Here is a 143603-nt window from a genome sequence, read left to right as displayed (position 1 = left end):
GATTCAGTTCCGCAGCCACCACATAAAGCTGGATGGGCATGTGGTTACAGTGGCAAAAGACCTTAGCATTCCCACACATATGTACATACACACATGTGAAAATAAATAAATTTTAAACATGAAATGTGAGATACTATCAGAAGTATACTTGTACATCAGTGATAATATATGTCAAGATTTTGAACAGCAATTGAGGGAAATCTTACAAAAACAAATACCATTTACATTCTATCATCTGACAATACTGTTACATTGCATCATATTTAGCTTTTATGACTGACTATTATTTAAAGGAAAAAGTTATACTAGACAATGGGAAGAAGTAATTTGGAGACTGACCATTATGTGGTACTCTCTATATTTTGAGTTGGTTAAAATGACATAATTGACATAGGTTAACAAACTGGAATATTATTTAATTAGTTGACATGATTATATATTTGTGAGGAATAAAAGGTCACTATGTGGGGGAAAATGAAGGAAACAATCAAATTGATAAATGTCTAAAAACACCATGAATAAAACCAGGCATGGTGGTGAGCCTATGTATTGTAGTCAGGTTGACATTGCTGGCATAAATCACCTGATCAAGAGCAGCTTTTGGGGGGAAAAAGGCTTATTTTGGCCTACAGACTTGAGAGGAAGCTCCATGATGGCAGGGGAAAACAATGGCATGAACAGAGGGTGGATATCACTTCCTGGCCAACAACAAATGGACAATAGCAACAGGAGAGTATGCCAAACACTGGCAAGGGGAAACTGGCTAAATACCCATAAGCCTGCCCCCAACAATATTCTACCTTCAGAGGCATTTATTCCCAAATTTCTATCAGCTGGAGACTTAGCATTCAGAACACATAAGCTTATGGGGGGACACCTGAATCAAACCACATTCTGCCCCTGGCTCCCATAAACTGATAACCATCCATGATACAAAATGCAATGTATTCAGTCCATCTTTAAAAGTCCCCATAGTTTTTATCAATCTTAATAATGTTCAAACATTCCCGTAATCCAATGTCTTCTTAAAATTTTTTTGGTTTATTTATATTTATTTATTTGAGAGCAACAGAAAAAAAGGCAGAGAGAGAATGGACGCACCAGGGCTTCCAGCCACTGCAGATGAATTCCAGATGTGTGCACCCCCTTGTGCATCTGGCTAACGTGGGTCCTGGGAAATCGAGCCTCGAACCGGGGTCCTTAGGCTTCACAGGCAAGCACTTAACCACTAAGCCATTTCTCCAGCCCCCAATGTCTTTTAACTGAGCCATAATATATAAAAAAAAAATCCCCCCAAAGTCCATAATGACACAGAATAAACATTTATATTGCAAAAGATGACACTGGGCATAGCAAAGAAATATTCAAGCAATCCAAGGTTTATATTATATTTATTTATTTAAATAAACATAGAGAAAGAGGCAGATAGAAAGAGAGTGAGACAATGGGCACACCAGGGCCTCCAACCACTGCAAATGAACTCCAGACACAGCTGGCTAACATGGGTTCTGGAGAGTCAAACCCAGATCCTTTGGCTTTCAAGACAAACACCTTAACCACTAAGCCATCTCTCCAGCCCACAATATAAGATTTAAACAGGGCAAACACCAAACCCTGTATCTCCAAGTCCAGCAACTCTAGCTAATGACAAGTCTCCAAGTCCAATAATTCTAACCACTGACAAGTCTCTGGAGTTCCAATTGCACCCCTCAAGCTAGGCTACTCACAGTAGTTTCCTGGAAAACATCATCAGGGCTGTCAGCTCTCCTTATCAGCCACCTCATGGTCCTGGCATCTCCACTGGGTCTCCACTGCAACCCACGGTCCATCCTCATATTCCAACAGGTCTTCATGTAGGCATCCAACAAACATGCTTCACATTGCCCATGGCTGTTTCCAAAACACAAGACCGTGTTGCAAACTCAATGACTCTCTCTTTCCTACATTTCTTATACTCCACAACACCAGGTAGGGTGCCAGTTTGTTAATCCAAGGGGGGAATAAAGCAAACTTTGCAAAACAGGACACTCCTAGAGCACTCAGGCCCCTTCAAAAGAGTCGACATTCTTCCTGTTGACCCAGTGCAGGTCAGCTGGCCCAATCTCAAAGGTTGTAATCTCATATAATTGCAGCAGAATGGGCAGAAGTTTCAGCCCAGTCATTTTATTTCTGTGCCATATCCCTCTACTCATACCATTTCTACACAAGGAAACCCTGCACAAATTCTCAGGACAGGGGCATAACAGGAAGCCTCTCACACAAACTGCCTTTAGCCCAGTACAAGCTCTTTCTCACCCTCACAAACCAAACCTCACAGTCCATAGTTCTTACTGCATTCAGGTCTTGCAACTCTGGCTAGAATAGTCCATCAAGCTGTACTTACAGCATTATAAGGCCAGAAAGAATGTAAGAGCCAAAAGAAGGCTAGGACTCCTTACAATGCACTCTTCCAGATGCAAAATGGCCTGGATATCCATGGCTTCACAGTGTCTGGCAATACCTACACAAGACCCTCATAAAAGGAGAAAAAGATGATGACGTCAAAATAAAAGGAGACTGATTGAGAAGGGGAGGGGATATGATGGAAAGCACAGTTGCAAAGGGGAAAGTGGGGACTGGGAGGGAATTACTAAGGGCTATTGTCTATAATTATGGAAGTTGTCAATAAAAATGAATAATTAATTACAAAAAGAAAACTAGGTAATACACATCCAAATCAGAATAAAGAGATAAAATTATCTTTATGGATGTCATATAATATAAACCCAACAGACCACAAGAAAAGCCTGTTGGGAGTTACTCTATCATCTCAGCAGAATATCAGAGCAGCAGACCAAGGTATCTGTTTCACTTCTCCATAATTACTGCAAAATATGTGAAGAAGAATTTCAGAAAGCAATTATCATTAACAATAAATGTCATTCAAAAAATAAAATTCTTGTAAATAAACCAGGGAAGTGAATGGTATGTATTCTGTGAACTATAATGACAGAAATTGCAGCAGATACAAGTGGGAAAAAAAATCTCATGTTTATGGATTAAAAGAATTAATATTATTAAAACATACAAAGTCTTAAAGGGGATCTATGGATCAAACACAATCTTGTCCAAATTCCACTGGCAAATTTTCACATAAATGGAAAAAAATAAATCCTAAAATCCATACAGAATCATGAAAGATCCAGAGCAGCTAAAGTAATTTTGAGAAAGAACAAAGATGATGACGTAATACTTTCTGATTTCAAAATGTATTACAAAGCTACAGTGATGAAAACACTAATAATACCCGCATAGTAGTGTACATTTAGACCAATGGAATGCAATGAACTACCAAGAAACACTTGGTTGATGGAGTTTTGAAAGCAATGCCCAAAATGCTCCATGGGAAAAGGACATTCTATCTCACAGGTAATGTTGGGGAACTGTATATTCACATGCAAAAGAAAACCTAGAACTTTGTCATAGAAAAAAAGCAATTCAAAATGGATTATAGATTAACATATTGTTGGGCTCTGAAAGGCCCAGGCGTGAGGCCTAGTGGAACTTCCTGAGTCTAGCTAAGGTTTGGCGACCTGTCTCTGGCCAGCTAGGACTCAGCAAGATGCCTAATGGCTTCTGGCCTGTCACTTCCACAGGGCAATTGTAATTACCATTTCAATAGTTAAAGTTTACTATTGGCCCTTACCTCTTCCCCCATCCTAAAATCCCTGCCTTTGTCCCCAACATGATATAGGCAACTGCTCAGAGTAATAAAGTGAGTTGTTTCTGCGAGTTTCTGCATCGAAAAGACTCCCGACTCAGTGTGGTTTTTCTCCGGTGGCCACAAGAGGTTTCTGGGTCATCCGACATTCATCTTCCCCTCAACCCCTAGGGGGGAACCAGCAGGCCTGGTTCTTCCCTCGGCACTACCTGACCGGGTAGGAGCCCCGCAACATATAAGCCCAAATCTATAAAATCTTAAGAGAAAACATAGTAAAGAAGCTCTATAAACCTTGGTTAGACAATTATTTATTGGATAGTATATTAAGAATAGGTAAAAAGAAAATACCACATGAGTTTGGTGATCTCAAATGAAAAAGTTCCACATGATGTAAACAGTCAACAGAGAAGAGTAAATCTGTGCATAGGAGGATATACTTTTAAATCTCATATTGATCAAAAGGTTATTTTTCAGTTTTAAAAATTATTTTAAATTTTGTTGAGAAATAAAAGGGAATATGTGATTTTTTTTAACCTAATATGAGCTTAGGTAGGACATAAATGAGACCTTTTTGTGTCAAGGGAGAGGGAAATCTTACTGATTTCTATTACATAGATTAAGAAAACCAGATCCAGGGGCTGGGGAGATGGTTCAGTCGTTAAGGGTGCTGGCTCAAAAAACCTGCTGACCCCAGTGCATCCCCAGAACCTACTCAAAGCCAGAAGCAAAACGGCACACTTTTCTGTAATCCTAATGAACCTTTAGCAACGGGATGTAAAGCCAGGACAACCTGAAGCTCACTGGTCGGCTAGACTGGCCTTCCTAGTGGCAAAACCAAGAAATTCCACACCTAAGCCAGGCATGGTAGCGTACACCTTTAATCCCAGCACTCGGGTGGCAGAGGTAGGAGGATCACAGAGTTCAAGGCCATCCTGAGACTACATAGTGAATTCCAGGTCAGCACAGCTTAGCTCAACCCTGACTCTTTTCCTCTCCTGTTTAATCACCTCAGAAGCATACCTGTGCACCTGCCCAACCTTCACCTATAGGCTCCCTGGGAGCTTCTCCCAGAATGACACAGGAGGGGTCTTGCAGAGAGTCCTTTGGCTGAGGGAAGAACCTGGTTTCTTCATAGTATCCTCACAAACTGGCCCCCAAGTCCCAGCTGGATGACCTTGGGGCCATCCTCTCACTTCTGACTAGGCCCTGCATGCAGAGCTGGCACAGCTCCGGCCTCTGCTTTCACCAGCAGTGTGGCCTCAAGTGCGTGGTCAGCGTCTCCATCCTTTCCTTACATAGCTGGGGCACAGTTCCTTGGCAAGCAAGAATATTCTGGAGCTAGCCTCACCCTCTCAACTGCAGGCATGTGATATGAGGCTGCTCAAGTACGGCCACGTCTTGCTTCATAGATGGGAGGAGTAAGGCTTGCTTGAAGCCACGTTGTGCCTGGCTAATCAGGGCAGGAGATGAGATTCTACTGTCACATACTCTCCCACTGAGACACATGTGCCCCCAAGGAGTTGAGATTATAAAGAGCATTAGCAGACAGTGCTCAGGGGAGCTATGGGAGCACTGAGATCCTGGACTTGGTTGTTGGCAACTAGAGGAGAGAGTTGCTCTCCGCATGGGAGATCAGAGCAGCTTGGGACAGGACTCCAGGGAGAGGCAGACAGGCTCTTGTGGAACTCCTGCCCTGACCCCAGATATCTGAAAAGGGGATCAGTCAGTCAGACAGGTGGTCCTCTGGGGGTAGATTTTTCCAGAGCCCGTAAGCTAAGAACTGGAAGGACAATGAGGAAAACTGCTTCTCATTACATCTTTGTCTACAGTGAACACAGCCATACATATGTTTAACGTACCCACCGTGGGTCAGGCACAGAGTTCCCAGCCAGCTGTCCACTGGTGAGGAAAGCACACCGAGCTCATCCTTCCCTGACATACTTAGGGAGTAGCGTTTGAGCACAAATACCCCACTGCCCACTACTTCCTTGAATTCACACAACAGCGCTGGGAAGATTAGCACTGTCATCTCCAAGGCTGAGGGACCGTTCATTGGTTCATGGCTCCATCACACAGTCTGGTGGTTTCAGTTGATGTCACCCACAAACTCATGTGTTTCGAAGACTTGGTCACCAGCTAGTGACAACTCTGGAGGCAGGGCCTTGCTTGAGGAGGCGTGTAGCTGGGATGGGCCTTGACGTTGGTTAGCTCCTAGCTTGCCAGGATTAGTTCAGTTCACTCTTCTGCTGTTGTTTTCTACCTGCCATCATGACGCTTCCCTACAGATTGGAAGCCAAAATAAAAACAATTCCTCCCATTGTCTGCTTTTGGCTGGGTGCTTTGTTCCAGCGATGAGAAGGTAACTATAAAGCACAACCAGGTTCGTATCCATGCTCCCCTACGCCACATCTCTGGCTATTAGCATGCATTTCACACGAGTGGCCATGTCTTGGAAATTCCCTGAAAGCTTTGTATAAAATCTGTGATTTCAGTCCTTCTCCCTAAGGCCTTAGTTTCATTGGCAAGGTAGGGGGCAGGCATCAAAATGTTTATGACACCATATTTATTCCTTTAAGTACAATGAGGAAAACTTAGACCAATGGTGGTGGGGTTATTCTCCCAGCCACACAGTTAGAATACAGTGAAACTGGGATGTACGTTTATTTCTGCAAATAGTTGTATTTGGTCTTACAAAAAGGAGCTCCATTTCTGCCACACCACCCCCAGAGATTCTGAGGGACTGTGTATGCGTGAGGGGCAGCATGTTGGTGGCACATGAGCAATCCAATCGGCCATGCCACATCAGCGTAGGTGGTGCTTAGACTCCTGGAGACAAAGGAGTGCCTGGAGTGGGATGATGAGGCAGGACCGTGGGAACCCTCTCTTTCCCCAGCACAAGAAGCTGAGCGCCTCCTCCTCCAATGATGAGTCCTGCCTGATGACAGATGTGTGATCCATCAGCGAGGCAAATATAGCCGTTCAGGCTCCTAAGACGGTGGAGTTCAGCACAGGCTCAACTTCATCCCATTTTGCTCAATCTCCCTCTGCTTCAGCTTCTAAGCCCGACTCCTACTTATCTACGTTTTTAAAAAAAAATACTTTTACTTATTTGCAAGGAGAGAGAGAGAAAAAAAGAAAGATGGAGAGAGAGAGAGAGAAAGAAAGACAGAGGACAGAGAATGAATACGGGCATGTCAGGGCCTCTTGCTCCAGTAAACAAACTCTAAGCACATTAGCCATTTTGTGCATCTGGCCTTACGTGGGTTCTGGGGAATCAAACCTGGGCTGTCAGGCCTTCCAAGCAAGCCACCTAATCACTGACCCATCTCTCCACCCCCTTTATATATTTTCATTTTCCTTTTAAATTCCACTCATAGCTGGAATCCTGAAACTAGCAGTTCAAAATCATGGAATACAAAACCAATCCTTCCTGGAAACGAGGTGCTCCACGTGAGCATGGACCCAGGAAGAGGCTGCCCATCTCACTTAAATGAGAGGGCCCTTGGAGCCATGGGGAAATGATGGAGGAACCAGGAGTCTCTCACTGCTGAGAAGAGACATTGAAAACTACAAAACATGTTGAACTAATTAAGTCTGAGGATTAAAATAAGCAAGGTTGGGGTTGTCTATATGATTGCCCATGTATGTGTGTCAAGGGAACTTAGAGAAAAGTTTGAGCCCATTGCTCCCCAGATTACCATTATCCAGGACAGAGTAAAGTAACATCAGAAGGCGGGTAAAATGCTCCACCGGGGACGCCACGTTTCTACCCTCCCCAGCGGGCTCTTGTCACCTTCTACAGACACCAAAATTACTGGCTGGAGAGAAGAGAAAAAGACACCTACCTAAACCTGTATGGGTTTTCCCTGAGTCCCCCATGCCCTGTCCATCCGGGTAAGTGCTCGTCATGCTCACTGGTGCAGAACCAGGGCTGGTGGACTCCCGGGCAGGTGTTGAAGGAGGAAGATTGGGCCTGGTGGTGAGAATTTTTAATATCTGCTGAGGAGGCACTGAGCTCCAACCATCTCTTTCCACCCAGAGGACTGTATTCTCTACATGTGATGAGGAAATGGTTTTCTTAGGCTATTTATTTCCTTAACTCCTAAAAGTAGTCAAATTTTCATAGGCAACATCAATTAACTTTAGGCTTGCAGTTCTTTTTCTGAATTTAATGACTTAGTTATTCTACATACATGATCAGAGCATTACTGTTTTAATTTTATATTTTAATCAAATATCATCAGTCTTGCATTAATGATTTTCACTAACTAAATATAATTATTATTGGTGCTGGTGACTTCTATAGTTTGGTTAATTTTTTAAAAACTATTTAGAAGGAAATGAGTCTGTAGGTTCACAATCTCATCCCTTGCAGAAGACTGTCATGTTATAAAAAGTGCCAACTAGTATTTGTTCATGAGTCCTTTTTCTCCTAATCACATTTTAGAGATTATAAATTAGTGATGTTTCCCTTAGCCTGGGTTCCATAAGTTAGAAAATGTCAACTGAGGAGTTAGATAGAAGTTAGATAGTTCACGAGGACAAGAACTATTAAGTAAGCAGTGGACATGATGCCAGCTCTCCTTTTTCTGCTACTAAAGACCCAGCAAGTGTCACTTGGGAGAACCAATATTCATATCCACTCATCTTTTTAAAAATTTTTATTCCTTGACAATGATGTTCTTTCCAGTTTCTCAGATACTGTATATTCATGAGACTTCATGCTACTCTCTTATAAAGAATACCTTTTCCTTTTCTTTCTTTTAAAGAATACCTTTTCCTTTTCCTTATTTTCCTTCCTTCCTTCATTCCTTTCTTTCTTTCTTTCTTTTTTTTTTTTTTTGTTTTGAGGTAGTGTCTCACTCTGGTCCAGGCTGACCTGGAATTAACTATGTAGTCTCAGGGTGGCCTCAAACTCACGGCAGTCCTCCTACTTCTGCTTCCTGAGTGCTGGGATTAAAGGCTTGTGCCACCACACCTGGCTGTTTTTTTTTTTTTTTTTCTTGAGGTATGGTCTCACTTTAGTCCAGGCTGACCTGGAATTCACTATGTAGTCTCAGGTTGGCCTTGATCTCACAGTGATCCTTCTACCTCTGCCTCCCAAGCACTGGGATTAAAGGCATGTGCTACCACACCCAGCTCTTTTCTTTTTCTGTTGCTTCTGAAGATGTATTTATTTATTCATTGAGAGAGGAACGGAGGGAGAGAGAGAGAATTGGCAGGGCCTCAGCCACTGCAATTAAACGTCAGATTGTGCCACCTAGTGGGCATGTGTGACCTTGCACTTGCCTCATCTTTGTGTGTCTGGATAAGGTGGGATCTGGAGAGTCAAACATGAGTCATTAGGCTTCACTGGCAAGCACCTTAACTGCTAAGCAATCTCTCCAGCCCTGAAGATGTATTTGTACATGTTGGTGAACATTCTAATTGAACATGTGAATCCTGAGGAGGACCTATCATCCTTTCAATAAAGTTAAGTCTCACCCTAATTTTCAGAAATAACTGCCACACCTTAGCTAAATATTCATGTTGTTTTGCTCATCATATTCCAGGAGATCACTTAGTCCATGGCATCCCTGCACATAGCACTGGCATCTGCTTGGTGATGGTTTTCCTTCCCTGATGTACCCTCCATCTCCTACCATCTTCTTAGTTTTCTAGCTAGAATTATGAATTAAGCCACACATAGAGCAAGTCACTCAACATCACCCCATCCGAAACCCACCTGCATGAAGCAGATAGAGTCACCTTCCAAACCTCTCTGTCCGTGGTACATGAATGCTAGGAGGCGATAATAGTGACAACCATAATGGTAAAGTCACATTGCATGATAATGACAAACTAAAGTTCACTGTAGTAAATGTGAGGGAGGGGGCTGGAGAGAGGGCTCAGTACTTAAGGCACTTACCAGCAAACCCTAAAATCCTGGGTCCAGTTCCCCAGCACCCACATAAAGCCAGATGCACAAGGTGGCACGTTAGTCTGGAGTTCGTTTGCAGTGGCTAGAGGCCCTAGCGTGCCCATTCTCCCTCCCCCCCACTCTCTCTCTTTGTCCCTCTCAAATAAGTAAATAAATAAATAATAAATAAAGTGTGAGGGTGGACATGTACTGCTTGGTCCTGACTATGAGTCATGTACTTTACACGTCCTGACAGCGCTAGGAGACGGGCATGCTTACCTCGTGAGCAGAGGAGGAAACAGATGCTGCTCCGGCCTGGCTTCACTGTGGAACCGCTGCATGCACAGGGCCATAAGCACAGGGCTGTCAACAGGGTCTGCAGAGGAGTTTCTTCCCTCAACCCCAAACTCCACTTCTCTCTAGATCACAAGTTCGGGTCACTGTCCTGAGCTCTCATCCACAGGGTTGGGGCCCATTTGATGACACCTTGGACTTCAGGGCTGTCACTGACTGGGGTTGCGGGCTGGTAATATCTGCATTCATTGCTTCCCTGACCCGCGCAGAAGTCTGGGATCTGTTGTTCTTCTGCGGGGCCTGGACTTCTCTGCAGCTCTACCCGAGGAAAGCCCAGGTTTCTCTTCCACCTTTGTAGCTCCATGCGGGCTTTGCTTTCTTGACCTGCACACCAAGCCTTCCTTTTCTTTCTCACACTTCGGTCTCTTAAAATCCAAGCAGCCTCACAAACGCATGTCCTCCTCCCTGTGTCTTATGTCCTAATATTCAGAATATTAAATCTTTCTGAAGGCACCTTCCTGTTTTTTTAAACAACAAATATGTGAATTTTATTTATTTTTTTCTTTTCAAATTGTTTAAAATTCATTTATTTGAGAGTGACAGGGAGAGAAAGAGGCAGAGAGAATGGGCACGCCAGGGCCTCCAGCCAGTGCAAATGAACTCCAGACACGTGCGCCCCCTTGTGCATCTGGCTAATGTGGGTCGTGGGGAATTGAGCCTCGAACCCGAGTCCTTAGGCTTCAAGGGCTTAACCGCTAAGCCATCTCTCCAGCCCTCAAATATTTTTATATTAACAACTTCCATGATTATAAAAAATATCCCATGGTAATGCCCTCCCCCCCTCACTTTCCCCTTTGAAACTCCAATCTCCATCATATCTCCTCCCCTTCTCAATCAGTCTCTCTTTTTGTTGTCCCCCCCCCCCGCAATGTAAAATGCAATTTCAGTGCATGGTAAAATAGGGTTATCCCAGTACCATCATATCAAGCTCACTCCTAACTGGCCCTGTGTTCTAGATGAGATGACTGGAGCTCAGCCTCAGAGTGCTCCAGGTCACACTCATAGTAAGTAGTAGATTGTAAGTAGATTGTAACTGAAAAAGTGGATATAGCATTCACACTTTCAATATTTATCTGGGAATTTATTACAATATGTGGTCTGGCAATATAAATAGAACAAAGACAGAACTAAAATAAAATAATCCTGTGTATATCTAATCCATGCTTCTCTTTCCTTCAGACAATTTCATTTCTACTGTTCTGCAATTCTTTGTTCAAATTCACCAAAAGTAGTAAAACTATCAAGTACATGACAAAAGGATGCTGACAAAAACCAAGTGAGACTCTGATCTTGCCCAGAAAAAAAGTCAAACATGAGGCAATAGGAAAGGAAATATTCTTATGATATATGGTATTTTAAAAGCTTTTTAAAATTATTTATTTATTTATATATTCGACAGAGAAAGAGGGAGAGACAGAGAGAGAGAGAGGGGGGGGGGGAATGGGCACTCCAGGGCCTCTAGCCACTGCAAACGAATTCCAGATGTGTGTGCCACCATGTGCATCTGGCTAATGTGGGTCCTAGGGAACTGAACCTGGGTCCTTTGGGTTTGCAGACAAATGCCTTAACTGCTAAGCTATCCCTCCAGCCCAATATATGGTACTTTTAATGTATAAGAAAGTTTATATATTGAGAGAGCCTCACCGTGGGATACATAAACTACCCATGATTGGTGTTAGGACAAGGAATAGAGTGGGACAGGAGGTGGAATTGAGTTTTTTATTGGAATAAAGATGAATTGAATCTATTTTCATGAGGAACTAGGAACATAAGCTTATGGGGGACACTTGAATCAAACCACCACAGTGCCTATTAATATTTTTTCATTAAACTGTTTGGTCTCATTTCCATTTAAAAATTACACAGTAACATTATCTACCCTTAGCTTGTGCTCTGCCTGGAAAGCAATGTCTCTGTGAGTACTATGATGATGAGGTTGCCAGAACATTAACTATTAAATTCACAGTGAATATGATAGTAATTTTCCCTCCCTGGTTTCTAAAAGACCCAGAAATACAACTTCCAAGAGTATGAAAGGAACAATATTTACATCCATTAATCTTTTCTCTACATTGCATTCATGGTGGGGGAGCTTTTAAATTTAAATTTCTTTGATATTGGAGAACTGAATCTAATTTTGTTTGCAAGGAAACTTATGGCAATTGATCCCCATCATGTCTTGGTGTCTATGCCTGGTTTCAGATTTTTCCCTAACCTGCATCTTTTCATGATCATGGGACCTGTCTACTTTTCTTGTTCTTTACATAGTGAGGAACAGAATGAGATGAGAATGGAAAGGTAAGCTGATTCGCTAGAAGACTGAGGCTGACTGTTGCTCCATCACTGTGCTGGTGGGCAGGAGGGTCTCCTGCAGGGCTGTGTGCGGTTCCCAGTGTTAGAGAGGGTGCGTGTGAAGAAGTTCCTCTGGACCTTCTTTCTGTACCTTAACGGAATTCTCTCCCTATTGCTATTTCTAGCAGCATATCTTCAAATATTGGTAACTATTCCAGCTTCAAATTTGAATCCTGAGAGATGCCTGCAGTCCTTTTAACTACAACAAAAAATATAATTCACAAATAAATTCTCAAAAATGAATGTCTTATTTGGCCAAAAATTCTTCATGCTTTTGTCCATTGTATTCCCGGAAGCCATTTACTCCATGGCATCTCCGCACCCAGCACTGTCATCTGTTCGGTTATTATTTTACCAACTCTCCCGGCGCCTCTCAGTTTTCCAGCTAGAATTGTGCCAAACATAGGGCATGCTACTCAATTTCACACCATCCTAATCCTACCTACCAGAAGCAGGCACAGTCTCACTTCCCAAACCCTTCTTCCCATGGTACGCTAATTTTCAGAGGGGACAACAGTGATGAGAGCAGCTATAAAGTCGAGCTGAAGTGCACTCTTTAATAACTGTGAGGGTGAACACGTATTGCTTCGTCCTGAACATGCATCATGCTCTTTACACGTCCTGTCAGCCCGGGGAGATATACACGCTCACTCCGTGAGAATAGGAGAAGAGATGTTTCTCCCCATCATTTTGTACCCTGGAATCAGTGCACACCTGACAGCACCATAAGCTCCCCAGCTTATGGAGAGGGGTTTTCTCTTTCCATTCCACTCTCCACTTCCTTCCAGATCACAAGATAAAGTCATGGTTCTGAATGTTCTCTTGTCACTTGCTTGACATGGACCCCAGGGCTGTCCATGACTTGGGTAGTTGCAGGTTGACACAGGTCTACAGTCACTGACTCTTTGCTCTGTGCAGCATAGGGAGCCTAAGCTTTGTTGTTCCTCTGAGTGGCCTGGCCTTCTCTGCAGCTCTAACAAAGAAAACCCTGAGATTTCTCTTTGATATTTCTTGCTCTATGCTCTTATTATCTACACAATAAGCCTTCTCTCCTTCCCCACTATTAAGACAGGAATCTTAGGGTTCCTCTATCAGTATACCAATGCAATGATAGTTTGAGGGTGGTCCTAGGTCCTTGTCTTATAAATTAAAAGAATGAAATTCATAGACCAAAGGAAAGATTTTATTTTAGCTGAGAGATTTAAGGGGCTTTTAGAAACAGACAGGCAGACATAGCTCTTGTCCAAGGAGGCAAGACAGGATTTGGGAAGCCATATACTTAAGAGAAGGAAAGCTATTGCCCAGGGAGATGAGAGGTGGTTTGAGAAGCCTACCTCCAGACTCGGTTTTTTTTTAATTTATTTTATTATTATTATTATTATTATTATTTTTAATGAGCTCCATGGATGGGCGGCTGATTTAGCCAATCTAGTCCTGACCTGACACCAGGTGTCTGGGGTCAGGACTTCTGGAAAAGGGCAATCTTAATTCCCTAGGAAAGGCCTTCTTGGAAGGGAGTGGAAGAACTCCCTAAGGGGGAGAGATAAGGAAAGCCAAGATCATTTTGACATTTCTGACCTGTAGTAAAGTGTAATAACCCAGATTTTCACCTACTAATCTATAGACAATTCCCACATTTAGCCAAGAGAAAGCTATTCTCTTTTAGGTCCTGTTACCCTAAACTACCTAGCCAGTTTTTGTTTCCTATGCTGTGATCTCTTTGAATGGGACCAATTTCACAAATCCACGTGGTTTTTTCCCCTGTGCCTTGTGTCCTTATAGGCAGAATGACAACTATCTCTGAAGTAGATCTGTTATTTTTCAGTATATAAAAGATAATTTTACTTTATTTATGTTTTAAAATTTATTTATTAGAGACAGAGGGACAGAGAAGAGAGTGAGTGAATGAAAGAATAGGCTTACCAGGGCCTCTAGCCACTGCAAACGAAATTCAGATGCATGTGCCACCTTGTGCATCTGGCTTACATGGGACCTGGAGAATTGAACCTGGGTCCTTAGGCTTCACAGGCGAACACCTTTACCACTAAGCCATCTCTCCAGCCTTGAAAGGTAATTTTAAAGCATGATACAATTGTATCCCAGTATTATGAGCTATCCCATCAGCACACTCACCCCCAACTGCCAATATACTGGCATCAGAAGTACTACTCATGATACGATAAAAGTTATTTTTTTCTGTTAAACTTATTTATTTTAATGAAGGACATATAAAAGAAAAACCACATGGCATCTGAGATTTCATAAGCTGTGCATTTCTTCGTGGTTTTAAGGGCGACCTAGGAGGTGACTTTCACTTGTGCTAGCACATAATATTTATAAGTAGACAATAGCTCATCGCTCTTTTCAAAATTTGAATTTTCTGTTTTCTGTATCTTGTCAAACTTGATGTGTAAATACTTGTTACAATAAATTACACAATAACCAGAAAGTATACACAGACTTACACAAGTAATACATAGAGAAATGAATCATATGTGCAACAATGCTTGTAATAATAAGAGTGGAAAGCACAAACAGCAGTGTTTAGAACCATCAGAATATGCAAACAAAATTTAGCCTCTTCATACACTGGGCTATTTATTATTCTGTCTAAAACAGAGGGAAATAGTGGCACATGTAATAATATAGATTAACTCTGAGTCTACTATACTAACTGAAATGTAAGTCACACAGAAACAAATATTGTATGAATCTATTTATAGTAGGCAGATCTTAGAAGACTCACATTGGTAATGAAAAAATAGAGTTTCAGTCTATCTCAGGGGAGAGGATAATGGAGCTCTCTTGATAGAGATAGAATTTTAGTTCAGGAAGAAGAAAAAAGGGCCAAGAGGGATGTGTTTATAGTTGTACAGTTATGTGAATGTACTGACTACACTCATTTGCACACTAAAACAGCAAATGTGTATATTATGTGCACATTCTCACAATAAAATTGTGTTCAGTTACCTTGATCCAACCATGAATAGTAGTATTCTCTCTGACATTAAACTATGAAAATATTCTGAAAGTTCCTAAACTACAGGTTTCAAATTGTGAAATATTATAAGAGGTTTGTCCCAAAGAGCAATTTGAAAAATTTCTAATAGTCCAAATCTTATTTTCAGATTCTCCAACGAAAGTGGAAAAGTCCTTTGAATAGAGTGAGGTAATCACAGTTTTGTGCTGCTCAGCCTTTAAGAGGTTATCAGCTTAGCCAGCCTTGTTTGCAGAGTAACTATAAACCAGCGTAGACCTTGTCTAAAACACAAAATAAGTCCCAAGGGCCATCCATGCTCACAAATTGTGGCCATAGACCTAGGTCCCGCACCCTGTGTCAGGGCTGCAGATGCAGACTTCAGGCCTCTGCCTTGGCTAGGTGCTCCTGGGCTTAGGCTTCCTGGCACAGAGGTACCCCATGGCCACTCCAGCGGGCAGCACCTCTTTCTGCAGCTCTAGTTTCCCAGACCTTACAGCCAATTTAAGGGCTTGTCTATACAGTGCAATTGAGTGCAAACAACCCCTCCCTTCAGCTAAGACTTTCTGCAGCAGGAGATGTACTTCTGTATATCTTTAAAGCAGGAAATTACTACACAGCTATCACATTTTTATTAGATTTCCTTTGATTTATCCTGACATATATATGAAAATGATGTGCACTGCCAAGAAATGTGGAGTTAGGTTACAGCCTCCAGCTGTCATCTTAATTTATGAGAATGAAGCCATGCATAGGACAGAGTTGCCAGCAGATCATGCCAGTAAGGAACTTTTCCAAGTTTTCAGAGTGCACCGGAGCTGGTGAACAATTAAAGAATAATCCATGGCACAAGAGATACCTGGAACAGGTGTCCCTGAAGCAACTAGAGAAACTATTCAGATATGGTCATTTGCAGGGACACAGCTTGGCAAAAAAGATGGAACAAGGTCAACTGGTAATCACTGTTGATCCGGTGAAGGCCTGAACAAACAAGATGACCAGGAGCTAGCCGAAAGAAAGAGAGACATGGGTTAACTTTCTGAGAACAATCAGAAGAAGGAGGATCCAAATTTCGTTTGTGACACTGAGGTTGAGTTTCTGCAGGATGAACACCTGCTGGCCTGTGGCTGGGACAGTGTCAGTGAGTTCTGATTCCTGACACTGAGCTTACTGGCTAGCAGAATATCCATGTTTCTACAAAGAATGAAGATTTGTTGTAGAAAAATTGTTTACTACATGTATATATGCTGAGTCATAAGAGATTCAGTAAAGGAAAGGTAGAGGGAGGGCTAATCAAAAGCTAGGAGGATATAAATAAGTTATATGGAAACCTACTTTTTTGGACAATGGAACACTCAGGAGACATAGATTGTTACTAGAGAATTTTCAATGCCAGGCTTGGGATATCTTCCAGTGAGTTGTTGGCCAGGCAGGTCAGACAGAGGACAGAGGAGTGCTCAGCACTGAAATATCTCTATTACACCTTTCAAGGCTCAGGGTCCATTGTGGAAGAGATGGCAGAAAGAATGTAAGAGCCAAAGGAAGGGTAGGACTCCTTACAACATGCTCCTCCAGACACAAAATGGCCTGGATATCCATGACCTCACAGTGCCTGACATTAACACAAGACCATGATAGTAAGAGGAAAAGGTCATGACATCAAGAAAGAAAGAGACTGATTGAGAGGGAGAGGGGATATGATGGAGAATGGAGTTTCAAAGGGGAAAGTGGGGGGAAGGAGGGATTACCATGAGATATTGTTTACAATTATGGATGTTGTTAATAAAAAATTGAAATAAAAACCCCTCATAATAGGAAGGAAAGGAGATAATGTCAAAATAAAAGTCTGAGAGGGGGAGGAGATATGATGAGTGGATTTCTGAAGGAGAAAGTGGGGGAAGGGAGGGAGTTATCATGGTTTATTGTCTATAATTACGGAAACTGTCGATTAAAAAAGGTTTCTATTTTTTAAATATATATTTTTAATATTTGAGAGAGAGAGAGAGAGTGAATGGGTGCACCAGAGCCTCCAGCCACTGCAAAGAACTCCAGACACATGCACCACCTTGTGCATCTGGTTTACGTGGGTCCTGGAGAATCAAACCGGGATCCTTTGGCTTTACAGGCAAACTCTTAACTGCTAAGCCACCTCTCCAGCCCTCAAAAAGTTTTCTTAAGGGCTGGAGAGATGGCTTAGCAGTGAAGCGCTTGCCTGTGAAGCCTAAGGACCCCGGTTCAAGGCTCGGTCCCCCAGGTCCCACGTTAGCCAGATGCGCAAGGGGGCCCACACATCTGGAGTTCGTTTGCAGAGGCTGGAAGCCCTGGCGCGCCCATTCTCTCTCTCCCTCTATCTGTCTTTCTCTCTGTGTCTGTCGCTCTCAAATAAATAAATAAAAAAATTTTTAAAAAGTTTTCTTAAAAAAAAATCATAGAATAGGCACTGGCAAGCGCCAGCCTCATCCTCCCACCCACAAAATCTCAGATGAGGCTGCATGCCTCTATGGAGGCCTGCTTCATAAATGGGAAGAGCAAGACTTGTTCAAAATCATGTAGTCCCTTGCAAATTTCAGTGCAGGGATTAGGATTCTAAACAGCTCTTCCTAAATCCAGAGCGTGTGCTGGCGGCACTGACGTCCTGTACCTGGGTGTTCTATCAAGAACAGAAACTCACTCTCTGCATGTGCGTGCCTTCTGGGGAGATCAGAGCAGCATGGACAGACTTCTGGACCGGGATTGTCAAGCTCCCATGGAGCCTGTATCTTCACCCCAGATATCTGGAAAGGCAATTAGTTACCCAGACTTAATGTCCTCTAGAAATAGAATTTTCCAGAGCCTTGGGACTAAGAACACTGATGAGATCCATTGTTTTTTTCTTTCTTGTTTTGTTCCACTTGGGGGGGCATCACCGCCACAGCTCCTAAGCACTAAGAGATTTTCTTCTCCTGGAGAGGGAAATACAGAAGTGAGTCATCTGGGCTGCCATCAGTTCTCAACATGCCATGCTGTACAGGATGCCACTGCTTCCACTCCACCATCTGCTCTCAACAGCTGCCAGCAGAAGAGGAAGGAAGGGATCACTGCCTAGTGCATGGCACGTACCTCTGTTATCATCCAAATAACCAAGACTACTCAAGAATGTTGGGAAAATCATTTACTTTATTTATTTTATTTGCTTGCCCGTGTGTGTGTATGTGTCTGAAACACCAGTGTCTTTTGTTACTGCACACCAGCAGTAGATGGTTGCAGCCTTTTAATGTCTGACTTACATGAGTGGCTTGGGAATTGAACCCAGGATGACACAGGCTTTGCATGCAAGTGTTGCTACCACTGAGGTAGCTTCCCAAAGCCCTGGGAAATAAAGTGTTTATACTCAGCCCAAAAGACAAGACAGCATAGTAACTGATATGTGACATAAAATCATTGTCTTCAAAGTTAACATCCACATTTGTCATTTATAGGGATTCATTTGAAGCGCCCAGCATGGGTCAGGCATGGATTTCCAACCAGGAATCTGTCTGCTAAGAAAATACACAAATCCCATCCTTCACAGGTGTACTCAGAGAACACTATCTGAGCACAAATTACATGCTTTCCACTACATCCTTCAATTGTTGCAAAAAACCTGAGAAGTAAGCACTGCTGTCCCATTTTACAGAAGAGGAATAGCAGTCAGAGAGGCTGCTGTGTGAGGACAGCCATGACACAGCCAGATTCTCATCCGTGCTTACCTCTGCACATCTCAGCTACTATTGCTATTACTGCTCAACTGCTATTGCACACCTCTGGGTGCCTTCTGGAAAGCTTTTATAAAATCCATCATTTCAGTGATATACTCAAGGGTCTCTTGATTTCATTGGTCAAGGAATGGGACAGACATTGTGTGTTTGTGGCATCTTCTTTCAACCTCACAATTACTACAACTGCTGGAGATCTCTTTCTCTGTTCACAATCAGGAAAACTCAGGCCCATGTCAGTGCGTTCACTTTCCCAAAGTTACACAGTAAATCCACAGGAGAACTGAAATAGGTTTTCATTTCTCCAATTAGTTGTTTTTAAGTTTTATTTCGAAGGAGCTAAAAAGAGGTAGAGAGAGGCCACTGCAAAAGAACTCCAGACATGTGTGTCCCCTTATGTGCATGTGTGACATTGTATGGTTGTGTCACTGTGCATCTGGCTTACATGGGATCTGGAGATTTGAAACTGAGTTCCTAGGCTTTGCAGATAAGCATCTTAACTGCTAAGCCACCTCTCCAGCCCCAAATAATTGTTCTTGACTCTATAAAAAGCAGTGTCACTTCTTCCCACCATCTCCAAAGACTCCCAGGGACTGTGCATATGTGAAGGGCAGCACATAGATGGCACATGGGTTGTCAGCATGGCATGCCACATCAAAATGAAGGTGGTCCCTAGTCTCCTGGAGACAGCAGAACGCCTGGTGTGCGACGTGGATGGACTATGGGAATCCTCTACTTCCTCAGCACAAGAAGCTGTGAGCTTCTTCCTCCACTGATGAGCCCTGCCTTAATTCATATGTGTAATCCATCAGCAAGAATGATGCTGGACATTTCAGCTCATCAAGGAGCAGTGTCCATTTCAATCTTGACTTTGGCCTGTTATGTTCAATTTTCCTGTCATTGCCTCAGGCTCCCAAACCCAGCTCGGCCTCTACCTCTCAATTTTTCATTTTCTTTTAAATTCACTTTAAAATTTCATTCACAATTTCAATCCTGAAAGCAGTAGTTCAAAGGCATGGAATATGGAACCAACTCTAACTGGAAACAAGGTGTTCTACATGATCATGAACTGCCTCGCACTGTCAGAAGACCATCAGAGTCACAGAGAACTCAAGGGAGGATCAAAGAGTCTTCCACCTCAAAACACAGACATTAACAACTAAGAAATAGGTTGAACGAATTAAATGTGAAGATTAATATGAAAACTTGGAGTTGTCTGTATGATGCAACCTTCTCATCCTCAGGTAGGTGTGCCAAGCGAACTTTGAGAAATGTTTGGGAACAGTGTTCCCAGGATTGCTATTATCTGGGACAGAGTAAAGTAAAATCAACAAGTGAGTCAAATGCTCTACTGGGAATGCCAGGTTTCTATATTCCCCAGTGGATCTTGTCACTTTCTACAGACGCCAGAATTACCAGCAACAGAAAGATGAGTTAAAGACACCCTCTACCTAAACATGTTCAGGCTTCTGCAGGTGCCATGTTTGTCTGGGTAAGTTCTCCGTGCCCATAGAGGCAGAATCAGTGAGCAGGCCAGTACTTGGGTAGGCGTGGAAGGAGAGAAATCAAGCCTGTGTAAAGGGTTTCAGTAGTGCCCAAGAATTCACTGAGCTCCAACAGCCCCACTTGGCTCAGAGGACTGTGTTCTATACGGGTGATGAGAAATAGGCTTCTTAAGATATTTATTTCCTTAAATGCCTAAAATTGGTGCTTTCATAGGAAACACCAATTCATTTTAGGATTGTACTTATTTTTCTGAATTTAATAACTCACATAGACTGGTTATATCAGTACTCAAGTTACATATAGGATATTTTTTAGTGATTTTTAAACATTCTTTGTTCCTATGCCTAGTACCAGAAAAAGGAGACTTTCATTTTAAATTTTATTTAACAGTCTGTAGTTTTGCTTAGGCCATGTTAATAATTCAAGTGAACTGTTGATACACACATGTATGTGTATATATGATTTATATAGTTTATATAACTAAACATAAATTTAGCATCTGTAGAAGAAATTTCTTTGTAAAAAAAGATGTAGAGTTAGAGGTTAAAACTCACACTATGCAAAATATATGCTACTATTTTTATTTATTTGCTTTGGATTTTTATTTTTCTTTATTTATTTGAGAGAAAGAAATAGGCAGGGAAAGAGAGGGAGAGAATGGGCATGCCAGGACTTCCAGCCACTGAAAACAAACTACAGATGCATGCACGCATGCACACCCTTGTGCATCTGGCTTACATTAGTCCTAGGGAATAGGACCTGGGTCCTTCAGCTTTGCAGGCAAATGCCTTAAATACTAATCCATTGCTCCTGCCCATACTTTGGATTTTTTGAGGTAGGGTCTCATTGTAACACAGGCTGATCAGGAACTCATTCTGTAGTCCCAGGCTAGCCTTGAACACACAGAGATCTTCCTACCTCTGCTTCCTCAGCGCTGGGATTAAAGGTATGGACTATCACACCTGGCTTCTAGTAGTATTTTCTCTGTCTTTTTTAGGTCTTGTTTCAGTTTCAAAAATTGCACAGTAATGATATCAAATCTTAATCTGTTGTCTACATGGAGGGAAATGTCACTGTGAGGACTGTGATATTGAGGTTGCCAGTATATTACATATTAAATACACAATGAACATGATGGCGATTTCCTCTTCCAGGATCCCCAAGACCAAGAAATAGAACTTCCAAGTGCTTGAAAGGAAATATATTTGCATCCATTAATATATTCTACATATTCCATTCACTCAAAAAAGCCTTCTAATTTCTTTGATATTAGAGATACCTAAGTCTCATTTCATTTGAAGAAAAACTGAAGGCAATCTATTTCCATTCTGTCCTGATCTTCTTACTTGGATCTTAGCCTTTCCCCAAACTGTATCTCCTCATGAACTTGATAAGAACTGATAAACATGGACCTGCCTGTCTCACTGGTTCCTCACATGCAGGGAATGGGATGAGAAGGGAAAGGTAAGCTGATGAGCTAGAAAGCCCGCGCTGACTGTGGCTCCACCACTGTGTTGATGGGCAGGAGGCTTTCCTGCAGGGCTGTGGGTTTCCCTGGACTAGAGCTGGCTGTGTGTGAAGAAGCGCCTCTAGGACTTCCTATTTCTGTATTTTAACAGAATTAGTACCCTACTTCTGCTGTTTCTGGAGACATATTTTCAAACTGGGTAAACATTCTAGCTGCAAGTCTGAAGCCTTAGAGAGAACTACAATCTATTCAATAATTTTTTTGTTGTCTATTTTTATTTATTTATTTGATTGAGAACAACAGACAGAGAGAGAAAGAGGCAGAGAGAGAGAGAGAGAGAGAGAGAGAGAGAGAGAGAGAGGGAGAGAGAGAGAATGGGCGCACCAGGTCAATAATTTTTTTTAACAAAGATAATTCTCACAGGAATTTTCAGAAATGTCTTCTATTCTTTAACACAGTCTTCATGTTTTTGCCCATTATATTCCTAGAGGTCATTTATTCCATGGCATCTCTGCACACGGCACTGGCACCTGCTTGGTGATGGTTCTGCCTTCCCTGAGGCACTAGCCATCTCTTCTGGTGTTTTCCTGGGTTTCCAGCTAGAATTAAGCCACACATAGAGCAAGGTGCCTAATTTCACCCCATCCTAAACCCACCTGCATGAAACAGGTGCAGTCTCACCTTCCAAACCCTCTGTCCCTGGTACATGAATGTACAGAGGAGATGATAGCGATGACAATAACTGTAAAGTCCAGTTGGATTATGATGGCACACTACTGAAAACCCTCTAATAAGGTGAGGGTGGACATACACTGCTCAGTCCTGAGACTTTCACTTTCTTTTTAAATTTTTTTTAAAAAAATTTTTAAATTTTTATTAGCATTTTCTATGATTATAAAAAAAATCCCATGGTAATTCCCTCCCTCCCCACTCTTTAATTTTTTAAAAACAATTTATTTATTAAAGAGAGAAATAAGGAGAGAGAGAGAGAGAGAGAGAGAGAGAGAGAGAATGGGCATGCCAGTGCTTCCAGCCACTGTAAATGAATTCCAGATGTGTGTGCCCCCTTGTGCATCTGGCTTATGTGGGTTCTGGGGAATCGAACCTGGGTCCTGTGGCTTTGCAGGCAAGTGCCTTAAGCACTAAGCCATTTCTCCAGCCCCTTTACTTTCTTTATACATGCTGTTGACACTAGGAAATGGGCATGCTTACGGTACATGCAGAGAAGGAAACACATTCTTATCTTCTTCACCATGGAATCAGTGCACACACAGGGCCATAAGGACCACAGCTGGCACAGAAGAAGGTCTCCTCCTTAAATCCCACTTTATACTTGCCTCCAGGTCACAAATTCCCATTACGGTCCTGAGCTCCTATAGCTTGCTTGACATGGACCACAGGGCTGTCTATGCTTTGGGTGACTATAGGATGACACGCCTACAGTCATTGCTTCCTTGATGCCTGCAGTGTAGGGAGTCTTAGCTGTGTTTTCCTTCTGAGGGATCCCAGTCTCACTATCACCTGTAACAAAGAAAAACTGAGATTCCTCATTGACTTTTTTGTTCCATACATGCTTTGCTTTTCTGATTGATGCAATAAGCCTTACCCTCCTCTTTCCCACTGTGCTCTCTTTGAATGAGACCAATTTCACAAATCCATGTGGGTTTTCCTGTAACTTCGTCCTATATACAGAGTGTTGAGTATCTATGCAGAAAGTCTGTTTTATTTTCCACTATGTGAATGGTAGGTTGAGGCCATGGTACAATTGTATCTATAGGTTATCTCCTCAGCATATTCACCCCTAATGCCATGTTTAAGGAGTTGCTCTAAAATCATTCTGCTGGTGGAAAACAGCTTCTTCTCTGCCTCCCGATCTCCTAAACCATGCTGAGCTATTCAAGTGTGATTGAAATGAGGGAACGTGGTAAATGATCCTTTGTAGTTTTTTTTTTTTTTTTCTGAAGGGTTAATGTTCAATAGGATATGAATAGTCATTCAAATGGCAAACTAAAAATTTCTAATCTACACTAATTTCTTAATATTTCTCATATAAAATTTAAATAATTTTACATCTTATATGTTTGATACAGTTAAATGTGATACAAATTTAGGAGTAGCAATGTGACGCCAGTCACGCTGATACTTGTGATAACTGGAAATTATGTCTCTCCTTGGTCTGTACTCTGCAGAAATGACCCTAATTTTTCTTGTTGCTACTGAAGAATTTCATATGCACAAAAGTAATGTTTCTCTCTAATTTCAACCCAATTATCCATTGAAGTCATGGCTTTTTGAATATTACATAACATTCATAGCATTTCTACACTCCTGATTTTTATAAATCATTTACAATTTGCAGGACTAAAGATTTTGAAGTGACATTGAAAATAATGTAGTCCAGTACTCTGATGTATGGGTAATTAAAACATACTACTTGGGTATTTTACAATGTCATGTGTTGGTAAGAATCATGTTTTTGTTGCTTTTGTTTGTCTTTCTTTCTTTCTGTTTTTCTTTTTCTTCAAAATAGGGTCTTGCTCTAGTCTAGGCTGACCTGGTATTAGTCTCAGGCTGGCCTTGAACTCACAGCGATCCTCCTACCTCAGCCTCCTGAGTGTTGGGTAAAGCCATGCATCACCACACCTGGCTATTTTTTCTTTTTATTAACTAAATAGTTAAATACCTGCAATCCACAAAAATACTAAAGTAATTTTAGTTTTTGTTAAATGTTAGTATTTAAATGCTAATATGAGTCTGTTTCAAGTTATCTTTTAATATTGTATAAGTATAGTTCCTTATCTTACATGAGTGATATATAGAAAAATAATTATCTGCCATTATAGCACATATAGGACAAAAATGGCATTGGGTCTGTGTGCTTATGACTGCATGTGTCCTATAAAGCTTTGAAATGAAATTTGGTTAGAATTTTAATGTTTTTCTGAACAAAATCAAGCATGTTGAATGTAGAGGAGGATGTTATTTTCCCTGACAATCACTTGGAAAAACTGAATCTCTTTACTCTTTCTTCCTTTCCATCCTTTTCCTCTTGTTTCTATTCTTACTTCTTTCCCTTTATTGAAACTAAGATTGGGCTGGAGAGATGGCTTAGCAGTTAAGCGCTTGCCTGTGAAGCCTAAGGACCCCGGTTCAAGGCTCGGTTCCCCAGGTCCCACGTTAGCCAGATGCACAAGGGGGCGCACGCATCTGGAGTTCGTTTGCAGTGGCTGGAAGCCCTGGCGCGCCCATTCTATCTCTCTCCCTCTATCTGTCTTTCTCCCTGTGTCTGTCGCTCTCAAATAAATAAATAAATAAATAAATGAAACTAAGATTAAGGATTCAAGTCTGGAAGTTATATAAAGAACTTCACAATTCCATGGGAGTAATTCAGGAAATCTTACTTAGACTCTATTACTACCTAGGACATATTAGTAATTAATCTTATCAAAGATGAAATTTTGCTGGGCTGGGTAGCATATGCCTTTAATTTCAGCACTTGGGAGGCAGAGGTAAGAGGATCACTGTGAATTTAAGGCCAACATGAGACTACATATCAGCCTGGGCTAGAGTGAAACTCTACGTTGAAAAAAATTTGGTTTGTCAAATGACAATAGTATATCCTACATAAGTGAAAGATTTTGTAATATTTTAGCATTCATATAATGATGCTATAGTTAAATCTTGGGCATGCATCCTGTAAGAAATATTCTATCTATAGAATATGAAATTTTGTACACATTAGTCTTGGGTTTCTGGAGTCTGGAGAAATATCACTGCTAGCTTGAGGAAGGGATGACATCATAGACTCCAATGGGAGTCATATTTCAGGCTTTTATGGGCATTTCCCTTTAAAATTTTAAAATGGAATGGTCCTGACTTATTGTAACTAAAATTCTATTTCCTACTCTGATGCTGAGAGAGAAATACTTTGGAATATATTCCAGCTAGTATTTGATAACTGGGCTCTACTCATGGAAGCTAATTTTGTTGTTGCCTTTCAAGAGAGGGTCTCATTCTAATCCAGGCTCACCTGGAATTTTCTATGCAGTCTCATGGTGGCCTCAAACTGACAGTGATCCACCTACCTCTGCCTCCCAAGTATGGGGATTAAGGGCGTGTGCCACCATGCCCGGCTAGAAGCTACTTGTTTTGACATGATGTAAATATATGTAAGATGTACTGTTATTTGATAAGATTCAAAGAAAAACAAAACAAATTCCACCAGTGTTCTTTATAAAGGCATTGCTCAAATGTTCAACCATTTTCTAATTTTTATTTTCTGTATTTCAGGCAGGGACAAAGATGACCAAGTACTAAAACAACTGCATTAATTGCCAAGTCATTCGTGCAAGAAACTGCATGAAAATGAAATCAGTAGCTTACATATCTGTAAAGATCATTATGTGCCAGAAACAATTCCATGTTTGGTATGTACACTTCATCTTGTTTCATGCATAGTCTCTCTATGATACATGCTCAGGACTGTCCATAGAACACTAGATGAGATGACTGGAGCTTTACTTCATAGAAAGCTACAGATCATGTTAATAGTAAATGGTAGATTGTAGGAGTAAGTTGAAAAGGTCTGGATTAGGAGAGGTGTACTTATCAACATTTCCTCTGAAAACATATTAAGAATATCTGGTCTGGCAATTTAAAAAAAAAAAAAAACAGAATAGAAGCCAGGATGGTGGTACATGCCTTTAATCCCAATACTTGGGAGGCAGAGGTAGGAGGATCACCCTTAGTTCAAGACCAGCCTGAGACTACATAGTAAGTTCAGGTCAGCCTGGGCTAGACTGCAACCCTACCTCAAAAAACAAAACAAAAAAAAAAAAACAGAATAAAGACATAACTAAAATAAAATAAAATAACTGTGAGTGTATAATTCATGACTATCTTTCCTTGAGAAAGTCTTATTTGTACTTTCATTCAAACCTCTTAAGTTTAAAAAGTAGGGTTGTTTACAATCAAGATGAAGCAAATGAAAAGCATTTTATGTTGCTCTGACCTTAGACAAACAAACATGAATAGGAAATATTATTTTATGATATATGGGAATTGTTAATGTGGAATAAATCTTGTATATTGAGGGATCTCAAAGTAGGATTCACAGTCCAGCTATGATTGGGAAATGTTAGGAAAATGGAGTCTGTGGATGGAGCATGGTATGAGGTAGAACTGAGGCTTTCAGGGTAATAAGGATGAATTAGGAGTTGTCTACATGTTTTCAAAAGAGCAATAATGTTGGTTGAGAATGAAGTAGAAACTTATAACTGTGACACAGAATTTTTCTTGGGTTGGAGAGATGACTCAGTGCTTGAAGGCACTTGCTTGCAAAGCCTGCTATCCTGGCTTTGATTCCTGAGTACCCACATAAAACCAGATTACAAATTATCACATGTTCATTTGTAGTGGCAAGAGGCCCTGGGGAGCTCATATTCATTCTCTCAATCTCAAATAAATTTAAAAATTTTTAAGATTTTTCTTACATTTCTTATCAGTTGCTATATGTCTTTTTCCCCCTACAAAATGAATAAAATCAATAAATATTATAGTAATACTAACATAATAATTACCATTTATTTGGAAGCAGGAATTGGTGTTTTAGCAAACACCATCCTTCTTCTCTTCTACATCCTTCTGCGTATTCAAGGGCACAGGCCCAAGCTCACTGATTTTCCCATTGCTCTTCTGGCTATAGTCCACCTAATAAGGCTGGTGATCATGGGATTGATAGCTACAGACATTTTTTTGTCATGGAGGGGGTGGGATGACATCACGTGTAAGCTCATTATGTTCTTGTTCAGGTTTTTCAGGGGGCTCTCTCTCTGTGCCACCTGCCTGCTGAGTGTCCTCCAGGCCGTCACTCTCAGCCCCAGAAACTCCTGTTTAGCAAATTTCAAACATAAATCCCAACAATACATATTCTTTGCCTTTCTTCTTGTGACTGTCCTCTATACATGCATTGGCAGTCATCTCTTAGTGTATGTAATTGCTACCCCTAATTTGACCTCACATAATTTCACATACCTCACTGAGTCTTGCTCCCTTTTACCCATAAATTACCGTGACCAGCATACATTTGTCATATTGTTGACCTTCAGGGATGTTGTCCTTATAGGTCTCATGGCGCTCTCAAGTGTGTACATGGTAACTTTCTTACACAGGCATAAGAGACAGAGCCAGCATCTTCACAGCACCATCCTTTCTTCAAAAGCATCCCCAGAGCAAAGAGCCACCCAGACCATTCTAGTGCTCATGAGTTTCTTTGTCATGATGTCTGCTTTTGACAGCGTTATCTCCTACTTAAGAACTTTGACTGGTGACCCAATATTCCATTTTATCCTATATCTTGTGGCCCATAGCTATGCCACAGGCAGTCCTTTGGTGATCCTCAGCACTGAAAAACGGTTTACTAACATCTTGAGATCAATGCGTTTAAGGATAGTAAGCATACGATTATTCAGGGAAGGGTAGCTCCCTGTCGATGAGCCCATGGACTGGCATTAGAACATGACATGATAGTTGTTTAAACACAGAGTTATGTCTTTTTTTCTGCTAAGCTTTTTTACTTTCATGTGTGTGAATGGTCAGCATATAAAAGAAAACCCACATGCCACCTGAGATTTCATAAGATTTGCATTTTACTCAGTGGTTTCAAGAGAGACCAATAAGGTGGCTCTCACTTGTCATTGCATGTGTTAGCCCACTCTGCTCTTAAATATGGGTTATTTTATGTCATTTTTCACTAATTCAATTGTCTCAATTACCACTATTTTGTCAAACTAGAGATGTATTATATTATTTATATCTCAATATATAACATATTATAATGTAAACAAAGATTCATGCTAACAGGCTTCTCTGTTGGATGTTTAATATAGCTATCCACTTCTCTTGGTCATATGCTATGGCTCTGCTTTACTAAGCTCTTATATTGACTTATGCCTCCCTACACCAGGACCAGGTCCTCTTTTACTGTCTTGGTGAAATCATACTGTTCCTAACTATTGATCTTTTATAAATGTTACTCCAGGTTCAAAGAATGGACCAAAGTGAAAGGTCTACATCCCGATCATGATGAGATATCAGGCTGGCTCATAGGAACCAGTCTTTCAACTGCTGACTTCTAGATAAGCTTCCTGCTAAGGACTCCTAACTGTCATGCTCTACTTCCCTATCCAGCATGAAGAGGTTAGAATGGGCTTTGCCCAATATCTCTAAGAGCAGTTAGTTTCATGTCAGGAGAGGGAGCTGATACAAGTTAGGAGCAAGATAGTTTTTCTCCTGATAGGTAGTCAGGGACTAGGCCACAGAAGCATGGATATCACCTTGCCTTCCCTGGCAAGGCTGGAACCCGCATCTAATCCAGTCTCATCCAAGATGGCTGCAAGCATCACCTCCTGTGAAACTTCCTCCTTTTTCCTCAACTTTTTCCAGATTTAACTCACCTCTGGCTGGCCCTTCGTGAGGCAGCCTCCTGAGCCCACCAACCAATCAAGCCTCCCCTGTACACACCTGAGCCTGATGGTGAGGTTCATCTTGATTGGATGCTTGATGGAAATAAATGGACCTGGGCCATGTATGTGAGCTCTGTTGGCTCCTTTGCAGATGTGGCCAGGGAGGTCCTATAGATTCACCACAGCTGAATGAAACCGGCCTCTACTAATGAGTGGGAGTACATTTCTGATCATCAGCTCCATGCAGGCTAACCATCCAGAAGAAGCCCTAGTTGTAACCCCAGGAACCCCAGAGCACCGTAGTCCTATTTTAGTCACTCCAGTGACTGAGTAATCCACCGAAGCTTGAGGAATCCCTTGTGCAATGAGATAAACGAACTGTGTTCTATGTCTGCCGTCTTAGTGCAATGCCTGGTCGGCCCTTGTCTGTACACATCGCTGTGGTTTTTCACCCTAGCCTTTGCTATAAGTTTGACAAAGCATGCTCCAGCCAACTGAATCCATGACGCAAAGTTCCTAATAGTTCTCCTCTATCTCTTTTGAGCAGTATGCATGGCTACTATGTGCTGCTACTGATCTGGCCCCTTTTTGGTTGTCATAACCCTCCTCCTGTGACCCAGGTTTTTGCATATCTCAGTCAGGTCAGGGAGTTACTCGGACCCTACTTTCTCACAACCATTTCTTTTGCCAGGGAAAGATCTCAGGGACCTGCAGGTATGATAAGACCACCTACTCCATCTGCCAACAGGGTAATCAATATACTTGTTTCAACCTACAGGACTCAGGACTCCCCAAATGAAGAGTGTTTAGAGATCTGATACACCCAAGATGGGGCACTTAATTAACCAAACCCAGTTTACTAATCCTTGCATGCCAGTGTTGGCACTTTTTGATGTACACATGGCCATTAGTCACCAAATGTGGAGGCTTATTGTGGGAGCAGAAATAGAGACACAATAATAAGTATGCTTGTGAACAACAACAACAACAAATCCTTGAGATTAAAAACTGCCCACTAGGGCTGGAGAGATGGCTTAGCAGTTAAGTGATTGCCTGTGAAGCCTAAGGACCCTGCCTCGAGGCTCGATTCTCCAGGACCCACGTTAGCCAGATGCACAAGGGGGCGCACGCGTCTGGAGTTCATTTGCAGTGGCTGGAGGCCCTGGCATGCCTATTCTCTCTCCCTCTCTCTATCTGCCTCTTTCTATCTCTGCCTGTCACTCTCAAATAAATAAATAAAAATTAAAAAAAAACCTGCCCACTAGACTGACATTTATGTATAGCGCTGACCCAAGAACCATACTATACCTCAAGAGGTTCACAGTGCCCCCCTGAGCTTTCTAACATAGGTCTTTCTTTCCTTTTATGAAGAATAAAAATTAATCCTCCTCTCCTCCCCACCACACACACTAAAATTAAAAAAAAAAAAAACCTGTTTCTAGGCATACAGATCAGTGGAATAGAATTGAAGAGCCAGGTATGACTTTGAGTAACTACAGCTACCCAATCTTTGACAAAGGGATAAAAATGCTCACTGGATCAAAGACAGCAAATGGGGCTGGAGAAAATGGATAGCCACATGTAGAAGAATGAATTTGGAACCTCTCTTCTCACCCTGCACAAAATCAACTCCAAATGGATCAAAGACCTCGATATAAAACCTGAAACTCCAAAACAGCTAGAATAAAAATTAGGGAGAACACTGCAAGAGAGAGATGTAGGGAAAGCCTTTCTAAATAAGACTCCAATAGCTCAGGGAATTGGGCAACCACTCAACAACTGGACCTCATGAAATTGAAAAGCTATTGTACAGATAAGCAAACCATCAACATAGCCAATAGATAACCTACTGAATAGGAGAAATTCTTCACCAGTTATACATCCAACAAGGGTTTGATATCTAGAATCTACAAAGAACTCAAAAACCTAAACAATAAAAATTCAAGCACCCCATTCAAAAAACCGAATGAGACAGGGAATTAAACAGAGTACTCTACAAGGAAGAAATAAAAAATGTCTATTTAACACTTAAAGAGATGGTCAACATTTCCACTCATCAGGGAAATGAAAATTAAAATAACTGAGATTCCATCTTACTCTAGTCAGATTGACAACCATCAAAAAAAAAAAAAAAAATCAAATAATAACACATGCTGGCTGGGATGTGGGAAAAGAGAAACACTCATTTACTGCTGGAGGGAGTGAAAACATGTACAGTTACTATGGAAATCAGTATGGAGACTCCTAAAGATGCCGAACTACTATTGCATCTGGCTAAAACTTTTGGGTAAATATCCTAAAGACTCTACTATGTACTACAGAGACATGTGCCACACCATTTTTATTACTGTTCTATTCACATAGCCAGGCACTGGAAGCATCCAGAGGCCCATAAATAAACGAGTAGTTAATGCAGATGTGGTACATATACACAATGAAATTCTACTCAGTGATAAGGTCAAACAAAATAATAAAATTTATAGGAAAATGGATGGACTTGGAAAAAACTATGCGAAGTGAGGTCACACAGGCTCAGAAAGACAAACACTGTACGTTGTCCCATATGAGGCTCCTAACCTACATCAGCTTCAGTTAATTGTTCCTGTACTAGAATGCAGCTCTTGCTCTTTTATAAAGAAAAAGTAAAATATTTTAGGGGCTGGATAGATGGCTTAGCAGTTAAGGCACTTGCCCGCAAAGCCAAAGGACCCGGGTTTGAACCCCCAAGACCCACATAAGCCAGATGCACAAGATGACACATGTGTCTGGAGTTTGTTTGCAGGGGCTGGAGGCCCTGACGTGCCCATTCTCTTTCTATCTGCCTCTTCTTCTCTCTCACTCTCTTTCTCTCTCAAATAAATAAATAAAGCTGGTTAAGAAATAAAATATTTAAATTAAAATAAATTTTGCTGTGGAAAGAAACATAATAACTCATTTTTGTTTGTTTTCAAGGGGGTTCTTACTCTGCCTCTGAACTGACCTGACACTCAGTCTGTAGTTCCAGGCTGGCCTCAGCTCACAGTGCTCCTCTTACCTCTGCTTCCCAAGTGCTGGGATTAGAGGTGCCACCACATGGGGCTAAGAGTAACTTTTTTTTTATTAACAGCTTCCATGATTATTAAAAAAAAAAAAAAAATCCAGCCTGGCGTGGTGGCACACGCCTTTAATCCCAGCACTCGGGAGGCAGAGGTAGGAGGATCACCGTGAGTTCGAGGCCACCCTGAGACTCCATAGTGAATTCCAGGTCAGCCTGGGCTAGAGTGAGACCTTACCTCGAAAAACCAAAAAAAAAAAAAAGAAAAATCCCATGGTAATACCCTCCCGCCCCCCACTTTCCCCTTTGAAACTCTCTTCTCCCATCTCAATCAGTCTCTAAGAGTAACTTTGTTATTTTTTTTTATTGTTAGTAACAACATATTTCCTACGGACCCAGCATGTGTTGGTACCCTATTTTCCTTCGTTCTTGCCCCCATTCTTCTGAGGGACTCTCCTCTGTGGGGTTGCAGGTATTCCCTATGGGGTTGTGGTTTATGCACTGTGGGAGTAGCACTCAGTTATTTGGGGGGGGGGGGCAGGATGCCTCTGGGCACCATGCCTCAACCTGTGGCTCTTATGATCTTTCCACCCGCTGTTCCTCAAAATTCCCTGAGCCGGGGTGGGTGAGTTTTAAGTCTACTTCAGTGATGAGCTCTTAGGAGCCTCTCGATCTTTGCTTTGGTAGGTGTTGAGTAATCTAATACTTGCTTGGATAGGATATAACCTTGAACTGGTGGGGAGAGGCGTCCTTGTGCCTGAACTGTTACCTAGCTTCTGAAAATCAAGGCCTAACAAAGAAAAAGGAACGCTTTCAACCTTAGCAGAGTTACTCAAGGCGGGCTGGCAACAACAGCTGTAGGATGAGGCCAGCAGGGAATGCAGACTCTTGCTGGCTTCTAAATCAAATTGTGTGGCTTGGTCTCTGAGTAGCTGATGGCCTTGAAACAAGCAGGGAACTAAGTGTCCTAATGCTACCCTGCCTTTTCATTCCTGGAAAATAAGTTCCATACTTAATATTAACTGAGAGTTGTACTGGAATTACAGGTATAAAACTACTGCTAAGGGTCTTTCTAAAAGTTTCCCTACCCAAGCCACTTAACCAGTAGGCAGGGCTGCATTAAGGGGGAAATCCTTACATACAAGCGGTTCTGGCGCCATCTAGTGTCACATGAAGCGTCCAGCAGTTTTAAGAAGGAAATCAACCACCTAACAGAGGTTTACACTGGGAGGGGTGAAGAGCTGGATGTTCTGGAAGATTAAAGGAAAGGATGGAGAAGTAGGGGCTGGCTCCATTGAGGTTCCTGTCTGGCTCTGCCCACCGGCTCAGGGATTGGCCGTCTTGGAGCCTCCTCTTTCCTCCTCTGGTGGTGTTGCAAGCCTCCACTCTGCTCCTCCCCAGCGCAGCTGAGTGCAACCATGACTGCGGCCTCCCGTCGAGTCACCCGAGAAGCACACCTGTGCCCCATCAGCCTCCCTGGGAACTCCTTCCAGGAAGACACAGGCGGGGTCTTGCAGGGCGTCCCTCCGCTGGGGGAAGAACCTGGCTTCTCTAGAGTATCCTCACAAACTGACCCCCATCTTCAAACCGGGTGAGCTGAGGGTAATTTTCTCACCTCTGATTCAGGGTCTCCACCTACAAAACAATGTAGCTGCTGACAGTACAGGATTAGCATACCTGTGAGCCCGTAGGGACACGCACTGTGTGGCCAGGCAGTGTGGAAACAAGTAAGTCGAACAGCGAGCGCCATGCCCTGCATGTGGAGCATGCGCAGCTCTGTCCCGTGATTTGCACGAGCTGTGTGACCTTGAACTTGTTCAGCTTCCCACTGCATAGGCTGGGCAGAGCTCCTTGGGGAGCAAGTACATTCTGAAGCTAGCCTCACCCTCCTATCTCGGGCACCTCAGATCGAGGCTCCATAGGTGGGTGCCTGTGACCAGCTTCACAGATGGGAAGAGCAAGGCTTGCTTAAAGTCACTCCATCCCTGGAAAATCAGCACAGGAGTTGGAATTCTGAGAAATGTCTGTCAGATGTAGAGACGCTGCTCGGGAGAGCCATCGGAGTCTTGAGCTCTTGGACTCTGGTGTTAGCGTCTGGAGAAGAGGTTCGCTGTCTTACACATATGTGAGCCTCCCGGGCAGCTAGAACAGCCTCCACAGGGCTTCAGTGAAAGCTTGGACATGCACCTGTGGCACCTCCATTCTGACGCCCGGATGTGTGAAGAGGGAATCAGTGAACCAGACTCCCGGTCCTGTGCACCTAGATTTTTCCAGAGCCTGATGTCACTGAGGAAAATTAATACTTGTTTTCCTTCTACTGAAAGAACCCCCTCCAGCACTGATAGATCTTCCTCTGTTTGGAAAAGCAAGCACAGAGGTGGGCTGTCTGGGCTGCCATGTTCTCATCTCATGCCATGATGCACCAGGATCCTTCCATTTCAATTCCACTGTACTGCTTACGAAAGCTGCCACCAGAAGGGGAAGGAAGGGAACCAAAGTCTACTTATCTCATTGTCCAGAACAGTCATGCCTTACAGAGGGTGTGTTGGCAAATGTAGTTTTCATAGTCAAGCAAAAGACAAAAAAAAAAAAAAAAGCTTTGTCTTCATTGTAAGTAGTATTTCTTTATCACATCTCTGTCTATAATGTTAACAGCCTAAATGTCTAAATGTTAACATTTCTCATTTATAGGTATTTGTTTGAAGTGTCCACTTATACCTAGGCATAACCTGCACTGAACAAAACACACACCAAGTTAAGGCTAGGAAGATGGCTCAGCAGTTAAGGTGCTTGCCTGAAAAGCCTAACAACTGGGGTTCAATTCCCCAGTACCCATGTAAAGCCAGACGCACAAAGGGGCACTTGCATTGGGAGTTCATTTGCAGTGGCTAGATGCCCTTGCACATGTCATTCCTCTCTTTTTCTCTCTCTCCTTGCAAATAAGTAACTAATATTTTAAAAGAAAACCAATACACAAAGCTAACCCAGCTTAAGGAAGACTCCCTTTTTACAATGCATGTATTATCTACTAATTCCTTTAATCCTGGAACAGCTCTGGGAAGGACATGTGGCCATCTCCATTCTTACAAACGAGTAACAGAGGCTCTCAGAGGCCTCAGATCACTTCACAGCTCCTTCAATGCATAATAGAGCCAGATTCACATTTGTTGCAGTCAGGCTCACATTGCTGGCAGAAATCACCCAACCAAGAGCAGCTTGTGGGGAAAAAAAGAGGTTTATTTTGGCTTATAGGCTTGAGGGGACGCTTCACAATGCCAAGGAAAATGATGCCACGAACAGAGGGTGGACATCACTTCCTGGCCAACATCAGGTGGACAACAGGAACAGGAGAGTGTGCCAAACACTGGCAAGGAGGAACTGATTATAACACCCATAAGCCTGCCCCCAACAATACACTTCCTCCAGGAGTCTTTAATTTCCAATTGCCATCAGCTGGAAACCTAGCATTCATAAGACCTAAGTTTATGGGGGACACCTGAATTAAACCATCACATTCCACCCCTGGCCCCCATAAACTGATAACCATACATGATGTAAAATTAAATGCATTCAGTTCAACTTTAAAAGTCCCCATAGTTTTTCTCAATTCCAATGGTGTTCATACATCCCCATAGTTCAAGATCTTTTAACTGAGCCATAATACCAAAAAATCCCCCCCCCAAACCCATAATGGTACAGAATAAACATTCACACTGCAAAAGATGGCGTTGGGCTTAGCCAACACAAGATTTAGAACAACCAGGGCAAACATCAAACTCTGTAAATCCAAGACCAACAACTCTAGCCAATGACAAATCTCCAAGACCGATAATTCTAATTAGCAACAATTCTCTGAAGCTCCAATTCTTCCCCTCCAGCTAGGCTACTCACAGACCTGGAAAACTTTATTGGGGCCAGCAGCTTTCCTCAGTAGCCTTCTGGTGGTCCCAGCATCTCCACTGGGTCTCCACTGCAAGCCACGGTTCATTTTCATGGCCCCATGGGGTCCATGCAGGCAACCAGCAAACCTGCTTCCTACTGCCCATGGCCATTTCCAAAACACAAGACTGTGTTGCAAACTCAATGCCCCTCTCTTTCTTGCATTTCTTATACTCCATAATACCAGGTAGGGTGCCAATTTGTTAATCTAGGTGGAAATAATGCAGACTTTGAAGAACAGGACACTCCTTAAGCATTCAGCTCCTTTAAAAAGAGTTTATATTCTTCCTGTTGCCCCAGTGAAGGTCAGCTGGCCCAATCTCAAAAGTTATAATCTCTCAATTGCAGCTGAGCAGGCAGCAGTTTTGGCCCAAAGATTTCATTTTTTTCTGTGCCATATCCCTCTGCTCACACCAGTTCATTTCTATACAATGCAACCCTGCACAACTTCTCAGGACAAGGCCATAACAGCAAGCCTCACACACAAACTGCTTCTAGCCCAGTCCAAGCAAAGCTCTTTCTCACCCTCATAAGCCAAACTTCACAGTCCATAGTTCTTACTACATTCAGGCCTTTCAACTCAGGCTAGAATAGTCCATCAAGCTGTACTTACAGCATTATAAGGCATTTCTTAGTCCAAGGTTTCAAATCCTCCCACATTCCTCTTGAAAATCAGCTCCAAAAGGCCACAGCCACACAGTCAGGTGTCTAGCAGCAACCCCACTCCTCAGTATCAACATTATTGCTGCAGTCAAGTTTGTATTGCTGGCAGAAATCACCCAACAAAGAGCAGCTTTGGAGGGGGTGGCAAGGGGTTTGTTTTGCTTACAGGCTCAAGGGGAAATGATGGCATGAGCAGAGGGTGGACAACAGGAACAGGAGAGTGTGCCAAACACTGGCAAAGGGATACTGACTATAATTCCCATAAGCCTGCCCCCAGTAATACACTTCCACCATCAATTCCCAAACATCCATCATGTGGGAACCTAGCATTCAGAATACCCAAGTTTACGGCAGACAACTGAATAAAAACACCACAGCACCCATGCTGACCTCTTCAGAACTCTGCCCATTAACAAGTTCTCCACACTAGGAATTACATCCTGGAACCTCCCTGAAAGCTTTTGGCCACTACAGCATCTGAGACCCATTTCCCAGGGCATCTTATTTAATTCACTGGAGGTAGGGTACAGCCATCAGTGTGCATGGATTATATTCTTAATCCTCTCAACTACTAGAGGTAGGGTTATCCTCCTCTGTATTCAACATCAGCAAAACTAAGACACACAGAGGAGGACTATCTGCCAGTCACAGAACAAGCCTCTCCAAATAGCTGTTCATATCTCCAGAGAATGGAGTCATCATCAAGCTGGGGGGACACATCCCCCAATGCCTCCCAGGGCTCTTGTATGAATTAGGGACAAGGAGTCAGGCAGTAGATGAGTGGCAGATAACTCAAGTAATGCCAAGATGTGGGACTGGCCCCAGCCCTGGGAGACAGAGGAGTGGCTGGCCCAGGTGGGGCCAGATGTAGGGATCATCGTTTCTCAGCTAGTTAAGCTGTGGGCTCCCTCACCTCAGCTAAGCCCTTCTTGGTATGTTCTGTCCTGAATGAGTCACTAGCTAAGGACTGGAGAACTGGTGTGTGGGTAAGGACTCAGGGAAGGTCCCCAGGGGAAGTCGCATGGCCAGGGACCCAGGCTTCACCCAGAACTGCTGAAGGCGAAGAGGAAAGGTGCAGCCCAGGAGGTAAACTGCCTGGGGGCAGAGCTGAGGAAGAGCTTGACCCTGGGACTATGACTAGGGCCTTCCTCCCAAGGTGACAGGGACCAGGGAGGCAAAATCTCGAAAAGCTTCTGGCTCCAGTGCTCTGCACCTCTCAGTGCCCTGCCACAGCTGGATGACATTGGATGAGTCACATGCTCAAGGGCACATGGCTGGGGATGGAATTTTGACTGGGAATTGTCTTTCTCCTGCTGTCAGCTGCTCCACCCAGCAGAGTGTACAGCCTGCCCTGTTCCCTCCCCTTGCATGATCCTGGTGCCACAGTTACTTCACAGACGAAGTTCCAGGGCAGAGATTCCGAGGGCAAACCCATAGTCTAGGCAGATGCTCACTTCTGGTCTTCTGGGTGAGGTGCTAGACTGGTTTAAGCCCCACATCCTTCCAGTCTGGAGTGTGGGGACTGGAGAGGGCAAAGAGTTTGCCTGACATTTCAGAAGAAGTTGGTCAGAGGCTTGCAGATCTCATGCCTGGCCCTCAACCCACTGCAAACAGTTTCTCATTCTCTGAATGTGGCCATCAGCATCACATGGACACACAGGCTCGGGCCTCCCCAGATGGGCTGCGTCTAACTTGCAGGGTAGTCAACCCTGTGTATATGACCAAGGCTGCTTGTAACAAATTCTTATGCCAGTATGCCTTGAAGTCCACACACATATGCATATGTGTACACACACACACACACACACACACACACACACACACACACACACACAAACTGTAATTACTTACTGTAAAATGGCCTCTGTAAAGTGGCCTTAGCTTCAAGTTCAATAGAAAATCCAATTCATCAGGTGGCTCATTGATGGGCTCATAGGTGAACAAGGTCTTTGGAAATCAACAGGGTTTATTTCTCAGACCTGAGGACCAAGCAGGCACCTTGACAAGGGAAAGCAGATGTGGTAACTCCTCTCATGCACATGATGCTTTAATTTACTTTCATGAAATCACTGCTTAATTACATCCATGCTTGTAACCTCTTCCATAGTGAATAGCTCCACATGAACAAGAATCATCAGCACTACACGACCCATCAAAGACGTGGGGTGTTGATCTGCTGAGGGCCAATGGTACCTCATAGCCTGGCCTGCCATCTCTTGCTATTGCACAGGGCTCTTTAAATTGGGCTCCATGTAGTCTTGCATCCTGAGATGAGTCGGTTGCCCCCAGCCCTTTCCTCTAGTCTGACTCCTACACACAGCATGTGGTTTCAACCAGCTTCCTTCACCAGAGCTGCACTGGGTTAACTGCAAGCTCATAAGAACCAATGCAGACTACCACAGGGGAGCCAGGAGGGCGAGTCTTGGCCATAATGTTCTCCCAAAAGTTCAGAACATGTCTGTATTGGGCTTGTGTTCATCTGAAATCAAGAAGACTTTTAAGTCTCACTCCCAGAGTCCCGAGAATGACTTTTGGGACATGTAAAGGCTGATATTGCCTTTGGGGGGAACACAGAAGCAATGGCACACCTGGCCCCTTGCCAGCTGGAGAAGTTGGGGCCCAGTGGACAATGAGGACCTGTTCTTCTTCTCTGGTCCCTCTGATGGCAACTTGATGGTTGCTCATCCGTATTAGGAAGCATGTTCCAGCCATAGTCGGCCTCCATGCAAGGGGCTCACCTGAAATACAGTGGACTGTTGTCCCTGAGAGCCTTGGGCATGTTGGCCACTACGCAGGAGAGATAGCACATCCTCTGGCCCTATGGGGAGACTAGGCCAAGAAGGAATGCAATGGCCTGAGACCTGAGGAAGCTGGTCTTGGCTGCTCCTGGGGAGCTTTGCAGGAAGCCCAGCTTTGGAATCTGTATTTATTAGTGACTCTGATGCACATAACAGTGGGAAACACAGTGGCCTAGATTCCTTCTGATCCCAGATTCCAACACAATATGATGACAATAGTCATCATTGTCAAAGGCAGGTGAGAGTGTGGCCCATGCCTGTGATACACTCTGCTAATGCTTTAGATGTATGACGGTCTAGGATATATGAGGTGGCACTGTTGTATTCCCTGTACAGATGAGGAAACCGAGGCCAAGTGAGAACCCTCAAACCAGACAGCAAGAAGTTGAAAAGGTGCTCAAACTGTGCTTGCCAAGCAGATCCCTCCACCCACCTCTACCCACATCCTGCTGCCTGTATGTCTTGAGCATCACCCGTCTGCACACCTGCTAGGGATTTGGTCATCATCTGCCAATGAGTCACCTTGCACCTCTCCTGCCTCAAATTCACAGCAGGCTTACGGTCAAGCAAGACAGTCTCCAGGACTTTGGCTGCGAAAGCAATGAAGAAACAGAATGGGTCACTCAAGGGGCTGACTCCAGGAGGTGCCAATAACCCTGTGCGTTGTCACGGCTTAGAGAGAGGAGTTGTTCCCTCCTTCTCCCAGATGGAAGATGCTCATTATAATCTTACGGGTTCATAAAGGCCCATGTGTTGAAGGCTTAGTCCCCAGCTGTGACACTATTGGGAGGTGATGGAACCTTCAGTGGGAGGAAGTTAGGTCGTTGTAGATGCATCCCTACAGAGGGGATAGTGGGACCCCAACTCAGCCTTGAGTTTGGACCCAACTCTCACCTCACTGCTTGGCTGTCATGAGGAGAGCGGCATTGCTCTACCACGCACTGCTCCCATGATGGGCTGCCTCCTCACAGGGCCAAGAACCACGGGCCTCTGAGATCATGAGCCCAAGTAAAGCTCTTTAAGTTAAATGTCTTTAAGTTAAAGTTCTGTCATAGTGACCAAAAGCTAACTGCCACAAGCTCTGGGTTCCAGCTACTCTCCAGGTATGGGAGTAGGGTCTGAATATCCCATGTTCTTGTCCACCTACTCCTATCCTGAGAGACAGGACGTGGAGGCAACAGCTCCAAGGCAGGAGGAGGACAAGGACCTTTAATGACGGCGACCACAAGCTCTTTCACCATCTAGCGCACAGTGGGGTCTTTCCACACAGAGCAAGTCATGGGGGGCTAGAATGCTAGATAACCAAGAATATGCAGAGGCGCCCCTTACCTGTGAGTCCCACATGAGGTGAGGCCACAGCACTGCAGAAACCTCTTGGGTGCCCTCCACACTTACAGTAGGAAGCCCTCAGCCCTTTATAATGTGCTCAAGAATGGGTCCTGCAACCTTCCTTCCAACCATTCCTTTATGACTTTTTCTACCCATAGGATGGATGCTCAGGGTCCTGGAGCATCACCTGGGTCCCTCTGCCTCAGGCTTTCCCTGCAGGTGCTCATGTGAAACAGGTAGGACAGGCCACAGGGATACAACACAGCAGATGCTGTGATGGGGAGAAGGGTCTCAATGCAGGGCCTCAAGGTGGCTTGGAGAGGAGGTGAAATCAGTCTTGATGGTGTTTGAAGTTTTCCTCACCTTGTTCTCAGCCCGTCTCCTCACCAGAGGGTTATCTACAGCACCTTAGTGAGAATTATAGCAAACCATTCTGGACAGCACCCGAGCTCTCCTGAGCACTGTTCCAGTGTGTCTTTCCTCCATCCATCTCTTTAACAATGACATTGCCAGCACAGTGCCCCTAGCAGCTGCAGGAACCTTTTTTTTTAGGTTTCCATATGATTTATTTATATCCTCTTAGATTTTGATAAGCCCTTCCTCCACTTTTCCTTTACTCAATCTCTTTCCCTGACCTCACTTTGGGCCTTTTCAGTCCCATTAATCCATTCTTCAACTTACATATATACAATATCATCCTATTAAGTACCCACTCCCTTCCTTTCTCTTCCATTTATATCTCTTTTCTAGCTTACTGGCCTTTGCTACTGAGTTTTCTTCCTACTCACACAGAAGTCCAATCATCTGTAGCCATTATCCACATATGAGAGAGTACATTTGATGCTTGGTTTTCTGGGCCTGGCTTACCTCACTTACTATAATCCTTTCCAGATCCACCCATTTTTCCTGCAAATTTCATACCTTCATTTTTCTTTACCACTGAGTAGAACTCCATTGTATAAATGTGCCATATATTCATTATCCACTCATCAGTTGAGGGACATCTAGGCTGCTATTGTGAATTGAATGGCAATAAACATGGTTGAGCAAGCATCTATAAGGTAATGAGATGAGTTCTTAGGATATATGCCGAGGAGTGCTATAGCTGGGTCATGTGGTAGATCTATTTTTAGCTGTCTTAGGAACCTCCACACTGATTTCCAGAATAGTTGGACCAGATTGCATTCCCACTAACAGTGTAGAAGGGTTCCTCTTTTTCCACATCTTCACCAGCATCTATGGACATTTGTTTTCATGATGGTAGCCAATCTGACAGGAGTGAGATGGAATCTCAACATAGTTTTAATCTGCATTTCCCTGATGAATAGGGATGTAGGACATTTTTTAGATGCTTATATGCCATCTGTAATTCTTTTTTTTTTTTTTTTGAGAGCTCTCTATGTAGTTCCATAGCCCAGTTTTTAATTGCCTTGTTTGATTTCTTATTATTTAATTTTTTGAGTTCTTTGTAAATCCTAGATATTAATCCTCTATCAGATGTAGAGCTGGAAAATATTTTTTCCCATTCTGTAGGTTACCTCTTTACTTTATTCACAGTGTCCTTTGCCATACAAAATCTTTGTAGTTTCATGAGGTCCCAGTGATTAATCTGTGGTTTTATTGCCTGAGCAATTGGGGTTGTATTCAGAAAGTCTTTTCCAAGACCAATATGTCAAAGGGTTTCCCTAATACTTCCTCTAGCAGTTTCAGAGTTTCAGGTCTGATGTTAAGGCCTTTGATCAATTTGGACTTAATTCTTGTGCATGGAAAGAGAGAAGAATCCATTTTCATTCTTCTACACATAAATATCCAGTTTTCCCAGCACCATTTCCTGAAGAGGCTGTCTTTTCTCTAATGAATATTTTTTTTGGCACTTTTATCGAATATCAACTGGCTATAGGTACCCAGACTTACATCTGAGTCTTCTATTCTGTTTCATTGATCTACATGTCTGTTTTTGTGCCAGTACCATGCTGTTTTTGTTACTATGGCTCTGTAGTATAGGTTAAAATCAGGTATGGTGATACCACCAGACTTATTTTTGTTGTTCAGTATTGTTTTAGATATTTGAGAATTTTTGTGATTCCAAATGAATGAATTTTTTTTCTATTTCTGAGAAGAATGCCATTGGAATTTTGATGTGGATTGCATTAAATGTGTAGATTCCTTTCGGTAAGATTGCCATTGTCACAATATTGATTCTTCCAATCCAGAAACAAGGGATGTTTTTCCATTTCCTAGTGTCTTCTGCAATTTCTCATTTGAGTGTTTTAAAGTGTTCATTGTAGATATCCTTCACTTCCTTGGTTAGGTTTACTCCAAAGTACCAGATAGATAGATAGATAGATAGATAAATAGATAGATAGATAGATAGATAGATAGATAGATAGATAGATAGATGGATGGATGGATGGATGAATGCAATTGTGAATGGGAGCGATTCTCTGATCTCATCCTCTGTGTGTTTTTTGTTAGCATATAGGAAGGCTCCTGATTTCTGTGTATTTATTTTGTATCCTGCTACATGGCTATAGGTGTTTATCAGCTCTAACAGTTTGCTGGTAGTCTTTAGGGTCCTTTATGTATAGAATCATGTCATCTGCAAATAGTGATAACTTGATCTCTTCCTTTCCAATTAGTATCCTTTTTATGTGCATCTCTTGCCTTATTACTATGGCTAAGATTTCCAGTACTATATTTTTTAAAAAGTAGGGACACTGAACACCCTTGTCTTGTTCCTGATTTTAGTGGAAAACCTTCCAGTTTTCCCCATTTAGTAATATGTTGGCTGTAGGCTTGTCATAAATAGCCTTTATTATATTGAGATATGTTTCTTCTATTCCCAGTCTCTGTAGGACTTTTATCATGAAGGGATGTTGGAATTTGTCAAATGCTTTCTCTGCATCAAATGAGATGATCATGGGATTTTTGTCCTTTAGTCATTTATATAATGTATTACATTTATCAATTTGCATATGTTGAACCATCCCTGCATCTCTGGGATGAAGCCTACTTTGATGGGGTGAATGATCGTTCTGGTATATTCTTGTATTCTGTGTGCCAATATTCTGTTGAAAAATTTTGCATCTATGTTCATGAGGAAGATTGGTCTGTAATTTGTCTTTTTTGTTCTAACTTTGCCTGGTTTTGGAATCAGGGTGAGGCTGGCTTTATAGAAGGAATTTGGTTGGATTCCTTCTTTTTCTATTTTATGGAAAACCTACAAAGCAATGGTGTTAGTTCTTCTGTGAAGGTCTGGTAAAATTCAGCAGTGAATCCATCTGGTCTTGGGCTTTTTTTCGTTGGGAGATTTTTGTTAACTGCTTGGATGTCCATACTTGCTATAGGTCTATTTAAGTGGTTAATCTCATCTTGATTTAATTTTGGTAGGTCATATAAATGAAGGAAATCATCTATTTCTTTCAGATTTTCATACTTAGTGGAGTACATGTTCTTATAGTGTGTCCCTATGATTTTTTGAACTTCTCTGGTATCTTTTGTAATGTTATGTTTTTCATCTCTACTTTTATTGATTTGTGTCTCTTCTCTCTCTCTTTTGGTCAGAGTTGCTAAGGGTTTATCAATCTCATTTATCCTTTCAAAGAACCAACTCTTTGTTTCATTGATTCTTTGGATTTTGGGGGGGGGGTTCTATTTGATTAATTTTGGCCCTAATCTTTATTATTTCTTCCCATCTACTGATTTTTGGTTTGCCTTGCTCTTCTTTATCCAAAGCTTTAAGGCGAAGCATTAAGTTATTTACTTGCAACCTTTCTAATCTCTTAATATAGGCACTTAAAACTATAAATTTCCCTTGTAGGGAAATTTTCATTGTGTGCCAAAGGATTTGGTATGTTATGTTCTCATTATCATTAGGCCCTATGAAATTTTAATTTTCTTCTTGATTTGTTCATTGACCCTTTCATCATTTAGTAGTGTATTGTTTAGTTTCCATAATTTTGTGTATGCTCTATAGCTTTTCTTGCTATTGATTTGTAGTTTGATCCCATTGTGACCAGATAGAATGCAAGCAATTCTTTCATTTTTCATGTATTTGTTAAAATTTGCTTTATGACCTAATATATGGTCTATTTTAGAGAATGTTCCATGTTCTGCTGAAAAGAATGTGTATTTTGCAGCATTTGGATGAAATGTCCTGTGTATATCTGTTAGGTCTATTTGTTCTATGATCTCATTTAATCCAGATGCCTCTCTGTTTATTTTTTGCTGGGATGACCTGTCGATAGATGAGAGTGGGGTGTTGAAGTCCCCCACTACAACTATGCAGCATTTGTTTGATGATGTTGGGAGCCCCCATGTTAGGTGCATATATGTTTAAGATTGTAATGTCCTCCTGTTGGAGTATGTCTTTGATCAATATAAAGTGACCTTCCTTATCTTTCCTAACTAATATTGTACTGAAGTCTACCTTGTCAGAGTATAGCAACCCCTGACTGTTTTCTAGGCCCACTTCCTTGAAACTCCGTTTTCCAACCTTTCACCCTAAGATAGTGTCTATCCTTTATAGAAAGGTGAGTTTCTTGGAGGCAACATATTGAAGGATCCTGCTTTTTTAAAAATTTTTTTGTTTATTTTTATTATTTTATTTGAAAGTGACAGAGAGAGAAAGAGGCAGATAGAGAGAGAGAAAGAGAGAGAGAGAAATATGAATGGGCGCTCCAGGGCCTCCAGCCACTGCAAATGAACTCCAGATGCACATGCCCCCTTGTGCATCTGGCTAACATGGGTCCTGGGGAACCAAGCCTCAAACCAGGGTCCTTAGGCTTCACAGGCAAGCGCTTAACTGCTAAGCCATCTCTCCAGCCCTGGATTCTGCTTTTTAACCCAGTCTGAAAACCTATGCCTTTTGGTTGGGGCATTGAGGCTGTTGATATTAAGAGCTATTATTGAAAGGTGTGTATTTATTTTTTGACATTTTTTGTAGTTCTTCCAGTTTTACCATTGCTCTCTTGTGTTAGCTAGTATTTGGGTATGGTTTGTTTTTCCAGGTTCCTTATAAGTGTGTTTTTCTTTCTCTTCAGCATGGAGGATTCTTTCAAGTATTTTCTGTAGAGCTGGTTTTGTCTTCAAATACTCCTTTAGCCTGCTTTTGTCATGGAATGTCCTTATTTCTCCGTCTATGAACAGATAGCTTTGCAGGATAAAGTAACTTTGGTTGAAAGTTGTTATCTTTCAGAACTTGGAATATATCACTCCAAGCCCTTCTGGCTTTTAAAGTTTGTGTTGAGTAATCTGCTGTGATCCTGATGGCCTTGCATTTGTAGGTAACTTGATTTTTCTCTCTAACTGCTTTCAATATTTTTCTTTGGTTTGTAGGTTTGGTAGTTTAATTATAATGTGGTGAGGAGAGTTTCTTTCCAGGTTTTTCCTGGTTGGTGTTATAAAGGCTTCCTGTATCTGCATTGGCACCTCTTTCCCAATTTGGGGGAAGTTTTCTTCTATGATTTTGTTGAAAACACCTACTATGTCTTTGGAGTGAAATTCTTCTCCTTCTACTATACCCTGAATTCTTACGTTTGATCTTTTCATAGTGTCCCGAATATATTGAAATTCCCATTCATACTTTCCTATTAGTTTGTCTTTCTCTTTGTTGGACTGTAGTAGATCCACCACCTGGTCTTCTAGCTTAGATATTCTGTCCTCTCCTTCATCCATTCTACTGGTGAGATTTTCTACAGAGTTTTTTATTTCATTAACTGTGTTCTTCATTGCTAGTAATTCTGACTGGTTTTTCCTTATAATTTCTATTTCCTTATTTATTTCATTAATTGGTTTCCTTAATTTTCTTTGATTCCTTTGATTTCCTCTTTGACTTCTTTGAGCAAATTTATAATCAAAATATATATATATATATATATATACATACATATATATATATATATATTGTTATTTATTTTTATTTATTTGAGAGCAACAGACAGAGAGAGAAAGAGGGAGAGAGAGAGAGAGAGAAAATGGGCTTGCCAGGGCCTCCAGCCACTGCAAATGAACTCCAGATGCGTGCACCCCCTTGTTCATCTGGCTAACGTGGGTCCCAGGGAATCAAGCCTCGAACTGGGGTTCTTAGTCTTCACAGGCAAGTGCTTAACCACTAAGCCATCTCTCCAGCCCTATAATCATTCTTTTGAAATCTTTCTCAGGCATTTCCTCTAACTCATTCTCACTAGAGGTCATTTCTGATGCATCAATACTTTTTGGTGGATTTCTGTTGTCTTGATTTTTGGTGGTATAATGTATATATTTTTGCATCTTGGGTTAATTTAATGCTTGGATTTTCCAGTTAGCTGCAGTATTATTAGATGTATCAATCAATCTGATGTTATATATCTTCAGGGTAGGAGCTTAAGGTGCCAGGTGTGGCTCTTAAGACTCTCAGAGTGTCTACAAAAGTGACCCTAGGTGTTGGGTTTGCCTGCTATGAGAGTATTCAAGTAGGCTGAGTGGAACAAAATACAGACAGATTCTAAAATTTAACTAAACAATGTATACATCCAGTGAAAAACAGCACAGAGTATTTATACATGAATAGGTATTATGACAACCAGATCCTCTAACAAAGCCACTGTCCCTTAGGGTGTGTGGTCCCCTACACCCTTAATCCTGTCAACAAGGGGGTTCAGGTTTCTCATCTGTTGAGGGTTCCAAGTCAGCATATGACCAAGTGAGATCCTTCTCTAAAATACAACAGAAAAGGAAACGAAGCCACTATAAACCAAGAAGCAGCAAATAATAAGCCCAAAATATAGCTTTTTTAAGAATGGCAAATCCGACCATCTATCAGGTTTAACATAATTTATCCTGATATGGAAGGTGCAATTAGCACTTCCTGTTCAGGCCTACATACCAGGTGTATTTGGCGGGTACTGACCTAGTGTAATCCCAGTTACCTTTTCCCATCATTTTGGTCTCAGTTATGCTGTGCTCCTGCTTGGGTCCCTATTTGGGCACTGTGGGTTCAAGTAGACTGGTTGGGTCATGGAATCACTCTGGCAGCCTGTGCTGGGTGCTATGAGCTCCCTTCCCCTGGTCTCTTGTGCTTGCCCACGCTTGTGCTGGCGGTGGGGGGAGGGGAGGCTGTGGATGGTGGTTCTAGTTCTCCTGCTGGTCCACGTGATCCTCTACCTGGTGATCTGCTCCTCAGTTGTTCGCTGTGGTTCTCCACCTTTCTTGAGTTTGCGAAGAGCTCCGGTGTGAGTGGAAAATCCCCTGGCCTGGCTTTTCCTGCAGTTCAAGCCAAGCCTGGCAGCTGTGGCCCGGTAGACCTGGTCAGCTCCAGGAGCTTTAGTAATGCAAGGCTTTCCTATGCTCTGATGTTTCCCTAAGGGCACAAACAAAGAAGACAAAGGAGCAAAAAACAAGTGGGAAAAGCACATGCCACTAGAGGCAAAGGGCTTTTGTCACCAGGAGGTTACATTCTAAAAGAATGCAGACAGGGTGAGCCCAGATGTAATTTGGGATGAAAGAGTTATGCTAAGGCCAGCTCAGGGCAATGGAAACCAAAGGAAGAAGTGCACTAAAGTGTGTTCCCATCAGAAGTGTCCTGTGTAGGGATCTGCATCTGATTCTCTCAAAGTTCCATAGTAGGGATCAGGTCCTGTCACCCTCATAACTGTCACAGGGCATGACACACTTTAATCCTCAGTGAATATCCGACCATGGGATGAAGGAAGAAGATACAAAGGATCAAGACTGGTTCCCAGGTGAACAGAGATGGGCTTTGGCATTAGACATGTGCCAAGTGAGAAAGAAACGCAAAGGCATTCTGGGTTCATGCAGAGGAAGGATGCATGACATCCTCTCATTACATCACAATACATGGGCTTCCACACTCACACAGACACAATATATATCCAACACCACACATACACACACACACACACACACACACACACACACACACACCCTAGACACAAACCGGGGCCTGGTGCTGGATGTTCCCCTGTATTGCTTTGTCTCCAAGGTGTCCAACTCACATTTTAGATCAAGTGATGGCCCATTCCTCACTGTGGAGTCTCCAGTTGTTCTCAACATCCCAAACCCTCTGCTACAGTGGGATCTGAAATGTCTCACAATGACCCATGTATGTGGCATAACTGGGAGGCAATGGAACCTTTAGAAGATGGGCTTAATGGGAGGAATTAGGTCACTGCAGTCATGTCCAGGTCATGAGTATCCCCCAACGTCTGTGACATGGATGCCTCTGCTTTTAGGGTAATGATGGAGCATGTTGGAAAGACAGGACACATCTGAGAAATGTTCTGAAAGAGAGTCCACAGGCCTTGATGCTCACTGTGTCTGAGGGTGACAGGAGAAGAAGTACATACATGTGTGCTATGCAATCTGGAGAGGTCACATGCAAGGTGACACACAGATCACTCTCCACAGTGCCTCCTCTCGGAAGAGCTTGGTGACCAGCATGACTCTGGACGGCTGGGACCAACCGCAGGGGGTCTTCACACATCTGTCCACCATCCAGGTTGGGTTGATTCCAGTCAGGGACTCAATGGGAACTGTGGGCTGGAGTGGCTTCTAAATATTCCTGTCTTTCTTCCTCGCAGCATGGAAGCTGCCAGGCACCTTGTACAGTGGCCCAGGACACCAGCATGAGCATTCCAGCCAACAGAACAAACCATTATCCATTATCACCCAGACCTGTGATTCCTACAGCATCACTTCCTCCCCACTCTTAGGAAAACCACCCTAAGCCGGCTCAGAGCCAAGGAGAAGAGGACACAGAGAACCCCTCTCAATGGGTGGCTGCATTCTAAAGGCACCCTCCAACCAAACAGCCCAAGGAGTTTTGGATCCCACACACGGGACCTGTCGTTTTGATTACTCCCCCCCACCACCACATCTTCCCACTGGAATCTAAGCTGTTGTGCCTACACACCTTTTGGGGTCTGCACTGACCCTTTCTTCCCTTCTACTTTACTCACCTTGTCTCTCTCCAGCATAGCCCTGCCCTCTCTCACTTTTCACCTTCTGTCCTGGTGGGTGCCCAGATGCTGTGACCTGAAGACTTTGCCCAGCCAGCTTCTCAGATCTAAGAGCCTTGGACACCTAGTGTTCTCTGTCCTGTCACCTTGTTTTGTCATCTTTACATGAGCGTGTAATATCTGAAGGTGTGTGTGTGTGTGTGTGTGTGTGTGTGTGTGTGTGTAGAAAGGTTATCTTGAAGTCTAGGCAGGTCTGGGGGTATGGGGAGAAATAATTCACTAGAGTTGAGGGTCACCTTGTTCCAATCTAGCTCTGTCATTCAGCAACTGATGACTTCGGGGAAAAAACCCGTCACCTCCATGAGCCTTAGTTTCTTCAGCTCTCATTTGAGTCCTGTATCTTCTAGCTCCCTGAGTTGGGGTGTACATCAAAGAATCTCTGGTTAGCTTCCACTCAAGTGCAGGAAGCACTACCTCCTGTGCCCGCCAGGTGTCGCCAGGAGAACTCTCTGAACAGCCACCTGCACCCCGCACTAACCCGCCTCTGGCGCCCCAGGACTTGGTCCCGCTCGCGGCCATCTGGCTTTAGCCCAATTCCAACTGTCCGAGGGTCGTGGGATTCCAGCTTAACCTGTCCCATCTGAGCCCTAGGGTCGCCAGTTCCCGGCGCCGATGAGGGTGGGGAAAGACCCCAGCGGCTGCGCAGAAGGGGGCGTCCTCCCCTGAAGTAGGGCTGCTGCGCAGGGTGCTGGGCAGCCTAGGTGCCCTTCCACCCAGTTCGCTGTCCCCGGTGGAGGTGACCGGGCGCTAGATAAGGCGCGAGATTGCTGGACGGGTCCAGCTCTAGTCCATCTCTCAGAGCACGGTCCCTGGGCACCTGCTCGCCCCAGCCAGCGAATTAGCGAAGCCAGGCTGCGGAGCGGGGTTCCTCTGGCCCGAGCCCACCCCGCGACGGCCCCCGCCGCCCGCGAGCACAGAGCAGAGCCGCGGGAGCGCGCCCGGGGCCGACGGCCGGGACCCGGGGCGCTGGGGCGCGGGGCGGGCGCTCCGGGAGGCGGGGAGGCGGGCAGGGCTGGGGGAGGGGAGGGGCGGGGGCGGGCGGGCGGCGGCGCCCCGCAGTCCCCGCGCCACCTCCGACACTCACAGCGCTCCCTCGCCGGCGCCGCGTCCCCGCGCCGCGCTCCTCGCTCCCGCCTCCCTCCGTGGCGCCCGCGCTCCAGGCGGCGAGGCTCGGGTGTCCAGCGCGGACGGACGGGCGCGCGAACAGACGTCCCGGGACGCCGCGGCCCGCACCTCCCGGGCGGGCTATGTGGATTGTTCTGCCGGGCCCGGTCGGCGGGATCAGCACAGCCCGGTCCGCGGCCCCGGCCACCAGCGGGGACTATGACCCGGAAAGCGCGGCGCTGCCTCGGCCACCTCCTCCTCAGCCTGGGCATGGTCTACCTGCGGATCGGGTAAGCGACGCCCGTGCCCCTCTGCGCCCGCCCGTCGCCGCGAAGTTGGCTCTCCCGCCCCCGGGAAAGAGCCTCGCAGCCCGCCGCCCGCTTTAGCCTTTAGAGGCGGTGGCGATGCGGGATCCCCGGGGCGCACAAAGGCCTCCCGCAGGCGGATGCTCCTGGGGCGCGCTGAGCTCTACAGGCACAGACCGGGGACCGGCTATCCCGAGGACGTCTCAGTCTAGGAGTCCCCCAGAACAGAAGGCCAGACGGGACGCTCCAGCCTGGGGACTCTGGAGTAAGGCTGGCTGCTGCACAGGGCCAGCTTCTCGCAGGTCCACAGGGACAGCGATCCTTCAGGAACACCAAGTCAGGACCGCAGCCTCCTCAGACAGCCCATCTCCTGGAGCCCAGAGGACCTGCGCGCGAGGCAGGTGCCCAGGGACCTTGCGGCGGCTCTGGACACAGAGCAGCCCCAGGTCCGCGGGCTTAGAGTCCTAGCACCCCCTCTATTTCCATCGGCCTTCGCCCGCCCAGATCCCCATCCCCAAGCCAGGACACAGAGCCTTCCACTCCAGTACACAGCAGCCAGGTAGAACTCGAGAGCGTGGGAGACACCCAGTGAGAGATGCTCCCCAGAGCCAGCGCCAAGGGGGCGGCGCGGAGTAGCACTGGGTCTGGCCAGCAGCGAGGTGGGGAGCACGGGTACTGTCGCGGGAAAGTGGAAGCAGGTGGCTCTGGGCGCCACTTGCGCTGCATGCGTGGTCTGTGTCCCTTTGTACTTAGGAGGTACTGTGTGCTGCACGAGTGGGTGCATATTTAGGGGTTTTCGTGATGGATAGAGGTGCCAGCGCCACCGGACCACTTTGGCACATTTCATACACCTGCCTATCTACACTGCCCCCATCACTGAACCCCCTTATTGTCTCTTTTGAGGAGGAACCAACTGAAGGGCCAAGGCGAGTGGGTGTGTGCGCGTATGTGTGTAGCACAGCCGTTAGTGTGGGGTTTTTTTTTTCACCGTCACCCCTCTGCACCCCTACATCCCCAGCCCCACCTCTGTAGAGCGAGATTTCGAAACCAAGTGTCCGCAGAGCTAGGTGGCCTCCAGCCCGGACCTCGGTGGGTCTGAGAGGCGGCTGCTGGGCTCCTGCGCTGCCTGCCTGCCTGCCTGCGGGTGCGTTTTAAGTGTTATTGATTCTCACCCGCCCGCCCGCGTCTGGGTGGCTTTTCTCTTTTCCCTTGCTTTAATCTTCATCTTGGCCCGTGCCCCGTCGCCCTTCGCTCATCCAGTATCCAGGAAGCGGGTCAGGCCTATAGGCTCTGGCCGCCACCATAGGCATTATCTCCTTTTTAATTAGAATCCAGGCGGAGACAACCAGAAACTGGAGAAATAAAAAGAAAAGGCTGTAGAAAATAACCTCGGTGGCTGCTTCAGGCCAGGAAGCTTCATTGGCCCACAGGCTGCCCTAAGGAATAAAGGGGCGTGGCCTTCAGCCCATGGGCTGCCCTCTCTGGCCGCTAAGAGATGGGAGTTACTGTGGGACTTTGGACCCTCTTGCAGGCTCCCTAGGCATCCCAGTTATCCCTTCAGAAAAATGGGCATGAGGAAAAGGTCCCAAAGCCACTGGAACGTCTCCCAGTCCCATAGATTGGTCTGGCTCCCGTGTCTTCCAGGGCATAGAAGAGCATCAGCGATGTTTTAATTCTTTTCTTTTTTTAAGCGTGTGCCACCATGCCCCGCAAAAATGTTTTATTTGCAAGGAGAAAGAGAGAGAGAGAGAGAGAGAGAGAGAGAGAGAGAGAGAGAGAGAGGAGAGAGACAGAATAGGCACACCACAGCCTCCAGCCACTACAAGTGAGCTCCAGATGCATGTGTCACCTTGTGCATCTTGCTTTATATGGGTACTGGGGAATTGACCCATGGGTCATTAGGCTTTGCAGGCAAATGCCTTAACCACTGAGCCCACTTTCCATTTTCATGAAGGACAAATACTTTACCCAGATGATTTATTTAATATGCTAAAGTTCCTTCTATGCTATATTGTGAATCGCGGTGTTCTAATTCCATATGAATAGCTCAGGTTACCCTAGGCCTAGCCCCTTGGAGTCATCACATCCATAAATGTTAGTAATTCTCCCTGGCTTGTGCCTCACACCTCCCGCACGTTCCAGGTTTTAGTCCGACAACCTCTGAGGTGAAGACGTATTGTCATAGGCCTGGTTGTAGCAATGAACTCGCTGAAAGACACCGAGGGTCACACAGCCAGAGAGCAAAGGCAAGCTTAGATGGCAACAGAGGCCAGCCGCACGGGTGCTAGAAAGTCGCTCCTCAGAAGCCTGTGCCTTACTGTGTCATCGCAGTCTGCGCCGGGGACATTCCACGGGGGCCATCTAGGTGTTCAGAGGTGCGTCTGGGCCTACGGCCGAAATCTAACCATGCTGTTGCCCTGCGTGCCCTTCCTCAAGCCTCTCTGTAGTCCTGGCTCTGTGGTCAGCCTGTTTTAGTGCCTGAGATGAGACTCTGCCACCTCCAGCACCTGCCAGCCCAGGGCTTTCCTCCACATCTCATACGCTGTCTCTGTGTCCCCATCCAGTGGCTTCTCCTCGGTGGTAGCTCTGGGCGCAAGTATCATCTGTAACAAGATCCCAGGCCTGGCTCCCAGACAGCGGGCGATCTGCCAGAGTCGGCCGGACGCCATCATCGTCATAGGAGAAGGCTCCCAAATGGGCCTCGACGAGTGTCAGTTTCAATTCCGCAATGGCCGCTGGAATTGCTCAGCGCTGGGGGAGCGCACTGTCTTCGGGAAAGAGCTCAAAGTGGGTATGTGTTCACCCTAACACTCCAAGAAGGGTCTTCCAGGTGATGGGGAGAGTCAGTGCCCTTGGCCCTCTGGGACCCTCCCCCTCACCCGCCCATGCTCCAGTGTCCCTGCATCAGGGTTCCTGCAGGTGTCATGACTTGAACTCAGGTCTCTGTATAAAGACCAGGATTGTGGCTGGAAGCCATGCCATTTCATTGGTTATAGGCAAAGCTGCAGATCAGCAGCTAGCCTCTCAAAGGCCCTTGGCTGATCTAATACTGGTGTCTTGAACCAAAGCCCACCTAAAATAGGACTTGTAGCATCTTTTAAAAAGTTGAGCAGAGGTACTGAACACATGACTGTGATGGCCTAGAGCTTCAAACACAGCTTCCTGTGTAAGCTAGATGGCTTGTTTTCTGCCATGGTTCTGATAGGTCTTTTACTGCTGCCAGCCTATGCCATCCTGTGACATGACTCACCTGGCCCCAGTGCTTTAAGGGATGACGTATGCCTGTGAAAACTGCATGCATGTGTACACACACACACACACACACACACACACACACACACACATGCAACATTGATCATGAGCAGTCGTGGAGGTGGAGAATGATGCTGGTCTTCAGGAGGTCCTTGTAGGCGGGAGGAAGCTGTGCATGTATCTTTTGTGTATGTGGACTTGGAGTGGCCAAGAAGGGAGCAGACATGTTTTTGTACTATGGACTTTCCTGAAAGTCGGGTCAACACGGGGCTCTCGGGTCTGGGTTTGCCTGTCCAGCTGGACAACTGCAAAGGCATCCTTGGACTCTGCCCTGCTCAGCCTGAGAGCCAGCGAATCCAGTGGGATGCTGAAAATCACACCCCAAACCCAGCCATCTCTGTTCCCTTGCTGCCTTCCCCTCAGGTAGCTCTGCTCTTACACCAGGGTTCCCAGGATGCCTGTGGGGCACTCCCATCTCCCCTCTGCCCTCAGCAGGCAAAGGTCTTTTTCTGCATGGCAACCAGAGCAGGTCCTTACTCTGCTTAAGATGTCTGGTGGCTACTTGCAGCCCACTTGAAACCACTGTTCACCTGCTACTGAGATCTCTGTCCCTTCCTTCCCTCCCCTCCCCCCCTTCCCTGCCCACTCAGCCTTTCTAAACACAGCATGCTGGCTCCTGCTTTGAGGCCTTAGCACCTTTCCAGAGCCCCAAACCCCAACTCTTGACCTTTGTGTGAATTTGGGTCTCCTGCCACCCCCTCCTGGACTGTCCAGTCTGTCCTATCAATCAGCACCTTGTGGTATCTCAGTCCATTCCCATCAGCTCCAAGAGGGTAGGGGCTCCAGGCCAGCTCACATTGATCTGCTCCAGGTCTGCTCTGGTCACCAGATTCTGCAGTGTGATTTGGGCGGGCAGACAGTGGTGTGGCCTCTCTCCTGCAGAGTCCCTTTCTAGGCATTCCTTGTCTAGGATCTTGTCTACTTGGAATTTTGCCCCATATCTTCTCCCACTTCCTGGCCTTAGAGTCATTTGCAGGTAAAAAGAGAGAGGAGCCCAGGAAGAGGAGGGGACTCCCCCAGCTCAAGCAGCAGAGTGATGTCAACATTGTGACTGCTATTGAGGTCCAGAAATGCCAGTTTCCTGAGTTCTCTGCTTGTCACCTGATGGCCTTTTTCTGCTCAAGTCTCATCCCTCCTTCCATTCCTGGGACCCAGACTGGGGCTCTGCCATTAAACTCAATAGCTTTTACTGGCACATGAAATGTTACAGATGAGGAAACCATGAGTCAGAAGGGATTTGTCCAAAGTCAGCCAAAGTGAGCCTTACTGCAGGCCCAGGAGGAAGGGCACCACCAGTATCACCAGGGAGGAGCACAGACCAAGAGCCATAGGCCCACAACTGGTGACAGTAGACAGAGGCGACCATGGAGAGATCTGTGAAACAGTGATGCTGGCACACAGGAGGGAGGGACTGGGAGATGGAGCCGGAAGGCATGGGGGCCCAGTCTAAGGAGTGCGGATATCTAGACTGTTTTTCCTTTTTAAAACCTTTTTATTGACAGATTCCATAATTATAGATAATAAATCATGATAATTCCTTCCCCACCTCCACTTTCCCTCTCACAAATCTACCCTTTATCATGTCCCCTTTTCCATCAGTCTCTCTTTTTTTTCTCAATTTTTATTAACATTTTCCATGATTATAAAAAGTATCCCATGGTATATCTGGAATTTTTGGAGCTGTTGAAAGATTAGAGGGCATGCATGATTGCTAAAGTGTGGGTAGGACCATTTGAACATGCTAGTATTCAATGATTATTGGCCCACAAAATGACGACATCAGGGGCTGGGGAGATGGCTCAGTGGTTAAAAGCACTTGCTTGCAAAGCCTGATGGCCCAGGTTTGTTTCCCCAGTACTCACATAAAGCCAGATACACAAAGTGGCACTGACGTGCCCATGCTGTCCCTTTATCCCTCTCTTACTTAAATAAATAAATGAAACATCATATGATTCGACCTAATTACAATTTTGGAAGACTCATTACAAGGAAAGTAGACAATTCAGTTATTCATGTCTTCACCAAATAGTCGCTGGCTGCCCCGTTGTGGCTGAAGGCTCTGCTCCAGCATGAATGGTCAGGGAAGCCTTTGGACCCATGAGGGAGGAAAGCCATGGGCCTGACTGGGAGAACGGCACGTCAGGCAAAGGAACAGAACTGGTGGATGCCCTGAGGTAGAAATGGGTTTCTTGGGAGGCATGAGGTGCAGCGATGAAGCCTGCACAGCTGGAGTTTGGTGAAGGGGCAGGAAGAGGCGGCTCAGGTGGCATCTGTCAGGCCAGGGCAGGGAGTTGGGCTTTCCTTCACATGAGTGGACAGCCACAGGTAGAAAGAGATAGGATCCATCTTCAGATTGAGCAGCCATGCTCTGAGCACTGGGAAGACAATTAATTGCCAAGGAGTAAGGGTGACACTTAAGTGTTGACCGTGGCTTGGACCTTGAGCAGTGGCAGTGAAGTTCTACTTTGAGGTGAGCTACCTGGATGGGGGAGGCTGATAACCCAGGGACCATCTAGGAAAGAGGAATCCTGGCCTAGACTGAGGAATAGAGTAGGAATGAGTGACATCCCAGGAAGATGCGTCAAGATGAGAACCCAAGCATTCTGGAAGTCACTTTCCTGCTGGGCTTCAGTGGGCTCTTCTGTGAGCAAGGGTCTTGCTTAGGATGCCAAGAAGCATGCCTTGGGGCTGGGAGATGGCTCAGCAGTTAAAGAGACTTGCTTGAAAAGCCTGCTTACATGGATTCAATTCCCCAGCCACCCATGTAAAGCCATTCATTTGCAGTGGGAAGAGATCTCAATACACGTGTGTGCATGTGCACATGCAAGTGCGTGTGTGCACACACCCACCCCCACACGCATTCAAATATATTTTTCAGATAGAAGCATGCCTCAGATTTAGGATTTGGGCTCCTCATCTGAGCTCCTATCCCCATGAAGTTGCCTTAGCTGACTAGGGCTGCTTTGTAAGGGTGAAGGTCAGGTTCTTTGGCATGTGGAGCTCCTCTGGCACTCTGAATCACAAAACACATGACCTGCCTGTAGAGAGATTTCCCCGAAACCACCATATGCATCTGCTTACACCCATTAGCCTGAACTTGCTCATTTGGCCACTTCTAGCTGCAAGGGAAGCTGAAAAATGCAGTGGTGTATTCAAAGCAACCATGAAACCAGGTAAGGCTCAGAAGGAAGGGACAGAGGGTGTGGCAGTGGGCATCCAGCCCCTACTACTAGTTTCTCACTCTGTGTTGTGACCTGAGGGCTCCCTTCCACCTACCTGGTGCTCCACTGGGCCTGAGATTCCTAGCTCTGCCTTCCCTCCTGAGTGTCTGGAATTTCTGAAGAGATTTAAAGGGAAGCCTATGGGCATATGCCAAGCAAGCTACCTTCTAGAAATCCAGACTCATGTCCTGCATGAAATAGTATTCTTTCTTTCCTTTTGCCTGCCTGCCTTCCTTCCTTCCTTCCTTCCTTCCTTCCTTCCTTCCTTCCTTCCTTCCATTCTTTCTTTCTTTTTTGTTTGCTTTTTTAAGGTAGGGTCTCACTGTAGCCCAGGCTGACCTGGAACTCTGTAGTCTCAGGCTGGCCTTGAACCCACAGATCTTCCTACCTCTGTCTCCCAAGTGCTGGGATTAAAGCTGTGTGCCACTGTGCCTGGCTAGTCCTGTTGGTTCTCCAACAGCACCTGAAAAAGTCCCAAGTCTCACTCTACTTATACAGCTATGAGGCTTGACCTTTGGCCATGTGTTCATCCCAGGGCAAGATGTTTTTGCTGGCCAGACTGGGAGCTCCACCTTGACCATCTCTCAGGGGAGATGAACTGCTCACCAGTGTCTTCCAGGGAAGCAGAAATAAAACCCATTGCTGAGGACTTAAGTAGCAAGCATTTGTTAATTACCTTTCCAGAACCTGGAAGTCTAAGATCAAGGTGCCAACCAGGATGGTTTCTCCCAAGGCCCCTCCCCTTAGCTCCATAAGGCTTTTATTTTTTCTAGTGCTAGAGACCAAACTCAGGGCCTTGTTCTTGCTTGGCAATCACTCTGTCCCCTGAACATAAGGCTGTTTTGTCCCTGTGTCCTCACCTGGTCTTTCCTTTGTGCACGTGCCTCTGGTGGCTCTCTTTTGTAAGGATACCTGTTCCATGAGATTAGGTTGACGTTAATGATCTCATTTTAACTTAATCACCTTTTTAAAAAGAGATTCTTTCCTAAATACGGCCACATTCTTGGTCGCTAGGGATGAGAGCTTCAGCATATGAATCGTGGAGAACAGAACTAATCCCATAGCAATAAACAAGGAGAGAGCAGCGTAGCACATGACTTGGGGGAAGATGTGAAGCATGGATGGGACTCAGATGTGGGATCCCAAGATGGAGTGATCTGTACATTTTGAGACAACTCCTGATTTCGGTCTGGAAGAGTAGAAAGAGACTCACTGGACAGTGAATGGGACCGCAGGCAGGGGGGAGAGCAGAGCAAAGACATGGCCAAGGATCAGTTGAGGGCACCATTAGCAGTGTTCAGGAAATGAGGTGGGGCTCCAGTGCGAAGATGGGGACTGCTACCAAGAGTCTTGGATGTGGATTCTAGGGACTCTTTGTGTGTAAGGTATGGCATCAATAAATTTGATCAAGGATACCTCCAGGGGTCCTACAAAAGTCCTCTTCTCCCTTTTTGTGCTTTCTGTGCTGGGGATTGAACTCGGAACCTTAAACATGCTAAGCAGTTGCTCTCCCACTGACAGTATCCCCAGTTCTCCTATTCCTTAAATGATAGTAACCCTGTCTCAAACTCACCATCCCACAAAACGATGGATGAACCATGGTGCTCCATTCTGAGCACACTCTCTCTCGCCCTCCCCCCGACCCTCTCACGCAAGCCTTGGGCGGCCGGGATGGGGCGGGGTTCTCTGTCCTCGCTGTCCTACTTAAGTCGCCATACAGATGTATCCTCCCCAAATCAATGACTGCATCTCGTTCTGATTGTGCCAGGTGCCACCCTGTGCAGCTCACAGACTCCCCAGCCACAGCGATTACCCAGACCTCTGCATTCCTGCCCAATTAAATGGGTGATTTTCTTTTCCCAGGGAAGTGATGAGCTTGCATTCTCTTCTCTACTTAGTCAACCCTGTGCTGCCTGTTCTTGCCTTTCACCCGTTCTCTTGCTGTGGTGTGGGTTTTCCTATCAAGGTGGGATGACATGTTGGCATGGAAGTCATGGAGTAGGGAATCGAGGGTTATATCAGGGAGTGCCTGGGTGGAGGGGGGTGCGCCTTCATTCTCCAGCTGCTTCTCACTAAGGACCTACATGGCCTGAAGCTGAGACAGCCCTCCTTGTCCGTGCCTCACAAGGTCCTCATCCCTCCTGGCCAGAGGGATGACCCTCTTCGTTCAGTCTCATGACTGGGTCCTGTGGCTGTTTCATGGCAGGGCTGAGGTGGGTAGCGAGTTCCCTGTTCCCGGCCTGAGCCAGATGAGAGCCTCATGGGGGCCGTGTGTTTAAGACCTCTTGTCTTGTTGCTGGGCTGTGGGGTAGCCAGATGTGCTCTGGAGTCAGCGTCACATGGTCACATGTCTATCCCAGCTCCCACTGATGACTCTAGACAAAGAGGTGACCTTTCTGCCTTCAGTCTGCAGGATGGAAGTCACACAGCCCACTGTGCCGATGGCACCTGGTGGGTTGGAGTAATCAGAAGATGTCCCTTTCCATCTTCACAGAGCTCTCTGTGCTATCCCATATGGCCATGAGCCCCAGGAATTCAGGTTGCTGATCAGAACTCGCTGGACTGACTGCAAGTCGTCCTCCCCAATCTGTCCATGTCTCACCGCTTCCAGGTCCAGGTCACCATCTTCAGAGAATCACTACCGGGATATCTTTGTCAGTTCCCTGGTCGCAGAATACATCTACCCAGTGCCAGTCTTAGCGTAACGTCCTGGTGTCCTTTGCTCTGAGAAGAATGTGTAGACTTGCCTCTGCTGCTTTGTCAGCTTGCCTAAGTCCTCCCTCTTCCACAGCCTTTGCTGGTCCCTCTGTCTGGATGTTGCTCCCCAGATGTTGGTTGGATTCACTCCCTTTTGTGTAGTCCATGCCTCTGTACTTGCCCCTTACCATCCGGTGCCCTCCTTGTACCATCGCTGCTGGAGCACTTACCCTATGCTGTCTGCTATTTGGGAGACTATGTGCTTCATTATTGCAAAGGTCCCAACTATAGACCTTGATTGCATGGCATTGCTGAGGCTGCCTGTCTTCTAGGTTGTGATAGGCTGTGAGTACTTACCCCCCAGAGCACGGAGCTCTCACACAGGAAGGACTCCGTGAGTTTCACGTGTGTCAGGATCATTGCTGTCTGTCCAGTCAGGAGGAATTCCCATAGGGAGCAGAGGCCTCTGTTCCAGTGACTGGCGTGTGGAGGGTCCCGTGACCATGGTGGGCCAGTGGGTGTCAGGACACTGGAGCAGGAAGTCATGCTAGGGAACACACGGGACAAGCATACAGGAAGTGGTAACTTGCCCTTCTAGCATCATGCAGATGTCTCCTCAAGGGCCACCTTCTCCAGGAAGCCTTCCTTGTCTGTGACAGGTGTCTGCGTCCCACGGGTCACGGTGCACTGTGGTGTCACCACCACTTATCACTTTGGAAAATGGCTTTCTTTACTTTGGCCAAACTGCTCCACATTAGTCTCTCCCTCAACCACAGTCCGAGAAGCCATGGAGCCTAGACCTCTGCCAAACTAGCCTGCTTCTCCCAGGACCCGCAGGACCCTAGCACACAGCAGGTGTCATGGAGTGCCTAGGCTGCTCCTTTCCATCTTGCATCCATAGGGCTCTGAACCCCGGAAGGCAGGCTGACCCTGCTCATCTTCCGAACACCTGGCCAGGAATCCACTCGCAAGGGTTCTAAGTGCCTGTTTTCTCTGTTGGAAAGGTGAATATTTATTTCTGACCCAAATGCAGCTGAACATACCTTATCATGCATGTTCATTGTGTCCTTTGAAGACTGCTGCTGCTCGTGCTGGCCTTTTTGAATAGGAGTTTGATCACCTCCCCTGTGAGCTCTCTTCCCTTCATTCTGTGTTGCCTCCCAGTGGGAGGAGTGTTGACTAGGTCATGAAAGGTCATGGAAGACCCTTCAGCATAACTTAAGATGAGTCCTGTCCAAGGTCTGTTCAGCACCTCTGCCTTCCCCCATTTGTGGCTTCCGTGCAGGGAAAGAACAAGGCAGGGAATTAACGACGGTTGTCTTTGGGGAACTCAGCAGATTATACTCCATGCTTCTAGAGGATAAGCGTGCCCACACCAGCATATTATAGGCACTGGAAAGTTGTACAGACAAGAAGCATCTTGAGCATGTTACTCTTGGGGGATCAGTCTCCCAACTGTCCCATGATGCCGTGCTGCACAGGATCACCACTCTAATTGCTGCTCTGCATTCCCTCCCAGGTGGATCACACTCAGAACATAGTTTGGAAGCCACCCTGGAAACCACTAAAAGTATATTAACACATCCTCAGATTGAACATCTTCCCATGGGTACAGCAGAGGCACATGCTAGCCTCCAGCACGACAGGGCTGGTGAAATTGGTTTAGTCAGTCTTCCTCTGGCAAGTCCCATAAGGAAACCTGCTTCAGAGTTTCCACACAAGTGCAATAAAACTCACAGACATGTCCAGTGTGCATACAGGAACATACAACACCAGAGGAAGAGCACAGACTCAAAAGTCCAAGTCTATGGGATTTTATGCTTTTGGCGAGACATGTTTGCTTCAATGCATGGAAGTTACCTGCTTATGTTTGTCCACCTCTCTACTCACTCTCCTGTCCCGCAGGATCTCTGTACAGTAAGATCTTCTGAGTAACACACCAGTGAGATCCAGAGGGGACAGGCCACTGGGACTCTCTAGGGCTACAGGTAGAAAAAGATGAGGACCAAGGAGTTCCTTGGGTTTGTTTTGGTTTTGGTCTGCTTTTTGTGTCATTTTTGAGATAGGTTTTCATGTAGTCCATGCTGGTCTCAAGCTTTCTGAGGATGGCCTTGCACTCCTGATCTCTGCCTACTGAGTGCTTGGGCATGTTCCACCACACCTGGCCTTCCAAAGGGGGTTTGCAAACCAGATTCAGAGGATTTGTTCAGGAGAGGAATTTTCTGAAAGTTTTGATCAGTGTGTAGAATGATAATCACATTTTTTTGTGCACATGGAAACTTTCTTTGTCGCCAGCATGATCCTTGATAAAGAAGTGGTGGTTTCCTATCGTGTGTCAGGGGATGCCACATTCCTTTCCACATGCTCACAGCCTCCTGTTTGGTCCTCTCCTGCAGAATTTTCCAGGGATGGGCACAAATGACCTAGGATTCTGCCCACAGCACCCACTTACCCCTAACAACTGGGAAACTGGTGCACTTATATCAGATGCGCCACCCTTCCTCCACAGGGCACACTTGAACCACTCATTCCTTTCCTTGAAGTGATATCTGGGCCCAGGCTCCTTGCCTGAGAACCCCCGCCAGTCTCTAACATGCTCCATCTTCTTCCCCATGTCAGTCTGCAAGCGTGGAGCCTGTGTCTGGGGAGTGGCTGGCTGTTTGGTGGGATGGATGGGAAGCCCTTTCCAGGGAGGGAGACAGAACAAGGGACGGCCAGCTCCACTTTCTCTCTGCCATTTCTTAACAATGCGCCATCTTGCCCAAGCAAAAGCCCTATTCTTCCCCCATTTTCGCTTAGAACACAGCCAACAAAGAGCTTTTTGTCTCGTTTGCATTTTTTTTGCAAGGCTCAGTTCATCCTGGATTTTAGCTCTCCTGACGCTATTCTTTGAGATGAGCCTTTTGTTACACCATTCTCATTCCAGCTTTCCTATGGTAGACACAAACACACACACACACACATATGCACACACATATGCACACTTGCACGTGCACACATGCATGCACACTCTTGGTCACTTTTACACACATTCATTCAACTTGGAAACTTCACAGAGAAACAATCCAGGCCCCCATAATCTTTTGGGGAGAGAAAGATGATTCAAGTTAGCACAAAATCCAGCTGGATAAGGTGCTGGCCCAGAACAGTGGGAGAAGACGTCAGGAAAAGCCTCAGATTGTGGAGGGGGGCACACTTCAGCCACATCTTGGTGGACATGAAGCTAAGCAACAATGCCTCTACCCAGACCTCCTGTTTCCTACCCCCTGCCAGGTGTGCTCTAACTTCCCAACAACCTTATCAGGAAGGCAGTTCATGATTCCCACTTTACAGATGAGGAAACTGAGACCTGGGTAGGGAGTTAACTTGCCCAAGATGCCACTGTGCTGGGATCACAGGCCTCCGCCTACTGCATTCCCAGCCTGAACCAGGCAGAGAGGCGGGCAGGGCGTTTGCAGCCTGATGGGCGATCCCAGGGGCAGCACGAAGGTGGCAGGAGCGGATGCCCACTGGTGGCCACTCAGCAGTGTGCTTTGACCTGACTCTGGGAAGAGGGCCCGTGGATGGAGCTGGGGCAGGAGAGCAAGGCGAAGTAGGAAGTCTGGCACACTCTCCCTCCTCATTTCATGCTCTGTGTCCTACAACTTAACTAGCTTAGCCTAACACAAGCTCCTGAGCCCCCAAATCTTCTGGTGGTGCATTGAGATTTTCAATTCCCTGTGTGGAATTCTGAGTCCAGAGGGGCCGGGACCTGCTACCACATGGGCCTGGCGAGAGCAACTTTTTTCCATCTGTCTGTTTTCCAAATCATCATATATTTCAGCTTGTGTCACTGCAGATTGCTCGCTCTCTGACCCATTGGCTTTAAATAGCAAAAGAGAAAAAAAAAATACAATGCACTTTGTGGTTTCCAGTCAGATACCGTAAATACACCCAGATAATATTCCGGTGCAAACCACGGGCAGTGGCTGCACAGGGCGGTGGATGGAATCTTTGGGGCCGGCTTGGACATGGGCTCATTTCCTCTGTCCCCATGGGATTGTTATGGAGTTGAGTACAGAGGGCGTCAGCCAGGTCCCTGCTTTCACCTTAGTGATAAGTCTTGCCATCCTTTATTGAGATCTTCCTGGGTTGCCTGAGACTAAGTCACATTAATCTTCAGGACAACATGGGAGAGGCCTCCAGGGCTTCCCAGTTTACAGATGGGAAAACGGAGGCAGAGTGTCAGGGAGCAAAGTCTGGGCTCAGAGTCACCCAGCTGAGTGAGGAAAAGAGAGAAGAGAGGAGAGGAGAGAAGAAGGGAGGAGAGGAGAAGGTGGCAAGCTCCTTGTTACCACATTTGAGCTGAAAATAGACAGGATATTCCAAGAGGTGATTGATTTCCTGGGCTTCTGTCTGGAAAGTTCTGCTGAGATGTAGCTGGCAAGAGTTGAGGAGGGTGTGGTGGAGGGTCAGAACACTGCACTAGGAGCTTGGAGACCCTGGTGCTTGTCATGGTCCTGTGAGTCGCTGGTGACCTTGGGAAAGTTCTGAAGCCACCATTGTGTGTGGCTCTGGGGACAGGAGAGGACTCTACCCAGGGATCATGGGAGTAGGTAGTTGTTGTTCCTGGCAAATTCTTTATGACCAAAGAGGGGCACAGTCAGCCCTGGCAGGGCTGTGCCGAAATTCTAACAGAGAAGTGGACCGTAAGTCAGCAGGAATGGAATGGGTATCAGGGCCAGGAGCCAGGAGAGCGAGTCACACTCTGGAGTCTGGCTGGAGAATCTTGTCTTTGGGTCTCACCATCTGCACCTGTGAAAAGGAAGTTACCATGATCAGCCTGCACCTGGTGAAACTGTTACCTGGACGCGTTGGTCTCTACGGGATGCTGAGGACGGAGCCTCACCAGCAGGCCACGGGGAAAATACTCCGCATGCTCTGTATGAACACGGTGTCGTGGGCCTCACCCATTCCATTTCTGCAGGAGCTGAATGGACAGCTCAGAAACCCTGTGCGGATAACCAGCAGGAGAGGATGAGGTGCACTCAGCAAGCGTCTCAGGAGGCATTTGGAGCGAATGGGGACAGTTTGTGAACTCGGGATTTGTCTCTGGCTCTGCCTAGAAAGTCAGTGTCTATCTCTGAGCCTGTTTCCCCATCCTGCCAATGAAGGAGACATGGGTAGGATTGTTTCTGGAGAATAGGACCTAAGGTTCCAGGACTCTTTCCTGGTATTTGCTATGCTGAGTAAGAAGCCAGCCTATTTAAGCAAGCCTGATAATTGACTTATTGACAAGTGTTAACTGATAACCAGATGCCATCTCTTGACAGAAATAAGTGTGCTCTGAGATGGGCCAACACCGACCTCTGTCTGTGGTACTCGATTGTCAGTGACAGGGCAGGGCGGGAGGCAGAGGTAGGGCGCTGTCCAGCATGGGCCTTGAGTCCTAGGCCTAGGTTTTTAGGTGTAGGACACCAGCAAATCATTTTTTCTTCTTAAATCCTCTGTTTCCTCAATTTTAAATTTGCCTAATGTTGGGGCTGTTGCAAAATACAGCATAGAGAGCCAAGAGCAAGTCTGGCACCATGTAGGTGCTCAACAAATGCCATTTTCTCTCCACCCCCCCCGTCGCTTCCACTCCACAGAGCCTTGGCTGAAAGCTGGCTCCCCGGGGGCAGCATTGCTGGCTGGGCCAGCAGGTGAGCTATAGGCTAGAGTCCACCACAGGAGCTGCTGCCACTATTTGGAGCTGGCCTCCACTCATCCTCCATTCGAAAAGACATTCTCTAAGACTTGCTGTGTGACAGGTCCTGGGATTGGGACGAAGCACTTTACTGAAGAAAGTAATATTCTAGGGAGATAGTGGGGTGAGTGCCAGGAACAGATAGTACACAGGTTTAAAGTGACTGGGAGTGAGGAAGACTTTAGGGAAACTAAGGAATCAGTTGCTTCATCAATCACAAAGCTTCCACTGTTCACTACCATTTATTTAAGTACGTGCTGTGTCCAGGTGACTCCTCATATTTTCAACCTGAGTTATTCCCAGATGAGGAATGATAGCAAGCTCTCATAGCCACGGGCAGGTTGAGATGGACCCACATGCCTGTCTTGTTCGCCCGTCATGCATGATGGAGGAGGTTAGACCGAAAGAGGCACGGTCTTGGTGGACTCGTGAACCCGAAGTCAGCTGAGCGGGCAGGCACGGAATCACTCCTGTCCCCACCACAGCCCCTGGGCCTGAGGCTGACTTGTCCCCGAGGGGCGACACTGAAGTCTGAGGCTGAGATCGGTTCTTTGACTATGACAGCAGCAGCCCCAGTGCTGCTGCCGCTACTGACCGCTGACCGTGTGCCAGCGCTGGCCGCTCACCCGCCCCTCCCTCTGTGACCCAACCCACTCGATCACACCGTCGTCGTACCCACTTCCCGAGCCTGACGTGGGCTCACAGCCCACAGGCGCCCAGGGCAGCTCCTGTGGGTGCTTAGTGGGGCACTAGGACCTGACAGTTCTCATCTGATATTGGAGGTCAAGGCCAGCACTGGTGTGGGGGGTGGCGGTCAGCAGTGACTCCTCAGCATCCCAAAGGGTTGGACTTGGCTACCAGGTAGCACCCGGGCCCTGGGAGCTCTGACACACAGAGTAGCTGTCTCTCCTTACTTCTTGGCCTTCAGAGGAGTGGGTGCTGAGAGCCAGCTTGTGCGGAGGGCGAGGCCATGGGGCAGGAAAACTCAGCTCTGGCTAGGTCCACAGTGAACTAGGGGGAGAGCTGCCTTCCCCTACCTCCGGGCAAGTACTAGGCTGGTGCTTGGGAGCAGAAGCCACGACATTGTTAATGTCTTCAGCTAGCTGACCATTCCTTGTCATCTGTATGGCTCCATGCTGCTCAGGGACTCGACAGGAATGGCCACCTGCTGGGTGGCAGGTAGGTAAAGTGTTGTACGCACAAAAGAGGCCACAAGAGCCAGTGCTGGGCATGCCCCACCCCTGGGGAGGAGCTCAGGAGAATGGCAAGGCTCTGGAACTGGAGGCTCCTGGTTCTCTCTCAGTTCGTTTGGTCTCCTTTCAGCTACTTTCTTTTTTTTTCTTGATTTTTATTTTTATTTATTCATTTGAAATAGAGAAAGAGAGTGAGAATGGGCATGTCAGGGCTTCTAGCCACTGCAAACATGTGCATCTGGCTTACGTGGGACCTGGAGAATTGAACCTGGGTCCTTAGGTTTTGCAGGCATGCGCCTTAACTGCTAAGTCATCTCTGCAGCCATCAGCTGCTGATTTCTGCCAGTGGTGACCGTCCCTGCACCCTGGAGTCATTTACTCCCTGGCACAGCTCTCAGTGTACGGAGTACCCAGAGAGTGGGTTCATAACTCAGCTCTGGGCACCCTGGACAAGCTGAGCCTTTCTCCTGGCCTCAGTTTCTACAAATGTCAGTGAAGATAAATGAAGACTATCTGGTGCTCTGTCTTCAGCCCTCTTGTAGAAAGAACAGCTACTGCTGTCAAACACTGAGAAGTAGTGGTTTGGGGACACATGCTCCCACCAAGGTCTGTGCTAAGTGATTTGACATTGGGAAGGTTTTCTGCTTACTAGAACCGCCATGAGAAAGTGAGTACCCTTACCATTCCCTTTAATGTGGGAGGAAGGACTAGCCCATGACAGTCAATAAATAGTAGAATTGGGATATGCACCCCAGAATCCTGGTTTAAAAGTCCCTACATTGACAGGGACACCATGGGTGGGCTGTGTGAATGCGAGAGCCAAGTCTGTCCCATCCAGGCCAGCAGGCATAGGACCAGCAACGGTGATCTGGGCAGGCGGTGTGCATCGAAGCAGCCTGGTGAGGCTGAGGTGGATGAGAAAGAGTGTGGGAAAGGCATCCAGGCCACCTGAAGGATGCCCTGCCTGCCTGCCCAGCAGCCCCTGGCCACTTCTGCCCCAGTCCCTGAAACACATTCTCCCACCAGCAGGATCCTTGCTTAGCCCACCTCTGCACAACCTCTAGGTGACTTGCCAGAGACCCAGACATCCAAATCAGGCCTATCTCACCAACAGAGCTTGTATCCCAATCCTTCCCGCCTGCACCCTGATTTCAGACACTGCTCTTGAACCCATTTGGTTGTGGGGGGGATGGGAGGCAGGCCCCAAAGAAGCCAAGCAAATAAGTGGCTAAACCACCCTTGTACCTGCCCAGCATTCTATCTCCTACGCCCCACTGCTAAGACTCCTCCACTCCTCCCAGAGGACAAAGTGGGGGCCATCCAATAGCATGTGAGCGTTGCATGGATGATGAATTCATTGTTCTCGGCCAATGCCATGGCTGAGGAGAATAAGGCACGGGGATGGGGGCGGGAGGGGGACTGGGGAGTCACTGCTCAGAAATCACAGAGCCAGGGACTGAGTCCAATCTTCAGACTACTCCAGAAGTGCCTCTTTAAGATGGTGTGAACATGTGTACACGTGGCATGGTCTTGCTGAGTGTGCTGGAAGAGGAGTATAGTGATTGGAAATGGGTTAAAAGCCCATATCACTGGCCTTCCAGAGCCTGGGCAACCAGCCCCAAATGTCTGATTCCCCAGCTGCCCAGTCAGTTTCCTGATAGTGGGGAATGGTTAGGTGCATGATGGGGTGCCTGGGCGGTTACAACCCACAAGGCAGCCTTTGGACAGCTATTGCGTTGAGCCCTGCCCCAAAATGCCCTGGACTGAGGGATCCCCAAATCAGCTATACTAAGCTCTTCTCACTCTTCTGCCCTCAGGGAGCCGGGAAGCGGCCTTCACCTATGCCATCATTGCTGCTGGCGTAGCCCACGCCATCACAGCCGCCTGCACGCAGGGCAACTTGAGCGACTGTGGCTGCGACAAGGAGAAGCAAGGCCAGTACCACCGAGACGAGGGCTGGAAGTGGGGCGGCTGCTCCGCCGACATCCGCTATGGCATCGGCTTTGCCAAGGTCTTCGTGGATGCCCGGGAGATCAAGCAGAATGCCCGGACTCTCATGAACTTACACAACAACGAGGCGGGCCGCAAGGTAGGCAGCCAGGATGGGAGCCGGGTGGCCCTTCTCAGATGCTCCGTGGTTCCTTAGTCATGGTGGCGCTGGGGGCTGGGGAGAGCTTGGGCTCTGCCTTTAACTTGCTCTGCTCTACTCTGGGTCCACTTGCTGCTGGTCGTGTGTGTGTGTGTGTGTGTGTGTGTGTGTGTGTGTGTGTGTGTGTGTGATGAAGCTTGTTGGTTTCCAGAAAAGTCAAATTTCCACAAAGACAAATTGGACGCTGCTCAGCAGAAGGGAAGAGGAGGGCTCTTCCCCAGAGGTCAGCTATATCATCTCTGACTGGGATAGGACAAAGGAATCATCCATGCAGAGCAATTCACTTGCCCCTGGTCTCCTTCACCAAGATCTGGAGCTCAAGTTAAAGGGGGCAAGCTTTCCCTCTATTGCCTCTTCAGACCCCCTTGGGTTCTAAGCCGAACTTGAAAGGCCAAGGAGGAGCCTGCATGTTGCCAAATTCTGCACTAGCTGGGATGGGATGGGGGCTAGATGAGTCTGTAGGCCCACAGTGCAAGGCAAGGGGCTCTGGGGTGGTGGTGGCCCAGGCAGGCTGCTCTTGTCAGAGCGAGAACCAGTCACGGCCATTGAGAAATGCACAGAAGTACCAACAAGCATTGGCAGCTTGACCAGGCTCCATGGGGCACTCAGTGCCACATTTCATTGCTACCCTGGGGCGGGAGGGGTAGTATCCTGAGCTGGGGTGGGCTGTTGGAAGACCTCCGAAGGATGGGAGGGCTTTTAGCTGTGCTCTGTGAAGTGTCTGTGAGGCAGGATGACTAGGAAGGAATGGGGTATAGAGTCATGGTGAAACAGGGGGCCAGGTCCCCTCATAGGCCTGACTGTGGCCAGCTCATTATAGTCATGTGGGCTCTGGGTGCAGGGTGGCCAGACCCTCTAATTTTAAGCCTAGTTTTTTTTTTTTTTTTTTTTTTTTTTTTTTTTTTTTTTGAGTTTCAAAGTAGGGTCTCACTCTAGCCCAGGCTGACCTGGAATTCACTATGGAGTCTCAGGGTGGCCTCGAACTCACGGCAATCCTCCTACCTCTGCCTCCCGGGTGCTGGGATTAAAGGCATGCACCACCACACCCAGCCTAGTTTTTTTTTTTTTTTAATGTGCAATCACTTCTATAAAACTGATCTTTAAAAGAAAAAACTAGGAATAGCATAGAACAAGGAAGATTAGCCTTGGGACCCAAATATATGCATCTACTATGGGGCCTTGGGTGTTATAGTGGAATAGTTCACAGGACCAGGCATCTTCTGGCCTGGATGTGTCTGTTAGCTCACTGAATCTTCACAGCATCTCTAGGAGATGGTGCCATCAGCGCTTTCCTTTTACAGGCAAAGAAACAGGCAATGTAGCCATGTGCTAAGGACCCCACCTCTGGTAAGAATCAAAGCCAGAATTTGAGTCCAGTGCGTCTGGCTGGAACATTCACATTCTTTCCACGTCATTGGAGGCTGTGGTGGTGGCTCCGTTGGGCTCTTGCTGTCCATTCTTGCATCGATGGTCAGTGCTGAGCGAGGACAGAGGCGGTTCACCATAGGCCTAGCCTGGCATCCTTAGCACTCAGCTGAGTAGGCCTGAGTCCAAGCTGCTCACGGCCACGTCACGCGGAGGGAGCTTGTCTCGCCACTGTGGCTCACAGCCTGCGCACTTGGAAAGGGCCACGTGCATGTGCATGTTTAGTGGGATGAGAAAGGGCAACCTTCTCTACGTGGTCCCTCCCCACCTCAGGCCTCTGGTCATGCAGCCTTCATGTCACAGCCTCCAGGGCAGCCCCAGTGAGTAATACTGACCTGGTCTGACCCAGAATGGGGTCCCAGTAAATCAGGAGGCCCTAAGGGTCTAGCCTCCAGGTGGAACAACCCACAGGATTCTCAACTGCCCCTTCCTCCATTTTCTGCACTCTCACCCCTTAGATCATGGGTCAGAAGTCATAGGCTCACTCCTCAGCAAGAGACAGAAACCTTCCTCTCACACCTTCAGTTTCCTCCTCCCCAGCTGCCTGCTTGGGCTTAGGTGTAAGGCAGAGTGCAGGCTACACCCATGTCTGCAGTTAGCCAGGCTAGGCAGATCGGGTTCAAGTTTCACAAAGCCACATGGCTTGTTCCACCAAGCACAAGTCTCCTGGCTGCTGTTCAGTTGTCTTTCGCTGAGCTCATGGGCAGTGCAGACACCAGGAGCTGCCACAGTCATAGGAAAATCTCAGCGGGCTTCCTAGAGGAGATGAGCCCAAAAAAGCAAAGTCTGCCTGAGCAGAGAAGACAATTGAAAGGCACAGGTCTGGCATATGCGTGACGGAGGGCAAAAGCCAGGAGGAGAGTGCCTGGGGCCCGAGTGTGGTACAGACTGGCTGTTCTGTGGCTCTCTGAAGGGACTTACCAAACTACTCAGATCTTCCTTCAGTGCCCTCTCCTCACTCAAGTCTGAGCCATGATATCCCCTCTCAGAGAAGCCCCCTTCCCATGACTTCCTTGCGTCTTCTGGGCCATGGTCTTGTTCTGCAGTGCTCTCCCTCAGGGCAGACTCTCTACATCCCCATCACAGAGGCACTCCAGACCCTGGCAAACAGGGCCACAATACACATGCCAGCCCAGGTGGATCTTGGGGGTGGGGGGCACTGACAGTTGCAGTTCAGGGAGAGGCAGAAATCGCAAAATCGCTGGGAATCCAAGGCCCAAGGCAAGCCCGCCCAAGGTTTAGGGAACCCAGTAGGAGGGATGCTCCCCATCTGCCAGCAAGTGCCCAGGGCAGGGACCGCACAGCTGAGCCTTGTCACAACTCCCAGCCTGGCCCCAGGTGACCTGACCCTCCCTCAACACCACAAGGATCCACAAGGGCCCAGACATAAATCTGCCTTGGCAGGAGTGAGGTGAGCCGCTAGCTACTGTAGGATATATAGCTCTTCTTGTGATCTCAGTTTCCCCATCTGTCAACTAGGCCTTTGACTATGGCCTGGGTGTGGATCCCACAGAATGCCATCAACTGCAAGGCATGGGACAGCCAGACCTCCCCTAGCATGTCCCAGGCCATGTTGGGTGTCTGGACTGCACGGGGTCCCATGCACAGGGCGAATGAAGAAAGCTGCTGTCTGCCACCAAGTGTCCCGAGTTAGGGGCACAGAACTGTCGATCATGCCTCACTCTGGCTGCTGCGAGGAGACAAGACTCAACCTGACCAAAGGCTCTGGGGCTTGTCAGCAGCTGGTGAGAGAGAAAAGGGGGGTAGGGGAGTCAAGAGGATGAACACATGCCTTTCACAGACCCCTGAGGGGATGTCCAGGGCTATAGGAATGCCCACTGCCCATCTGACAGAGGAGGGAAAACCAATGTGGGGGTGTCCATCTTCAGGGGTGCCCAGTGCAGTAGATGCCAGGCATAGCCAGGCCTTGGTGGGCAGATGTGCCTCAGCCTCACCCACTGCAGGTGGCAGTTACAGAAAGGCTGGGTCAGGAAGCTGCAGACATCCTCTGGGGACAGTGGCATGAGAAGTGGAGTCTCTCTTGTTGGCCACAGTAGTTTTGGACTGAAATCACAGATCAATTGGCTCAGGGTTGTGGAATATTAGCTCAAATCCAGGCAGGTGGGTTTGGAACCACAGGACAGTTGGGAGGGGGGCAGGAGCCAGCTTTGTGTTGAAATTTCTGGATGGCAGAGGCTGTGGCTTTGAATCATTACTTTGTACTCTTCTGGGAGCAGGAAGATGAACTATCCCGTGGCTCATGCCCTCAAAGTGCTCAGTCTAGTGAGAGTTAGAGAGAAGAGGCAACATTTTTTGATTCATGGTTGTACATTCTAGGATAACTATGATTCAGAGACCAGAGGAGTGTAGTTTCCTATGGGAGATATCAGAAGATAGCTAAAGAGAGAAGGGGACTTTCGGCTGGGCACTGAGGGAAAGGTAGAGTACTCCAGGTGGATGAGGTGGTGGGATGGGAGAGGGCAGGGTGAAGCAGGCACAGTGAATGCATGCAGAAGGCCCTGGCTCAGTTAGTAACATAAAGTACAAGCCATGAAGTGCTAAGACAGCAGCATTGTGGGTGCTGTGCATCTGCGATTGGGGCGACAGGTAATGAGGCCACTTCTATGTCAGGCTGAGGGCTGGGACTTGCTCCTTAATGCCAGAAGTAGCTGGAAGTGGCTTGGCAAGAAGAGCTATGAGAAGGTTCCTGGCAACTCTCTGTGACTGGCCTTGGAGGTGGCAGGAGCTAAAACCCAGCAGGGACCCAAGAGTTGGGGGCTGCTTGGGAGCATAATAGGGTTGTGTTTGGGGGGCCCTCACTGGGCCTGAAGATGGGGCAGAAGAGACTGGTGTCAGAGAGCACAATGAGGGTGCTCCTGGGCATGGTAGTGGGAGTATAGGTGGGTACACTTAGATCTCTGGCACTTGACCTTAGCTTTGGAGATGACCTGGCTGGAGTGCATTTTTGCAGCTACCAGTTAGAGGTGGCAATAGGAGCTGGTGAGGAGCCCTGACCTCTTAGAGTTACAGGGAGGGAAGAGTAAAGTGGGGGACAGGAAGAGGAAAGACCAGGCAGGGAGGTGACCAGGAGAACCAAGAGAACTCCAGTTTGCACATGCTTGGGAAATGCCCCCCTGGGCCTGTGCTCTGCAGTGGTCTTTGCTATTTCCCAGTGCAGGAACAGCATCTCCAAGACCCCTTGATGACAATTCACATGCCTATCGACTGTTGGGATCTGGCTGTATCCTGAACATGAGACTCACAGCATCCATGTCTTTGAGCGTGGGGACTGAGACCCAGACAGGCAGTCTGGAGACTGGCCCTGCTGGAATGCACGCTTGCTCTAGGGGAGTGAGCTAAGGGGGATGGAATTCCACCTGAGCACAAAGTCACCTGTTGCTCACTAAGGGGTGTGGGTCTTGTCCCTTCCTGCCCTACCCCGTCTGGTCTGGGTGCTCCACGGAGCTGGATTTCCACTCCCAGCCTGGCTACAGGAAAGCCAATGAGTCAGGGGACGGCAGGGAACCAGCCCCTGGCACCTGGGGCGAGGCCCAGATAAGAATGACTTTACTATGCTGCTGCCAAGGGCCACTTGCATATTTGACCCAAGAGAGAGAGTGGACAGCATGGCATGTTGAGGGCTTGAGAAGCCAGGCCCTGCCTCACTTGCAGCCAGCTGAGCAGGCCAGGCTAGAGGGAGGTGTCCTTCGGCCACTGTGCTCTTGATCCCTGCCTTACACCCAGGGAAGACATGGGCTCTCAGCTTCAGAATGAAGCCTGGAATCAGGGGGTTTGGACTAGGGCTGGTCTTGGAAAGCCATACCTTAAGAACCAGGCTTTCCTCCAGGGGCCTCAGAAGGTCTTTCAGATTTGACATATGGAATGAGAACGCTGAGCTCTTAGGACCTTGTCTGCAGCGTCCCGGTCCTGCTCACCAGTGACCAGTCTCCATCTTGTTCCCACCCAGGGCCTGTCGTGGACTGCCCCAGCAGTGTACAGTACCCTTCCCTCAAACCTTTGCACAGGCAGCTCCTTCTCAGGAAGGGCCCTTCGGACATCCCCCCCCCCCCCCGCCCCACAGCATCCACCACCCTGCATTTACTGCTTCACATAACTTCATCAGATGCACTTGTCCTCCATGCACAGGCCTCCATGTCTTTATTGCCTGTCACCTTCCACTGTAAGGTCAGTACCAGGATGGCCAAAGTCCTCTGTACCTATGATGATGCCTGGCACACAATAGGGATTCGGAAGGATTTGTTGAGGGGTCAGGGAGACAGCTCAGAACCACACAAGTGTGAGGACCTGAGTGTGGATTCTCAGAATTTGCATGAAGCCAGAAGCGGTAGTGTGTGTGTGTAATTCCAGTACACCTATGGCAAGATGGGAGGCTGATGCAGGAGAATCCTGGGGAGCTCATGGGTTAGATAGCCTGGCATCCTAGGTGAGGAATGACATACAAGGTTGTCCTCTGACTTGAACATACACACCATGGCACACATGTCCCCACACCCGCACACACACACAAGGTTTGTTGAATGAATGAATGAATGGCAAGTGTTTACTCTTTCCTGGGAGTTCTCAGGAGCAGAAGTAATCTGAGATGCCCAGTTAAATTTGAATTTGGAATGAATAAGAAGTCATTTTTATTATAAGTATGCCCCAGATATTTTGTGGGATGTGCACTTCTAATTATTCCTCGTTTACCTCAGATTCCAATGTAACTAGGTTTCTTGTATTCTGATGAGAGTTCGTGTGAAGACGATCATGGGTTCACATATAGTTGCAGGATCATAGAGTCCCTGAGCACCCTTTGTCCACTGCAGCTTGCAGGACTACTGGTCAGGGTGCCATCAGAACAGCAATGCTGGTAGCGATACACAGACACCGGGACCCCGTGCCACCCTCCACAGCCACTTCAACTGCCGTTTGCCCTCCATTCCCCGGGCACCACTCCTCTGCTTTCCTCTTGCTATAACTTTGTCCTGTTAAGGTTATATAATGGAATCTCATGGTGTACTCCCCAGTGGGATTCGCCTTTACTTGACATAATCCCCTTGATTCATTCAAGTCTTCATATGCGTCGGTAGTTCTTTCCTTCTAGGTGCCCTGTGATGGTCTGCAGAGCAGATGGAGCACACTTTGTTTAACTGTTCACCTGCTGAAGGATGGCTGGGTTGCTGGCAGGTTTGGGCTGTCATGAAGACTCAATGGACCTGTGTGCACAGGCTCTTGCATAAATGTACACTTCCAGTTCTCCAGGACAAATGCTCAGATGTGCCAGTATATTGTGGCTCTAAGTTTAGCTTTATAATAAAGCAGAAAACTATTCTGCACAGGGGCTGTTAGGTTTCTACTCTTAAATGACGTAGTCCTGAGTCCATGGACTTACAAAGGGAAGGGGAGTTTGGGCTCACAGATTTGGGGTTTCGGCTCATGGTTGGTTGGCGCTATTGCTTTAAACCTATGAGAGCACATCATAGCAGGAAGGTGTGATAGGGCAAAACTGCTCACCTTATGTCCAGGAGGGGAGAAGGGCTGCAAGGGGCCCATGTCACAGTATCCCCTTCAAGAACACCCCTGCGATGACCTAAAGACCTCCCCTTGGGCCTCACCTCTTAACGGTCCCACTAGCTCCTAAGAACCAGTCCTCATGAGCAGCTGAAGGATATCCAATGTCTAAATACAGCAGCGCCATTGCCATTTTCCACTCCCATCAGCCATCTGTGAGTGACCCAGGGTCTCAACATCCTTGCCCACATTTAGTGATAGCCCTCTGTTTTTATGTCTGCCATTCAGATGGGTGTATGTGGTTGGATTTTGAGCTATCACACCTCCAATGGTGGTAAAATAAACACCCTTCCTGTTCTCATCTGCCGTGTGTACCCCCCAGGAGATACAAGGGACACATGTATGCTCATGACTTTTGCCCATTTCTAGTTAGACTGTTTATGATTTTACCATTTGAACTTGGGCATTTCTTCATGTATTCAGATGTGAGGCTTCTATCTGGTATGATTTTGTCAGTGTCTTTCTCAATCCATAGGTTGTCTTCCTCCCTTCTTAGGCTCCTTTACAGAGAAAAGCCTTTCTATCATGAATATGCTTTTATTTTTTTTAAGTTTTTTGTCAAAGTGTCTTGCTACATAGTCCAGGTTGGCCTGAGACTCTTGAGAGGATCGTGCTTCCAAGACCTCCTCCCCAATATTTTTTAAATACTTTTATGTACAGAGAGGGGGACTGAGTATGAATACAGGTATGCCAAAGCCTCTTGCCAACTGCCAATGAACTCCAGACATATGAGCTACTTTTGACATCTGGCTTTATGTGGGTACTGAGGAAATGAACCCAGGCCAACAGGCTTTGCAAGCAAGTACATTTAATAGCTGAGAAATCTCCTGAGCCCCTTTCCTTTATATTTTTAATAAAAGATTGACACTTTACATTTAAATGTAGATTTTTCTGAGAAGAATCTACCTGGTTTTGGGTTTTTTTTTGTTTGTTTGTTTATTGGTTTATTGGTGTTTTTTTTTTTTTGAGGTAGGGTCTCACTCTAGCCCAGGCTGACCTGGAATTTACTATGTAGTCTCAGGGTGGCCTTGAACTCACAGCAGTCCTCCTTCCTTAGCATCCCAAGTGCTGAGATTAAAGGCATGCACCACCACACCCGGCCACTTTACAGTTAAGTTGCCTGGTGTTGGGGATACATATCTGTAATCCTGGGAGGATGAGCAGGAGGATTGAGAGTTTAAGGAGAGCCTGGGCTATATAGAGCAAGATGCTGACTCAAATAATAATAGATAATAATACTTTAAAGCCCAGGATCCATTTTTATAATTAAATTATTTTAAGTCAACAACTTTTCCTTTGTAAAATGTAACCTTTTCTTTATTTTTAAAAGAGCAAAAACATACCTGTGGTTGGGGAGATGGCCGGGTGGTCATAAGCTCTTGCTGTACAAGCCTGGTGACTAAAGTTCTATAAACCCAGTGTGCCCTCAGCAGTGTGGGGTGGAGTCAGGGGAATCCAGAAGCTTGCCCGCCAGCTAGCCTTTCGCGGTGGTAAATGACAACAGAGGTTTGAGACCCTGTCTCCAACCAGGTGTAAGGCGAGGACCTGCAGCAGAAGGTCATGTGACTAGGGCTCCTGATGGGGAGGAGATGGGGCATCCCAGGGGGACAAGCCAGCTGAATGATAAGGGCAGAGAGGAAGGAGCCAGACTGGGCCCGGAGAAGTCACTGAGCACGGGCCAGATGGGGATCAGCCCAGGCAGGGGTGGAGTTGGCCCATGAGGCCTGAGGTTTTTCCATTTTGCCCAGTGACAACCAGGGCTGGGCCCAGCCAGCCCCTGTCATGGATGCCACAGTGATAGCAGCGGCTGGTGCCCAGGAAGGGAGGGACGAGATAAGCAAGGCCATGAGGTGGGGTGTCAGGGCAGGACAGGGGCAGCTTTTCCCAGGGAGAAAGATAACGCCCCTGGGTCCTCAACTCCCACTGTGAACAGGGCAGCCAGGACCTTCAATCTCACGTTGACCCGGCAGACTGGGGCTGGCCCAAAAGAGGTGGCCCAACACCCTAGTCCTAAGGAAGCTTGGGCTGCTTAAGCAGGAGGAGGACAGTGTAGGGAGCTTGCACTGTCCCTGGGCTCCTCGGGCAGACTCAGGATGCCCAGGATGGAATAGTGTGGGGAGCGACCAGGGAGTGCCATCAGGCTCCTGCTGGGAGGTGATGTAGGCTGATGGATTGTTGTCAGCTGCTGGATGACACAGGGCAGTCTGAGATTAATACTGTTGGTACAGGTCCTAATTTAATCCCACACAGAGAAATTCTCTGTCCTCTGCATTTTAGAAATGAGGAAATGGAGGCACCGAGATTCTAAGAAAGTGGCCCAAGGCTACACATCTGGCAGGTGCTACCCTGGGGTCCCAACTCAAAGCAGCTTTAGATTCGGTTACATAACCATTAAGCTGTCCACACGGTCCCTGGGACTTGGGGTTGGACACCTTCATCCCTGATCCTCCCAATCCTGACATTTATGTGATTCTACAATATCATCTGAGATTCCTAGATCCTCTGATTTTGGCAACTTGGAGGCTTTTGCCTCAGCTCTCAAGATCCCACTCTTTGGTCACTTGAGGACTGTGGATCACTCAGGTACTAGGTCCACTTTGGTCCTGTGGCCCCAGGACAGTCCTTTCCACCATCTTCTGCCTGGGAGAGGACACCTGAGGGCCAGGGGAAACTCGGCTGTGCTTGGAGGGCTCTTCATGTGGCCTCTCAGCAAGTGAAAGTCTCGAGGTATCATGGAGAGTTCTAGGGGTGCTACAGATCAGCCCATACCTGGGCATGGCCATGCCTTCAGGGTCTTCCTCATTTGCCTAGACAGCCATGAGGCACAGTACAGCGTCGTCCACAGCCAGCCTGGCATAATGACCATGGCACAGGGTGACATGCGTTCAAGGCTAGTATCTCAAAACACCACCAAGCAGTTGGAAACACCGGCCATAATTCACAGCTTGGTCTATGCTATGTGCCCCTGCCTTGTCACTTTCTGCCCTTGAAGATGTTGCTCGGGAGCTCTGTGCCTTGGTTTTTCCATCTATGAAATGGACACAATGTCATCCCCATAGAGTATGATGGTGATTAAATGATCACACGAACTTAAAGTACAGACAGTTATACTGTGAAACACAGTTGCCACAATTCACATACAACTACTTAAATAAGTGATACCTAGTGGCATCGTGTGTCCTGAGGCTACCACCTAAAATAGTCCTTTGGTGCAGGAAGTCCCACTGGAAAGCTATGACCAGGGTGCTGGCGGGCAAAGTACTTAGACTTTGGCATTGCTGGGAAGGCCTAGGTAGTAGTGGCTGTCAATCAGTCCCCCTTTGGCCTCCAGCCAGCCTGAGGGTCTCCAGGCCTGGCCATCTGATTTCTCCTGGAAGGAATCCCCTGTGTGGCTGCTGGCCCTGGCTGGAGTTCTCTCAAAAGCAACCTAAGGCTGGGAGGGACAAGGTGGAGAGGCAGAGGCGGGGCTCAGTTACACCACAGTGAGACCAAGTCAGAAGGCACTCACTGGGCACAATGGCCTCCTTTGTCCTCTGGAGGGGCACTGGGACTCCTGGGTGTTATCAAATCTGCAGAGGGGAGGGGAGGGGAAAGGGATTCCAGAGTTGGAGGGGGTGGTAAGGGGAGAGCAGGGAATGGGGGAGCCTGGCACCTGAGAGCCTCACTCTCACCTCTCCTGATCCTGAACACTTGTGTCCCTTGAGGAGAAAGGCAGCTGCAGGGGTGTGTGCAAGAGGACGGCCTGCCTGGCAGAGGGTGTCTCCACCATCCCATTCAGTGCGCATCCACCGCTCCCTAGACCACTGAAGGCTTTTCCTGCTCCCTGTGAGGTGACGGGTCACTTGCCCAGTATCCTCGGGGGAGGGTGTTAACTCCATTGCATGGGAGGTTCATGCAGAGACCGGAGCAACACACAGGCCCCTGCGGTCTCCTGATGTCAGGGCCTTTTCAGGGAAGGGCCTATCTGACCCCCGAGAAAACTGAGACACTGAATGACAGTGTGTCATGCTTGAGGTGGTCCAGGCAGAAGGTATCTGAGCCAGGATTCCCTGCAGACACCCCATCACAATCCCCTCTCTGCCTGTCTTGTGCATTCGTTTCTTAGCCCTCAAGTGTGTGTGTGTATCACACACAGTGTGTGTTTAGACCTGGAGGGCTCATTAGTAATAACTCTCAACAACTTGCAAATGCCTTATAACCATCAAGATTTCGGTTGTTTTCAACACTGTTTCCTGGCCAAGCCTTGCAGCTCTCGTCCAGGGGCGCAATCTCACTGGGCCATCTTGTAGGCAGGTGAGGCAGATGATAATGTGGTGGGCTCTGGGCCCTGGGAGGGTCACTGTGTGGGAGCTGTTCCCCCTTGGTCCCTGAGAGTCCTGGACAGACGGTGAGGTGCCAGTTACACCCTGCTCTTGACTGAAGAACTCTAGCTGGACCTTTGTCCTGTGCTGGTGTTGGGAATGGCCTGGGTATGGAAAGAGATTCCATGAAGCCCAGAGTGAATACTTGTTTATTTTGTGACTTGTGGCTTCACTGGTCTCTAACCTCAGTTTCCCCACTGGGATCAAAAGGTTCTAAGAATGGACTTCTGAGGTCCATTTTGAGGGTTCAGCTCCACAATGCCTACAGTCCTTGCCAGCCTCTGTCTCGTACCACAGAGAGCTGTGACCTATAGCTGCTGTTCTGATGACGTGTTAGTCTGAACAGCAGTTGTTGCAGAGGAAATCTGAAAGGCAGAGTCACACATTAGTCTCTGTGTTCTGTTCCTGAGGCTTTTTCTAGCTCTAACTCCATCTTCTTTTAATCCCCAGACATGTAGCATGTTCAAAGGGTTCAGGGAGAAGAAGCTATCTAGGAAGCCATTGATATTTGTCACTGAATAGGGAGGGCCATACACTGGTCCCTCCTGAGATGGGCCTCCCAGTCAGTCACATCTGGACATCCAGCTCCACAGAGGGCCCTGCCCTTGTCTTCCCCACACCCCCACCTAGTATACTCAGTGTCCCAGGATCTACAAAGTCGTCCACAAAGTCCCATCATAGCCCAGATCTGCCCAGGAGCTGTTGCCCCCTGCAGGCCGCCTGCTGGTTCTGAATACTTGCCTTCACAAACCTGACCTGCTCCCATTTCATCTCCCCGCCCTACTTCAGGAAGCAGCAGCTCCAAGGACAGGACCTTGGCCTTGCCGCTGACTGTGCCCTTCCTTTAATGCTCACAAATAGGATATCACTCCAGCCTACACCATTTGCCTACAATCTGTTCCTATGCTCCAGATCCTGAGTCCAAAATTCCCCCTGAACCAGGAACTGCCCCCCACTTAGGGCTCAAGGCCACCAGCATCCCTTCTTGGCAGCACTACGATAGTCTCCTAACTTGGCCTCCTACAGTCTTTTCAAGTATGACCTAAACCCTGTCCTCCATCCATAACCTCACTCAGAGTCCCATCTCCCAGAGGTCTTCTCAATGCCCAAGAAACCAACAAAGTCCTGCATGACTTGAGTCCCTCACCCCTCTGATCTCATCTTCTCCTTCCTCTTTGCCTACTGTCTTCCACCTGTGCTGCCCTCCTTACTGTTCCTCAAGCACACTGGCACAGCCCTGCCTGAGGGCCTTTGCACATGCCTCTTTCTCTACCTGGAATGCCATTACTTCCCATCGCTCTGCTCTTCCCCTCATATCCTCCAGTCTTCATTCAAATACCACCTCTCAAGGAGGTCTTTCCTGACCCCCCCATTGGAGATCGTCTCCCATCTGTTTCACCACTTCCTGCTCCCTCCCATGTTTTGTTTTCCGACAGCACTTTTGACCACCTGACATAATATTGGTAGTGTGCCAGAAAACCTCAGTGCCAGTAAAAATGGAATGCTTTCTGTCGAAGGCCTGCTGAGAGAGGAGCACAGACTCAGACCTCACACTTTTTCTCCGCCATTGTCAAGGGTCTGTGTCATCCAACCTTGTTCCAGCAACCTGCAGTAAATGTGCATTTTATTTTAAGCCACCTATGCAGCTCTTGTCCTGCTTTGGAATTATACTAATTACTTCATAGATATTACCTCATAGAATTATCCTAAGAACCCAGTGAAGGAAATTCCATTATAATCTTCCTTTTGGAAATGGGGAAGCTGAGGCACAGGTTCAGTGGCTTGCCTAAGTTATACCTTAATAAATAGAGCTGGAATATGAACCTTAAAAAAAAAACTAGCTCCAAAATTTACACCTTTTCATGCTCATTCCTTCTTTGGCATTCATTCATTCTTCATTACTACATACAAGCTGTCCTTCGTTAGGCACAAGACTTTGGAGATCAGTGGTGACTGAAAAGTGGTCCCTGCCACCAAGTAGATCATTGTCCAGCAGGGAATGCTGGACAAGTAACAAAAATGAAAGGAAGATATTCTCATTTGGCAAGCATTTGCTGACAAGATGGGTCAGCTCTGGACATGAGAGATCAATAAGACACAATTGCTGATTTGCAGGACCATACACTATAGCACCAGAGTGAGAAAGTGAATTACAGCATTAGACACGACAGCCTGATCTAGACCTGTGGGAATAGGGCCTTATGAGACCAAAAGAGAGCTATGCTTAGGGAGTGGTTTAGATGGCTGGCAGTATGATGGGTGCACACGTATGTGAGTGGATGGAAGGGTGGGTGGATAAAAGGATGGTTGTATAGAAGGATGGATACATAAATGGGTGGAGAGATGAGTGGGAAGATGAATACATGGATGAATAAATAGATAGATATTTGTAAACACATAGAAAAGTAGGATTTGGCAGGATACTTGGATGGATGGATGGATGGATGGATGGATGGATGGATGGATGGATATAGTGATTGGTGAGTGAATAGATGAGTATGTGGATCTATGAGTGGATGGGTGGATGGGTGGGTAATGGATAGAAGGATAGATGGATATGTGTGTGTGTGAATGAGTGAGTAGACATATGAAGGGAAAATGCGTATGTGGGTGGATAGATATTTTAAATATAGATAAGTTAGATTTGGAAAGATGAGTGGATGGATATGTGCATAGTTGAGTGGAGAGATGAGTCGGGGATGGATGGATGGATGGATGGATGGATGGATGGATGGATGAATTAGTAGGTTGGTGGATGGAATGGTAAGTATATAGACATTTGAAATATGTAGAGATAGGATTCAGAAGGATGGCTGGATGAATGAGTCAATTGGCTGGATGGATAGGTAGATAGATGGATAGTTATTTGGAAGGATAGTTGATTGAATGAATGAGTAAAAAGCTGAGCTCATTGCTGGAAAGTTGGACATTTTCCCAGTGAGATCACCAGACCAGCTGAAAGAAAAGGTTGGAAATCCACACATTCATTCATTCAACAAATATTTTTAAGCACCTATTTGTGTGTCCGGTACTGTTTTAGGCTGTGGGATTATGGCGCTGACATTCCAGGGGAAGTCAGACAAAAACGACCAAACAGAGAGAGAATCCATTGTCAGTGAGTAATCAATTCTATGATGAGAAACTAGAGCAGGGGGAAAGGGCAGAGATGACAGGAAGGGGACATTATTTGGAGTGGTTGGAAAAAACTTCTATGAGAAGGTGAGTTTGGAGCAGAATGTGAGCCATCTGGGGAATCCCACTGAGTCAGAAGATTCAAAAGCCAAGAGGCACAGAGGCCAGGGTAGCCTCAACAAGTGAGTAGTAGAGAGTTAAGGGGTGGCAAGGTCACGGGTAGGTGCGCTGGGGGTGGGGTTAGGGAGATGGACAACTAGCCCCTCGCCTCTAGACCTCCTGGCCCGTGACAGGAGTTTGCATCTGGCTGTGACCTGGAAGCTATGGAGCTGTGGAAGCAGGCCTGTATTGCTTGTGGAGAGGCCCCCTCTAGTTCCCTGGATGTGTTCCCAGTTGGGAGGCCATCAGCATTTTAATTACAGTTCCCAGTTCTCAATGGTTTGCAGCTCAACCGTGAAACAGGCCTTGGGCAACGTGTGGCACCTCTGAGTGATTTACTTGCTCACCATTTCTATATTTAGTGCCTCTGAATGCCGTTGGCCAAGTTTTCAGAGAGAAAAAGAAGAGAGGAATGTGGGAAGGGGAGGTTGGTTAAGTTTTGGGTTTTGTACACAGACTGATTTTTTCAGTTGTTGTCTGAGATCATTTCCCAGCTGTTAAGAAGTCACTGGGTGCCCACTAATGGTGTGTGGCAAGACACTATTCACTCTCCTGCTTTTCTCTGATTTGGTGCATGCTTCCTGATGACGGGTGGCTCTCAAGGCCACCACAGATAAAATATATCTTCAGGAATGGGCTCAATTCCTTGCCTGAGGCTGGTACCCCTGAGACCTCCATCCCAGTCCCTGTAGGGATTCTCAGAGTTGACCAAGTCCACAAACCACCTGGCAGGTGAAAATGCTCTCTGACTCCATGAGCAGGTCTGGACAGGGCTTGAGGCTCCGCACCCCCAGCAGCCTTGCCGAGACTGCCCGGGCTGCCGGTGCTGTGGTTGGAATGTGTGCTCAAAAGTTCACGTGTTGGAAACTTAATCCCCAAATCCCAAATGGGGATTTGGAGGTAGTGCCCTTGGAAGGTGATGAGGGTTAGATGAGGTCATGAGGAGGGCCTCTCATAGTGGCATTAATGGCTTTATAAGTAGAGGAAGAGCTGACCTTGCACACGGCTTTGTTTCCATGTGATGCCCTCCGCCATGTTGCAATGCAGCCCGAGGTTTTCGCCAGATGCTGCTACCATATCATGCTCTTGGGCTTCCAGCCCCAGAACATTGAGCCAAACAGTCCTGTGTTCTTTATAAATTACCCAACTTCTAGTATTCAGTTGCAGACACAGAAAACAGATTCAGACATTGATCCTAAAACCATACTAAGCAGTCAGGCTTTTGACCCACACTGTCCGATGGAAATCTGAGACACACCACATATGTAATGTAACATGTTCTAGTAATCTCATCACGAAGGTGAAAGAGGCCTGGGATGTCGTTTGGTAGCAGAGCACTTGTCTAACATGTACAAGACCCAGCACTGAAAAGAAAAATAAGCAGTGACATTCAACGGAATAATATATTTTATTTGATCTAGCATATCTAAACTATTATCACTTAAATATGTAACTAATATGAAAATAATGAGGTCATTTTTACCTTTTTAATGATAAGCCCTTGGTGTCTGGTGTCGTGAGGCCATGGCTCCTGGTTTTGGCAGATCTGAAGTGAGCTTGAGTATCTCTGATGCTGAGGACCTCACTATCTTCTGGGATGCCCACTCTGTCCCAACAAACTCTGAGTTGGAAGTTGCCCTTAGGGAGATCCAGCTCACTCTCATGGTTGCTGAGGCAGCTGACATTCTTTGCTGAGGACAGTCCTGGAGAAATGGGAAGCTCTGACCAGGTCTCTGAAGCCCCTTCTCCTGCTGCTGGTAAACCAATGTATCATGTCAGGAACTTGGCCTTCGGTAGCCTACAGCAGCCCAGAGATGGCTTCTGTTATCAATCCTTGACTTTGTGGTGGAAGACGCAGGCACAGAGAGGTTAAACAATGTCCTCAGGGTGACCTGGCCAGAAGATGACAGAGCTGGGATATGAATTAAGATTTTGAAAGCTCTTTTTCCCTCTACCATAAGAGGCTCCAGGTCCTTTAGGCTGACATGGCTTCAGAGGACATTTCAGGCCGATGCACTACTGTGGACACACTAGACTGATCTGGACTATTCCAGAAAGCCTCAGGGATGAGAGGACAGGCAGCGTCAACAGCACCTGGCATACAACCTTCTCATAGCTGGGCTGACCAACCCAAGTCCCTGGGAGCTCTGAGTCCCGCTCTGGTGGGCAACAGCTGCTATAACTCAGGGTACTAAGGAAAGAGTGACCCCTCAGCCATGCCCACCACCTCTGACCAAGGGAAAAGCCCATGCCACTCATCTGGAAACTGCCAGAGGGTTGCGACCAGACAGCCAGCTTGAAAAGCCCTATCTCCACCAGGGTCCAAAAAAAAGGGTGTCTCAGAAGAGACATCCCAACATATATGTCCCCAGATGGCTGAGGCCAGCCACCCTCCTGGGCAGGAGCACACCATAGGGAGAGGCTAGGGCTGCCCACCTGCCTCGGGCAGCTCCTGTGGTGGGGTGAGGATTGTTGACGGTTGGACACCTGAAAGCAGTGGTGGGGTCAGAATAGTTTAGCTGGGCCTACTTTGGCTCCTGGTCAGAACCAGTCAGCTCCCCTGAGCTTCTACCAATGTTTCTGTCAGCTCAGTTCCTCCTTCACGGCCTCATTCTGCAGATACTTGTTGCATATCCCCCAGGAGGGGGCTTCTTCCAGATGCCTCGTGAACCACATGGCACAGGGCTTTGCATGGAAACACCAGAAAGACCTCTAAAAGCAGGAAGTGGCTGGGAAGAGAGAAGCCAGGATGGTGTAAGAGGCCAATAGAGGAGAGTGTCTGGGGCTGCCCGAGGCTTGGGAAGAGAGGTCACACGGAGGGTGACTTTAAGTTGCAGAGCCAGGACCAAGGAACCGGAAAAAGGGTGTCACAGGCAGAGGGAACAGTAGCTGTGGCCAACTGTGAGTGAAAATGGCCTGGTGACACAGGAATGCCAGACACTAACTTTGCACTGAGTGTCCAGCAGGGCTGAGGGGTAGCAGATGCCCTAGGACCAGAGGGTTGGGTGGAGCTGTTCTCCTAGTAGGCTGCCACCTGGCCTCTGCCTCCAGTGCTTCCAGTTATTCCCAGCTGTGAGCTGAGCTCCAGCTAGGAGGAACGTGCACCCACCCAGTCTCATCACAAGTCCACCCAGGGCTCTGTTCTCTCTTCACACGCCTGACTTCGTTACCTTGATCTGTCACTGCTGCCCACCCACCCTTCCTGACGCGGCCTCCTCCCCCTTTGGTCCCTCCAGCCTCTGACTTCTGCTCAGGCACTCCTGCTTTTCTGCAAACCCATACGTCACCTCCAGAAAGCCTCTCAGACACACAGCTTACTTGGCCCACAGAGCATGCAGAGGCCTCTATTTCGTCCAGGACTGAGGAAGAAGGACTCACTGGCCCGCTTGTTTTCCCTAACTGCACCGCACAGAGTTTCCTTAGGATGGTGCCCTTGTTTGAGCAGCCTCAACTCATCAGCACTGGCACAAGCCCTAGGTGAGGGCACATCCCACGAGAAGACTTTGGAAAGTCAGACCAGGGCTCATGAGCACATGGAAGAATCATGGGAAGAGCTTTGAATGCTCTGACCCCTGACTATAGCATAAACCAATGAGTTTATGACCTGCATGAGGGTGGGCCAGCCTTGCACATATCCTCAAGCTCTGACTCTAAAAGTTCAGCTTGAAAGGAGAGACAGGAGCTGACGGCACATGGTGGCGGGCCACATCCCACAGACCCAGAGTCCTGGCAGAGCTGGGATATGAATTAAGATTTCCTTTTTTTAAAAAAAATGGTATTTATTTATTAGAGAGAGAGAAAGAAGCGGGGGGAAGGAGAGATGGAGAATGGGTTGCAGGGCCTCTAGCTGCTGCAAATGAACTCCAGACACATGTGCCACCTTGCGCATATGGCTTTACATGGGTCCTGGGGAATTGAACCTGGGTCCTTTGGCCTTGCAGGCAGGTGCCTTAACAATTAAGCCATCTCTCCAGCCACCATTTTTTTTTTCCAATTCAACATTTCTCATTATGTTTATAGGAATACACACCCTCTGCATCCCTCAATTTTGAAACTTTATTATTCCCCAAAGAGGAATGATGTAACCACTGGCAGTCATAAACCAAAAAGCAAACTGGCTATATCCTAGCATTTGGGAAGTAGAAGCAGGAGGATTAGGAGTTCAAAGTCATCCTTAGCTATATGGGACTTAGAACCAGCTTGGGCTTCATGAGACCCTGTCTCAAAATAACAACAACAAAACAGCTGAGTGTGGTGGTGCAGGCCTTTAGTCCTAGTACTGAGGAGTCAAAGGTAGGAGGATTGCCATGAGTTCAAGGCCAGCCTGGGGTCATAGAATGAGATCCAGGTCAGTCTGGGCTAGAGCGAGACCCAACCTTGAAAACAACAACAACTAAAATAACTCAAACAACCAACCACTGGTGCACTCACTCCTCATTCCCCTCCCCCCAATTTCTGGTAATTCCTAATCGACTTTCCTTCTATGTGGACTTTCCTATTCTAGAAAGTCCATAGAATGGACTCACAGTGCATGCAGCTTTTGTCACCAATTGGTCTATTTCTTTCACTGCTGTTTTACTGTGTTGTACAAGTTGGGTCTGGAGTGACCCCAAAAGCCCATCTGTGCAAGCCTGTGGTGCTGCTGGGAGGTGGTTGGAACTTTTTGGAGGTGGAGCCTAGTGAGAGGCTGCTAGGCAATAGAGGACATGTCCTTGCAGGTGATACTGGGACCCCTGCCCTTCCTGTCTCTCCACTCATGATTCCATCACAGCTCCAAAGCAATAGGACCCAGCCATCATGGACTAAGATGTCTGGAACCATGAGCCTTAAAACAAGCCCTTCTTCATTGAAGCTTAGGAATTTTGTCACAGTAACAAAGCTGGCAGTCCTCCATTCCTTTATATGGCATAAGAATATTCCACTGTATGGATAAGTCACAGTTTGCTTGTAATGTCAAAGTCAAACAAACTGCAGAGATGAATCTCTGGCAAAGGCTCTTATCGTTGGGAATAAACAAAGAATAGGATCACAACTGAAAATGTACAAGTGCAGGCCATGGCGACCTCTGGTTTGTTGGGAGAACAGAGGGAAGTTTGGGAAATGAAGAAGGACAGCAAGGGGGTGGGGAAATGGCTTAGCAGTTAAGGCGTTTGCCTGTAAAGCCTAAGGACTTTGATTCAGTTCTCCAGTACCCATGTGGGCCAGATGCAAAGGGGGGCACATGTGTCTGAAGTTTGTTTGCAGTGGCTAGAGGCCCTGGTGTGCCCATTCTCACTTTCTCTATCTACCTTGTTCTCTGTCTCAAATAATAATTTTTAAAAATCCTCTCTTAAAAAAAAAAAAAAAAAGGACAGCAAGATCTACACAAGTCAGTTTGGTGCTAGTGGAAGCTGACTAACAAGTCTTCCTTAAAGCTCATCTTCAGGTCACAGATGGCTAATCTGTGGTCAGCTGCTAGGGAAACATAGTCCTAATGTAGCAGTTACACTTTCATTGCTGGGACAAAACCAGAGCAGCTTATGGGAGGAGAGGGCTTATTTCAGGCTTACAGTTTTGAGGGGAGGCTTTGCATTGGAGAAAGCCATTAGACTGAGTGCACGGAGGTGCACAGTCTGTGTGAGCCAGCTCTGAACACATGGCGAGCTCAGCTACCCAGACCCAAGGTCCACCCCCAGCAGCACACCTCCTCCAGCAAAGCTCTACCTTCCAATGGCTCCAGCAACTGGTAACAAAGTAGGAAGTTTAATCACAAACACTCTCAGCTGGAGACGGAGGCATTTTGCATTCCAACCACCATACTGAAGAAGTCAGGAATTTCAGTGGATCGGTTCTGTGAAGGAGTTCCCAGAACAGGAGTCTATGACCTGTTTCCCCTTCTTTTCAATGCCCCCCTCGACTCTATTTTAGCAGAATGTGAAAGAATTCCTCTGCTTTGTGACTTAATTTTCATAACTCATGCATCCACTGGAGGATGTTGGAGCTGTTCTACTTTGCACCGTAGTGACTGTTGCTTACTAAGATCGTGGGGGGGGGGCATTTGTGTGGACATCTTTCTGGTCAGCCCTTTGTACAGTCCTTGTGCCTAGAGCACCCCACATCTTTGAAGTGCACCACCTTCTGATTGTCTCCCAAAGTGCCTAGGTCTCTGACCAAGAGAGTAAGAGGGATTGGACGCACGCTGGGTTGCACAGACCAGCCGAGCTTTGTTTCCTGGGGTCGGTCTGCGTCCCCCTGGGCTGGCCATAGCCGCGCAGGCCAGCGGGTACTGTAGGCACCGTCTTTCTCACCTCTGCTCCGGCTCCCACCCTCAATGGAGAGGGTTCAGGACAAATCTCAGGCAGTGTGTTATTCCACTCATAAGCCCCTCTGTGATAGTAAAGACTTTTGAAAGCCCAGCCCCAGTGCTGTGAGCACTCCAAGAAAAGTGAGCAGAGGCCTAATGCTGCATGCTGCCTCATCTGTTTGGATCATCCCCTGTCTTACAAGCATCTTCCAGGCAGGGTATTGAAGAAGATCTGCTTTCCTTCAGAGCCACCATTGCTGGAGGCTCATGCCAGCTTCCTGTCTGTGTGACAGCTGATGTCTGGTCATCTCCCCACTCCAGAGGATAAGTCTCCTTCTACCCACTTGGCTGTCAATCCAAAAGCCTAGCCCAGGAGATTAAGTTAGCATGTAGCGCAAAGATGAATGAGTGAATGGACGAATGAGAAGGTAGGTAGGTATCAAGGCTACTCCAGGATGCTCCAAAAGGATCAGGAGTTCGAGGCCAGCCTGGGTGACACATTTTGGGTTAAAGCCACTTTTTTTGCAAGGGTTTGACTCTCCAATGCCCATGTAAAGCCATATGTATAAAGTGTTACATACAACTGAAGTTTATTCACTGTGGCAAAAGGCCATAGTACACCCACTCTCTTCTTTTCTGTCTGTCTGTCTGTCTCTCCCAAAGAAATAAATAAAAATGATGTTTAAAAAAGAGTGTGGGAGGGTTGTGGGTGTCACTGTGTGGGGAAATGTTTGTGAACATGAGGCTCATGCATGGCTGTGAGGGAGGAGGTGAGTGTACTTGCGTGTGAGGTCAGGCTCTGTGTGTGCTGGTGAATGTGAGGTTATGTAGTAATGAGCCCATAGTTGTATCTGGCTCTTTGCACTATTGAAGCAGAGAGAACCTAGCAACAGACAAGTCCAGGAATGAAAGGACACTCAAGAGATACAGGTTCTTTCAATAACTGAGTTAGGTGGAAAACAGAACACAGAAGCTTCCAGAACTGGCCCTAGACTGCATTTTATCCCAAGGACAAGGCGCCAGAAACAGTAGCCATTGCAACCTCAGATTCCGACTTTGAAAAGACTCAAGTCTAGACCATAGCTGCTCTGGGCGCTTCCTGTGCTCTCAGGTCTGCCTCTTCCTTGTGCTGCAGTGACCCAGGTCTGTGGAATGCAGCTGTGCCTGCACGCACCTGAGCCAGACAGGGACACTGGCCTGAAGTCAGCGCACCCAGCATGGCTTAAAGAAGACAACCAACGAGAACACACCCCAGTTGTTTACAGAAAAAGCCATTTCTCTCTTTCATCTGAGTTGCCCAGAGGAATACAGCTGCAGCTAAGTGGAAGGCAACTTTTGGCACTTGATGGATGGGCAGGAGGGAGAGGAGAGGGAGTATAGTGAGGAAGAGCAGGAGGAAGAGGAGGGAGAGGAGAAGGAGGAGGAGAGGACAAGGGGAGGAGTGGTGGGAAGAAGGAGAACAGGATGAAGAGGAGGAACGGTGGGAGGAGGGTGAACACGATGAAGAGGAGGAGCAGTGAGAAGAGGGTGATCAGGTTGAAGAGGAGGAGCGGAGGGAGGAGGGTGATCAGGATGAAGCGGAGGAGCAGTGGCAGCAGGGGGAGCAGGATGAAGAGGAGGAACTGTGGGAGGAGGGGAGCAGGATGAAGAGGAGGAACTGTGGGTGGAGGGGAGAAGGATGAAGAGGAGGAGTTGTGGGTGGAGTATGAGCAGGATGAAGAGGAGGAGGGTTGGGAGGAGGGGAGCAGGAAGAAGAGGAGGAGGGTTGGGAGGAGGGGAGCAGGAAGAAGAGGAGGAGGGTTGGGAGGAGGGGAGCAGGATGAAGAGAAGGAGGGTTGGGAGGAGGGGAGCAGGGTGAAGAGGAGGAGTGGGAGGAGGGGAACAGGATGAAGAGGAGGAGGGTTGGGAGGAGGGGAGCAGGATGAAGAGGAGGAGTGGGAGGAGGGGAACAGGATGGAGGAGGAGTGGGAGGAGGGGAGCAGGATGAAGAGAAGGAGTGGGAGGAGGGGAGCAGGATGAAGAGGAGGAGTGGGAGGAGGGGAACAGGATGAAGAGGAGGAGGGTTGGGAGGAGGGGAGCAGGATGAAGAGGAGGAGTGGGAGGAGGAGAGCAGGATGAAGAGGAGGAGTGGGAGGAGGGGAGCAGGATGAAGAGGAGGAGTGGGAGGAGGGGAGCAGGATGAAGAGGAGGAGTGGGAGGAGGGGAGCAGAATGAAGAGGAGGAGTGGGAGGAGGGGAGCAGGGTGAAGAGGAGGAGCGGGAGGAGGGGAGCAGGATGAAGAGGAGGGTTGGGAGGAGGGGAGCAGGATGAAGAGGAGGAGTGGGAGGAGGGGAGCAGGATGAAGAGGAGGAGTGGGAGGAGGGGAGCAGGGCGAAGAGGAGGAGTGGGAGGAGGGGAGCAGGGTGAAGAGGAGGAGTGAGAGGAGGGAAGCAGGGTGAAGAGGAGGAGTGGGAGGAGGGGAGCAGGATGAAGAGGAGGAGTGGGAGGAGGGGAGCAGAATGAAGAGGAGGAGTGGGAGGAGGGGAGCAGGGTGAAGAGGAGGAGTGGGAGGAGGGGAGCAGGGTGAAGAGGAGGAGTGGGAGAAGGGGAGCAGGGTGAACAGGAGGAGTGGGAGGAGGGGAGCATGATGAAGAGGAGGAGTGGGAGGAGGGGAGCAGGATGAAGAGGAGGAGTGGGAGGAGGGGAGCAGAATGAAGAGGAGGAGTGGGAGAAGGGGAGCAGGATGAAGAGGAGGAGTGGGAGGAGAGGAGCAGAATGAAGAGGAGGAGTGGGAGGAGGGGAGCAGGGTGAAGAGGAGGAGTGGGAGGAGGGGGCAGGGTGAAGAGGAGGAGTGGGAGGAGGGGAGCAGGATGAAGAGGAGGAGTGGGAGGAGGGGAGCAGGATGAAGAGGAGGAGTGGGAGGAGGGGAGCATGATGAAGAGGACGAGTGGGAGGAGGGGAGCAGGGTGAAGAGGAAGAGTGGAAGGAGGGGAGCAGGATGAAGAGGAGGAGTGGGAGGAGGGGAGCAGGATGAAGAGGAGGAGTGGGAGGAGGGGAGCAGGATGAAGGGGAGGAGTGGCAGTTGGGGATCAGGATGAAGAGGAGGAGTGGGAGGAGGGGAGCAGGATGAAGAGGAGTGGGAGGAGGGGAGCAGGGTGAAGAGGAGGAGAGGTCGGAGGGGAGCAGTATGAAGAGGAGGAGTGGGAGGAGGGGAGCAGATGAAGAGGAGGAGTGGGAGGAGGGGAGCAGGATGAAGAGGAGGGGTGGGAGGAGGGGAGCAGGATGAAGAGGACAAGTGGGAGGAGGGCAGCAGGATGAAGAGGAGGAGTGGGAGGAGGGGATCAGGATGAAGAGGAGGAGTGGGAGGAGGGGATCAGGATGAAGAGGAGGAGTGGGAGGAGGGGAGCAGGGTGAAGAGGAGTGGGAGGAGGGGATCAGGATGAAGAGGAGGAGTGGGAGGAGGGGAGCAGGGTGAAGAGGAGTGGGAGGAGGGAAACAGGATGAAGAGGAGGAGTGGGAGGAGGGGAGCAGGATGAAGAGGAGGAGTGGGAGGAGGGGATCAGGATGAAGAGGAGGAGTGGGAGGAGGGGAGCAGGATGAAGAGGAGGAGTGGGAGGAGGGGAGCAGGGTGAAGAGGAAGAGTGGAAGGAGGGGAGCAGGATGAAGTGGAGGAGTGGGAGGAGGAGAGCAGGATGAAGAGGAGGAGTGGGAGGAGGGGAGCAGGGTGAAGAGGAGTGGGAGGAGGGGAGCAGGGTGAAGAGGAGGGTTGGGAGGAGGGGAGCAGGATGAAGAGGAGGAGTGGGAGGAGGGGAGCAGGATGAAGAGGAGGAGAGGGAGGAGAGGAGCAGGATGAAGAGGAGGAGTGGGAGGAGGGGAGCAGGGTGAAGAGGAGGAGTGGGAGGAGGGGAGCAGGATGAAGAGAAGGAGTGGGAGGAGGGGAACAGGACGAAGAGGAGGAGTGGGATGAGGGGAGCAGAATGCAGAGGAGGAGTGGGAGGAGGGGAGCAGGGTTAAGAGGAGGAGTGGGAGGAGGGGAGCAGGATGAAGAGTAGGAGTGGGAGGAGGGGAACAGGACGAAGAGGAGGAGTGGGATGAGGGGAGCAGAATGAAGAGGAGGAGTGGGAGGAGGGGAGCAGGATGAAGAGGAGGAGTGGGAGGAGGGGAGCAGCATGAAGAGGAGGAGTGGGAGGAGGGGAGCAGCATGAAGAGTAGGAGTGGGAGGAGGGGAGCAGGATGAAGAGGAAGAGTGGTGGAGGGGAGCAGGGTGAAGAGGAGGAGTGGGAGGAGGGGAGCAGGATGAAGAGGAGGAGTGGGAGGAGGGGAGCATGATGAAGAGGAGGAGTGGGAGGAGGGGAGCAGGGTGAAGAGGAGGGTTGGGAGGAGGGGAGCAGGATGAAGAGGAGGAGTGGGAGGAGGGGAGCAGGATGAAGAGGAGGAGTCGGAGGAGGGGAGCAGGATGAAGAGGAGGAGTGGGAGGAGGGGAGCAGGGTGAAGAGGAAGAGTGGAAGGAGGGGAGCAGGATGAAGAGGAGGAGTGGGAGGAGGGGAGCAGGATGAAGAGGAGGAGTGGGAGGAGGGGAGCAGGATGAAGAGGAGGAGTGGGAGGAGGGGAGCAGGGTGAAGAGGACGAGTGGGAGGAGGGGAGCAGGATGAAGTGGAGGAGTGGGAGGAGGAGAGCAGGATGAAGAGGAGGAGTGGGAGGAAGGGAGCAGGGTGAAGAGGAGTGGGAGGAGGGGAGCAGGGTGAAGAGGAGGGTTGGGAGGAGGGGAGCAGGATGAAGAGGAGGAGTGGGAGGAGGGGAGCAGGATGAAGAGGAGGAGAGGGAGGAGAGGAGCAGGATGAAGAGGAGGAGTGGGAGGAGGGGAGCAGGGTGAAGAGGAGGAGTGGGAGGAGGGGAGCAGGATGAAGAGAAGGAGTGGGAGGAGGGGAACAGGACGAAGAGGAGGAGTGGGAGGAGGGGAGCAGAATGCAGAGGAGGAGTGGGAGGAGGGGAGCAGGGTTAAGAGGAGGAGTGGGAGGAGGGGAGCAGGATGAAGAGTAGGAGTGGGAGGAGGGGAACAGGACGAAGAGGAGGAGTGGGATGAGGGGAGCAGAATGAAGAGGAGGAGTGGGAGGAGGGGAGCAGGATGAAGAGGAGGAGTGGGAGGAGGGGAGCAGCATGAAGAGGAGGAGTGGGAGGAGGGGAGCAGGATGAAGAGGAAGAGTGGTGGAGGGGAGCAGGGTGAAGAGGAGGAGTGGGAGGAGGAGAGCAGGATGAAGAGGAGGAGTGGGAGGAGGGGAGCATGATGAAGAGGAGGAGTGGGAGGAGGAGAGCAGGATGAAGAGGAGGAGTGGGAGGAGGGGAGCAGGATGAAGAGGAAGAGTGGTGGAGGGGAGCAGGGTGAAGAGGAGGAGTGGGAGGAGGGGAGCAGGATGAAGAGGACGAGTGGGAGGAGGGGAGCAGGATGAGGAGGAGTGGGAGGAGGGGAGCAGGATGAAGAGGAAGAGTGGTGGAGGGGAGCAGGGTGAAGAGGAGGAGTGGGAGGAGGGGAGCAGGGTGAAGAGGACGAGTGGGAGGAGGGGAGCAGGATGAAGAGGACGAGTGGGAGGAGGGGAGCAGGATGAAGAGGAGGAGTGGGAGGAGGGGAGCAGGATGAAGAGGAGGAGTGGGAGTTGGGGATCAGGATGAAGTGGAGGAGTGGGAGGAGGGGAGCAGGATGAAGAGGAGGAGTGGGAGGAGGGGAGCAGGGTGAAGAGGAGGAGTGGGAGGAGGGGAGCAGGATGAAGAGGAGGAGTGGGAGGAGGGGAGCAGGATGAAGAGGACGAGTGGGAGGAGGGGAGCAGGATGAAGAGGACGAGTGGGAGGAGGGGAGCAGGATGAAGAGGAGGAGTGGGAGGAGGGGAGCATGATGAAGAGGAGGAGTGGGAGGAGGGGAGCAGGATGAAGAGGAAGAGTGGTGGAGGGGAGCAGGGTGAAGAGGAGGAGTGGGAGGAGGGGAGCATGATGAAGAGGAGGAGTGGGAGGAGGGGAGCAGGATGAAGAGGAAGAGTGGTGGAGGGGAGCAGGGTGAAGAGGAGGAGTGGGAGGAGGGGAGCAGGGTGAAGAGGAGGAGTGGGAGGAGGGGAGCAGGATGAAGAGGACGAGTGGGAGGAGGGGAGCAGGATGAGGAGGAGTGGGAGGAGGGGAGCAGGATGAAAAGGAGGAGTGGGAGGAGGGGAGCAGGATGAAGAGGAGGAGTGGGAGGAGGGGAGCAGGATGAAGAGGAGGAGTGGGAGTTGGGGATCAGGATGAAGTGGAGGAGTGGGAGGAGGGGAGCAGGATGAAGAGGAGGAGTGGGAGTTGGGGATCAGGATGAAGTGGAGGAGTGGGAGGAGGGGAGCAGGATGAAGAGGAGGAGTGGGAGGAGGGGAGCAGGGTGAAGAGGAGGAGTGGGAGGAGGGGAGCAGGATGAAGAGGAGGAGTGGGAGTTGGGGATCAGGATGAAGTGGAGGAGTGGGAGGAGGGGATCAGGATGAAGTGGAGGAGTGGGAGGAGGGGAGCAGGGTGAAGAGGAGGAGTGGGAGGAGGGGAGCAGGGTGAAGAGGAGGGTTGGGAGGAGGGGAAGAGGGTGAAGAGGAGGAGTGGGAGGAGGGGAGCAGGATGAAGAGGAGGAGTGGGAGGAGGGGAACAGGATGGAGGAGGAGTGGGAGGAGGGGAGCAGGATGAAGAGGACGAGTGGGAGGAGGGGAGCAGGATGATGAGGACGAGTGGGAGGAGGGGAGCAGGATGAAGAGGAGGAGTGGGAGGAGGGGAACAGGATGGAGGAGGAGTGGGAGGAGGGGAGCAGGATGAAGAGGACGAGTGGGAGGAGGGGAGCAGGATGAAGAGGAGGAGTGGGAGGAGGGGAGCAGGATGAGGAGGAGTGGGAGGAGGGGAGCAGGATGAAGAGGAGGAGTGGGAGGAGGGGAGCAGGATGAAGAGGAGGAGTGGGAGTTGGGGATCAGGATGAAGAGGAGGAGTGGGAGGAGGGGAGCAGGATGAAGAGGAGGAGTGGGAGTTGGGGATCAGGATGAAGAGGAGGAGTGGGAGGAGGGGAGCAGGATGAAGAGGACGAGTGGGAGGAGGCGAGCAGGATGAAGAGGAGGAGTGGGAGGAGGGGAGCAGGATGAAGAGGAGGAGTGGGAGGAGGGGAACAGGATGAGGAGGAGTGGGAGGAGGGGAGCAGGATGAAGAGGAGGAGTGGGAGGAGGGGAGCAGGATGAAGAGGACGAGTGGGAGGAGGGGAGCAGGATGAAGAGGACGAGTGGGAGGAGGGGAGCAGGATGAGGAGGAGTGGGAGGAGGGGAGCAGGATGAAGAGGAGGAGTGGGAGGAGGGGATCAGGATGAAGAGGACGAGTGGGAGGAGGGGAGCAGGATGAAGAGGAGGAGTGGGAGGAGGGGATCAGGATGAAGAGGACGAGTGGGAGGAGGGGAGCAGGATGAGGAGGAGTGGGAGGAGGGGAGCAGGATGAAGAGGAGGAGTGGGAGGAGGGGATCAGGATGAAGAGGACGAGTGGGAGGAGGGGAGCAGGATGAAGAGGAGGAGTGGGAGGAGGGGATCAGGATGAAGAGGACGAGTGGGAGGAGGGGAGCAGGATGAAGAGGACGAGTGGGAGGAGGGGAGCAGGATGAAGAGGAGGAGTGGGAGGAGGGGAACAGGATGGAGGAGGAGTGGGAGGAGGGGAGCAGGATGAAGAGGACGAGTGGGAGGAGGGGAGCAGGATGAAGAGGACGAGTGGGAGGAGGGGAGCAGGATGAAGAGGAGGAGTGGGAGGAGGGGAGCAGGATGAGGAGGAGTGGGAGGAGGGGAGCAGGATGAAGAGGAGGAGTGGGAGGAGGGGAGCAGGATGAAGAGGAGGAGTGGGAGTTGGGGATCAGGATGAAGAGGAGGAGTGGAGGAGGGGAACAGGATGGAGGAGGAGTGGGAGGAGGGGAGCAGGATGAAGAGGACGAGTGGGAGGAGGGGAGCAGGGTGAAGAGGAGGAGTGGGAGGAGGGGAGCAGGATGAAGAGGAGGAGTGGGAGGAGGGGAGCAGGATGAGGAGGAGTGGGAGGAGGGGAGCAGGATGAAGAGGAGGAGTGGGAGGAGGGGAGCAGGATGAAGAGGAGGAGTGGGAGTTGGGGATCAGGATGAAGAGGAGGAGTGGGAGGAGGGGAGCAGGATGAAGAGGAGGAGTGGGAGGAGGGGAGCAGGGTGAAGAGGAGGGTTGGGAGGAGGGGAAGAGGGTGAAGAGGAGGAGTGGGAGGAGGGGAGCAGGATGAAGTGGAGGAGTGGGAGGAGGGGAACAGGATGGAGGAGGAGTGGGAGGAGGGGAGCAGGATGAGGAGGAGTGGGAGGAGGGGAGCAGGATGAAGAGGAGGAGTGGGAGGAGGGGAGCAGGATGAAGAGGAGGAGTGGGAGGAGGGGAGCAGGGTGAAGCGGAGGAGTTGTAGGAAGGGAGCAGGACGAAGAGGAGGAGTGGGAGGAGGGGAGCAGGACGAAGAGGAGGAGTGGGAGGAGGGTACAGGGTGAAGAGGAGGAGTGGGAGGAGGGGAGCAGGGTGAAGAGGAGTGGGAGGAGGGGAGCAGGGTGAAGAGGAGGAGTGGGAGGAGGGTACAGGGTGAAGAGGAGGAGTGGGAGGAGGGGAGCAGGATGAAGAGGAGGAGAGGGAGGAGGGGAACAGGGTGAAGAGGATGAGTGGGAGGAGGGGAGCAGGGTGAAGAGGAGGAGTGGGAGGAAGGGAGCAGGATGAAGAGGAGGAGTGGAGGAGGGGAGCAGCGTGAAGAGGAGGAGTGGGAGGAGGGAAGCATGATGATGAGGAGGAGTGGGAGCAGGGGAGCAGGATGAAGAGGAGGACGTTTGGGAGGAGGGGATCAGGATGGAGAGGAGGAGTTATGGGAGGAGAGGGAGCAAGATTAAGAGGAGCAACGGTGGGAGGAGGGGAGCAGTAATCAGGTCTGGATCACTGCTCACCACCTCGGGTACGAATAGCCCAATACTGATGACAAGGTAGAGGATGAAGCAGCTGCCCAGTGACTCTGACCCTCAGTCTCCAGCCCTCAATGTCCTGGTCTTCCCACAGCCTGCTGGGTACTGGGAGAGGTGATTGGTGGGACCTGGGAGAGGTGGCTAGTGAGAACCTGTAATGTGACTGGTGGGAACTGAGGGATAACTAGTGGGGACTAGGAGAAGTGACTTATGGGAGGTGGGCATAATGGCTGGTAGGAACTGGCACTGAGGATCGAATATCTGCTGAGCTCCAGAGCCATGCCAGGCTTGCTAGGAAACAAAATACCAAAGAACAGTGTCCTGGAGAGGGATGGGGTGAGGCAGGATGCATCTGAGGGAAAGGTGGTACTTGTGAGGTTCTTGAAAGGCCTGAGCCCTAAAAAAAAAAATAAACAAGAAAGAAGAAATGCTTTTGGTTTTGGGTGTGGTGGCACACACCTTTAATCCCAGCACTTGGGAGGCAGAGGTAAGAGGATCACCTTGAGTTCAAGGCCACCCTGAGAATACAGAGTGAATTCCAGGTCAGCCTGCACTAGAGTGAAACCTTACCTCGGGGGCGGAGGGGAAGCCGGTTGGTCCAGGCTCTGTGGAGATGGGACACAGGAAGGCTGATCTATCCCAGGAGGCAAGAAAGCCTGATCATATGGCCAGTGGCTCTGGGCTGAGGGTCATGGACAGAAACACTGATGCCCAGTGTGGGAGCAGTATTGAAAATCGAATGGCCCTGTGAATGTTGTGGAGGGTGACAGGTGCTTTCAGTAATGGGTGCCCTGTGGCATGGAGCAAGTGGAAACTACAGGTCATGACCACTTTCCCTCCCCTCAAAACCCATTCCTGCCTCTAGGAGGTTCACCTGAATCTTCTGGGCTGCATGAGGGCCTGGCCGGCTTCGATAGTATGCATTGTTTGGTATTATGTATGAATCAAGGCATTTTTCAGAGCCGAGCTTGCCCCCAGGCTTGAGAACCCCACCCCAAGTAGTTGTGGGTTCTGGGCAGCACCTGGTACATTGTTGGCACTTCCTGGAGGACCTGTCATAGAGAGATTGATGTTTCTCCCTCTGGCGATGTGGAAAATCCTTCCTGCTTCTCCAGACAAGTTTAGGACACTGCTAGGAGACACAGCAGACTCCCACCTGCAGCCCCGCCCAGCCGGTGCGGGAACCCCCTCTTCACGGGCAGGGAGCTCACCCCTCCCCATCCAGTTCTGGTGGGCTTGGTGGAAAAGACTGCCCTATCACTGAGCAGAGCTCTGAGGCTCAGGACTGCCCCTCCTGCCAGGGCCCAGGCTCTGCCCATTAGGTACCCAGTTCACCTTTTCACCCTGTGCCAGGACAGGAATACAGAGCTTGTGGGGTAACGTGCTCAAGGACTCAAAATTACTTTTTCTAGGCTAAGCAGCGTCAACATCCTTTTCTAGGCATTCTCTCTCTCTCTTCTCTCTCTCTCTTTGAGGGGAACAGAGGCAGTCTCTTAAATTAACAATCCTCTTGTCTCAGCCAAGTTCAATTACAGGTGTGCCCCACCACACTTGGCTGCACTATTTCTATGTGTAGAGGCATCGCCTAGTTCTAGAAATCACAAAGAGGAACATCCCCTCCCTTTTGTGTATATTACACCTCAGTTAACATGGCCTCAGCCCATTGGCACTTTAGCATCTCAGCCAATACTAGGCTTGTGGTCATTTAAGGCTTTCTCAGTCTCTCATTCTGTGCTCTGGAAACCTAGTTTTTATACCAGTTTCTTTTTAGTGCTCACTCCTCTTCTGCCTAGATTCACACATTTCAGTTTGTGGAAGGGACTGATTTCTTCCTAGGACACCCCTCACATGTTCCTCTTCAGGCATACCAGGTGACTAGAGCCAGAGTTCAGACCCTTCTACCCAGATGCCCCTCTTCTTGGTCAACGGCCGTGCCTGGATGTCTGCACAGTAGCCTCAGTACACCTCGCTGTCAACCCGGATCTCTCTGCCTGCTTCCTGTTTCAGTGCAGAGCCTCCCATCTGCCAGACCCCAGTGCTGCTTCCCAGTCTACTACACTTTCAGCCCCTTCTCTTCCCCTGATGGCCCCCACCTGCCTCGGATCATATCAAGTCTGGCCTGGCCACTGGGGACCATGTTCCTTTAGGCCTCAAACCTCCTACTCTGCCCACCTGACCACCATCCAGATTGAGCTCTTGTCTGCTCTGCATGGTCACCCACATGCCTCCCTGCCCGTCTCTCAGGTTTGTCACCCTGACCATCTGCCCTCAGCACATTGCCTCTATCTCCTTCCTCCAAAGGACCACATTCCACCCCTGTAAGTGTTGGTGATCGGGGTTGAAAATGCCCCTTCCTATCCCTGTCAGTCTAGCCAGTTCTGGTGGTCCACGTGGGACCTGCACAGCACAGATCTTCTCTCCTGGAGCTGTTCCTCCTTCGCCCTGGCTCCTCGCTGGCCCTTCCTGCCCACGGTGACCAGGGGTTTCTAAGTGCACCGGGGACAGGATGAATTCCATGTCTGCTTTGGTTTAGAACTACAAGCTCAGAGGTGGCACGGGCTATACCTCAAGCTATTAGGCCTTCCAGGACCCTAGCAAGGGCGAGGCCAGCAGCACCCAGCAGGCGCTCATCATGTGAGCAGATGAAAAACACATGGGGACAGATGGCATTTTGTTCTCTTTGCAAGCAGGGGCCACACCAGTTGTCAAAGGTGGTGGGTCCCAAGGGCTGTCACAGGTGAGGCTCTCTGAAGCAGAGGCTGGGATGGTGATTCAGGACCCATCCCTACTGGAGACAGTAGACACCAAGCCTCAGAGGGGTGCTGGGGACATCTACTGCACATCTGTGCACCCTGCTTCAGGCAGGAAGGGAGACGTTCTTGTCCCCTCCTTCTTGGCGTCCAGAGGCAGTTGCCAGGGAAAGCTGCTGCTCTCTGAGCTAGGCAGGCCCTCAGGCTTCTGCACAGTGGAAGACCCTGTGTGGTCACATGCCCAGCCAGCCAGTGGGAAGGTGAAGCCTGATCCTGTGGGCTTGAGGACTCAGGACTAAATATGTACTGGACACAGGTGATGGGAAACTGCTTACAACCAGCCACGGCAAGAGTGTGTTTGCCCCACGGGAACTGGAAGCACTTGGCCAGGAGGGTTGGCTTACACTGGATGCAGAGGGCTAGTTCACAGTATCTCCTACTGCAACTGGCGGGAGGGCGGGGGGAGCTTCCTTGGAGGCAAAGTAGAATAGTCTCCCTGTGTCCATTGCAAAGAGCTCCTGGTTTCATGGGGGACACTGATAGATGGACAGCTCATCACTGTCCCCAGAGGACAGGTCTCCAACAGCCCAGGACAGCTGCAGAAATGAGGGAAGGATCCTACGACAATCAGGGGAGGCTTCACGGAGGAGGTGGCTTTTTTCCGGACATGGTAGAGTATTCGAAAGGTCTAGGTCAGGAGAGTAGTTCAGTGGCTGAGTACATGCTAAGTGAGGCCTTGGCTTTCTGCTCAGTACCACACACAAAACGAAACAAATAAACAAAAATGACCCAGAAAGCTGAGTCCAGGAGAAGTAAGGCTCCTGTTCATCTACCTTGCATGTGATTCTGGAGAACGTGTGTTGTGCATTCTGTGCAGGTCTTTTCTCCATGAAGGCACACAGCGTGATTTGTGAACCTCCTTTATTCTCCTAATGGACTTGCAGACTGGCCCTCCTCAGGAAGGGCTGGGCTGCTTCATGCTCCTCAAAAGCCACAGGAAGGGCTGAGGAGATTATTCAGAGGGAACAAGTGCTGGATTACAAAGCCTGCTGGCCTGGGTTTGATTCCCCAGAACTAGGGTAAAAAGCAGGGGGCAAAGTGGCACGTGCATCTGTGATCCCAGTGCGCCTGTGACAGCGGAAGGCAGAGCCAGGAGAATCCAAAGCTCAAGGGCTAGACTCCTTCACAGCAGCAAGAGACCCTGCTGCAAAGAAGGTGGGGCACAGTCAAGGTTGTCCTCTGACCTCTACATACGTGCTGTGATATGCACATGCAAGTACGCATATGCACTTATATGTGCACACAAACGGACACACTCATCAATAAAGACCATTGTTTTAAGCTGAGAGTGTCCACATTTGTTGAGCCCAAAGCTGCAGATGCTGCCTCTGTGAGGTTGGGTAACATGCAGGACAAGCTTCCCCATGGCCTTACAGTCTGAAGCAGCTATATGGGTTGCATTTGGACTTTCTAAAATAGTGACAAAAAAATCAACCTTCTGGGGCAGGAGAGATGGCTTAGAGGTTAAGGCACTTGCCTGTAAAGCCTAAGGACCCAATTTCGATTCCCCAGTACCCACATAAGCCAGATGCACAAAGTGGCACATGCATCTGGAGTTTGTTTGCAGTGGCTAGAGGCCCTGGCACTCCCATTCACTCTATCTTTCTCTCTCTCAAAATAAGTAAATAAAATTTTAAAAAGTAAAAAAAAAAAAAAAAATCAACCTTCCAGATAAGCAATGGGCAGGTACAGAACCAGAGGCCTGGGAAGGGCATAGCCATACAGATCCCCTCAGTCAGGGGTGGACTCTACCATCCTGGCCACGGAGAAGCCACACAGATCCCCCCAGTCGGGGAACATGACAGGGAAGGAGCTTGTGGCACAGGTTAGCACGTGGACGAGCCTAGAACTCTTCACAAAATGAGAACAGAGCTGGATGCACAAAAGGCTCCTTTAATAGGGATGCTTGAACAGGCCAGTCCATAAAGTAGGAAAGTAGCTTAGTGCTTGGCTAGAATGAAATAAGGGAAACAAGGTGTTACTGGAATTGGCAGGGGGGTTCTTTGGGAGTGATACATGCAGTCTAAAATTGTACTGAAGTGATGATGGCACTGCTCTGAGGACGCAGTAGTATTGACTTGTGTATCTGACATGGGAGAACCATCTCCCATATGAAGCCATTGCAAAAGGTTTTGCTAACCCCATAGCACAAAGCTAATGGTTCCAAAGAATGCCACAGTACCTGTGGTGGCTGAATTGGTAGAATTCAGACAGGATGTCCCAGCAGGAGCTATGGTCTTTGATAAGTGGCATAGCCTAATGAGGCCCAATGGGCAGCAACTGCCAGAACATTCTTCTTGCCCTCTGACCTCTCCCAGTATGTTCCAGGGGCCAATCCCACCTGATGGGCCTGCCGAGGCCAGACCTAGACTCGTGCATTATTCTCTCCTGCATTTCCCTATAGCCTTGGAGGACACTGGGTTGAGTGGTAGACATCAGCATGCTTTATACAGTGGATCTGAGACCCAGAAGTGCAGCCTGGTAAGGGAATAGTCTACAACGCCCCTGATAAACTAACTACCTTTGAGTATTTCCTGAGCATCTGCTGAGTGCCAGCCCTGGGCAGATGCCAGAGACAGGTCACTATGGGGCTGCAAAGCCTCCGCCAGCTGAACCTGAAGCATGGGTAAGAGGGCAATGAATCAATCTTCTCAGGCAGCTCAGAACAGGCAGCCGACCTGGCTTTGAGGGGTGCAAGCTGTGATGAAAGAATTCAGATGTGACCTGGACACATTGTTGTCCCCTGCTTCGGGGAGAAGGCTGGCTGCCCGCTGGGTGACCAGCCCTGGCCAGGGCAGCTGTGATCCTCTCCAGCTTTCTGTGGATATAATGTGATCCCTGAGGCTCTCAGAATGCAGGGTCAGCAGAGTTGGGCTGGGTGTCACCTGATTAAGGGCCCATTCAATGCCACCACAGCCCCAGGCCATCTATCAGTGGCTGCAGAGGAAGAGGAAGGCCACGTGCATGGGGGATGCTGTCTGAGGCAGGAGTGGCCTCTATACCTGTAGGGCCCTGGAGCCCGGCCTTTAGCTCAGGACCCATTGCCCAGGGTTGTGGCAGAAAGAGTAAACAGACGGCTTTCTCACTAAAACCTTCTAAGTCTACCTACTGCCTTTTCAAATCAAGGTGGTTTTTCTAGTATAAGGACATACGACATGATTCAGCCATTTAGCCCTTTTGATGAAAACATTCAAGATCTTTTTCTAGCCATCATCTCTGAAAACCACCATTCTCAGCCGCCACAAGACGAACTTTCAGGCTCCATGCATGAAGAAGACCACGTAGCATTGGCCTCTCTGTGCCTGCTTGTTTCCCTTCCTACTATGGTCTTCTGTTCCACCTGCATTGTTACAAATGACAATAGTTTGCTCTGTTTGTGGCTGAGTAGTATTCCCTGTGCCTGTGGACTGCCGTCCATCAGCTCACAGACACTTGGCTGGTTTCCAGTCCTTGGCCGTTATGTCTAAGTGCAGCAGTGAGCATGGGTGTGCAGGGTCTGTCACGCTGATTTGGAGGGACACCCAGCAGCAGGGTTTCCTGGGAATGCTCTGTTTAATTTTATGAGGAGTGTCCATGCTGACTGACATTATAGTCGTACCAATTCACATTCTCACCAACAATGTGCATAGGGCCCCCTTCCTCCGCATCTCTGCTAGCACTTGCTAACTTTTGTCTGTCTGGTTAAAATGGAGTGAGATCACAATCAGCTTTACACTCTGAAACCTATTCCCTTTGGTAGGCTCCTTCCATTTCCTCCAAGCCCCTCATACCCACTAATCCACCTTCCATCTCCATGGGTTTGGCTCTTCTGAATGTTGCCCATAAATGGACTCTGGCAATACGCAGCCTTCTGAGACCAGTTTCTTTCATTCAAAATGTTTCCAAGGTCCATCTATGTTGCAAATGTATCAGCACCTCATTTCTGTGCATGGCTAATTAATATCTCATTACATAGTATACATGTCTGTTTGTCAGGCATCAGGTAGTAGATATTCGTGATTTTCCCCAACCTGGTAGCTATTAGAATTGCCAGTGTTCACATTCACATACAGGCTTTTAGGTAGGTGTGATTTCTCTTTGCGGGCGGGTATATGCTGTGAGAAGAATTGCTGGGTTGGAGACAACTCTACATGCACATTTCTGAGGAAGTGCGGACTATTTTCCAAAGGGACTGTGCAGTTCTCCCTCCCACCAGCAGCGCCGAGGGCTCTCATTGGCCGCAGGCTCGCCCACACTTGGGACTGTTTGCTGTGCCGCGTGCTGAGTGTGAAGCAGGACCTCGTTGTGATTTGATTTGCATTTTCCTGTTAGCCTGTGTGCTCAGCACTTTTCATGTGCTTGGCTATTATACCCTTTGCAGTTTCACAAATTGAAAGAGACTGTTTATGTGCAAAAATGTAGAGAGCATCGTGTTCATTTAAAGAATAATTATCAAGCAGAATTCTTGTCATACTTGATCATGAAAGAGAACACTGCCACTCCGACTTCAGGGACCTGGGGTGGCCCCTGGACAGCCACATCCCCTCTCCTTGAAATCTGTGAACCTCGTTTCTTTACTGTTAATTATTTTTTAAAAATATTTTTATTAACTTATTTGAGAGAGATACAGAGATAAGCAGGTAGAGAGAAAGAGAATGGTCTTGACAGAACCTCCAGACACTGCAAACAAACTCCAGACACAGGCGCCCCCTCGTGCATTTGGCTTACATGGGTCCTGGGGAGTCGAACCCAGATCCTTTGGCTTTTGCAGGCAAGCACCTTAACTGCTAAGCCATCTCTCCAGCCCCTACTGTTAATTATTTTGAATGGGAAATACCCCCAACAGCTTCACGTGATTAAACCTCAGACTTGGTTCTCAGCTGGTGGAGCCCGCAGGAAGTGGAGCCCTGCTGGAAGGGACACGTTACTGGAGACAGGCCTTGGGGAATCATGGCCCCGCCTCACTGGCCAATGCTAGCAAGCTCTACTTCTTCCCCGCTGGTGTGGAGATGCGGTGCCCAGTGGTCTTGCTCCTGCCATGCTTTCCCCGCCATGATGAAACTTCCCCTCAAAGCTGTAAGCCAGCAATAAGCCCTTTCCTTCCATCAGCTGCTTCTGGTCAGGCGTTTTGTCCAGGCAATGAGAAGGTACCTGGAGCGGTGTAACTGTCTCCCATCAAGACTCCTCAGCAATCACAGTTCAGGTCTGCTGCCCTTTGCGCTTGACTCAAATGAAACTATTCTGCAGATGTCTGTTGTGACTAACTTTTTTTTTTCCACTCTGTTTCTGGGGCTGTTTCTGTGCGTGGGGCTCACTGTCTCTGCCCTGCCAGGTTCCCTTGTGGGCTTGTATAGCTACCTGGCCATTCTTCCACCAGCAGGCATCACTTGTGCCTGGGCTGGAGCTGCTAGGGCTCGGCTGCTTCACGCATTCTTGGCCCTGCCTCTTGGCATAGGCCGTGTGTGTCTGCGGGGTGTGCAGGAGAGGAGAAAGCTGCCTGGGTCAGAGGAGTTGGCGTTTTTGTCTTTGTAAGATAAGGGAAGTGAGATACGTGCCTGTGCCGGATTTGCGTATCTCAGACAGGGTCTGAGCCACACCGAGGCAGGACGCAGTGGATAGCCATCCCGGCTTTGGGGCCAGCTTCTACCCCAGTGGTCAGGACAAGTGCAACGGGTCACTACTTTGATTCTCACCCAGTGTTGCCAGGCGCTGCAGGTTTACCAAGAAGCCCATCTTTTACAGTGAACCCTTCTAGGTTACGAATGTGGTCTGCAATTGCTCTTAGACCTATACAGGCCATAGAGCACCAATGTGTCCTTGGACAAGGCTGGGCTGGTATTATGGAACTAAGCAGGACGTAGGAGCCAAAGAGTAACAGGGCATACAATCCAGGTGAGGCATTGTTGCCAGGATGGGAGGTAAAGGGACTGGGGCCCGCGTGTCTTGTACCAAAAATAAAGCTACAGCTGGCTGAAGGGGCCAGGAGGGGTGGGCTGGGGTCCACCCTTGGCCAGGCCTGCAGTGACGGAATGCTGTGCTCTTTCCCGCCTGCCCCAGATCCTGGAGGAGAACATGAAGCTGGAGTGTAAGTGTCACGGGGTGTCTGGCTCCTGCACCACCAAGACATGCTGGACCACACTGCCGCAGTTTCGCGAGCTGGGCTATGTGCTCAAGGACAAGTACAACGAGGCCGTCCACGTGGAACCCGTGCGCGCCAGCCGCAACAAGCGGCCCACCTTCCTGAAGATCAAGAAGCCCCTGTCCTACCGCAAGCCCATGGACACAGACCTAGTGTACATTGAGAAGTCGCCTAACTACTGTGAAGAGGACCCAGTGACGGGCAGCGTGGGCACGCAGGGCCGGGCCTGCAACAAGACAGCCCCCCAGGCCAGCGGCTGTGACCTCATGTGCTGCGGCCGTGGCTACAACACGCACCAGTATGCCCGCGTGTGGCAGTGTAACTGCAAGTTCCACTGGTGCTGCTACGTCAAGTGCAACACGTGCAGCGAGCGCACCGAGATGTACACGTGCAAGTGAGCGGCCGCTGGGCCGCCGCAGGCAGATGGCCGAGAGGACCCGGCTCCTCCGAGCTGCAGTGTCCCTGAGGCCACTGCCTGAATACTCACAGGGAGCCACAGAAGCACTGAGCTTGTCTTTTCTGCTGAGAGGGGGCCTGTGGGAAGAATGTCTCAGAGCCTTAGCCCATTCTGTTCCACATCCAATGCTGCTCCACCCTTCCCCAGACACCGCCCAGGACAACTCCGTGGCGGGAACAAAGTTTTCTGCGGCAGGAGCTCTGGATCCCTGGGCCTCGTCATAGCAATATTTAACAATTTATTCTGATAAGAAATAATATTAATTTATTTAATTAAAACAGAATTCTTCCAACTCATCGGGATCCGTTTTCTGCAATCAAAGTGGACTGTGGGATTTCCTGGTGGGATGATTGTGTTGCTAGGACTGTGAGCCAGGTAGAAGTGTATAGACTGACTCCTCATGCAGACATTTCTACTAGCTGATTTTGCAAGCACCCTCTTTGCAGCACTAGATGTTTAAGTATGAAGAGCAGGCATCCTTTATACATATATAGATATATATATACACACACATTTATATTTTTTTGCTGTTTGCTGCTACTTGTCCAGAATTTAAGATGGTCCAGATTTGGAGACATTCTTCTCCCAGATATGTCCCCCATCGTTTTGCCCTCCCCAGTTTACACCTTGCCATTAGAAAAAGTCCCCTTTGGAATAGAGTGCCCGAAGGAACAATAATAATAAACTCTAGCAGTTTCCATCTTCTGGAAAGTGAGCCACTGGATAAGAGGTTTTGTAAGAGACTATTTTTCTATGAATATTTTATTTATATGGAGTCTGACTGTGTTGTCCCATGGCCTGTGATTCTTCTTAACACTGGTTATCACTGGGGGCGGGGGGAGTCTGGGTGTGGGGGCATGTCATTCAGGGATCCTCACACAGCTGTGCTTTCTATCGAGTTCCATCTGCTGGGGGACCACAGCAGTTCCCAGAGGCCTGAGGCTGGGGTGTCATTAACCAGGAAGAAGTCAAGCCTCCCACCAGCCTCAGCCTGCTTAATCTCAGGCCTTTAAGTGGGATCACTCTACAGTGACCTTGGGACATGGCCTCATGATGAGCTATTGTGGTGGGCAGGTCTTTGTCCTACAATACTGTGTGACCAACAGAGAGATCACCGGGATCTGCAGGCAGAGGCCAGCTCAGGGACCCAAACACTCCACTAGAATAGCCCAGCGACCACCTGTGTCCCTTCAAATGAGGTATAGTTCTCAGAGCAGGGGGCGGAAGGTGGGGCCTGAGCAGCCTGGGGTGACTGCTGGGAGGGGGAGGGGGTGCACTGGGCCTCTGTGGCAAGCCCAGCTGCACGGGTGCCTCTCATCTGAAAGCCCGCTTCAGAACTCTGTGGGTGTTCTCACGTGTGTCCACTTGTATTCCCACCTGTGTGTGCATACACACATGCACACACGCAGCCACTCGTGTGAGTACACCTGTCCAGAGTACTTGTGTGTCTGTGTGTCCAGGTGCCTGGGTGAGTAGGTCATCTGCATGGAGCTGTTCATGTGCCTGAGCACCTGGAGTCCCCACAGTGTTATTGGGGTGTCTGTGCTTGCAGGCGACATGAAAAGCAGATGGTAGGGAACTGTTTTGATTGTGTTGAGCTGCCAAGAGATGGCACCTCTGAACTCTATTTACATCTGCTAGTGAAACAAAGACACCTGTGAGATCACAGCCCAGAGCCTTATGGCCTTGTGAGATGGAAACTCTTCAGTGCCTGGGCCATGTCCAATTCCTTCTCTGGGTTACAGCATGGCAAATAAGCATGGCCAGATAGTTGGTTTCTTCCCTTGAGTGACATTTTATATACATGTATATGTTGTGTATATAGTATGAGTGGCATGTATATGTGTATACGTAAGTACAGACACACATGTTGCACGTGTAGAAGCCACAGGAAATTACTCTTTCACTATCACTAATCAGTGTGCTTCCTTAAGACAGAGTCTCACTGAAACCAGAACTGCCTTCCCCCGCCCCCCCACCTGCCGAGGTAGGGTCTCACTCTAGCCCAGGCTGACCTGGAATTCACTATGTAGTTTTGGGGTGGCCTCAAACTCACGGCAATCCCCTACCTCTGCCTCTCCCTCTGCCTCCCAAGTGCTGGGACTAAAGGCATGTGCCACCACGCCAGGCCACTAGAAGTGTCATTTGTGGTCAGGCTGGCTGATCAGCAAGCCTGAGAAATTCTCCAGTCTCCACTCCCCACAGGACTGGAGTCACAAGGGTGTGTGTCCACACCCGCTTGTTCACATGAGTGCTGGAGAAATGAGCTCAGAGGGAGTCAGGCCCGCATGCTTGTGTGGCGTTGTATTATTCGCTTCGTGCTACTGAGACAAAGCACCCGACCAAAAGCAGCTGATGGGAAGAAGGGTTTTATCTTGGCTCACAGTCTCAGGGAAGCTTCATGATGGCAGGGGAAGGCATGACATGGGCAGAGGCCAGACATCACCTCTGCCACAGCAGGTAGGAAATAGCAGGAGAATGAGGGCATCTAGACCCATGAGGATAACACCAGAGTGAGCTTCCAGCCTGGGCCCATAGCACACTATAGGTATCCAGCCCTGAGACCTGCCTTCTCTTTAGATCCCCAGCCTAACCATGCTCTCTGCCTGGGCTTTTCTCTATATGACATCAGGATCATAATGCCCACCCCAGGTCTGTTGTGACTGTGGGGAACTTTGAGTTGCAAAACAGTGGATGAAGGCAAGAGATTGTTAGCATCAGTCATGATAATAGCTATTACTATTCATCCCACAGTGACAGAATTCTTCTTGTCCAGCTTAAGGTAAAGGCAGTTGTCTCTGTAATGGCAAAACCTATTCTTTCTTCCCTCTGTTTTATTCCTAATGTGACTTTTCAACAAAACTAATGTTAAGAAGGTCAGAATTTTAAGAAGCTAAATCGTAACATCAGGCCCAAGTCTGATGCTGAAAGCATAGATGGCCAGGATCTGATAGGAATGCACTTTAGGTAAGTGGTCAATATAGACCAATTTTGGCTTGGGGAAATGTGTACTTGTAGAATAAATAATCCATGGCTGATTTTCTCAGAGCTAAAGGCTGAAATAGGGCCTTATATATGCTGGGCAAGTGTTCTCCCACTAATCCAAATCCCCAGCTCTGGTTTATCAAGAATGGCCTAATGTCAGGGTCTCCAAGTACAACCTCCCACTTTGGGCATATTGACAAAAACCCCATGGAGGTGTGAGGCAAAACATGACTGCAGACTGAATCTTGCCTCTGTGTCATCAGCTCAAGCCTGACCTGGACCAACTCTCTTGTTTTAGAGATGGAAAAACTGGAGCTCGGAGAGGAGCAGGTCTAACTTGCAAGCCACACAGCATGATCAGACCAGGAGAGATTGTGCCCAGGCTTTGTGCTTCCTGGCCATGGCCTTTTGTCACCACACCACACCAGCTAAGGGGACACACTCAGTTTGGAGGAGGGGAGGTTTAAAAGGATAAAATTCCCCTAGTCATACACAGAAGCCTCGAGTTTAAAACTAGCTCAAGGCTCCATAGAGCAAGAAGTGGGCTTTCCCAGGAGTCCCGAAAAGACGAGCTGGTGCCTGACCCATGCTGCACAGTGGCTCTTTATGTGGGTGCCCGCGTAAGTAGCATGTGAAGGAATAGGGCATGAAGAGAGGGTAGGAAAGAGAGAGTGAGGAAGAATGAAGCAGGGGCATGGATGGGAGGGTAGAGGAGTAGGTGGGTAGAAAAGGGGAAGCAAGGATGGACAGATGTGAAGGGAATCCCTCAGCAAGACCTAGAGTCAAGAGAGTCTGGGTGAAGCTTTTCCATACAGAAGCAGGGTGCCCCCTGCACACCTGCAGACAAGTCCAAACGACATGTCCCGAGCTTCCAGGGATCCTCTTATTCCCACTTCACAGAAGAGGGAAGGACAGATACGCTGCAGGGAAGGGAGGAGCGAGGGCTGTAGCCTGATTGGCTGCACCTCAACACCTGAGCCTGGGCTTTCCGCCACCTCCAACACAGGCTTGAGGGCTACGGAGAGAACTACGCAGCAGACTGCCTGGGATAGTTAGAGCCTCTCTTCTGCATTTGGCACATCTATCCGGACAGTGAGCTCTGGCTCGGCCTCCAAAGGCATTCAGTGGCTGCCCGCCCCTTCCCGCCACACACACACCTGGAAGAGCAGCACAGCCAGCTCCCAGGGCGCTCCGCTTCACACACGTACATCAAGCCAGCCTCCAAGCTCTGGCCAGACCAGTCCGTACCCCGCCCACCGACAGCTGGTAGATAAAATAAACACCCTCTGACACACCCAGCCAGTAGCCTTCTGCACAGCAGGAGAAATGCCATTCATGAGTTAAGTGCTCGGGGCCAAACAAGTGCTGGGGATTTCTATGCTTCCCCACTGCCACAACTACTGTCTGCAGCCTGGAACCACTATGGCCCTTGGCCCCTTGTATATCCTGCATCTTTCTTATTCCCCCTACCCAAAGCACAGGCCTGCTTTTCCCCATCTGAGCAACACTAGTCCTCTGAGCCGCCTCTGTACACTGCTGCTGGAGTAGAAATTATGAGGACACCCACACAAAGCCCCGGTTGCCAGGCCACTGCAACAGAGCATGCTCCCTCACAGGGCTCCAGAGCCAGCTAGAAGGCAGAGAGATGCAGAGAGTCACCCACATGACAAGTCATTGAGGCACAGACCCGGAACCTAAATCCTTGACTCCATGACCAGGGCTTTCTTCCTACTTGGGAATCAGTCGGCTGTGTTGAGTAAGAAATCACCCCAGGGCTCACTGTCTTTAAACAGTAAAGATGGTGACGTGTTCCCTCACAATGGAGACACCTACTGAGCAAAGCATTGCTAAGTAATTCTGCCGTGGTATGTGCGTGTCACAGAGTGCTTGGACATAGTCTTCGTGGTATAGCACCGCACATGGAAACCACACGCTAGACTCTGCTCTGGTCTGCAGACCTTATTTCATGGGACTGTGGTTTGATGGACAGATGACATACAGAAAACAAACAGGTGGTGGGCACTTGTAACCCAGTGTCTGTGTATCTAAACACAGAAGATACAGTAGTGAGCTGGCACGTACCTGTAGTTATGTGAGGAAGGAAGATTAAGAGGTTCAAGGCAGGGCTGGAGAGATGGCTCAGAGGTTAAGGCACTTGCCTGCGAAGCCTAAGAACTCATGTTCAAATCTCCAGGTCCCACGTAGCCAGACGTACAGTGACGCAAGCACGCAATGTCGCACATGTGCACGAGGGGCATGTGTGTCTGGAGTTTGTTCACAGGGTTGAAAGTCCTGGCATGCCCATTCCCTCTCTCTCTCTCTCTCTCTCTCTCTCTCTCTCTCTCTCTCTCTCTCTCTCCAACATTAAAAAAAAATAAAAAGAGGTTCAAGGCCAAGTGAGGCTACATAGTAAGTTTGAAGGGAGCCTGGACTATATAGTAAGAGCCTGTGTCAAAATTTAAAAAGTTGAGGACTGGAAAGATTGCTGAGTTGGCTAAAGTCACTTGCTTGCAAAGCCTGCTGGCCCAGATTGTTGATTTCTCAGTACCTATGTAAGGCCAGATGCACAAAGTGGTGCATTGTTTGGGGTTCATTTATAGCAGCAAGAGATCCTGGCACACCCATACCATCCCCCCCCCCCGGCAAATTAAAAATACAAATAAATAACTTTTTAAAGATAAGAGAAAATGAAGAAAAAGTACAGTAAAAACAGGAGATAATAGTTATTTTGAGCTATGTTATAATTTCATGGAAGCACCATGGGGCATACAGTCCCTGTTAACCAAAGCATCATGATATGGCACATGACCATAGACTTCGTTCCTGAGTCCTGGGTGTGATGAGCAGTTCTGGGTTGGGCCAGCTTCCTTTAGGTACCTACAGTGCATCAGATGTGGGCCAGGTAGGCACCATGCTGATCTGGGCAGAACTCTCATGTTAAGCTGGTTTGGAAGCACGTCCTCCAAGACAACTAGGTCTCTCTTCCACATGGCTTCATCCTCCAGCAGACCACTGCTTCCCATCTGAGGCCAAGGAGCCCACTGTGGAAACACATGTCCCCAGGCTCCTCAAGACCCAGGCTCAGAACAGGCACCAAGGCAGCTGAAGCAGGTGCCAGGGTCAGCCCAAAGTCAAGGCATGGAAGCAGATGCATGGGGACAGGAACGAGAGCCATTTCTACTTGACCACACACCTGGTGTGAAGACGATGTCAGAGAAGAGTGCCTTGTCACGGACTGCAGAAATGTAGCTGCACTCCAGATCTCAGCCTCTCACCATCCTGCCTTTACTCCTAGATCTTGTCACCCTCCACCCCAGCCATCAGCAGAATGCACTTGATTGTATCTCAAACTCCACCTAAACCTAATCTCTCTCTCTGTCTCTCCAAACCCACCAACTATTCAAGGGTCTGAGGCTGTCTTGCTTCCCAGAACTTTTAGAGTAGAGATGATAGGCTCAACTTCCTATCCCTCTACACCTTCCCACTCTTTCCTTTAACATGGCCTGCAGCAGCCACCCAAGGGGGGCGGGGCACAGGATACAGGCAATAGAGCCAGAAAAGAAAGGCCCTTGAGTCCCTGAATGGTCACCTGGAAGATAGCCACCTACTGACCGGGCTCACCAACAGGGAAGAAACCTATGTCTACCATGGGATCAGAAAGGCTCGTTAAGCTCCAGCCCCCATGGCCTGCCTTTTCCTTTTGTCCTTCACAAGCCCACTTCCATCTGCCCTGAACTTCTGAAGTGTTGTTCCCCCTAAACAGGGCTTGACTCAAACACAAGCATCTCAGTGTCCACGTCCCAGCTTCCTGACCTTTGTTCATCTGCCTTTCTTTCTTCCTTTTTTCTCTTTCTTTCTTCCTTCCTTCCTTTCCTCCTGTCTGTTTTTCTTTCTTGGAGGCAGTCACCGCCAGCCACCCATTTATAAGAAAAAGGGCAGCCCGGTTATGAAGAGCACAGAGCAGGGTGTGGCGGCGCACGCCTGTGTTCCCAGCACTTATGAGGTGGAGGCAGGAGGGTTAAGAGTTCAAGGAGGTCTTCCTTAGTTACTTAGTGGGTTTAAGGCCAACCTAGGTTACATGAATGTTCTCAAAAAAAAAGCCAGGCGTGGTGGCGCGCGCCTTTAATCCCAGCACCCAGGAGGCAGAGGTGGGAGGATGGCTGTGAGTTTGAGGCCACCCTGAGGCTCCATAGTGAATTCCAGGTCAGCCTGAGCTAGAGTGAGACCCTACCTCAAAAAAAAAAAAAAAAACCACACACACACAGAAAAGGAGATAAATAAATAGTATGAACAGTGAAGCCAAATTCCCTGGGTTCCCACGTGGCTGTGTGTTCTAGGGCAGCTCATATAACCTCTCTGTGCCTGCATTTCTCTAATGGTGAAATAGAGGCAACAATAGGCCTATGGTGATGATTGTCTGGCCATTGCAAGACCAGAAGGGTGAGCTGTTGGAAGTTCATGGTCACTAGGCTTCATGGAACAGAACTGTAATGCAGCTCTGGGACCCATGCCCAGCACATGGTGGAGATAGCGAGCATTTGTTGATTAGGAATAAAGTGACGCTCCTCAGGCCCCTGCCTAATGGGCCCTGGAGTGCCCAAAGCGGGCATGAGGGGCGAGGATCTGGAAGACTAGAGGCCTGCCCGTCTTCAGGGCTGTCAACTGCTCCAGGGCTGACTGGGGCCCCTTGACACAGCCAGAGGCACATCTGCTCCGCTGGCAGGGCTACTGGTAGCCACAGTAACGCTCTTGGGCCCAGAAGAATGTGCTACAGACAACAGGAGAGTGCAGTCGCCACCCCCAGCTTAGTTCGAGGTGGCAGAGAAGGCCTCCCGCCACCCATACACACACATACGCACAGAGCCACAGTCTCACACACACACACACACACACACACACACACAGAGCCACAGTCACACAAAGACACTGAGCTAGAGGCCCAGAGGGACCCCAGAGCCAAGGCGCAGAGCAGACACTTGAAAGGGAAATGGGAAACACAACGAGCCAACAGTCCAGTCCCAGGCGAACAACACCAGTGGCTCCCAGAAACACATAGCAGCCAACTGACGGATATCAAGGCACCAGCCATGTTGGCTCACACCTATGAGCCCAGCCTCAGAGGTTAGGAGGCGGAGGTGAGAGGATGGGGCGTTTGAGCTCAGCCTGAGTTATATGGTGCAATCCTGTCTTTAAAGGTGGACGAACAGATCTTATATTCACAAGGGACGCAATGTGGGTATCTATGCAGATGGAAGATGCTGACAGGGCCAGAGGAGGCTGAGCCGGACTCTCACGTGAGAACTGCAGCTTGGCCTTCACTCTGCCTATGATTCCTGGTCCCCAGTGTCCATACACCCACGTTCATGAAGGGACTGGGGGATATAAGGTTGGAGTGATACCCGTGCCATGTTCCTTAGCAGGCTACATTCTCACAACAGACACTTGGATATGAAGAGACACCATCTGAGGCCCAAGAGTGTTCAGAGCCTTGCTTGGCCTCTGCCTTAAATATATATATTTTATTTATTTATTTGAGAGAGAAAGAGGCAGTGAGACAGGGTCAGAGAGAGAGAGAGAGAGAGAGAGAGAGAGAGAGAATGGGCACACCAGGGCCACCAGCCACTGCAAACAAATTCCAGATGCATGCGCCCCCTTGTCCATCTGGCTTATGTGGGTCCTGGGGAATCAAACTGGGGTCCTTTGGCTTTGTAGGCAAATGCCTTAGCCACTAAATCCCCTCTCCAGCCCTTGGCCTCTGCCTTTTAAGAGTAACATGCTTCCCCAAAACCCTGCACCCAGTGCATAACTCTGGACTCTACTCCTAGATCTTCCCTCCCTTATGTGGAAAAGCCGGCATGTGAATCAGCATTCCATTACTGTAACAGAACACCAGAGATGATGACTCATGAGGAGGAAAGGGTTATCTGGGTGAGTTCAGTCCTACCCCCTTGACCTCCTTGCTTTGGGCCTATAAGGAGGCAGCGCACCATGTGGGAGCATGTGAGAGGACAAAACTGCTTGCCACACTGGCTCACCATTAAAATGAAAGAATTCAACTCCCCTGAGACCACACACACACACAGTGTCCAGAGGGTCCAAATGGCCCAGCCCTGCTTCCCCGGCATCGCCACATCCTCACTTGCTTGCTAAATCCAGTTGGGTTTCCTGGTCCCCTTTAGCAATCACTGCCTGACATGCCAGTGTGTCACTCCCTTTTGCCACCTCAACCCCTGCCCCATTCCATCTGTCTTCCTGCCCCTAACCAAGCTGGTCATCAAGCCGCACACGTGCTTATTGACTGGCTTTGGGGGACGAGGCATATGCGTGTGGTGGTTTATATCAATTTGACGGGACTTAAAATCACCTAGGACCCTTTGGGCAAGCCTGTGAGGAATTGTCTGGATTAAATGAATTGACGTGAGAAGATCTTAACTATGGGCAGCATTGCCCCAGGGGCCGAGGGTCCTGGACTGCCTAACAAGAAGAGGGCTGGCTGGGCAGCAGTGCCCATCACTCTGCACCACCTCCTGTGGACTGGATGTGACCAGCTGCTCATTCTCCTGCTGTCCCCAATGGGATGGACTGCAATCCCAAACTGTAAAAGCCAAAATAAACGCTTTCTCCCTTGAGCTGATTTTTTTCCAGGACTTATCCCAGCCCCATGATGGAAGCCCAGAGCAGAGCCTGTGTGCCTTCCCAACATTCCCTGAAGGAACTCGGAGGCTGGATAACTTAGGGCCACCCTGGCACTTAGGAGCGCCCACTCAACTTCTTCCCAGAGCCCCAATGGCTGCCATGAGTCACAGTGGTGTTCTTAACGGGAAACAAGGCGTAGGCGGTAGAGGTAGAGGAGCCAACAGCATGTGTGCTTGAACCACTCCCCACAGGCCCAGCACCCTCTCCTCCCTGCAACTAGAAGGCTCTATAAGAGAGTCCCTGGGGAACAGTGGGTAGGAGCGGGGCCCTTTCATGCCCCCATCCAGATGGGAAGAAGCAAAAGTGCCTTGCCCTCCTCTTCAATGGAAGAGCCATAAGGGGAGCCCGGGCCTGCCTAGTCTCTCCACGTGCTTTCCCAGATGGCTACAAGCCAATAGCAATGGTACAAAGCCATTGAGAGCCTAGGTTTAGCTACTAGAGCCACTGGGATGATCAACTAAAACACCAGGGTGGAGACATGGCCATCTCAGTAGAGGAGGCAGTGCCAAGCAAAGGCAGCCATCTTAGGGAGGAAAGGACAGACTGGATGGGTGAGCTAGCTTAGTCCTCTCTCCGCACATTCTCAATGGGGGGACAGAGAGACATCCTTTATATTTTTTAATGAAAGAAGCTTCCTGGGGGCTGGAGAGATGGCTTAGAGGTCAAGGCACTTGCCTGCAGAGCCAAAGGACTCAGGTTCTATTCCCTAGAGGACCCACATAAGCCAGATGCATAAGGTGGCACATGTGTCTGGAGTTCATTTGCAGTGGCTAGAGGACCTGGCATGCCTATTCTTTCTCTCTCTCTCTTTCTTACTCTCTCTCCCAGCCTCTTTCTCTTAAATAAAAATATAAAAATAGAAATATTTTTGAGAAAGAAGCTTCCTGACTTAAAAAATCCACGTACGTGGGTTGAGGAGATGGCTCAGAGGTTAAGAGCACTTGCTGCTGAAGACGAGTTTCTCAGGTGGAGACAACCAAGTTCTCCTCCCCAAATCTCACGCACGGCCATGCTCATCTATAACCCCGGTCTGTAGGAGACAGAGATCAGATCACTGTTGGGGCCAGCTGACAGACCACAGCTCTGGGTTGAAGGAGGGACCTCATTCATTTCAAGGATCTACTTAGATGAGCATAAGAGAAAGACGCCCAACATCTCCTCTGGTCTCCTCATGCACCCACATGGGGTGCATGCATCTGCGTGCGCACACAAACACACACACACACACACAGAAGTGCCTAAAATAAAAAATGAAAATACAGGGCTGGCGAGATGGCTCAGCAGTTAAGACCCTTGCATGCAAAGCCAAAGGACCCCACTTTGAATCCCCAGGACCCACGTAAGCCAGATGCACAAGGTGGTACCTTCATCTGGAGTTCATTTGCAGTGGCTAGAGCCTCTGGCACACCCATTCTCCCTCCCTCTCTCTCTCTCTCTCTCTCCCTCCCTCCCTCTTTTTATTTCAAAAATAACTAAATAAAAATAAAATATTTTAAAAATTGAAAATACACACATTTTCTCTGATACCCCACTGCTCAAAAGTGGCTATAGTGGCCAGACCTACCAGTAGAAAGAGACTTATCCATGTGGCCCCTTAATATGACTACTCCCCAGGCTGCCTTCTGCACATCAAATCAAACACAAGTCACCGCACCTCATGCTCCTGTCACAGTAGTTCCTGGAGGGAAGGTGCCCAGTTTGCTTCAGTGGGCCCCAAGTGATGGCTGTTGGAGCAGATCATCTGTCTGTCAACCCTCAGTCACAAGCACTGTCCCGAGCACAGTCTTTCTGCACAAGCACGCAGCCTTACACAATGCCTGCGTCCTAGAAGACAGAACTAGTTCTGACCTTTTTGATAACCTCCCCCCGCCCACTGACACACTGCCTAACAGAATATCAGCCATGGGCAGGCAACAGGCCTGCAGAGCCTCTACCAGAGGTGCAGATACCACATGCCAGGACACTGTGGAGGGGTTCCTTGGATGCCCTGTGTGACCTTTCTTTTGTCCCCACTAGCAGATCTTGTTTACATGCAAACTTTTTGGGGTTTGGACCCCAAGGCTAGGACCTGCCTGAGATTCCTTCATAGCTGGGAGGGAGCCACATAGTCAGCTAGCAGATGGGCCCTGCCCCAACCTCCCTAGAACTCCTATGCAATGCACAGTAGAAAGGCACAGCTTTTGAGACTGAATCTGCCATTGCTTGCTACCAGAAGATCGTAGGCAGGGGTGCTAATTTATGCAAGCCAGCAGGAAGGGAGATGTGAGAGGAGAGGACAGAAGGTGGGAAGGAGGCTGCAAGCTGGGATCAGCTGTAGAGGCACAATTCCAGCCAGGCCTCAGCAGCTTGGGAAGGATGGGGGTGTGAGGTGAGAGCCTGATGCTGGAGGCCACAGGAAAATGCATTCATAGGAGGGGCAGGGACATGGGAGATTGAGGGAATTCTTCTAGCCTGGGGATGTGGTGAAGAATGGAAAATTCTGATTACATGCTCCTGAGACACATCTGAGATTGTATCATCAGTGCTGGGTTCAGGCTTTTCCTCTGAGAAGCTCACATGCAAGTTCAGAGCCTCTCATAGCTCAGGCAAGATGCCAAGGTTAAGCTTTGAGGAGCAAATGTAACTTCTGCTTACTTAGAGAACCTGGGCTGCAGCCTGCACACTGCAAACCCCCATTTCTGGAGTTGTACGCAGGGCTGGCACAATGGGCTCAGTTTCTGTGATTTGAGAAGCATCACTTCGTGGATCCTAAGCGGGGACAAGATGCTTTGGTAGCTCTCAGATGCAGCGTGAGTGAGTCCAAGAGTGGATTCTGGATATGTTCCAGGAGGCTTCCCTGGGAGGGGATCGGGAGGTATCCAGGGCTCCGGGGCTCAGGGCCACCAGGTGGCCAGCCCTGTGCACCAGGCAGGGGCTAGAATGCACAGCAAACAGCCAAGGGCAGGAAGCTCCTGGGCCGCAGGAAAGCAAACACAAGATTCTTCCTTCTGCCGCATGCGGCCGACACCAACCTTTCCCAGGGCTGGTCCTTGGGAGTCCTCCTTGGGTGCCCGGCCTTTGTTTGGACAGCTTGATGGAGAGCAGGAGCAGAGAGTGGAGAGGCAGATTAAGGCTCAGCTGACTGAGCCCCCAGCTTGTACTCCAGTTGCCCAGTTTCTTGTCAGGGCACTGCTGGTTGGACAGCCTTCTCAGTCGGTGCCCACCTTGGGCCGCAGGCTCTGCTGTCATGGGGCAGGTTGGTGTGTGGCCACAGGAAGAAATAAACATGGAAATAAAATAGCAATCAACCAGGGTTGGTAAAACGCTCCCCGGAGGCCTGCCACCATTCTTTGTGCTGTCTGCAGATCATCTTGATCCCCACAGCACCCTGTCATTACCTTAATTTTGCAAAGAAACAAGTGCAGGACAATTGTTCTATAGGCTATAGGGGCTGGTGCCGTGTCTCACGCAATCAGTAAGGCAGGCATCGACTTTCTAGAGACTACTGTGTGGACTTCAGAGAGCACTTCCAGGAGAAAAGCACCTGCGGTCGTTCTCTCCCTCAAGTCCTTGTGACTCAGAGGTGGGTGTCATGTTGATCCCAGCCTGCTGGTGATGGTGGTGGCATTTTCTTCTTTCAGTGCTAGAGATGGAACCCAGGCCCTCAAACATGCTAAGCTACCCTTCTTCCATCAAACTGCACACTTGTGTCCGTAACTCCTACATGTTAGTTAAGCCTGAAACAGAGGCACAGATAAGTGGAGCCACTCACCCAAGATTATCCAGTCACAAAAGAAAATTTCCCCCTTGTGCCAAAACCTGTGCTTTTAGCCTGCATGCTAGCGTATGAGTTTCCTCCTGATGCTAAGACAAGCTGTCACTGTGCTTTGAGCCTGCATGCTAGCGTATGAGTTTCCTCTTGATGCTAAAACAAGCTGTCAGAAACTCAGTTGCTCAACACAACATGAGCCAGCTGTCTGGCAGGTCTGGAGTCAGAAGTTTGGAATTAGGCTCTCCGGGCTAAAGTCTAGGAGAGGGACAGGCTGGCTCCATCTGGATGCTCTGAGAGGAGAATCCCTTGCTCTGCTCACAGAGGCTACATGCAACTCTTCACTCACGGTCCCTCCCCCAGCTTCAGGGCCCATCATTCCAACCCCAGACTCTGACCTCCTGAGTCCCTGTAATGAAGATCGTTGCGATGACATCAGTTCACATGTATAACCCAGAACAAAGTCTGTCTTATGCCTTTTTCTAATCTACATACACGATTTGTTTACATACATGATTTATATACATACATAAAATCTGGAAACCACAAATGAGAGAAAATGTACAATGTTTATCTTTCTGAGACTGACTTAATTTGCTTACTATGATAATCTCCAGTTTCTTCCATTTTCCTGTAAATAGCATGACTTCATTCTTCTCTATTGATGAAAAAATTCCATTGTCTATAGAAACTACGTTTTTTAATTCATTTCTCTGTTGTTGGACATCTAGGTTGGTTCTATAACTTAGCTATTGTGAATAGTGCTGGAATAAACTTGATGTGCAAATATCTCCGATATGTTGACTTTGATATGTTTGATGTGATACAGCTGGGACGTATGGAAGATCTATTTTTTAGTTGTTTGAGAAACCTCCATACTGTCTTCTATCATGGCTAGACTAGCTTACATTCCCACAAGCAGTGTCTAAGGGCTCCCCTTTTTTTCACATCTTCACCAGCATTTACTGTGTGTTGTTTTCCTAATGACTACCACTGTCTTTATTCACATAGCCAAAGTCCCTTTTAGTGTAGTCACAGGTTTCAAGGATTAGGACATGGACATACTAAGTAGCCATTAATCTGCCTACCCAATGACTGGATATGTGCACATACTGGTCCCACAGAAACACCCTAGAGGGGAAAACAGAGGCACAGAGGGTTAGATCACTCATTGAAAACCTGGGGCTTGTTCTGGGCTCTCCCCCCACCCCTGCACATTGGAGAGACAGAAGCCTCCCTGGCCCTGCAGAGGTGACCCCTCCCCACCAGGCCTTGGCACTTGGGCTGCCTCCCTCTGAGACCCAGCACGCCCTGAGTGTCATGTTTTGTGTCGTGTCTGTCTGAGAGCTTCTGAGGGCGAAGCCTGCCACCCTCCAGCACTGACCCATATAGTCATGCATGCAAACAGCAAGCGACAGAAAGCAGTGGGCTATGTGGCTGTCACACCCATGACTGGCACCGTGTGTGTGGGGGTACAGGAACACTGTAGGTGCTCTACAGGTATGTGCTGATCCCCTGCCAGGCTCTGGAGTACTTTCTATGATGATAAAAATGCCTCATAGCTGCTCTGACACTAGGGCTTGGATGTGGTATGAGTGAGGCCATGAAGGTTTGTGCGTTGGTAGCTTGGTCCTCAGTGTGGTGGGGCTGGGAGCTGGTTAGGTCATGGAGGCATTGCCTGTGCAGCCCTGAATCCTTGCATCTTCCTCTGTCACCATGTGCCCTGCCATCATGATGCCATCCACTAAGAGGCTGAACTGATAGAAACACCTGACCATGAACTTTCAGTCTTTCAAAATTATGAGCCAATATGCCTCTTTTCTTTCCCTTCCTTCCTTCCTTCCTTCCTTCCTTCCTTCCTTCCTTCCTTTCTTTCTTTCTTTCTTTCTTTCTTTCTTTCTTCCTTTCTCTCTTTTTTTCTTTCTGAAATAGGATCTCATGGATCCCAGGCTAGCCTCAAACCTCAAACTATATAGCCAAGAAACTTTAAAAAAATCTTTATTTATTAATTTGCAAGAGAGAGAAAAAAAGTACAGTCACATTGAGGCCTCTTGCTGCTGCTGCAACATACTCCAGACGCATGCACCATTTTGTGGACCTTGCTGCGCACTGCCAGGAGCCAGGGTCACATCATCCCCATCTTGCAGATGAAGAAGAGTCATCAAGGGACAAAGCTTCCCTAACCCAAGCCCAACTCTCCTGGGTGCTGCTACAAAGAAATTTCTAGAACAAAGCAGCCTAGCCTCTTGGGAAAAAGGAAAAGTCAGGGTTACCTGACTGGTGTGACAGCAGCGTGCCCATGCCCTCAGCCTTTATCCCAGCCAACTCCTGCTCCAGCGCTGGTGCCCAGGGAGAGTGGGCCATGGCCCGAGGGACTACCCATGGGCTGATGGCTACCTTGGCAGAGACTAGTAGGCCTTTTGCAGTGCCCAGCCCAGCTTCATCCAGGGCTGGGGAACAAAGGGCTTTCACAGAGTAATCCAGGCCAAGGGGAGGAGGAAGAGTCAGGTGTATGGAGAACAGGTTCACATAGAGAAAAGGGCGAGCCACACAGGCCCGGCTGGCACAGGGGCAGGGTTCCGGCCTGCACTCCCAGGGCGGCAGACGGTCCCTGGCAGCGACTGAAGGCCCCATTTGTGCGATATGTCAGCAGGGAGGGCAGGCCTTTTAAGGGGTGAGATCATGTGGCCCGATAGCATGCCGAGGCCTCTCCCTGGGGGAGCTGGGCCCCCTGTAAGGACTGTTGACCATTGTTTACTGCATCCCTATGTGAAGGAGAACGGGACACTAGCAGTCATCGATACCTGTGCGATCTGGCCGCTGGGACTCGGCTGCTCTGCAGTAGCTCCAGTTACAGGCCGGATGGGTGAGGGGGCACGCCAGCTCTGGGAAGCCCGTGGACCTGTCACCCAACTGAAGACCCTGGCATGCCCACAGCAGGTGACAGGGCCTGAAGAGTAAGCAGTGTGAGGCCACAGGGTGGTATAGCATGAAGAGGGCACGCCATGATGCCTCCTTGTACAAGGTCACATACCATGCAGGGCTCCCTGGCTATACCCAGCTATCAAAGGAAGAAGAGGGTCTGAAAGGAGTGTGGAGGGTGAGGCTCTGAAAGAGTAGAGGGCACAGGGGACTCCCAGATGTGAGTTGCAAACCTACTGCCAGCGTACCTATCACAGCATGCCACTAAAGCTAACTGCTACCCACTTTTCCGGGGCTTCACAAGCCCTCAGCAATGGCAGTGGCCAAGAACCGGTGAAGCACTGAGCATTTATTCAGCATTTTCTATGTACCAGCACTTGTTGTTAATGTGTTCAGCGACGTTATGGGGCTTAGTCCTCACAGGGGGGTCCGTGTGATAGGAATTATCACTACAATGGAGGCACGGAGAAACTGAACAATTCTCTAAGGCCACACAGCTGTGATAGAAGCTGTGACAGACCAGGATCCGGAGGAGCTGGGATTAGAACCCAGACCATCTGGCTCCAGAATGTAGGCTTTTTATCCTGACCTTCCCAGCCCCTCACCTCGGGGTTGATAACTCCTCAGCGCTGGTGATGAGACCGCCATAGTGCTACCTGAAGTCTCCTAACCTGTGCAAAGCTCTGTCAGGTGACAATTGTCTCCCCCACCTCACAGACTCAGAGCCTCCCTCACCTCCAGGAACAGGGTTCGGGTGGCAACAGCACAGTGGGGTGGAAAATGAAAGGGCTCCTCACGGAGGCTGCCCGTCAGGGCTGTGGTAGGGCAGCGTGGGATGTGAGCTCTCCAGGTCTGGCAGCGGAGGGGCAAGAGAGCCAGGTGCCCGCCCACAGCTCCCTGCGGCCATGGAGGTAGTCGCCAGCTTAAATCTAGCCTTCTAAGGACAGCCGAGCCACAGACTTGGATCCAGTCACAGAGGCCACCGGGGGCAATCCCCAGGCACAGTGCAGGTGGCTTAGGGCCCAGACAAGGCTGGAGTGCTGGAGAACCACCACCACGGCTGCCTCACAGCATGATGCCATCCATAGCTGTGGCACACAGCAGCCCAGTCGTGTGCTTCCTGCCCACCCACCTGCTTGCCACTAAATGAGCAGAACTGCATGGCACTGGCCATGGAGAGATGCCAATCCCACTGACCTCAAGAGGGCACGTTCATCCCCATACTAAACTTCTCCATGCCTGGGGGCTGCAGCCCATGCTGGATGCTTCGTGGGCACAGAGAGAACCAGACCAGTTCTGTGGGCTGAGAGGGTACCTTCGCTGCAAACCTGTGACTTCAGTAGGCATATGCAGGGTGTCCATGAAGTCCGGATCCTATATTGAGCTGACTCTGACATTAAACCTGGGTACTGCAGGCATGGCATATCTATACAGTCATGCTTGTCATGACATTGAACCTGGTTACAGTAACACACATTATGTGTTTACCGTAACTATGTCATCTTCTGATCAGACATACAAGAGCCCTATCTTGTAGATCCAGTTTTATAGTTTGTGACCCATCATCAACTGTGGACTGAAAATATTACATAGAAAATTCTAGAAAAAAAAAACCAGCACATTTTAAACTGTCCATTGTTTTAAATATCATAAGAAAATATCACACCATCCCACTCTATCCTGCCTGGTTATGTGAATTTATTAAACAAACCTCACTATAGGCATGTGTGCCTGGGAAAGCGCATTACAGGATTCCCTGTTACACATAGGCTCAGGCATTTTGGGGGTTTGGGGAATGTCCACCAGCCATAACGGGGCTTGTGAGCACACCAAACATACACTTGTGCATACACACATGAGCACATGCACACACATATTCAATCTCCAGATTTTGACTATTTTGTGCTCGGTGAGCCCATCAATTATTAGAATACCTTGAGGTCAGTGGAGGACCGGGCCTGGGATAAAGATGAGAAGACAGAGCCCAGGACCACTGTCCCTGAGAAGCCATTGATCCTAGTCAAGGACCTTGTCACCAAGTGATGCTGAGTACCTGGCAGCTGTAAGACCCGGCCCACTCCTCAGGCCTCAGAAGCTGAGGAAGCAAGGACTCACAGGCCCTGCTGCCGAGCAGATGTGGTGGCAAGGCCAGGAGGCCAGCAGCCTCACAGCGAGCAAGGCCAGGCTCAGACCTTGGGTATGTAGTAGATAGACTAACGTAGGGCTATAGGGTGTAGGGCTGAGCAGAAAGGTCACAGTCCCTCAGAAAGGGCTGAGGGAGGCCTTTTTAGAGGTGTGAGAGCTGAAGGCTACAGGGGACAGAGCAGCCACTGATGGTAGCCATCACCTCCCTAGGTGGAAGAGACAGGGGAGAAAGGGGTCATAGCCCTCAGCAGGGGTTGGAATCATGGGGATGTAAGGCCTTTCCCTGCTGGCTCCATCTAGGCAAAAGCAGAGCAGACAAGCCAGAGTGTATGATGTCCAAGGCTGTGGTTCTGAGCAGACTGCCTCTTGTGTGTGGAAGTGGGGGGCAAGGGAAATTAGTGGGTCCAGGGCACAGCTAAGCAGCTGTATGAAGCATTTAGGCCAGGTCTAGGTGGGGACAGCTTTCCACTGGGAGGACTGTGGCCCTGCTGCTCCCTTCCAGACACGAGTGGCCTCCAAAGCTTTGAACCAAATGCCCTCAAAGACCAGGGTACCACACAAAGCTTCCAGGAAGCTGTGTACCCGTGCAACTGTGGCAGAATAGCAGTGGGCTCTGTGTGGTATGGCTGGCCTCAGGGTGTAATAGAGCTGGAGTTCTGAGGTCATGTGACTGAGAGTTAAAGCTAGGTCATACTCTTAAGTGACCACATCTGACAGCCTGGATGTCTGCTCAGTCACTGACCATCACTGTGAACCCGAGTGCTGCCAGCAACTACGATGTAAGGAGATGATGGAGACAGGAGGGAGGGTGTCATTGAAGGATGATGGGAAATGTGGAGAAGGCTCAGCAGTTACAGGCACTGTTAGCCTGGATTCAATTCCCAGGACCTAAGTAGAGTTGGAAATAAAGTGTCATATGCATCTGTGATATGGTACCAGCAGGCCTATGACAATGGGAGGCAGAGCTGGGAGAATCCGAAGCCCGTGGACCAGCTGGTCTGACAGGCTTTGCAATCTGCCCATTTGTCTGCAGTGGCAGGAAAACTTGTGTCAAAGACGGTGGAGCACAGACTCCTTGAAGTTGTCCTGTGACTTCTACATATGCTCTGGGCATGCTCACCCATACACACAACTAAATATCCATCTTTAAAAACATGAGGAAAGCCGGGCGTGGTGGCACACGCCTTTAATCCCAGCACTTGGGAGACAGAGGTAGGAGGATCACTGTGAGTTCAAGGCCACCCTGAGGCTCATTAGTGAATTCCAGGTCAGCCTGAGCTAGAATGAGACCCTACCTCGAAAAACAACAACAACAACAAAAAAAATGAGGCAAGCTGAAGAGATGACTTAGTGATTAAGGCGTTTGCCTGAAAAGCCAAAGGACCCAGGTTCAGCCCCCCACCCCCGGCCCATGTAAGCCAGATGCACAAGGTAGCACATGCTTCTGGAATTCGTTTGCAGTGGCTGGAGGCCTTGGCATGCCCATTTTCTCTCTCAAATAAATAAACACTAAAAGAAAACATGAGGCATGAAAGAAGGAGGAAATGAATGGATGAAGGGATTATGGAGAGAAGATAATGAAGGATGGAAGAATGAATGAGGAAATGACGGAGACAGTGATAGAATAAATGAGGGAAAGGGTACTGGAGGGAAAAGAGGAATGAATGGATGAGTAATGAATGAGGGAATGATAGAAAGAAGGGAAGAACAAATGAAGGGATAGTGGAGGGAGGGTGAGGGAAAGGGAATGAAGGAAGGAAGGGGATGAGGAGAAAGAAGGGAGGGAGGGAATGAGCTAGTGCAATGTGAACAGAGGAAAGGAGACAGGGAGGGCAAGGAAGGAGAAAGGACTTAAGGAACCTCAGAGGCCTTTAAAGATCCAGCTGCATCCTACTGCTGCTTAAGATGCTAGGCCTGCCGTCGCCATGGTAACGGAAGAAAAATCACAGAGCAATTTGTAATCTGCAGAGGAGGGGGCACTCTGAGTAGAAAGGTCCCAGACTGAGCTTCCACTCAAGCCCCCAGTTTACACACCCCTGAAAATGAAGCCCCCTCCTCATTGGTCAGCCTGCCCACCCCCAAGGCATCTGCCTGGAGGCAGCTTTTCTGTCACCACACTGGAGCCATCTCTGTGCCCTAAACACTCTTTCTGGTTCTGTTCTCTGGGCCCATGACTCCACCCTGCTCCAGAGAAGCCTTTGAGGCTCTGTCTGGTACCACATCCTCTAGATGGAGGATAAACACTCCTAGGCCGCACTTTCCAGTTGTGACTACAGACTCCTCTCAGTCCTGGTGAGGTCCTCTCAGCCAGTCCCAGAGACAAGATCCAGGGAAAAAAATCTGAGCAATACAATGCATAAAAGTCACCAGTCTTATTCTAGGCATAACCTTGATTAATGCGATCTGAGTCCAAGTTGGACCAATCATGGGCATTCTACCTGCTCTGTCCCCTGTCCTGCTCACTGAGCATCTCGTGGGCATTTCCAACACCAGGAGGCCAAAATGGAACTCCTGAGAAATCATCTGGTCAAAGCCACATAGTGCATGAAGCTAGAAAGTAGCAAAGTCAGCCTCCTGAAGCAGATAGACTTGAACATGGATCAGAACCAAACTGAGAAATCCCATAGTGGAACCAGTGCTCAGGGCTGCTCAGATGGTCCCCAAGATCATTTGGCCTGGGGAAGAAGGGGCTCAGCCTCTGGAGTTCACCTGTCATGTGACCTTATATGAGGCTTTTTCATTATCTAGGCCTCAGTCTCCAATTCTGGAAAGTGGAGTTTACAAACCAAGATGAAGGAAAGAGGGTGGGAAGTTCCTAGGAGGAAAGCAGAGCTCTGAGGCTGCCTCCGTGGTCCACAACTCAGCCTGTGGTCCATTATTGTCCATCCTAACTCTGGCCCTGGGAGTTGTCCAGCACAAATGGAAAAGAGCTGGGAGCTGGCAAAGCAAGCCAGCCTATGGCTCAGAGGCCAGGAGTCTCCTCTGTCAATTGGCAGGGTGGTATAGGAATGGTGATTAGCATCTAGCCACTAGCTGTACCCTTTACTTCAGCTTGAGAGCTGACATACATGGCTAGCAAGTGTGGACTTCTGCCCTGCTTGGAGGATTGCAGCCTTGCTTGCTGGGCACACACTGGGGCACCTGGGAAAGATATTTGCCTGAATTGACTCCACAGTTGGGACCTGTGGAGCTGAGGTGGGCAGCTCTGACTCCTTGCCCTGTGACGCTGTGGTCCCTAGGGCAGAGCTATTCTGTTACTTGCATTTGAAAGAGCTCAAAGATCCTTGAAAAAAGGAGGTGGCAAGACCCTTCAGCTAGACCACAGGAGGCAGGAGTGAGTTCCACTCAGCTGAGCCCTCTCTGTGCCTTTGAGTCTTTACTTCCACTGCTGCCAGATGGGCTCCCTGGAAAGTCCACCCAGTTCACCCTACCTGCCACCCATCCAAGTTGCCATGTCAGAAGCTGTTGAGGTCTGGGAAAAGGCCAGAACTCCCTGAGAGGCCCTTACCAGGATATGTTCCCCCGGGAGCCACCTGATAGGCCCAGAGCTCACTGGGACCTTGTTCGTCACTCAACATGGGGAGAAAGCTTCATGGGGAAACTATCTCCAGATAGTCAGAATGGCAACCCAGGCAAGGATAAGGGCTTTTGCTGGACCCTTTAAGTGTCACTACCAAAGCAGCAGCTACCAGGGATACATGCCGATCCACCAGGATGTGCTCCAGGGCCAGTCATCATGGATTCCAGGGCCAGGAGGGAAGAGGGAAAGCCAAGCATCCCACCTATTGTTTTCAAGTAGAAAAACAGGCCCATCTGCAGTAGCTTGAGGGACATCAGCTGTACTGTTAAACTTCACTTTGCCCGTCTCTCACATGTTTTCAGAGCAGCTATCAGGAACAGGGACTTCTGCTGGGGTGCACACATGGGTCCCTGGAGAGCAGTGCATGTCAGATGCGTCCCACAATCATGGCCCAGCTCATGGCCACCTGGGCCCTCGACTTCCAGAGCTGGTAGGCTTATCTACAGGCTGAAGCAAGCACAGCTCCCTCCCAGGGCTGCCATGAGAGCTGGTAAGAGAAAGCATGCTCAGCGCCAAGACGAACAATCTTCTCCTCGCCTTGTCATTGCTGTTGCTGCCAACTTAGCCCAGAAAGGGAAGCACCCATCCTGAGGCACACAGCAAAGCTACAGGACCAACAGCCTTCTTGAGGCTGAGTCCAGGAGACAAGGGAGGGGTGGCAGCAGGGAAGCCCTGTGAGCTGCTCAGATCCAAGCACCTAGCATAATGGGGTCACTTTGCCAGGCCAAGGAAGGCTGCTGGGGTGGGCTTGGCCCTATCTGTTTAGCATAGGAGGCGGAGGCCCTCCCGCCCCTTCCTGAGTGGGCTCCAGGGCCAACTATAATGTCCCAATTGTTGCACAAGACCATGATGGAGGGCCTTGTCACATTTTTGTCCCCGTTACTGGGGTCCCCATTCATGGCCACTGTCACCATGCTCAGAACAAGCCAGGCCTGGCAGCCTCCTTTGCATTAAAATGGGGTGAGAAATAAGCCTTCTCCCTGCTCAGCTGGGCAGAAAACGGGATTAGGCCAAGGAAGGCTGAGGGCCCCTGGTGGGGGCTGCCCTAGAAGGCCACTGTTGACCACTATGCACTGGCCTGCATCGTGCATCAGCCCTGTAGCTTATGCCCCTCACGGAGTAGAGTCTATGCCCCTTCAGTTTCTCTAGCTCACACTGGGATTTGGACAGGAAGCCCCAAGAAAATGAGTGCCTTGGATTTTATGTTGCAGCTCAGAAACCCATTAATAGTAAAAATCAATACAGAATAAGAGACATGTTGCCTATAGAAGTAGGAACAAGGATGTGTCTTAGTATTCCATCCAGGGGGTGCCTATGTGGCTGTAACAAAGTACCTGAGAAGAGTCACTTATAATGAGAAAAGGTTTGCTCAGACTCATCCTGTCAGAAATCCCAGGCTTGACCTCTGTGGAGGAACAGCAACCATGGAGGGGGAAGGGAAGTCAAAGCTGATCTTGTCATGGTGAAAAACAGAAGAAAAGAGAGGAAGGGGCTGTGGTCCCACTATGTACTTCAAGGACAAGCTCCAGGGGCCAGAATAATTCCCATTAGGTTCTTCCCTCATAAAAGCTCTACACTGCGATTGAGACACGAACACATGTGCCTTTAAGGGACAGTCAGCATCCACTGTACAGCAGTGAGGGACAGTCAGTCTACATATTACAGCAGTGAGGGACAGCCAGCATCCACTCTAAAGCAGTGAGGGACAGCCAGCATCCTCAGTACAGCAGTGAGGGACAGTCAGCATCCTCATTACAGCAGTGAGGGACAGTCAGCATCCACACTACAGCAGTGAGGGACAGTCAGCATCCTCACTACAGCAGTTAGGGATGGTCAGCATCCACACTACAGCAGTGAGGGTCAGTCAGCAGTCACACTGCAACCTTTTCTTTCATGAAGTTTGCAGCCAACAGAGAGATGCTTTAAGGGATGCCTAATCCCAGGTGGTTTGGAATCTGCATTCTGCAGCTGAAGATGTGGTTAAATCAGCAGGTCAGAAATCACTGCGGAGACCAGCCTGCTCCCCTGAACAGGCCACTAGTCACGAATTGCATATGCTGTGGTGCATATCCTGGGCTCATGCAAAAAATCCAGAATCATGACTCAGCATTTCAGGTGCTAGCCTGGAAAGCCTGAAGGCCTGGTTTCGATTCCCCAGTACCCATGTAAAGCCAGATGCACAAAACCTGGCGTGTGCCTACAATTTGTTTGCAGTGGCTCGAGGGTCTGAGGCACTCTTTCTAATTCTCTCTCTCTCTCTCTCTCCTTGCAAATAAATAAATAAAATTATTTTTAAAATTTCAGAATGAACCAGGCATGTTGGTGCATGCCTTTAAGCCCAGCACTTGGGAGGCAAAGGGAGGAGGACCACTGTGAGTTCGAGGCCACCCTGAGAATACATAGTAAATTCCAAATCAGCCTGGGCCAGAGTGAGACCCTACCTCAAAAAAAAAAAACATCAGACTAAGCCCAAATGTCCACACAATGAGGGCAGCTGCATACGCTCTGAGCCATCCATGCTTTGGAGCCCCGCAAAGCATGCGATGGTGTGTGAAATGGCTGGATGTCTGAGACTCCTAGAGAATGAGCAAGGACAGCTGTGGACAGGTACATCAGTGGATCTGTTTACAGAGAAAGGCGAGCGTCACAGAAGAGGCCTGTAGCCAAGAAGCTAAGAAACTGCTAATGTGGCTGCTTCTAAAAGCATTCGAGAGGCTGTGGAAGAAGACATCTTTGCTTGGTATCTATGTACATGTCTACTGCTGTGCAGATGGTCCCTGACTTAAGATGGCCCAGCTTGTTATTTTGATATAAGGCTCATGCAAAGGCATTCCCATTTAATAGAAACTATACTTGGAATGTACTAGAACCGCAGCCAGTGTAAAAGGACTTCATACTGCAAGGCATGGCACTCACTACTGCTCACACTTGGTAAGCGCCTCCTGGGTGCCAGCCACCACTCTGCATCAGCAAACACCTCACTGGGCCTCTGCAGGGAAGCACCCCGGGTACAGATGAGGACACGCAACATGGCAGGTGCAAGCACAGGACACCCAGCAGCTGGGCCGGGCTGCCATTCGTGGTCTGTACCACAACTCTGGCTGATCATGGACTACAGGTCTCTTGCCAGAGCTCTGCAAGCCTGGCTTTGCATATCTGCTCATCTTCCATTGCGCACGTACGGGGATATAAGAGAGAGAGAAAGAGAGAGTGATCCCTTCCTCACCCACACCAGGGCAAAGACAGAGTGCAGACACCAGGGGCAGAGGCTGTTCAGCTTCCAAGCCCACATTCCTGTGACCCCAGACCCTGTCTGTGATGTGGAGGTGAAGTGGAAGGACGTAGGCTGCTGGGGTGCAATGGAGGTTAAGAGTGTGCATCCTGCCTAACGTCTTCACGTGTACTCTTTGAAGGCTCAGGGAAAGTACCAGAGAAATGGTTCCTGACTGAAAGCTCAGACTATCCCCTACTAGGACAGAAGCAGCCAGCTTAGCTGTGTCCCTTCCTCTGCACTCTCTCGGCCCAGGCCCAAAAGCTTAGTCTGGCTGACCCAAGTCCTGTGTGCTAGGAATGGCTACTTGTTGCAGTTCAGCCTGGGGCTCCTGAGGATGCCACACTTCTTGAGGGGCAGCAAGCTTCACGCCTTCACCTTGTCCTGGCATCATGAGCCCCTGTCCTCTTTACCTGAGCCCCAAAGGCACTGGTTGGGTAAACCAAGCACAATCAAGTGGATTGCCCTGTAATTTATACATTATTGCAGGTCATTACCAAAGGGATAATGGAATGCTGGCTCCCTATAATTAGAGGTCTTTATATATTAGGTTCCCGAGATCCTGATGGCTAAGCTATTGGTTTTTCTCCTTGCCCAACTCCTTCCTCATCCATCTCTGGCCAGCCAAGGGCCCAAGGGACACTTTGGCTCTTCTGAGGCTCTCAACTGGCTCCAGCCAAAGGCCACATCTTGGATGCGAATCACTGTTGCAGAGGTTTGTGGCTCAGAAGAGCAAACCTCAGAACCAGCCTAAACTACAAATGCTGTCTACAAATGTCTACAAATGCTGAGGGTGTGACTAAGTAAATCCTGGGCATCCAGACCTTGGAACACAGTGTAGCCATGACTGTGAAGGTAAGGGAGTAAAATGGGGGCTGGAGGGATGGCTGAGCAGTTAAGGTGCTTGCTCGATACCCCAGGACCCATGTAAGCCAGATGCACAAGATGGTGCATGTGTCTTGAGTTCGCTTGCAGTGGCTGAAGGCCCTGGTGTACCCATTCTCTATCTGTCACTTTCTCTCTCTCTTTGTCTCACCAACAAATAATATAATTATTAAAAAAAAGAAAGAAAGAAAAGAAAAGAAAGTGAAATGGAAGGGTGCCCAGAGTAAACCAGGAAGTGAACAAGGAAGAAAGGAAAGATGTCGGCTGGCCATGGCTTGGTGGCATGGCACATGCCTAGCATGTGTTAGGCCCTGGATTTCAGCTGTGAAGATAGAGGGAGAGAGGGGAGGTGAGAGAGAGAGTGAGAAGCCTGAGTACACAGCACACATTCATCCCATGTTTGATGGAGAGCCTTCCTTCTCAGGACAGGAACTTGACAGACGTGAGGTCATAGCAGTGAATGCATCCAGTGGAAGTCCCTTGTGCTGGTGATGCTGACCACCCCTTGACAGTCACCGCGCAGTGAGGGGCGGGTTTGGTGCTGTGGAGCACAGTAAAGCTTGCAGGAAAAGGACGTGCACTGTGTTGCATAGGTCTGGTTGAAATGCCAGGCATGGTCGCACAAAACAGTCTCCCTGAGAAGTGAAAAGTCTTGGGAAATGAGGCAGTGAGCCAAGAGGACATCTGGGGAAGATCGTCCTGAGATAAAGAGCAAACAACACCAGAGTCCTGAGGGAGAGTATGCCAGACAATGCCAAGGGACAGGAGGCGGGCCACGTGGCAGGTGCAGTGGAGAAAGAAAATGAAGAAAGTAAGGTCACAGGACCCAGGTCACAGACGCCTCAGAGTGTTCATGGTGAGGGCGGGGGTGCTGGAAGCAGAACCCAGTGCAAGGTGGACTTGTCTTCTGCTGACCGCTCCAGGACTTGGGTTTGGAGAGGCAAGGGGCAGGCAGTGTGGCCAGCAGGTCAGACCAACCTCTTTAAGGGCCTGATGGTAGATTTGAGTCCTGGCTTCTCTGATAGTGCCAGTGCATAGCTTGTGAACACCAATAGGTTGAGAACAGAAAAACGGTGCCTGGCACTGAAACCTGGATGGGGTCTGGGGCTGCAGGCCTTAGCGGGCAACATTCTTGGGGGAACAAAGCAAGACAGCTCACTACTGCACCATGCCACGCTGGCCGTGGAGCCATCTCCTGGACACTAGCTGTTGAGGGATCTCCTGTGAGTCAGCACTTCCCTAAGGTGTGAACAGTGTTGTGTGTCCCCAACCAGCCTGTTGCTGTGACCCCAACATACTCCACTAGCATCTGGATCTCCCACAGAGGCCCTTCCCAACCCCAGGTCAGGAAGCACCCCTTCTTCACCCACAACAGGGCACGTCTGACCAGGCCTATTCACACCTCAGGCAGAAGTAGCCTAGCTTCCAGACAGCGGATGGGCGGCGTCCAATCACTTTGTGTCCAGAGAGCACCCCCACACCTCACCATTGCCCTGGCTTGGGTGGGACTCTCCAGCCCCAGCACAATTGCCCTGTCCTCTGCTCCTCATCTACCCCTTGCTGGGACATGGTGGCGACCCTGTGTGGCTGAGCCAAGGGGAAGTTTGGGCCCATGCAGATCTCTAGGGCACTGGCTGGCAGCAACCTGATGAAAAGGTCTCAATGCCAGCTCCAGGCCCTGGCCCAGACCTACAGAGCGCAAAGTGCAGGATGTAAATAGGGACCATGGATCTGAGATTCTAACCACTTTAACTGAAAATGCTGGACAGACCGCCCAGTACCAGGACACCCTCCTGGGACTGCAGCCTCTCTTCAGCACTCAGGAGTTGTTGGCAATGAGAGAGCTTTGAGCCTTTTAATATATTTAGACCTCCCAAGGACATTGTGATTTGGTTTTCTTTATTCTTAAAAGTCTGATTTAGGAGAGAAGGGAGAATGTCTAGATTCCTTAAACCTACCAGTGTTTTGATTTCGACAGGATTGTTTAAACGTATTAAGCTCTTTGGAACAGGGATTTATGACACTTTGCCAGCTTCTGCCCTCCATATCCAACTTTACTGTGTGTTTTTGTGTGTTGGGGTTTTTTAAACCACATTTTCAATTTAGATGTCATTTATTTCCTTGTCAACCTATTGTTTTAGAATGATTTGTACACACACAAAGATTGCCTATAAAACCTTCACCTAGCTTCCCCTAATGTAAATATTTTGCATCATAAAATACCATTATTAAAACCAGGAAGTTATCATGGATAAACTACCTTAAATTTAGATAAGACACTCTTATCTAAATTTTGCCAATTTGCTTATTATTCTTTCTCTAGTTCAGAATCTCACATTGCTTGTAATTGTTGTGTCTCCTTACTCTCTGCCCATTTGGAACCATTCTTCAGCTTCGTCCTGTCACTGGGGTTTTGTGAAAATTTTTTACTTTCTTTTTATTGACAACTTTCAACATGTACGTAATACATTTTGGTCATAATCCCCTCCCATTACCTTCTTCTGACCCTTCCCTTGTCCTCCTTCCACTGAATCCCTTCCTTCTACCTAGTCCTGCTTCTATTTATTAATGTTTTATTTACTTATTTGAGATAGAGAAAGACAGACAGACAGAAGCAGATAAGAGAGAGAGAGAACAGGTGCACCAGGGCCTCTAGCTACTGCAAGTGAACTCCAGACGCGTGTACCACCTTGTGCATCTAGCTTTACATGGGTACTGAGGAATCAATCTTAAAGTTCCTTTCCCCAATTAGTCATGTAATATTATGGTTTGGATATAAAATGTCCTCTCCATAGCTGGTGTCACACTTTTTTAATATCTTCCTGTTCAACTTGCTCCTCTCTCACACTGTAAGCCTCGCTAAGGGCAATGAGCAATAATAACCCAGCCACACTCTGAGGCTATGCTGTTTTGACATTTCCACCACCAGACAAATTAGTCCATCACTTTTGAATTCAGCCTTATTAAAATTTTCAGGAACTAAGTAGACCACCACCAGATGCTTTGTCAGAATATAACACAAATGGCCTGTAGCCTAGTTCCCAATAGAGACCTGTCCCCCTTTGAAGCCTTTCATTGTCCATATTTTTCTTGCCACTCTGATCTTCTGAACTGCTTCCAGAATCACCTACTAACTCTGCTTACAATGTCTAGGGCATCTCTAGTTGCACATTCCAAAATCTTCCACGTTCCTCTCAAACCAGTTCCAAAGGTTTACAAGCCATGTAACTGGGAAGTCAAAGAAATGACTCCACTTCTTAATACTAATTTGCTATAACAGTTACTGTTCTCACTTCTGTGACCAAAATATCTGACAGAAGCAACTTGAAGGATGAGGGATTTATTTGGCTAAGGGTTTGAGGGGACACAGACCACCATGTTCAGCGTTACTCCATGAAAGGAAGGGGATGAGTCAACTGCTTATCACATCTCTGTGGACCAGGAATTACAGAGATTGAGTTGGAGTTAAGGTTAAGGTATAAACCTCAAAATCCAGTCCCAGTTACCCACTTTTTTCAGAAAACTCATAGAAGTATGAGATATTTTAAAGTTAAAGAAAAGATAGATATAGATAAAGTAATTGTTAAAGAGACCTGTGCCATTAAAGAAAAACCAAGGACTTTTCACTGGGACAATAGGAAATGTACCTTAGGGAAAGACCTCTTACCCATTAAAAACTCCAGAGTAAAATAATGCAAATTCATATGCTCAAGCCTGGCCTAGGGATGCGTTTTCCCAGGTTCAGCTATGAAGGTATACAGAGGCGATTGTAGTTGTGGTCACAGAGGTTTTGGTCCCAGCTACATTTCAAGCTGGCAGCAAAACTTAGCAGTGTTGTCTGCACAATGCTGTTTTTACAAGCATGCAAGATGCAAGTTAGAAGCTTACACCAATGTTTCAGAAAGCTGCTGAGACCAGGCAACATGCATCGGGGTTGTCTCCCTTGCATGGAGCTCCTAAATAGGCTGTCCGTGCAGCTGTGAAGGGGTAGCCCAAGTTGCAATGGAGACCCCAGGACATTGGTGCTGCCAGGAACTGAGTGAAGCTACTCCAAGAGAGAGGCTGCGTGTGCCACCAGTAGCAAGCTGTATGGGCAAAGCTACTCAAGCCTGGGGCTGGAGAGCTCTCTCAGTGGTTAAGGCACTTGCCTACAAAGCCTAACAACCAGAGTTCAATTCCCCAGGACCTATAGAAAGCCATATTCACAAAGTGGCACATGCATCTGCTATTCATTTACAGGGGCTGGAGGCCCTGGCATGCCTATTCTCTCTTCATCTCTCTCTCTCACTCTCTTTCTCTCTCTCTCTCTTTCTAATAAATAAATAAATAAAAGTATTTTTTAAAGCTACTCAAGCCTTTTGGAGACTAGATATTTCCACAAAAGCCCCAGATGCTAGACATGAAGCTGTAGACTTTGGCGTTTGTCTTGCTGGGTTTCAGTCTTGCTTCGATCTCATCTTTCCTTGCTATACCTCATTCATCTAGTAGTTGAAATGGGAATGTCTGTCCTGTGCCATTATATACCAGAAATATATAACTTTTTATTTAGTTATTTATTTATTTGACAGAGAAAGAGGGAGAGAGAGAGAGAGAATGGATGCGCCAGGACCTCCAGCCACCGCAAACGCACGCCAGACACGTGCGCTCCCTTGTGCATCTGGCTAACGTGGGTCCTGGAGAATTGAACCTGGGTCCTTTGGCTTCACAGGCAAATGCCTTAACAACTAAGCCATCCCTCCAGCCCATAACTTTTTTTTCTTAATTTTACATGGACTCACAGTTCAGAGACTATCTTGAGCCTCAGAAGAAACTCTGAACTTTTGAACAGTGTTTGAACTGTCAGACTGTGGGGACCTTTGCAGTTACACTGGAAGAACTTTTCATTATGAGATGGCCACGAGCCTATGGTGGCTAGGACAGAACATTATGGTGTGAATGTGAGATGTCCTCCGTATGAGCATGTGTTTGAACACTTGGACCCCAGCTGGTGATGCTGTTTGGAGAAGTTATAGAACCTTTAGGAGGTGAAGCCTTGATGGAGGAGGTGAATCTTTGCTGGCCTTGAGGGCTATAGCGGGCTCAGTTCTGGCCTGAGGGGTCTCAGCTTTCCCACTTATGGCTGTGCTGTGGCCAGTCCCAAGGTACAACCTCCATGAACTCCACCATGATGGACTGTTCCCCCTCAAACTATGAGTCATAATAAACCTCTCCTTCCTTCAGCAGCTTCTGTCAGCATTTGGTCACAAAAATGAGAAAGAAACATGCATGCTGTCTCTTCCCATCCCATGCCCTTCAGGCCCTCAGTTTCTTCCCAGCCTGGCAGCTGCCTTCCTAAAGGTGTTTTGTTAGCTCTAGTTCTTTCTGCACCAGGCAGATGTGGTTTTTCTGTCATCCCCAGGGCATGGAGTGCCAAGAGATGCCCAGAGACCCTAAGTGCTTACTGTGCTCCTTCTACTGCTGACTAGATTAAAGTATCATCAGCTGTCTGTAGGAAACACCTTTCCTTCCTGTTCCTGTTAGGGGCAGGTGGACCTGGAGGGCCATTTCAACCCCAGAGCAGTACGACTATTTTTGTGGTGAAAGTAGCTCTTCCCTAAGAACCACACCCTACTCCAGTAAGCACAGTGGGGACAGGAGGTGGACAGGTGACAGGGGGAGGATCCATGCCCATTTCCTGCCCCAACTCCCAGGTCGGTGGTTGCTGTAGAACCAAGAGCGCCGTCCGTTGATCTCCACGTCTGCACACGCACCACAAATCACTGTTACCCAATGGCGAGTCTTCAGAAGACCATTCCTGGATCCTAATCAGGCCATTTGCTTCGGGGAGATGGGCCCATGTAGAGACCATAGACTTCCAGACGCCTAAGTCCACAGCTGCTCTTAATGTGCTGTGAGAGGAGCTCTTGTGGCCTCTTGTGCTGAACTCTACTGCAAATGGGATGGCTGGGCACAGTACCACAGCCGTGGTTTGAGAAGACACAGTGAGGAGCAAAAAATTCAAACCAGTGGAAGTGTCGAGTCCCTGCCGCGATGGGAGTGGTCCAACACAGCCCACTTTCCACCAGGGGTCCAGCAGCTGTCCCAGCAAGTCAAGAGAACGTCTGCATTGGCCCTGTTCTGGAAGGCTGGCAGGCCAGCAGTGATGCAGCCAATCCCTCGATGAACAGTTTGTGTCCCATCCGGCTCAAACATGCTCTCCACCTGCTGCCGTGGCCACTTTGTCCCCATACCCTCTGGGCAAGGACAGGTGGGCTGGGGAAAGAGGATGACGAGTACTCTTGGACAGCTCATCTTGCCACCGGAGTGCTGAGAGGCCCCTCTGCCGCTGAGGTTGTCCTGTCGTGGACATTACCTTGGGATAACCACCTGGCTCATCCGGAGAGTTCCACCATGATGTCCCTCCAGAACTCCTTGTCATTCGTTTGTCAAGCACTCCTTCTATCCTACAGCAAATCATCTATATGACAGAGCACTGGCTGCTGCCTGCACATCCACCTCTAGAGAGAGGGACAGACAGACAGACAAGAGAATGCCAGCGGATTGCACTGCTCTTCACATGTCCTTAGGGATATGTCCGATCTCTCTGTCCCAGCTACAACCTCCTCGCCTCTCTCGGGACCTGCGTCTTAGAGCCGTATTTCACAACCTAGCACCTCCCAGATCCCTCCCAGCACAGACTCACCCACAGGCTGGGGACTCCTCCTCCAAGACCCACTGAGACACTTATTCTCTGTCCTGAGAAACCCCCTCACGCAGGTGGCCACCTGCTCAAGAAACCCCTGCCCTGCATCAGGCACTCTGCGAGCTCCCTTCCCCTTCTGGGACAGTCAGGTCTCCACTGTCTTTGCCAGGCTTCCCCCTTCCCAAGTGAGCCATGGGCGCTGCTGAGTGGTGGGACTGGACAAACCCCGGTGCTGAGTGCTCTTGACAGGGTGATGGTGAGGGACAGGGGCCTCTCCCACTTCCCAGGCCTTTCTGGGCTGGCTCTCAATCTATTTGGAACCCAATTAAAGATTGAGGAAAAATAATTCCAGGAGGTGATCATTTGCTAATTATGTGCTAAATCATTCCTGACTCATTGGCAGGCCTTTTATGGAAGGGAGGGGGGGTGATCATTCCAGAACTGCTGCTCCCTTTCTCATAATGGGCCATGTTTGACTACCTACCTGCCTGTCTGGTGGCCCATGCTCAAAACCAGCTCCCAAGACAGAAGGGGAGCACAAGGGTATCACATTCCCTGTCACAATCTAAGAACTGTGACCTGCCTGGTCCTGCAGGGAGGCTTTTGTCCCATTTGGCATTTGCATGTGGCTACTCTGATGGACAGTGTAGGTTGGGGGAGGTGGGGAGAACATGGGTGTAACTTAAGGGTGGTCAAGAAGACCTCTAAAAGTAAGTTATTATGAGCGTGAACAGAGGGGGGAGGGGAGGGGAGGGGAGGGGCGGGGAAGGGAAGGGAAGGGAGGAGAGGAGAGAGAGGAGAGAGGCAGCTACCTAGGAAATTATCCCAGGTGAGGGCACAACAAACGCAAAGGCCCCAAAGCAGGTATGAGTCCGCAGCTAGAGCAGCGAGAACAAGAAGAAGTGGAAGAGGCCAGAGGGACACTGGTTCAGTAAATACTGTGGCTACTATAACAACCTAGGCTTTTCCTCTGACAGGGACACTCTCCTCTGAGAGCCAGGCACAGCATCAGACAGAGGGGGTGGGGGGCAGGCCCAGCCTAGCTTGGGTTCTAAGCAGGACATGCTACCTCACTGTGCAGACAGGCCCTAGCTCCAGACTTCTGGTGTTTACCAGACATTCGCCAGGGTGATGACCTTGGGGGTTTACAGGAGCTGATACAGTAGCCGTGTTGTGTATAGGGCCTGGCATGTGGTGGTCATCCCAAAGCAAAAGCTCACCAATAAGAGCTGGGTGTGGCAGCACATGCCTGATATCCGAGCGAGTTGGACTACTTAGGAAGGAAGAGAGGGAGGCATGGAAGGCAGAAAGGGAGGGAAGAAGGGAGCTCAGAGAGACAGGAAAGAAAAGAGGAAGAAAGGGAGCGAGGGGGAGAGGGAGGACTGCTCTTGGCTTCTCTGCTTGTGGAGAAGAGCACACCGCTGCCCTGGCCTCGGGCTCCCTCCCCACCCTCTGCCTTTGGCCTCTCTCTCACATTCCCGGGATAGCTG

The 143603-nt window shown here is 48.7% G+C and overlaps 2 protein-coding genes and 1 pseudogene across 2 annotated transcripts; all 3 read left to right on the top strand.

Moving 5' to 3' along the window:
* Positions 1–15921: 15921 nt before the first annotated feature.
* LOC101599923 lies at positions 15922–16434 on the top strand (annotated as a pseudogene).
* Positions 16435–27522: 11088 nt separating this feature from the next.
* Positions 27523–28470, top strand: LOC101604916 (vomeronasal type-1 receptor 94-like). The gene has a single exon (XM_004671705.2). The coding sequence runs from the start codon at positions 27523–27525 to the stop codon at positions 28468–28470; it is 948 nt and encodes a 315-aa protein (XP_004671762.1).
* Positions 28471–51483: 23013 nt separating this feature from the next.
* Positions 51484–109491, top strand: Wnt7a (Wnt family member 7A). The gene is made up of 4 exons (XM_004671691.2): positions 51484–51627; positions 54207–54433; positions 69608–69879; positions 108661–109491. The coding sequence occupies exons 1-4, from the start codon at positions 51557–51559 to the stop codon at positions 109138–109140; spliced, it is 1050 nt and encodes a 349-aa protein (XP_004671748.1). The 5' UTR covers positions 51484–51556; the 3' UTR covers positions 109141–109491.
* The last annotated feature ends 34112 nt before the right edge of the window (positions 109492–143603 follow it).

The sequence above is a fragment of the Jaculus jaculus genome, chromosome 6 (genome assembly GCF_020740685.1).
Source record: "Jaculus jaculus isolate mJacJac1 chromosome 6, mJacJac1.mat.Y.cur, whole genome shotgun sequence".
In the NCBI taxonomy this organism is placed as follows: Eukaryota; Metazoa; Chordata; class Mammalia; order Rodentia; family Dipodidae; genus Jaculus; species Jaculus jaculus.
The sequence above is the reverse complement of the archived record's forward strand: the minus strand, read 5'-3'. Positions and strand labels throughout refer to the sequence as shown.

Bases quoted from the DNA above. Each gene is read 5' to 3' on its own strand.
- LOC101604916 (XM_004671705.2), top strand. From the start codon at position 27,523: ATGAATAAAATCAATAAATATTATAGTAATACTAACATAATAATTACC.
- Wnt7a (XM_004671691.2), top strand. From the start codon at position 51,557: ATGACCCGGAAAGCGCGGCGCTGCCTCGGCCACCTCCTCCTCAGCCTG. The intron at 54,434-69,607 runs GTATGTGTTCAC...TTCTGCCCTCAG, and splicing joins CGGGAAAGAGCTCAAAGTGG to GGAGCCGGGAAGCGGCCTTC. The intron at 69,880-108,660 runs GTAGGCAGCCAG...CGCCTGCCCCAG, and splicing joins ACAACGAGGCGGGCCGCAAG to ATCCTGGAGGAGAACATGAA.